The sequence below is a fragment of the Carya illinoinensis genome, chromosome 1 (genome assembly GCF_018687715.1).
Source record: "Carya illinoinensis cultivar Pawnee chromosome 1, C.illinoinensisPawnee_v1, whole genome shotgun sequence".
In the NCBI taxonomy this organism is placed as follows: Eukaryota; Viridiplantae; Streptophyta; class Magnoliopsida; order Fagales; family Juglandaceae; genus Carya; species Carya illinoinensis.
This window is the reverse complement of record NC_056752.1, coordinates 43,508,841-43,650,200: the sequence shown is the minus strand read 5'-3', so window position 1 is coordinate 43,650,200 and position 141,360 is coordinate 43,508,841. Positions and strand designations below refer to the sequence as shown.

Sequence of the window (141,360 nt, the reverse complement as noted above, 5' to 3'; positions counted from 1 at the left end):
TCTTTTAGACTGTTTATAGTGGTTACTCTTTTATACAAGTACTTCTCTTGATTTGGCGGATTATAGTTCATTCCTTTTTGGTTCTTGGTTGTTTTCATCCTGTTACCAAATTGTTGCTATCGTAGTCCCACGATCTAGGCCTATTTTCCTAGTTTTTGGATTGAGGGATAACATATTTCTCTGTTTTTGGCTGTGCAGGGTTGAAAAGGAATGGAAAGAGCTGTAGACTGAGGTGGGTGAATTATCTGAGGCCAGACCTCAAGAGGGGGCAGATAACCCCCCATGAGGAGAGCATAATTCTAGAGCTGCATGCTAGATGGGGGAACAGGTACCTTTCTTTAAACTAACCTCTATAATATGGTCTTAAAAATTTCTGATCTTAAGACTTGTATGCTGATAGTTTCGTTACTAAATAAAAAATTTAGGTGGTCAACAATTGCTCGAAGCTTGCCGGGAAGAACTGACAATGAGATCAAGAATTACTGGAGAACCCATTTCAAGAAAAAAGCTAAGGTCCCTTCTGATGCCTCTGAAAAGGCAAAAACACGCCTGCTAAGGAGGCAGCAATTTCAACAGCAGCAGCAACAGCAGCAGCAGCTACAACAACAACAGCAACAATTGCAACTGAATCAAGCGGACATGAAAAGGATCCTGGCCTTGCTTGATGAAAATGACCATAAGGTTACATCTGTACCTCAAGCAAGGCAGGAAATGAGCACCATGTATCCCAACACCACTGAGGAGCAGAGCTATTTCTATTCCTTGCTCAATACCAATGTGCTTGTGCCTGAGGCCTCAAACGAGGACATAATATGGGATGGATTATGGATGGATGATGACCATGGCAATTTCAATGCAGCCAGCGCCACAACCAGAGCTAGTCTGCAGAATCTAGTCACCCCCTTTTGTTAAATCGTTGACTGGTTTCAGTTTTCTCGGCTTACTGTATATCAATCACTACTTTATCACCAACTGGAGAAGGCTCTTAACTAGGAGCTTCGGACTGATGCACGCGTTTTGAAAAATCTCGGTTGTTAAAGATGCAATCCTGACAAAACTTATGTATTTTTTTTTAATCCAATAAAGTGGTGGGAAAAAGTGATGCGTGTAACATTTTAACTTGCTAATAGGGTTATTTTATTTGATGTACTTTACTATCACGAAAACCCTTTGGGAAGTTGTATTACGTTTCAGCCTTCAGCTAGTTGTGTCGTGCTGTAGGGGCTTCGGTGTTGATTCCCGGAAAGTACAAGATAAATACAAAGAAAAGATAAGGCTTAATTTTGTACGTTTTCAGCATTTTTTTTACTGTTTTGCTTCTCTGTGTTTCTGCTCATACTTTTTGACAAACAGATGGAGGAAGAAGTATAATTTTTAAAAAAAGGGAAATATTATACAATCTAAAGCACCAAAGAAACTAATTAAGTAAAGGATGTGCCCTTTAGAATTAGAAGCCATTTCTTTAACAGAGCATACCATTAATAGTTAGCATATATGATTATTGCATATTTAACACTAATGCAATTCTGATTAGAACGTTAAACAAAGAAAGAGAGAACAAAACAGAGCGTATTGCCATATTCTGCATGCTTTATGCTTGTACAACACATGTTCATCTGTCAGGGGATGCTTCTCGTCATGTTCTTTGTGCAGGCTTGATTGTACAACTCAATACAAACAAATGCTATCTTATTTTAATGTTTAATTAGATCATCAATCTTTTGTTAAGTTATTCAAAAAAAAAAAAAATCAATCTTTTGTTAAGATTAGAATTAGATTCTCGAAGTGCGGATATTTCTTGTCTTTTAACTTTTATGATTTATTGTAAATTTTTAATTCTTTCTAACTTCTAAGACTTGTATTTACGAACAACAAAATTTAAAAGGTTACATATTTCCTAGAGGAAAATGATTTATACAGTTTTAGGGTATGTATAGTGTAAACTTCGTTCACTCTTTTTAAAAAATAAAATAAATAAATATAATATCTGCATAAAAGTATTAAAATGAGATAAGAAAATGAATATGGTGGATATTGTCATCCAAGCCAGGCATAAGAACTAAGAAGGAATGCTATACATGTTTTGAAATTGAGTCAAGAATTTGAGAGACTCGCAAATAAATTAAAAAACGAAAAATTTTCTGTACTATCAGTCCTTATATCCTGTTCTTTAGTCCCGCCAAATTCAAAACAAACTCTGATGACCGTCTTCTCTGCACGCAAGACCTTTGCCCTCGCAATCTCCCGCAATTACGCTTCTACCACCATCCCCCAGCTGCCCTTCACTCCCCTCCTCCATTCTCTCCAGTATGCAATAGACTGCCAATCCCTGAGCCTCAGCCAACAATGCCACACTCAAATTCTCATACATGGGCTCGGACAAAGCCCTTTCCTTGCCACCAAAATCGTCTCTGCTTACTCTATATGCGGAAGCTCAACTCGGTCACGGCTCGTTTTCGACTCAGTTGAGTTCAAGAATGCGTACCTATGGAACTCATTGATTAATGGGTATTTGAAAAATCGTTTATATAATTACACTTTTGATTTGTTCAACGAAATGTGTTCTAGTGATGAAAGGCCGGATGATTACACGCTTGCTACCCTCGCGAAAGTATCTGCCGAGATTGGAGATTCTATTGCTGGGAAACTGATTCATGGGAAGAGTTTGCGAATTGGGTTTCTTTCAGATATGGTTGTTGCCAATTCATTAATGTCGATGTACTGTAGATGCGGCCAATATGAAGAATCCCGAAGATTGTTTGATGAAATGCCGAAAAGAAATTCAGGTTCTTGGAATGTATTAATAGCGGGATATGCTAGTTCGTGGGATCGCAGTTTTGATAAGGAAATGTGGGAAGCTGTAAAGTTTATGCAGAATGATGGGGTGAAACCCGATGGATTTACAGTTTCGAGCCTGCTGCGTGTTCGTCGCAGTGATACTGGGAGATACGATCATGGGAGGGAACTTCATTGTTATATTGTGAAAAATGTATTAGATTCAGGTTTGGGATCGGATGTTCACTTGGGGTGTTGTTTGATAGATATGTACTCGAGGAATAATAAAGTTTCCATGGGTAGACGGGTTTTTGACAGAATGAGATGCAAAAATGTTTATGTTTGGACGGCAATGATCAATGGTTATGTTCAGGATGGAGCCTCAGATGAAGCATTCATTCTTTTGCACAATATGCAGGTGAAGGATGGAATAGAGCCCAACAGAGTGTCACTTGTGAGCATCCTTCCTGCTTATGGCTCACATGGTGGTTTACTTGGTGTGAAACAAATTCATGGGTTCGCAATCAGAAAGGAGTTAGATAATGATCTTCCTTTATGTAATGCTTTAATTGATATGTATTCCAAGTGTGGAAGTTTAGTTTGTGCAAGGAGAGTTTTCGAGGATGACTCTTTCTGTAAAGATGCAATCTCTTGGAGTTCAATGATTTCTGGGTATGGATTGCATGGAAGGGGAAAGGAGGCTGTCCTTTTATATGAGAAGATGATCCACCTTGGGATCAAACCAGACACGATAACAGTAGTGGGGGTTCTTTCTGCATGTGGAAGGTCAGGATTGGTGACTGAAGGCTTTAATATCTATAGCTCCGTGCTAAATGTATATGGAATTGAACCAACAGTAGAGATGTGTGCTTGTGTGGTTGATTTGTTTGGCAGATCAGGCCAGCTTAATCAAGCTTTAGATTTTATTAAATCAATGCCTCTTGAACCTGGTCCAAGTGTTTGGGGGGCTCTTGTTAGTGCCTCTGTAATGCATGGGAATTCTGAGATGCAAGATCTGGCTTATAGGTGTCTTATTCAGGTAGAACCGAAGAACGCCTCAAATTATATCTCGCTATCAAATTTATATGCTTCTTCTAGGAGATGGGATGTTGTAGCCGAGGTAAGAACAATGATGAAAGAAAGAGGTTTGAGGAAGGCTCCTGGCTGCAGTTGGATTAGCATTAATGGCAACACCCATTGTTTCCATGTCGCTGATAAACTACATCCTTGCTCCAACTCAATCTACGAGATGCTTGATTACCTACTTCTGATAATGAAGAGAGCTGGTTCTTCTCCTGATGTTGAAGACATGATATAGATGTCTTGGCATTCGATCAATTAATAGGATATTTTGTTGATCCCAAGACGATCGTGGTGATTGTGACTGGATTAAAGGTGCTATTTTTAGTACTCAATAACTTAATGATTCGAGCTCAGACTCAGTCACTTTGTGAGCTGAAAGGCTTGAGGCATACTCCTGAAACCTCACGTGACCAGAGGTTCCCGAAGAAAGGCTTGGGAATTTTTCATTCAAAATAGGCCCTTATACGACGATTCTCTCCGCTTCACCCCAGAAGTGGGACCAACCACGGCGTCGCTCGCAACAGCAAGACACCGCAAGATTTCTCACTCAGATTCGTCTTATTTTATTAATTTCATTTTCTTCTGCCGCCTCGATTTTTATTTGTTTTGCTTGTCAAACAGTGGTCGACCATAGAAAAGGCAATTGATTCATTTCAGTATGGAAATAAAGTTCCTGCAAATTTTGAAAAATAAAATAAAAAATTGGCCGTAATGATGCTTTGCCTGAAACGAAAGTAAGCTGTGTTCAATGAACTCTCTTATTGATTTTAAACCTACTTTAATAGCTTTCTTAGCTAATATATCCCATGCATGTCTGGTCAATCTTCTGGGTGAATTGGGTTTTATGCTCCCTAATCCCTATGAATCTGATCTTTGTGTTTGGGGTTGTAGAAGTCGCGATCATGTTAAGGCTTGGCTTGTAGGTTCCATCTTTATTGACTCCATGGTGGATGTTTCTATCCCAAGAATAAAATCCTTGGCGATATTCTAAATCCATGGTATCCATTTGTGTCGTGACCTAAGCAGACCCTGAGCTTAGATACTTAAAACTTCCTCCCTTTTTACGTCAGTACTGATTAATGTTTTTTCTTCTTTAACTCCCACTTTTGCATCCGTTTCTCTGTAATGTATCCATGATCTCATGTATTAGATGCTCGAAACAGCTTCTTGGTTCTTAATGTATTGTTGGACTAATCTCAAGAAAATAACCAAAAGATATTGCCTACAAGAAATGGGTGAAATTGAAGGGGAACCGATATCCACTTCTAGTTTTTGCTCCCCCAACCTCCAGGAGAGGCGTTCTGCTGCTAAGCTCCCAGGAAGGGCAAGGGCCTGGGCCTGGGCCTGGGGCCAGGGCCAGGGGTCTCTTTCCAAGACCGATTGAGATTATCAAGATGCCTTCTGCTTCACTTAGGCTTTCACATAGTGTCCCACAACACTTCTGGCAATGAAAATGAAGATTCCTTAGGACCTGATAAAAGGGCAATAATGAGTAACTCCCGAGATTAGCGCTCAGAAGTCTCAACTTGGTAATAATACATTCATGAATCAGAAAATTTTGATATAACAAAATGATTGCCTCCTTCCAGGAGGCAAAACCATCAATCATGGAGGGAAAATCTTACCATTGGGGTGGAAACAAGATAATCAAAACTCAGAGCCCATGTTGAGAGATGGAGCCTTCTTTAGGGCTTTGGTTGAGCATGAATACAATGAACGGGGCTTGAAAAATTCAATGCTTCCTTTCTTCTATCTCATGTTCTCTAAGAAAACATGACTGTAGAACTATTTAGCTTCTTCAACTCTGTGTCTCAGATTTTCTCTCGCGCCGATAAGCATAAACTGAACCAAAAACCATTCTTCCAACCCTTCTATTTCTTCGAGTTCTTTTACTCATACTTCTCTTCTTTTCCTTCTCAGCAACAGCTTCTGCCATGGGTATGCAATGAATCCATCCTAAAGGAATTAAAGCTGCAAGGAACTGCACCAGAATTCCCATAGGCAGGCTTGAGTAATCACTGGATGTTATTCCCATAAGAGAAGCCAATCCAACACCCAAAAATCCACTTATCATTGCTGATAAACAGAGGACTGATGCTACGAAAGAAGTGAGAGATCCTTCACAACCCTTGGGACATAAACTTGCTAATAGCACTGAGAAGGGGAGGAGCCTAAATTGTGCAAGAGTTTCTGCTAAACCCGAAAAACATAGAGCAAACGCCTGATTGGGAATTCCAAATCTAAGATTGATCTGTTTTACTAAAACAAGGTCCAGAAGTAGGGAAGAAGCATACAAAATCTGCACAGCGCCAATCAGTTTCCTCATGGAAACCTTTTTCCAGTAACGATTATAAAGAACAGTTGTTGAAAGAAGAACCAACTGGCTAATCACTCGAGACATTCCAATGACTGAAGCATCAATATGTAGACACCGCATTTGATAGCAAAAGATAGAACCTGAAAGAATTGGGACAACAGCAATAGAAGCCACAATCCAAGCTAGAGGGCGGGAAATACTCTTCTCACTAACAGCTGTTATTAGACCACAGAACTGTTTCCTGATGATTCCTGACAAAGATTTCCTGGCAAGACAGCCATTCAATGGCTGTGGTAAACCAGGGGATTCCTCCCTTGTTGTCACAGAAATCCCAAATTGAAGAGAAAGTAGAATTGCAAACACAATAAACATGGTTCTGGATGGTGCTTTCAGTAAGTAATATCCACCTATTAAGTTGCCTAAAATTCCACCCGCAGCTGAAGCCATGAATGCATAAGACTGAAGTCCATTTACTTTGTGTTTTTTGCCATACTCTGCAACAAGAGCATCTTTTGCAACCTCTGTAATGGATGCTCCAAGATTACCGAGAAGAACACAAGCCATGAGAGTTGGAAGGGATTCACCAGCGACAGGGATTAGTGATAATGGCCCCCAAGACAAGACCTGCAAAAGAACTGAAAACTTTGCATTCTATCAGTATCTTTCATGGCATTTACATAGGCTCTATGTCTAACTTGAAGCTTAGCCTGGTTTAAGCAAAAGAAAAAATTACCATTAAAAGTGGAAAAACATCATCCGTATTCACTGTTTGGATTGAAGACCATTTTTAGATTTTTTTCAAGTGGTTTTTGTACGGATTAGATGATATTCAATCCATATAATAAAAGCGAAACCATCTGAACTTAAACAATGTTTCACCCGTGTTTGAAGTGTCTCATCCCTATTCACTGACATCGATGAGGAGCCCAACCCTTTTCAATTACACTGATGCAACCGTCCGGCAAGAGACCTACATGCAGTGTCATAACTATTTTTTGTTCTCTCCCAGGTTTTTATCTTCTCAGATTCCTCCCTGCCATTCAACTACTATTTTCTTCCTGCCACTTCAATAGCTTTTACTCCTATTTACTTCCTACCACTTCAATATTTATAATCAATCATTCCAAAAATATACCAATGATGGATAAAACCCACTACTACTACAGTCCCCATAAAAAGTTAAAACTATGGCAACTACGTTTTACATCCTAACACATTTTCAATGGGATCCACCATCTTTTACAAAACCCAAAACATCTCCACTCAAACCATTTCACTACTATTTATAAAATTTAAGGTGATTTTAGCGGCCAACAAGGCAAGATACAGAATAAGGATCAATTTACTTTGCTACTAGAATCCTATGAACAAATCACAAAAATTATGTCATCTAGAAAGAAACAATTCCAAGAATGCCATGGCCCATGCATAACAAAATCAGAATCTTGAGATATTAATACAAGATTTAGGCTTCTATGGCTTCACCCAAATTGAACTAGAGCTTTTAAGGTTTGAGTAGACCTTTACAACTGAAATATAGTCACCGAAATTCACCAAAATATTTTTTTTAATTCCAAGAAATCCGAAAACTTCATTCATCTTTACTTCTTCTTTTCTTTTCTTTTCTTTTTTTTTTTTTAATTCTCTTTCAAAAAATTATGCAAATAAATTGAATCAAAGGCACAGGTAAGTTGGGAAAAGGAGCAAGAAAGCAAAACCAAACAAAGAAAAGAATAAAAGAAAAATAGAATATAAACCACAACCTTTAAACCAGAAGAAATAGAAATGAATTGGCAATAAAAAGACACATCAACATAAAACTAATCTATAGGGCAAAAAATTTAGGAACAAATTTTGAAAGGAAGCAGACCAAACGAACATGAAAAAAACTGGAAATAAACTAGAAATTTATACTGGAGACGAGGCAAAGAGATGCGAATTAACCTCCAATGGAAACATAAGGTACTCTTCGAGCACCGCCAATATATAAAACATCCGACAACAATCCGTAGAGAGGCTTAGCAACCATGGGCAGGTTACCGGCATTTTGCACCAGCTGCAATGTTGACGGGTGCATGTTAAGGTAGTGAGCCATGTGGAAGTTGAGAGCGAGCCATGGGAAACACCTAAAACCCTGTATCCAATAGCCAAACCCACACAAAAGCAACATTTGCCGGCTATTCACTGAGGAAGTTCCTCTTCTCTCCTCGTATCCCCTCTGTTTCACGCTTTTTTTGAAATAGAATTGACTTGGGTTCACAGTAATGGAGTCTCTGAAACGGGTTCCGGGTTTTGCGGATTCGTTAATGATGTTAGGTTTGTGACGATGGAAACAAAGGATGGACATGGAGTTGGAGAGAGAGAGCTTTGGTGGGGGCTTATGGAATTTTGGTATTACTGTTGCAAAGGGTTTTTTAGTAGAAACTGATGGGTAAATCATGGCTTTGGGTATTGGGATTAGACTGAGAGTAAGAGCTTGAAACCCTCTAATCTAGAGAGAACGAAAACTGAGATCTTTGTTTCAGAGGGTTTCTTCAGGCAGTATCGAATCTCTACATTGACCAAATGACGACAAGAACAAGAGATGATGAATTATGATCCAGAAGACCAGAGTATAATTTAAGCTATAGCACATAGCCACTTGTGAATTGCTCAAAGGAGAAGAAAGAATAAATTAAATGTAAAGCCAACAAAGAAAAAATAATAAATTAAATGTAGGAGAAAGGGAGAAGGAAGACAGGGATCTAGAAAAGAATGGGAGAGGGTTCTCGTGATTTTGGAAAGAGCCCAAAAACAGAAGAGAAGAGATCCCCTGTTTTTGTTTTGTTTTGTCAATGTTGTTGGGGTTCGTCGGTTTGTCCACTCAATTGTCGCTTTTATAGCGGGGGAGGATCTTGAAAGCCCCACCGAAATGAGCACGCGCCACCACGCGCTCTCGAGTCCGAAGAGATTGGGACAACACCAGCAACGTAGGTATTGCCGATGGGTAAATTCCTCGGACTTTTTAAATGATGGTGATAGCGACAGGTACGATACGAAAGCTGTCTATTCGGCGTTATAGACCGTTGATATCAACTCATAACTTCGTGTCATATTTAACAATGCTACTTTGAAATGATTTATGCCACGTATTCTTTTCGTGATATAATATAATTTATAATATTAAACTAATAAATTTATTTTTTTAAATTAAATTATATCAAATAAATAGTAAGTGATGTAAAAATTTTTAAATAAAATTATTTATTTAAATTATATTAATTAGAGTAACGATATTAATGTGTGCAAATTTCAAGGACTCTTTTTGAAGAAAAAGTATATTTCACTATTAAGAAATTTATTTTTTTATATAAATTTTAAATTTATTCAATTTTTTTAAAAAAAAACCACGTATAACTTACATATTTTAAAACTACATGTTTCATTTCTCTATTAGTTAAATTATGTTTCCTATTTTTTTCAAAGATTATGTTTCCTATTTAAATGTTTATTTAAATTTCCTGATTGGATATGACTTGTGGAGGTCTTTTGCATTCATAATATTTATTATGTGCAATTTAGATAATGAGATGATTTTAGTTTAAGAAGAATAAAATAAAAAAATAAGAATCAATATGATGTATAGGAATGATGAGTAACAAAGTTGTATTGAAAATAGTGAAGATTGCCTATAAAAGCATGAACTCTCTTGAGACCTCTTGTAACAGCCCGCTAGAAATTCAATTGTGAAATTTCTATTAACTTTAGGAACCTCGTGAAAACCTTATAAGTTTTCACGAATCCATTAATCGTATAGGTTTTTGTCTAACTATATAGTTAGTGTTATTATTTACTATGGTATCATAAGTGTATTTTTGATTATTGGAGATAGTTAGAAGTGTCAAAATGTATTATGGTTTGTGCCATTAGACTCGGAGGATTATTTAAAGTTTTATGGCACAATAACATTTTTTCATATTTTCGGACAAAACGTCTGTTCAAAACTGTAGATATTATTGGATAAAAAGAAATATCTTGAGGTAATTTTCATGAATATTATTGGGTAAAAATATTTTGAGTTGATTTTTATAGATATTATTAGATAAAAATATCTTAAGTTGATTTTTTTAGATATTATTGGATAGAATATTATAAGATAATCATTTATAGATTTTTTTTTGGGTAGGAGAAAACTACACTCAACTCTCAAGTCCAGCCTCATCTCTTCCATATGTCATCCATAAGTATCTCCAGCCACCTCTCCCCACGAAATTATCTTCATTTACACTTTCCATTAAAAGAATATCAAACACTCTCTCTCGGACAGCTTTTAGGAGGTCTTTTGTACACACATTTCGAAGCTTTTGTAAGTATTTTATCATAAAGTCTCCTTCATATAAGTTGTTCCTTTTTTAGTCTAGTTTACATGGATATCTTATTTGCCCCATTTGAAGATCATTTGGTCAATCAAATATTGTGTAAACTATAGAAAGGTCATTCTGGGAGATAAACTGGAGAATATGTTATAGTTTGGAGTTTTTGACCAAGCTAATGGATAGATATTGGTCCGAAATTTTTATGGAATATTGTTAACATGTATATATGACTATTGGTTGAGGATTTTTGCATGATTAAAGGTTTTGATGAAAGATTTTCTTAGATTTAGAAACTTAGAAACTGGAAGAGGAAAAACAGTTTCTGTTTTGAGAAAGTTTAACTCTTTGGTGGTCTAAACCTATTCTAATGACTTTGATAATTTTATTGGAGGATCCTAAACATCTTATATACATGTTATATTATTACTTTGAAGATATTTGATGTTAGTTTCAAAGATATGAAATTTTATGCAAAGAGATATTCAAATAAGCCAAAGTGTGGATATTCTTGGCTAAATTTATGTTTTGGTTAATTTCTAACCATGTGATCTTGAAATAGAAGCTTATATATGTTTTAGGACATCTTTTTAAACCATGTGATGGTTTGGTTTGAAGATCATATATTTATAAGTCATAGATCAAGAGATTTATCAAAACTAGTTGAGAACAAAGTTTCTGTTTTTGGACTAAGTGTAAAACCAAAAACTCCAAATGTTATTTTGTGATTTTGGTGACTTTGGTTTGATGATTTAAAGCATGGTTGATGTTAGGATGATATTATGAATATGTTAGAAGTAAGATTTGATTTTTGAAACTCTTGGAGATGTTTTGATTTAAGGTCAAAACTTGTGATTCAAGTGCTTGGATCTTTTTACAAAAAAGTTTGGTGTTAATTATTAGCTTTTTCTAAATGGATGTTTTAAGTATGGTTTTGAACTTAGGATTGGAAGATATTTGTTGCAAAATTTTGGTTTAAGCATGAGTTTTGAAATTGGAAGGAATTGCAACAAAAATCAAGGGAAATGGCCTATGGATGTTTCGGCCATAGTGTGTTCTTCATAGTTGTGTTTTGTTTTAAATTTTTCTGAGTTGATATTTAAGTTTAGGACAAAATTTACATGAGGAATGTAAATTTTGAAAACTTTTGGAGTTAGTATGCAAAATCCTTAAGTTATGGGTAAAACGGTCATTTTCCCACATGTAGAGAGTAAAATGAAACTTTTACTCTTTAAGTTAGTATTTTCCATATTTCAAATTATTAGTGATTTAGTTCTAATTTTTAGAATCACTAATTACAGTTCCTCGTGATCGTACTTGAAGTTTTATAAGAAACGCGGAGATCGAGGTAAGTTAGCTTTTAACTTACTAGCAGTCTACTGTGTATGTGTGCTAAGTAAAAGAATTACAGTGTATGTATGTATGTGTCATGCCATGTCAAGTTATCATGTAATTGTCTATTATACAGAATTTATTCTGTCATAAATTTTTATCTGTTACATAATATATTCTGTTATGTATTACTGTACATTACAAGTACGTCATGCTAAGTATGTCATCTATTACATGTAAGTCAAGTCATGTAATATTCACTGTTGCAAGTATGTCATGTTAAATATGTTGTCTATTATATGTTATGCCATGTTACGAAATGTTTCTATCTCAAGTTGGTCATGTATTCTAAGTTATGTTCAAGTCACGTTATGTTACGTCAGGACTTCAGTCCTTTCGTATTCCAGTCACATTTCATCTTGAGTACATTATTATGTGTAGAATACATGGGGCCACAACAACTGTGGAGTATGTATTTAACTACAATTGTGATGCGTAAAATACATGGGGCCACAACAACTGTGGAGTATGTATTTTTCATGTTAAGTCAAGTTTGTGTAGAATACATGGGGCCACAACAACTGTGGAGTATGTATTTTTAATGTTAAGTCAAGTTTGTGTAGAATACATGGGGCCACAACAACTGTGGAGTATGTATTTACACGTAGAATACATGGGGCCACAACAACTGTGGAGTATGTATTTTTCATGTTAAGTCAAGTTTGTGTAGAATACATGGGGCCACAACAACTGTGGAGTATGTATTTTTAATGTTAAGTCAAGTTTGTGTAGAATACATGGGGCCACAACAACTGTGGAGTATGTATTTACACGTAGAATACATGGGGCCACAACAACTGTGGAGTATGTATTTTTCATGTTAATTCAAGTTTCAGAGCAAGTTCATGCTAAGTCAAGTTTCAGATCAAATTCATGTCAAGTCAAGTTCAGTTCATGTTTCAATTTAAGTTATGTCAATTATGCTATGTTGTACGCTAAGTTATTCTTTAATTACTTATGAATTTGATTATGCATTTATGCTTTTACTGTCATCCATGCATCATTAGTCTGTGTGGAAGTTTTTTGTTAACTTGCTGAGATTTGTAATCAAATCTCACTGTGGTAGTCCCAACTACCATTCCTCCCGAATGGTAGATCTTGTTACAGGACCTGAAGGAGGATCAGGAGCTGACCAACTAGACACAGTCGACTGAACGACGGTGCATCGTTAATGTTAATATAGTAGTTAAATTACTACTTGTACGATGGAGTTGCATCTCCAGTACTTTTGGATCATAACTATTTTGGAATAGTGCTGTGATCTTAGTTATTCAATGGATCTTTATGTATGAAGTATGTTTAAGTATTGGGATATTTTCAGTTTGGTGCATAGTATTGCTAAAGAAAAAAATTATCCGCTGCGAATATTGCATAATGTTAGATGCATGTTAGGATTATTGCATCTTATATGTCATGAACGGGGGCAGGTAACCTTGTGTTGCATGTCTCGACGCTTCAAATGTCCGTCCGATCCCAAACGGAATTTGGGGGCGTCACACCTCTTCTTCCCTATTTATGAAGTCACTTTCACAAGTCGATCGGGAAATCTTAATCAAGGTAGTTGTGCAGGCATTACCAACTTATACAATAAGTTGTTTCTAGCTATCCAAATCATTTTGTAAGGAATTGGAGAAGATGTTTGCTCGATTTTGATGGGGCAACATGGAATGGAGCGGAATATGCACCGGATGGGTTGGAAAAAATTGTGTACCTCCAAGTTTGAAGGTGGCATGGGTTTTAAAAATTTAGAAATCTTTAATTTAGCATTGATAGCAAAACAAGGATGGTGGCTTATGCATAATTCTACTTCATTATTCTTTTTGAGTTTTTAAGCCAAAGTATTTTCCGCATTGTACTTTTTTAAAGTCAACTTTGGGTTACAACCTATGTCTGGATAAGCATTTTTGCTGCCAAGAACATTCTCTCTCGGGTGTATGTGGAGAGTTGGGCGAGGGGACTCTATTAACATTTGGCATGAAAAATAGCTTCCAATTAAATTAGTGTCTTATCTACCTGTTGTTGAACAGAATTTACGAGAAGATTCTTATGTTAATGCCTTGATAGATAGTGAGTTGTGTACTTGGAATGATGTTTTTATCCTTACCGTTTTTCCTCCATATGTTGCTGACCAGATAATAAAGATCCCTTTAACTTGGAGAATTGATTATCAATTGTTGTGGGGTGGGAATAAAACTGGTTTATATTCAGTGAAGTTAGGGTACCATTTTGCTATGAATTTGATGATAAATGAGAACAGAGCGGAGAGCTCCCGTGCCTCTGTAAATTCTGAATTTTCGCTAAGGTTGTGGAATTTGAAATTATCAAACAAAGTGAAAAACTTTGCATGGAGAACATGAAATTATCTTCTTCCCATTATCGATTACATGGATTACACATATACTTCTACGGTGTAAAGGGAAATGGTCCTACCAAGTTGGAAGCACACAACCCAACCAGTTGATTGGAAATTCATCCACAACCCAAGAATAATGAGTACTTATCTGAAAATGTGAGACTAGAAGAATCCAAAAAAGAATTGACGAACCTGAGATTGTCAGGCACTGTGATTGATGTAGATTGAACAGACATCAAGCAAAGAATCTAAAATATTTCAAAAAAGAAAATCATACCCATGCATGATTAGTAACTATGTTTTCACAGTAGTAAGTATCCTCCTTTTGGGCCAGGCCTAATGCCTGCTCAATCTACATGAGCTTGTAGTAACAGTCTCTTCCAGAGAGAAGAATCTGATAGCCTTTGCCACAGGGACACTTGAAACGAACGGTTAGGCCCTCCCCCACCCTCTCCACGAACACAGATTCTTCAAAATCTGGCAAAGGATCATCCTGCAACAAAAAATGATTAGCTTATTCATCACTGACATAAAATTTAATGCCTCGTAATCTAAAACGACAAAAAAAAAACCGAAAATGGAAGTAACAAAAGGAAAAGTACGAATTTCCTGCTTGGTGGCAGAGAGAGTGTGCGAAAATAGATAGAAGAAGTTACAACCGAGAAGAAGAACCTTGTTTCTCATTAACCGACCCTAATTGCCGTGAGATTTTCAGTCTAGAAATAAAACTACATTGAAGCACAGGTTTCTTTTATTTTCTTTTACATTCTTTTTCAATTTTTGTAGGGAGCCAAACAGAGATTGAGCTTAAAAAAAACCAAACCTTTGCTGAGGCATTATTATATTCAGCGCCTCCATCTTCTTCTTCTTGTTGTTCACGGATTACCTGCTCACACCACTTGCTCATCTCATTCATGCGATCCTTCATCCTTCTCAGCCTCTTCTATTACCCAAAACAAAGTTAAAGCCCGCACATTTTTTTATAGGTAATTTTTCTTATTTATTTAGGTAAGTTAAGCCTGAACATTATTCGATAAAAATCACAATTCACTTGAAACCAATTAATCCCAATAAACAGTAACAAAGATGAAAGATGGATGATTTCAGATTAAACCCAACGATTTCAAGAACCATTTTCTCTAGTAAAAGAGTACAAGAAGAGTAATACAAAACCGAAAACCTTGGAGTTGGGGGTCTTCTTTTTGCTCAAACCCACGGTTGCATCCCCAGAGCTCGAGGACCATGAGTGGGTCTTCGCCGGCGACGGAGTCGGGTCCGAAATCGACCTACGCAGAGTCGGAGGAAGAGGAGGCAACCCGGAATTCGACGGCGGTGTGACCTGGATGACACCATTCCTGGCATTCTCCGGCGAATGAGGGTTCGAGTTGACGACGGGGAAACCTGACTCAGCAGCAAGGGAATCCATCCGAGGCTGGACGACAGCATTCTTGGAGGGGGAGTTGAAAGGGTCAGAAGCGGAGCGACAGATAACAGGGTGGAACAGGGGCAGAGAAGGAGGTTGGGTTAGGGCAGGAGCGGAGGGGGGTAGGGAGAGCTTGGAGAAGCCGAGGAGGGTGAGGTAGTCTTGGTCGAGGATGAGCTTCTTGGGATTGGTGGGTTCGGAGTCGTCGGAGGGGATGGTGGTGGTGAGGGAGTCTTGGAAAGAAGGAGAAAGGGAGGGAGGGCGGCGTTTGACGGACTTTTTGGAGAAGGAACGAGTGCAGCCGCAAGTGGAGCAAGCATTGTGGTGGTGGTGGAGGTGGTCGTCGGGGTTGGAGCTGAAACTGTTGTTGCTGTTGAGGCGGAGCAAGGCGAAGTGGTTAGCCTCCAACGAGTCATGCAAATCATGATCAATATCAGGGATATGTAGCAAAGAGGGTGGTGGTTCTTGATGAATTAAAAGGTTACCGTTATCGGGATCACTCATTGTGGGGGCAGGTGGGTGGTGATCTTTTGGATCTTGGGATTTTGATCTCTCCTCTCGAGCTTTCTTTCTTTCTTTCGTTGCCTATTGTTTCTCAATTCCCTGTTCCTTTGGGAGGGGGAAAACGAGAATTTTGAAAGGGTGGCGACCCTTTTTTATACGTACGGGTGGGGGAGAAGGGCCTGAGCGCGTACTCTAATTTTGTACTTTAAATTAGAAACCAAGAAAACAATCAAAGCCCGTCTAGCTCAGCCGGTAGAGCGCAAGGCTCTTAACCTTGTGGTCGTGGGTTCGAGCCCCACGGTGGGCGAGTAAACTTTTTCATTTTATTTTCTTTATTTATTTGGAAGTGTTAGGTTTCCCAATGGTATTCAAAATCCCATTTTCATTGTTTTCTTTTCTCTACCTTCTTTTATTTTTTTTAATTTTTGAAAAATACTTTTTGCAGTCGACGTGTAATCGACTATAAAAAAGTAAATTAATACGGGACCTATATGAAAAAAAAATTTATTTTTATAATTTTTTTTTATTCATGTAAATCCCTCTGAATATAAAAAAAAATTTTTATTCATTCCGTACAGCCGACTGCACGTCGATTACATTTACCGACTGTATGTAGCAAAGCCCTTAATTTTTACTTTTATCAAGTTTAGCTAGGCACAAAACAGGCTTGTTCAACCACTGTCACTAAAGGGTATCCTCGAGAAATTTACTAGTGCACATAAAACAATATGCCAACAATATTGCATCCAAGTAACATGAGTTACATCATATACGGTATATGACCACGTCAGGATGGGTTATTAATGTTTCTACAAAAGGTTATTTGTCATGGGATGCATTTTTGATAAGTAATAAGTTATTTCATTGATATAAAAATAGGCATAACCCAAGTACACAAGTATAAAAAAAAAAAAATGCATACACCTCCTTAGGAACTAGAAATTTTTTTTTTTTTTTTTTGATAAATAATTTAGGAACTAGAATATTTGACATTTGATGCATCAATTTGGTACTTTCCCAAACTAATGGGTTATATTAAGTACCAAAATAGAAACTGAACTCTTCAATTCAGGTTTGGATAGAAGACCAACCCTCGTATTTTGCTAAATACTACCACTTATTGTCAATATCCTCTACCTTCCTGGTCATATCTCCGTTCTTCCCTGCAAAAGCTCCGGACATTATGGTGCCAGGTCGAAATGTTCATTCAATAGTGAGTAAACTTCATTAAGGGAAGACACCTTGAAATCTGGCTTTAGATCCACATTAGCATAAACTGGGGAGTCATACCTCCCTGTTTCATCAAGCAAGCAGGTAAATGCTCCCGCTTGCTTCCCACAAGCCACCTGTATAAGTTGAGTAAATATAACCACTTCCTCTCCATTTTAGGCACTGAATGATTATCGAAAAAAAGCTCTCTAAAACCCAAGGAAGCAACATGTATAGAACACGAATACAAGCAAGCAAAATGTTATACAGCTCAGCAAGTTAGAAGCATGTGCCACGACAAGTCAGATGGTCTAAATTGCAATGATCTGAATCTTCTTTTATACAGATATTTAACTTGGGCCCATCTTCTGTTGATTATACGTCATCAAAATGTGTTGTGTTCTTACAATTTTGAAGCACACAAGAAATATGTACACATAAGGTGTATGGCATTTGACAAGCAAAAAACAAAAGGGGCATAAAGGATACTAAATAAAAGCAGCAAAATAAACCAAAAAGGCACTTAAAAAATGCATCAAGTAGATAATAAAAAAAGCAATTCTCAAAAATAAAATACAGAAAGACAGAAAGAACTCACATCATCCTTAAGACTATCGCCAACCATCATTACTTCATTTGGTAGAACTTCCCAGACCGAACAGATATGCAGTAGGGGTGCTGGATCTGGTTTATAAGGGCGGAATTCCCTGCTAAGAGCTGGACAAAATGTCATCTGCAAAGGAAATCAGAGTGAACAGGGTAAATCTTAATTGGGGAGGGGGGAGGTGGACATAAAATTAAATCTAGTTTTATCTTCTTCTTTTTTCAAAAGTAACACGGTTCTCCTCAAGGCTGGTCCATAAAGACCAGATTATCAAGATTTTGTGTGCGTATACCTGTGTGTGTGTGTATATTTTATGACAGGGGTGGGTCCCCCCCCAGTAGAGCCCTTAGGACTCACCCATAGAACCTAAACCCCGGGGAAGACTAGCACAGCAACCTACAGTCGTGGCCTCCCTGTCACAACCCCCACAGGCACGCCATCCAGCGCACGGCTCCAGCCCTTGCCTTGCAGGCGAGACTAGTGGCATGCCCACTAGCGCACGGCTCCAGCCCGTGCCTTGCAGCCCCATAGCCCAGACCATCAGCGTGGGCCATGCATGCTCATCACCTAGGCCACTAGCTCGAGTCATGCAGGATCACCACCCAAGCCACTTGAATGGGCACCACAGCAGCAGCACGGCATCACCCTGTGCCCACCATCAGGCCTAGGATTGGCACCATGTCATGCCCACCATCAGCAGGCCATGCCCACCACCAGACCAACGCGTGGCACCATGCAGCGAGCCACGTACCGGACCATGACTAGCCTAGCCGTGGACCATGCACCACCTTAGCCCACCATGCGCCATGCATGCCACGGCCACCATGGCTAAATTATCATTTTTATTATTTTTATTTATTTTATTTAAAGACTTGATTAATTATTATTTCATTTATTTATTTATTTGATTTTATTTTGCCTAGGAACCTTTTGGGGGTTTCCACTTTGTAAACTCTATAAATAAGACCCTTAGACATTTCATTAGGATCTTTTGGCATTTTGATTATTGAGTGGCCGGCCATAGGGTTGGAGAATTGTCATTTTCTGTGCTTCATGCACTTGGGCTCTTTTGGGGTGCAATTCATGAATCCCCAAGGAGAGGATCTTCACCGTGCAATTCGTGAATCGGTGTTGGTTCATTCTATCCTTTAATATATTGAGGTTTCCATTCAATTTCTTGTGCAATTCGTTAATCAAGAATTGTTTGGTTCCTTTGTTATTTTCATTTTCTCTTTTTGTGTTCTTATGGAGTTTGTTGATTGATTTGGAGTGTGGAGGCCGAATCCTCCATTGGGGAATTCGGATTTGTGGTGTTTTGCTAGATCTTTTGTGTTCATGTGATTTTTCACATGTTCATAAGATTTCTTGAAAGTTATTTGAAGAATCCCATCTCCCAAACATCAATTTCGGCCAGCCTATCCCTTTGCCTTTTCCATCACCTTCAATTGTCTCAAATCACAAAATCCTAGTCTCCCATCAAGCCTTACACGCCCCCCCCCCCCCCCCCCCCCAAAACCCAAAATCAAGTCCCATAGCCAAGAAAACCACAAAAACCCTAGATCTCACATCCCATAATCGGGCCATAGCCTCCTTGGCTTGGCCGAAACCCTAGAACCCATAATTTCTCACTTCCATTTTTCCCTCCATCATTTGATTGGTCAATTTCCTTGATTGGCTCACTCAAATCTCATCTTCCTACCAAAACACATTTTCCCTATCCATCCTACCCATTTTCGGCCAACCCTTGCAATCCTAAATCTCAAGATCTCAAATCCTATTTTTTAGGAATTTCACAATTCCTAACTTTTAAGATCTTACAAACCCCCTTTGCCCTAGCCGAATACACCCCCATAAGCCTTGGCCGAACCCCTCATCACACGTAACCCCACTCACTCATTTCTAAACCCTAGCCAAGATCACCCTTCATCCAATCCTAGCACACAAGTGGCGCCTAGCACACCAAGGGTCACTAGCCGTGCACCATCATCACCCAAACCGTGATCAACTAGCCCAAACATCATTCATACTTCCCACCATTGAACCCTAGCCTCACTTCACCCAAGCTCCCATTGGGCTACACGTGATCTACACCAAGTAAATGAGTCTTATCGGTCACTAGAGGAGCAACAAGGCGAGGATCGGACCCTTAGTGTTTGGAGGCTTGACCGAGGCCCCCAATACTCCCACTTAAATCACAGTTTGATCCCAGGGAGAATCGAACCTGTGACATGGGGCTCATGCACATAAGTCCGCCTTTACCATTTGGGCTACCAACAGGTTTATGTATATTTTACATGGACAAACCAGTGCAAAGAGAAACTTCATAGAGTAATATGCAGATTTTTTTCAATGACATGGAACCTCACTAAGGCAAGGCCCTTCAGACTCAACCTTGGAGAACGAACCCCAGATACATGACCCCACCCGCCAAAATTAAGGGTATAATCGGTTCGGTTTGGTCCAGTTATGGACATATTTTGGAACTGAATTGGTCTAAGTTGGTTTTGGAATTATGAAAACCAATAAAGACCATTTCATCCAGGAAACTAGAACTTTCAGTCCGGTTCAGTTCAGTTCAGTTTTACATGTGTGATTCGGTTTTGGGCTTTTTTGTTGGGCTAGTTGGTTTTTATGACCCAAATGAAAAAATTATACCAAAAATGTGTAAAAATGCCCTTATCAAAAATGTATTTATCCTTGACATATATATATATATATCAAAAGTGTACTCTTATACTTATACCATATTATATATGTAATTTTGTAACCTAATATATAAGGATAAATAATAACAGATTAATAACTTTTTTGATAAGTACTAACATATTAACAACTTGATATTAATATTTATGTTTAAGAGTAAGTTTATATCGAGGAAGCATAAATAATAAGATTAAAATTTCATGTATATTATTTATAAGATGTATACTATATAATAGCATATAATATATATATACATACTATCAAAAATTAAAAATATATATTTCAGTTTGGGTCTGTCAAAATTGATTTTCAAAATATGAAAGCCAAGACTGAACTGATTTTCAAACAGTTTTGGTTCCTAGGAACTGAAACAGAGCAAACCGGTTGTGAACCAGACCGAGCCGATCGGTTTTTCAGTTTTTTCTTACACCCCTAGCCAAAATCATGCATTAGTTAATCAAGGGGAACTCCAACTGCATAAAACCTAGGATGTCTGAGTCTACAACGCATCCCAAGTCCACCCTTTGATCACTAGGGTGCAACATGATGGATAATATACATGAAATAAGGAAATCAATTATTTTTTGTGTTAATTACAAAGAGTAATTAGCTTTACTTAAAGGGGAAAAAATCACTTTGCATAACTCCATGGAATTGGATATAATGAGACAATGTGAGAAAAAGAAGATACTATATGCATCACAGATAAATAATGTCATGACCAACAATTTTTAACACAACATTGGATTGGACACTTGATAAACTTACCCCAAACCGTTTATGAAACAGATTAACAGAGTCCTTAACATTGCGAGTGATTAATCCCCTTCTGAAAATTGATACAAACAAATAAATCAGAATTTATCACTATAGCTTGGAAATATAATTATGACATAATACTTGTTGGTAAATGTCCCTACATTAAAAGAAGATATGGTAGTAATGAACTTTACTTGTATATTTTGCAAGCAGAACATGTGGGTTAAGAAGTTTCTCAACCTTGCTACTTGATAATGGATGATAAGTCTGGAGCAAATTCATTGCTATTGCTCGCTAGAAACCATTGGTCACAACTAAAAGGGCTAAGAATAAGTGTTTACAGGATGCCTATAATTTAGACTAGCCAAACTGAATTACGTGCAGTCATGCCAAATAGCCCCATAAGAATAGCTAGAAGAGATTCTTATTGGATGCTTGTTGTATATGGAATTGAATGCGTACAACCTAAACCAACAACCAAAGTTTTCAGGAAAAAGTTGCAAACTTCAGTAGACACGGAAAAAGAAAAAAAAATGTATCCGCATATTCAAGATAATCATAAACAATAAGAAAAAATAGGAAAGACAGACACCACATGGAATTTCACCTTAGTTGTTTTGAATCAAGAAAGCCGCAGAGTTCCGCTGCACCTGCAAGAATTATAACCAATATCAATCAATTTTTCGATAAGTATAACCAATATCAATCATGGAACATGTGAAATGAATGCAGACAATGAACTACGCATAAATTAACTAAATTTAGCTCAGCTGAAGAAAAAATTGATTTCTTACACTCAATGGAATTACATATAAAAACTTTGTACTCAAAAGAAATAACCACCAACCTCAAGTGCTCATGGTTGTTTTTGTTATGACAAAACCAATATATCCCCTGGGGGGAGGGGAAGAAAATGAGAGAGAACATACACAGTGGATGAAGAGTATAGGGACATAGCTTGAGGGCTAAAGACCCAATTATGGTTAGTGCGTAAATTGGTCTAGAAGCATATACTTCCCCGTTTCCTAACATCAATACCCAAAAAAGAGCCCCGTTTGTGGTTATCGTAAAAATAGTGCTGTATTAAGGCAACTCAGCCTACGGTACCACCACAATACAATATCACGATGGATTCAAGCAACAGTCAGAACATTCAGGAAGAATAAATTGTAACAGTCTTGAATGTAGTCTCATGAGAATACAGAATATTCGTGTACAGCTGTCAATGTCAGAGTGGATACAATGCAGAGGCTGTTATGTACTGGGATTATAAAAAGGTGTAGTGTCATGTACAAATGTAAGGCTGGAAAATATGAATCTGAAATGATATTGAGTCTGATATGAGTAGAGCATTTTCTCGAGCACCTCTTCCTCATTGTGTTTTCCTCATTCTTCAATATGCTGAAATTGGGAAAAAAAAATCTTCAAAAAATATTTTAAAAAAAAAATTGATGTAACGATATTCCGTGAAAAATTATGACAAAGTTACCCCCCCCCCCCCCCCCCCCCCCCCCCCCAACAAACAACCATGTCATCTTGTATTGCATTTTCTCATCAAACAAAATCAACAATTTACAAAAACAAACGGAGACGACAAATTCTCTTCAAGGCTTTATTATACTTTCCTATCAATTTCCTGCACTGTCAACGACCAACAGAAGAAAAAGCAACCAATAAAAGTAATAAAATAACATCCTATAAAGCAATATAACAATGCCTGACCGGGCATGATTTGGAGGCGATCGAGACCCTGGCGCTCGAAATCGGCAATGGTCTCGTAAGCCTTTTGCTGTTTATCGGGGCTCCAGTTCTCAATGTGGTGCAAGATGTCAATACCGGATGGGCTCTCCGCCTTGATTCGACGGTACTCGTCGCCGCCGAGCACGGCCTCGTACATTGCGGCGAAATCAATGGCGGGGACAGTCAGGGTTCCGTCCATGTCGAAGACGATGCCCTTGAGACGAACCCTTGGAGTGGAAGTGGCGATGGTGGTGGTGAGATTGGCCATTGGAAACGGGAGTTTTGGGTGCAAGAAGAGAAGGGACTTGGATAAGGACGATATGGGCATTGGGGATTTTAAAAGTGAGCAGATAAGAGTGGCGTTTAGTGGCAGTGAGTACGGAGTTCAGGGTGTTGAGGTTGGGTTTGGGTTCGAGTTTGAGGGGCAATTGGCGTGATAATAAGGCGAGAAAAATATGCGAATGGCATCTTGGTAGCTGTAGCTTTTGGAATCTTTGGGCATGTTCTCGTTTGGGCAGTGGGAAAATGACTCGTCGAATTCTTTCGTTTGGATTCAAACTTCAAACCAATACAAAAATATCAACGAGTTCATTACCGTATTGTTCTTATTCCGAATGAAAACATATCGACACCACTGCCTCTCCAGTGTTGCCATGTTCAAAAACACAACGATTTTACAAGTATTAAAAAAAAAAGTTAAAAGCAAATAGTCAATAGAGTACATTTATGGTAGATCTATTTCCAAGTCCATTTTTCCCTCTCCTCGCATTCATAACGGAGATTCCTGTCATCTCAATCAATTATAATAAGAAAAAATCTATTAATAAATTGATCTTAAATAAATATTTATAATTTTAGAATATATGCAAGTTTCAAACAGTTTTTTTTTTATAAAATGAATATATATAAAATTTATATGAAAATTTTATTTTTTTAATAATAAATCTTATTTTTTCAAAAGAACGAGATTTATATATATTTAATGCAATTTCATTGAGCCATAATTTAGATCTAATGTGTTATGCAGTTCAAATGAGATCTTTTGAATAGTAATAAGGTTTTTTAATTAAAATAAAATGGTATGATTTGTAAAAAAAATGTGAATAATGAAACAAAATGAAATAGTTTTAATTTTTTAAGATTTGATAAAAATGTGGGTCCACCGATGGGAAGAAAAAAATTAAACTGATATTGAGAAATGACAAGTGGTGTGCACGGGAAGGAAAAAAATTAAAATAGTATTAAAACATGGCAAGTGATGTGCACAGGAAGGAAAAAAAAATTAAAATGGTATTGGAAAATGGCAGCGGTGTGCAGGTTACGTGTAGAACGTTCACTCCAAAAAATATATGAATTAGAGGAAGACGATGGGTCACTGAAGAAGACAATGACTTTGCACTCTTTAGCCACTTTTTATTGTTTATTATCAGACTAATTACCACTTTTTACAATATATTGTTAGACTAATTATATTTATTAAAAACCAATTGAGATGAGATACCATTGTAAATTCCGCCATTTGGATAGATAAAACAAACTAACCTTATAGTTCACATGAGATATATCTCATCCTGGTATCCAAACCGAGCCTTAATGATACCGTTGGGCTTGAGCTATGAAAAGGGAGAAAGGGGGGGTTTGTATGTAGTAAAATGCTTTGCAACGGTTAGGCTAATAAACACCCAAAAGCAGCCCTCCATTCAATGGTTGTCACGTAAGGAAAAACATGATAAGAGAAATAGGCTTTACCACATAGAAATGATTCTAAACACTCACACAAAAATAGGCTTTCAGCTCTCTGCCCCCTCTCTTTGTCTTCGTCGATGCCCCTCTCTCTTGTGTCTTTGCATTGCTACCAAAGACAAAACTCAATTCCATCATCAGCATCTCAGTCTGACGCCAATCATCTATTGCCTAGCTTGATTTTTTAGACCACTAACCCTCGCGGATTAAGCACCACCTCACCCACACATATTTCGCACCATTGTTGGCCACATGGATTTTGCACTATCCTTGTCGGCAACTAAAGGTTTTTCATGGCTAACACTGGTGACCTCGGTGTTACTCAGTTAATTCCAATTGAATGAAACTCGGTACAAAATATGATTAGAATGAAATGGAATATGTAACCCAAAATATATAATAGATTTTTGTGTTATGGAACTAATAAGTATGATTCTACAGAAGCTATCTTGAACTGTGTGAGAGGGGGGTACGAGAGACTCTATGTCGCGAGAGGAGATGAAGCTATGCGAGAGGTGGGTGCCGTCGGGCGTGCGAGCTCCAACCGTGCAACGGGCAGAGAGAGGGGCGTGAGAGGTGCGAAGGGAGCGAGAGCCTTTGTGTTAAAGGGTATACATGTTTTTGAAATGAGAATTACTGTAAACATAAAGAAATTACATAAAAATAAACCTATAAATTGTTGTAATTTCATACGATCTGTTAAATTTACTTTACACTAAAAATAACTTTACAATCTGACATACTACATCAAGTTATGTCAATTTATAGATTTAATTTTGTGTAATTCCTTTATGACTAAAATATTTCTCTTTTGAAATACACAATAATAAAATATAATGTAACTATAAAATAGCAGTGATGAAAAACCTAGGTGCCAGTTATTTAGTAGTGGACTGCTCTTAGATTATTAGAAGCCCAACCATTTATAAGATTTTCTCTTGTCTAGATGCCATTACAAGGAAAAATACATCTCAATAATTTTTGACTCCAAATAAAATATGATTGTGCATACGCACCCTCTTAAAGTCCAATATACAACCAACTTCTCATAATGTTTTTTTTTTTCAATAATTGTCAAAATTTATACTATTTTCATATACCAAACATATGTATTTGCTTTCTTTCTTTTTTTCAATGTTTTTAATTTATTTCGGAATAACGGTAAGGAAAATGATAGGGCCACCGCTGGTGGCTCCCGCTGGGGGCCACCGCTGGCCCTATTTTTTTTTTTTTAATTTTTTCTTTTTCTTAATGATTAAGTAATTTTTTTATAATATTATTATAATTTTTTTATATTTTTTTAAAATGTTTAAAAGTATTAAAAAATAATTTAAAAAAAAAAATCAAAAAGGTAAAAAATTGTTTTTGCCTAACGGTGACTCGCAGCGGGAGCCACCAGCGGTGCCTGTAGTACCGTCCTAACGGTAATATATGCGGGGAAAAAAAAATTAAAAAATTAATTAAAGGGGTACCTAATACTACCTATTTCGAATTGCCGTACCTCGTGCGTGTTCACAAAGCTGCATCTCCCGGGCCTAAAAAACGCGCCGCTGGAAGTGAGTTTGCTCTTTGGCAATGGCCGCCGAAGCTTCGCCTCTCTCTTCTCGACCTTCGACGAAAAAGCACAGGAGAAAACGACCCCAGTTAGACCCAGAGTTCGAACGACTCGACTCACTTCCGTGGAACCCCGCTCTCCCGGATGAAGACTCCTTCTCTCTCGTCGTTGGTACTAACGAACTCGAAGGAGGTTCGGCCCCGTTATTCGATTTAATTAATTTTCCTGTTTTGATTGGGAGAAAAAAAAAAGGAGAGAAAGGAAGGGAAGATAAAAGAAACGGAAAGAAACTTTGAGTTTTTATGTTTTCTGTTTTTGAGGTTTTTTGTTCTTAATTAAATGGAAATTCAACTCAAGCAACCGAAATATTTTAAGTAGGTTCGAGCGGACAACTTTATTCTCCAAAATGTGTGGTTTCTTAGTTTGGTTGGCGAGTACCGAGGAAAGGAAAAGAAAAGAAAATAAAAGTACGAAGATTTTCCATTTGTTTTAAAGTTATTGATTTTCGAAGCTTTGCTAAGTACTGAAATGATCATTCTAGTTCCATAATGATATGCTCTGCTAAATATCCCGAGGAAGCAAACAGAACATTAGGGTTTTAGTTTGTTCATGCCTCATGGTTTTTGTATTGGCTTGTATTGAAATATTTGAACCTCGATTTATTTGATGTTAGGATTAGTTGGTATTAAAAAATCTATCTTATAAAAAAAAAAAAAATTATTGGGGAGCAAGCTGAGAATTAGTATTTATAGGGATTTGAGCTTGTACCTGGTTGATAATAAGCTTGAATGTTGAATGAATGTAGGATTTCTGTCACTGGAAGAGATTGGTGAAGCCGAGTATGGTGTAGACATTCCTCAACCTGAGGTAGGAAATAGGAAGGAGAAAAAAGCCAAGCAGAGTACGAAATTGAAGAAACGCAAACGTGGTGATGATGACAGCAGCTCTGGTGAGTCTAAAGCTGAAGAGGAAATGGTGGAGGAGGCTAAAGTTGGAGAGAGAATGGAGAAGGATGTGAATGTGAAGACTAAAAAGAAAAAGAAGAACAAGAAGAAAAAGAAGCCAAATGACAAGGAAAATGAAATGCAAACAGATGAGGAACTCCCAGCTGGTTAGTTTCTGGCTCAATGTTGAACACATTGGATACACGTTTAAACTTAATATGATGCCTTATGACAGTAGGTTTGTCAATTGTATCATTTTCCAGGTCAGTATTGAACTTGCATATACATTTTGTTTTCTTAATGCGGTACTAATTTGAAACTTTGCTTGAGATATCTTTGATATATATACTTTCTTGGGTAAATTGCATTTCCCAACCTAAGCCCTAAAAATTTGTGTATATATGATATCATTCACTTGATTCTTTGTTTATTTCTCTTTTATATTTTCCTTCCAACCCCAAGGAGTTGGCCCAAGTGGTGAAGGCCTTGGTCTTGCGGTATCACTCCCTTCAAGATCTAAGGTTCAACACCTCATGGGTGCAAACAATCCTTTGGGGCTACACCCCTTGGTGAAAAGTCAGCGATTTAACCAATTCCGCGTAGAGAAACTTCCGAGGGTGCGGTGCATGGGACCAGGGTTTATTTTGCAGGGGTGGGTCATGCCTTGGAGAGATTCCCCGGAAAAAAAAAAAAAAAAAAAAAGTTTTCTTCCATCATGTGATAAATATGTCCTAGGGTATAAATTGGATAATCTTTTTTTTATTGGCACTGGGTGTCCAGGAATAGCATCCCAGGAGTCATAAATTGGAAGAAATTTTAATTTAGCTGTGGTTCAGAGAGAGAGAGAGAGAGATTTATTGCTCAAATTTTTAGTTTAGGGGAGACATTGCAAAATTCCGGGAAAGTTCAATTTATTCCCCTTTATATTTAATTTCCTCAATGGTCTCTTTTAAATTGCAAGCTGTTAATGATAAGGGTTGATTAGAGTTAAGCCAATTTTAATTAGAGGCATAGCTGATTTAGATTTATCTCCACCATTGCACAGGCTAATCACTTGGTGAATGCTAAACTTTTTTCTTGCGATTAGAAATGTGGTTGATATAAATAACTGTCGTGTTGATAATTTAGCAATTTGGAAATTGACAAAGTAAAGTTGGAAAAACTTTTATTGGCATGGTATAGGGTTTAGCACCTATCTTTATACAATACCACCCACATCTGACAAGACTCATCAGTTTCTGTTTGGGAATAACCTCCCTTCGGGTATGCTTTAGTTTCTATGAAGTCAATTTGTTTTGTGTGGTAGGTGTTGTCAAGCTGTGTAAGATGTGTATCATGCGGCGTAATATGTGTAGCCAAACTGTTTTTTGTTTTTTGATAAGTATGTGTAGCCAAACTATGGAAAAATGTGATAGATGCAAAGTATGGAAGTTTGAGGGGAGGTTGGTGTTCAAAAGCCTCTAGTGGAGCATATGGGGTGAGTTTGTGGAAATTTATTAGAAAAGGATGGGATTTTTTCTCCAGTAATATTAGGTTGAAGGTTGGAAATGGTCAAAGAGTCCTCTTTTGGCATGATTTGTGGTGTGGGGATGCTGCTCTCAAGCTGGAATTTCCTGCCCTGTTCAGAATTGCAAGGGATCAAAATGCTGCTGTTTTTGATTCCTACTGTGTCAGCAATAATAAGGTTGTTTGGAATGTTTTTTTCAAAAGGGATATTAATGATTGGGAAGCGGATGAAGTTCAGGCTTTGTTGGTTAAACTTTACAGTTTTAAGCTGGTAACTGAAAGGGAGGATAGCATGGCATGGTCTTCTGCTGGAAATGCTAAGTTTTCAGTTTCTTCTTATTATAGAGTTATGTCAAGTCATGGTAGTTGCGTTTTCCCATGGAAAAGTATATGGAAAGTGAAAGTTCCTCCCAAGGTTGCTTTTTTCTGTTGGGTGGCTTCTATGGGCAAAGTTTTAACAACTGATAATCTTAGAAGGAGAGGACTGTTTATTTCTGATTGGTGTGTTATGTGTAAAAAGGATGGAGAATCTGTAAATCATCTTTTCCTTCACTGTGAAGTGGCTAGATTCTTGTGGGATGAGGTTCTGAGTTGGACAGGTTTGCATTGGGTGATGCCCAAAGATGTGGTGGATTTATTGGTAGGATGGAAGGGTTTGAAGGGCTGTAAGAAGGCAGCGTCTGTTTGGAAGATGATTCCTCCTTGTCTCATGTGGTGCTTGTGGATAGAAAGAAATAGGAGATGTTTTGATGATAATGAACGCACTTTGGAAGATCTTAGGGTTTTTTTCATGGGTACTTTGGGTTTTTGGGCGAAAGTTTATGTAATGGTGGATAATTTCCTGAATCTGTTTTAGTTTTTTTGGTTTTTTTTCTTTCTTTTTGTTTTCAGGAAGTTGTAGGTTTATCCTTTGTATACTTCCTGTGTACTTGGGCTTATGCCTATTTCTTCAATAAAATTATTACTTATCAAAAAAAAATAAGTATGTGTAGCCAAACTGTTGAAGGTATTTACGATAATGCATAATATTTGTAGTACTGTACCCAATATTTATGCAAAACTAATAGACATTTACCACGAACCATGCAACTTTATTGTAGTTAGCAATAGCATGGATGATGTTGAAGAAGAGTTGGTTGATGGAGCTGATTATTATGCGTGGAATGAGTTGAGGCTTCATCCCCTGCTCATGGGATCAATACACAGGCTTGGCTTCAAGGAACCAACTCCAATACAGAAGGCTTGTATTCCTGCTGCTGCTCATCAAGGGAAGGTCGGTTAAGGTTATTGCCTAAGGCGGTGCATGGGTGATAATGAGTCTTGGATATTTTTTTATGATTTGTGTATGTGACAGGATGTTGTTGGTGCTGCGGAGACGGGATCTGGGAAAACACTTGCTTTTGGTTTGCCCATTTTGCAACGTCTCCTAGAGGAACGAGACAAGACTGCAAAGATGCCTGAGCAAAAGGGGGAGGAAGCAGAAAAATTTTCTCCAGAGGGCCTTTTACGGGCTCTTATTATTACTCCTACAAGGGAACTTGCACTTCAGGTATAAAGTCTTTTATATGTTGCTTCTGTTTTATGTCATCTCTAGGTTGCATAAGTGCTTGAATGAAATTAGAGAGTCTGCTCCTCACGTTTGTAGCATAAATAGCATTGAGTATGGGCTCCTTGTAGGTGTTAAACGGAATCATCTTACATGCATATATGTGAATGCATGAATTGTACATTATCCTAATCTACTTGTTGTGAAAAGGCCAGTGCATGCATGGATGCCTCATACAATTTTTTTTTTTTTTTTGATAAGGATGCCTCATACAAATTATCTTTATTTTTTATTTTTGATAAGTAAAAGATAAATATTATTGCTCAGAATATAATAGGCATCTTTATTTTTTATAGGTAAACGATTATATTATATTAATACGAATAGGCAAAGCCCTACTACACAGGTAGCATGCAAATTATCTTAATTACTATATTAGGTACATGCCTTCCTTTAGCTCTTTAAGAATGAATTGATCATGAAATTCAAGCCGTTTCTTGTTACCTTGTACGGTGGGCGGTGAATGGAATTTATCTGTTGAGTTAGGAATTAACAATTCTTGGAACCAATTGACAAAATTTGATTAAGTGAATAGGAATTTGATCTCATAATCCAATTTTAAAGGAAATGTTTTGAATTGATGTTGCAATTTTGTTCATTTGTTTGCAATAGAGATTATGTGGATTCAAGTATATGGGTAAAGTAAGGATATTTTGGGTATTTAGTAAAAAGTTTCACTCAAAAGGAATTTTGGTTAAGATCAAATCCAACCATGATTAGATGTGGTCCTTTGTAAAGGATTCATATGAACTGTTAATTTTGTATAGATTATGTAAGGCTACTTCATACCTTCAATATACCAATAAGATCTAAACTCTTTTTCTCAGGTCACCGATCATCTCAAGGCTGTAGCCACTGGAACTGATATTAGAGTGGTTCCTATTGTTGGGGGAATGTCAACAGAGAAGCAGGAAAGACTCCTAAAGAAAAGGCCTGAGATTGTTGTTGGAACTCCAGGGAGGTTGTGGGAACTTATATCAGGAGGAGAAAAGCATCTTGTCGAGGTAGGCACTGATACATGTAGATTGCATGTACGAGAGTTCATTCAACCATTCTGTAAGATAGTTGGCTTATTTTTCAATCCCAAGTGAAAGAAGTCAGAGTTCATGTTTCAATTTGAGTTACTCTCATGGAACCATATTCTTGTATGCTGTCTTCAGTTGCTTTATTCCTTGATGTACTGTATCAATCAGAACTGTTTTGTTTGACTCACTCTTCTTGCTTTTGCAGTTACATTCTTTGTCTTTTTTTGTGTTGGATGAGGCTGATCGAATGATTGAAAATGGACATTTTCGCGAGTTGCAGTCAATAACTGACATGCTTCCTGTCACCAACGGCCCCATTGAAGATCACTCTCAAAATACACAAAATTGTGTCACGGTTTCAAGCTTCCAAAGAAAGAAAAGACAAACTTTGGTTTTTTCTGCTACCATAGCATTATCTGCTGATTTTCGCAAGAAGCTAAAGCGTGGTTTTGTAAAACCAAAGCAGTCATTAACTGATGGGTTGAATTCTATAGAAGCTCTCTCTGAGCGAGCTGGAATGAGAGCTAATGTTGCCATCATTGATCTGACAAATGCATCAATTTTGGCAGATAAGATTGAGGAGTCATTTATTGAGTATGTAATTTTCATCATTATCTGGTATCTGCAAATCTTTTGTTTGTAAATTGCAATTCACTTCTCAATTAAACCTTCTTGTATCTTACTAAGTTTGAAGTTTCTGTTTTTCTGCTGAACTTGCAAATGTTAGGTTTTTGACGTACATGCAAATAAGTTGTCCAACTCTTCATATGGAATTTCTGTCTCTAGGTCAAAACTTAGTATGCCTACAATTTGTTTATTCTTATTACTATTAATTAGTACTGTTAATTCTGTCTATTAGTTAGTACAAGACCTTGAACTGCGTCATGCTTTGGCAATACATTAATTTGTGCTGTAATAATTTGAATTTTATAACTATTCACAAATTTGAAGTCCTCATTCTAAATCTCTGGTGTTCCCATAATCAATAATTGATGGCTTAAAGTAGTGAATTTACTTTTGTTTGTTACATCTTTATATTCTTTGCCCATTATTGATACATATTCTATTCCTTGTGGTTTAGATGTACAAATCAAGTATAATGAAGTCTATAGATGTTTAGAACCTGTTTCTACATTAATTGGAGTGAACTTTGTTGTGAACTTAGGCTACACCTGCGCTATAAAGTATTCCACTAGCCTTCTTTCACATGCCCTAGGACTTAGGTTACCTAGAATGTCAGTACCATGGTTATTTGCAATTCAGATGGCTTCAATGGAATATTATTAATTTTAATAGCTTGCAGATGCAGGGAGGAAGATAAAGATGCCTATTTGTATTATATTTTGAGTGTTCATGGAGAAGGCCGCACAATTGTGTTCTGTACATCAATTGCAGCTTTGCGCCATCTCTCTTCTCTTTTGCGTATTCTTGGCATCAATGTTTGGACACTACATGCTCAAATGCAGCAGCGAGCTCGGTTGCAGGTTAGATTTTCCTTAAATTATTAGATACGTTCATATCTATTTGCATTCTTCTATGACACGAGAAGTTTAAAGGTTGACTTGATGATTTTTTTTGCTGCTGCTCCAGTATTTTACCTGTTTCTGATTTGGTCTTCCCTGAGTCTCTTGTAGCTTTTAGTGTGGCACTTCTGCATCTCTATGACAATGAATCGGTGTTTCTTTATTTAAGTTCAATACTAGCTTTTACATCCCAGCAAGTGTTTTTACGGTGGAAGTTTGGTTTATTTAACTGATGAGATTGATTATTATGACAAACAATCCGAGTAGAGTATGTAAGCAGTCGTAAGCATGGTTTTTTTAAGCTTGTCTCAAAACCAACAGCACCTTACAGGGCATTAATCGATGGTATAGGTTAGTGTTACTGCTAGTCTCATAGCTTCGTGTTTGTAATCTGCTGTTGAAATAACTTCTACAGTTGAATTTGAACTGTTTAAATACTATGCATGACAAAATAATGAACAAATCAGGTCGGACAAATTCTTAATTTCACTTAGCATAAAGAAAGCATGAGTTAGAATGTAGGTGATACTAACTGTCCTGGAATCAGGAATTGCTAGAATATGCTTTGAAAACAGTGCTTGCATACATAGGCTAATTGTAATTATTGAGAATGCCAATTGGATCAGATGGTAAATGCATGGTTGGAGTGTGGGGGGTGAAGGGGCCTTATTTTTTAGGGGTTTCAAATGCAAAGGGTTTTGAGACCAGTTAGTAAATGAGCTCATTTAATTTCTGTTGGAGTTCTTTGGATAGATCAAAAATTGAACTTTGCATTTTCCCATTCTCCTTTTGGAAGGAAGCATGCTAAGAAATATGTAGCCCATAACTAAATTGACATGATTATCTTACCACTTTTGTCATTTTTTGGGCAAAGGTATCCTGTTTTCTTCTTCAATGTCTTTCCTTACCATCTTGTGTTTAATGCAGGCACTTGATCGTTTTCGTGGAAATGAACATGGAATACTTGTTGCCACTGATGTCGCAGCAAGAGGCCTTGATATTCCTGGTGTTCGAACTGTTGTTCATTATCAGCTGCCACATTCTGCTGACGTAAGTTAATAATGTTGGGATGCTTTTCAACATGTTTTCAGTATTATTCTTACCTTCTTTAACCATATGTTAATTATCCTTTTCTTAGGTTTATGTTCATAGGAGTGGAAGAACTGCTAGAGCTTTCGCTGATGGGTGCAGCATTGCACTAATCTCACCAAATGAAACATCAAAATTTGCTTCTTTGTGCAAATCATTTTCCAAGGTACTCCTAAGAAGCTTTTAGTGCCCTTACAGACTTGAGCGCATGATTCACTAATATTGGCTTGGTTTCTCTCATTTGAAACTATAACTGAAAATTCAAGTGCTAATTGATGGCTTTTGGGAGGTTCTACAAATTAGAACTTAAGAGTAGCATTTATTATTCTTAGCTCCTAGTTCTTTTCTTAATATAGCTTTTAATTGCAACTTACGTGTATAGCCTTTTCCCTGTACACAGGAAAGTTTTCAGCGATTTCCTTTAGAGAACTCATACATACCAGAGGTCCTAAAACGATTATCTCTTGCTCGTCAAATAGACAAAATTTTGCGGAAGGACTCCCAGGTGTTTTCCTTCAACCTACATGGTGACATGCATTCAGTTCTTAAATGCAATTGTAGCTTGGGGTTTGGGCTCTGCCTGTGCCCTGGTCAACATTAGTTTCTTGAAACTGAGTGTGGGTTGGATTTTGGCATGTGTCAGACTGGTCTCATTGCCAGTGGTTGTGCATCAGTTCTGATGATGCCAAACTCGTGTTCATGCATTAACCTTACCTGTTAAAACTATAAAATTTTATTACTATTGTATCTACAGGGTTTGCTGGCTGTGTTGAATGCTTTATGGTTTCCCTAATCGCTTTACATGATTGTTTTAGTTGGATTTTTTTCTTTAACCGCAGTTTACACTTTATGTTTTAGTGCCTGTTTTTTCTTTTTCTGCTTATTCTAAATCCTTAATGTTCTAATGACAATTCACTGCAAGTTTCTTCTTTTGAAACTCAATAACTTTCCTTTTTTTGTATATTTAATTTCTCCCATAATTGCAATACTTTTCATCTTTTATATTACAATATGCATTTGCTGCATTTCTAAATTTGTGCGTGTGCGTGCATTCTAGGAGAAAGCCAACAAAGGCTGGCTTGAGCGAAGTGCAGAGTCAGTGGAATTAGTGATGGACAATTATGACAGTGAGGAAGAAAGAGTAAACAATTTCAAGCAAAAGAAAGCCACGTCCATGCAATTAAAGAAGTTGCAGCAGGTTTCACCTTTCCTTGCATATTCTTGTTTTTAACCTGAACTGCCCGGTGCAGTTGTCATCTTCATGTCCTAAAAGAAAGTTCTCATGCGAGCATATATTTTTTTCCTCTTTCAAATTGCAGGAGCTCAATATGCTTTTATCACGTCCATTGCAGCCAAGAACATTTTCACACCGTTATTTGGCAGGGGTAACCATTTATGATAGCTCATTTTGATTATAACCTATTTTTTCACCTACTTCTCAAGTTCAATCAGTACCTTTTTTTCTCCCTTTCAGGCTGGTGTTTCACCTCTTCTGCAACATCAGTTTGAAGAATTAGCTAGGCAAAAACTTGGCGATAGCGAGGGTTCAGGAGAAAACAAAAGAAGGAAATTAGTCATTATTGGTCAGAATTGTGTGGAACCACTCCAGGCACTTCGTAGTGCGGGTCATGAGGTAGCATGTTTATCCATACTTATGTTATATTCTTTAGTTAACCAAAATTCCGACTGAATATCAATTTATCAAAGGGAAAAAAAGGAGAATTCCCATGGAAATAAAATTTATCATTTCACACTCATGGGTGTGGATACCCAGAAGATGACTTGCCGGGAGATCACATAATTCTTTTTTTTTAATCAGTAAATAGAGATTGTATTGACGTGGAATAGGCATAGCCCAAGTACATGATTCCTAGTGGAAAATTATTTAAACCATTCTATAGTTCATTTGTTTTTTCAGAAAAAAAAAAAAATCACGTATACTGTTCCATGTGAGGAACGATATAATTGCACATGCATAGGGAGTTATTTATGCCCAGCATGGCAGCATCCATTGTCAGCCATTTTATATTCCAGTACACAGTTTTGAAAAATATAGAGATCGAGTTCTTATTAATACTACCCTTTACTATATATATATAGAGAGAGAGAGAGAGCGAGTTTTTGTAGGCCCATCATCAATTATCTTATTGGTACATTTGACATGCTAGGGTGTAGCCTAAAAGAATGGAGGCATTAGAAAAAACTGATTCAAACTTCCCTCGGATCTCAGGCCCTATGATATTGCTGAATTGGAGATTTCCGGAGCCTCCCTTTTTAATTCCTATACTGAGTAGTTTCTGTACCATTCTAAACAGTAAATCATCGGCAACAATAAGTTATTATTATTATGATGTTAATGCTGCAAAAAGATGATAGAACTGAGTTATTACAATGAACTTAACAGCTATATGAGAACAGTAACGGTAACGAGAGGAGTGTAACTGTTTCTTCATAATATACCAGCAGACGCTATATATGTGTATATACTGGCCTAAACCGTAGAATATTCTCCTCTTGGTTTTTCATGTGGAAGTCCATATCTAAGCCGCGCAAAACCGCCCACCCTGGTGGGGGGGAATCAGTATGTTGGTAATATCTATCCAATTTCTCCCTCCAAGTGGATTTTTATATTTTGATGTCTTTATCTTTACAGGTGCATATGGATGTGAAAGGGGTGGCAGAAAAACGAAGAAATATGGATAATCTTAGGAGAAAGAGGAAACAAGAGAAGAAACGTATGCCCTTTTCTAGTTTACACAGCGTTTACTTTTCTTGTTTTTCATTTCTCATCTTTCCTTTTTTTTCTAGTTTACACAGCGTTTACTTTTCTTGTTTTTCATTTCTCATCTTTCCTTTTTCTTGTTTGATCTCTTCCAGGTGTGCGGGATCAGCGAAGAAAGCAGAGGAAAAAGTTGAAAATGGGCGGTGAGTAGAGCGGCTCTTTGAAATTTATAGAAATCAAACGTAAAACCTGGAACGATTAGAATATGGTCATCCGTTGTGTAGTTTTTACTACTTGCACACATGAATTTTAAAATTTTGACTCATTCGAAAGTCTACATCAAATTTAGATCTAGCATTGCATAGCATTGGATAATTCTGCGTGGACATGTCACATGCACAAGTTGCAGAGTTTGTCAACAGCTGAATAATTGTGTGAAAGGGCATATTGCCGGCAATGTCGTTCTCATGGCAATTTAAAGAGGAAAGATGATTTTGGAATTCAGGGATTCCTGTTGGCACTACTCAGCCTCTCATTTCCTGAATCTGAAAGAAGAGAGATCACACGTAAATGTGACATTTGTTTCCCAAGCTGCAGCTGCAGATTGTAAACGCACTTTGTTTATCAGCCGTTGACATTAAGTAATTTATTATATACGGATGTGACATGATGTATGACCCTTTTTTTTTTTTTTTTTTTGTACGAAATGATAATTGCAGTCGTTTGTATAATTACTGTGCAATTATTTAAAAAAAAAGTGAATAAAAATAAAATTTATATGAAAAAATAATAATTTTTTAATAATTTTCTTTTTTAAGTGACTATATGGCACTTGAAATTTAATAATTAATTATTTTAATTAATTATTTTCTTGAGCAAGTTGCATTAATTTCTATAGAGAAGTATGGTTAACAAAAATAGGAACGCAAGTGTAATGACATGTCATTGTTTGTGTGGATACCAAAATGGTACTATGATTAAATGTTGTAATCTATATATATTTTTATTTTATTTTAGGTGATATTTATTCAAGTTGAATCTTAATTATAATATTGATTGATAGCCTTACAACTATGATTATAATCAAAGGATTATAGATGTGAGCTCCTCTAATACAAACTATACTGCTTATTATACATCATGACATAATACAGTTATTGTTTATGATAGTTTTATTCCTAGTGTTAAGAGGAAAACATATTAAGGGGAGAACATATAAGTTGTTCCCCTTTCATTAGGTAGCTTTTGATTCCTCGATTCGGTATTCTGATCGATACTTATTATTAATTAACAAGTTGGTAATAGTCGATACTTATATAATTTATTATATGAAATTATACGTAATAACTATTAAATTCAAGTTGTCACTTGTTAATAGTATACTCTTTACATTGTGACTCTTAGATTACCCCAAATGACTTGATGTGATTAGGGTTTTAAAATCTGGCTAATGCATAATTAAATATATCTTCACATTCTGACCCTTGGTTACCCAAAAAGGTTTGAAGTTTCTTGGCCAATCAATCATGCTTTTGACTTTCATATTTGGAACTTGATATCTATCATTAAGACAGAGAGAGGGGGGGAAGATATATATATATATATATATATATATATAGATTTGGGGTGGCATGGCTGTGTGATTTTAGAATACGCATACTTCATGCTGTGAAATTGACACCACATTACGATGGAGGGGGCTTTCTTGCGTGCCTTAGCTTAACAAGCGGTGCTACTCTGCTGCCTGATTGGGAAATAAACGAATTTATTGCAAATTAAAATAAACGAATACATATTCCATCGAAAAATAAAAAATAAACGAATCTCTATTTTTTTTTCACATGGAGCAATGAAAGAATTCTGTCATTCGATTCGGATTCAATGTACGGAGGGCAATGGTCAATAAAGGCAGCTCCATTTGATGAATAAAAATTAAATTTGAAGGAACATATATATATATAATTAAATGCAATGATAAAGAAATAGAATCTCAGGCTGACACGCGCGCACATTGTTGCATGATTATTTTATACACATAACCATCTAGTAAACATAAATGTTCAGTGACCATTATTAATTTCTAATAACTTCTACAGCTTGGTGCATGCTTGGTCTCAGAAACATGAGCTGGTTTTGGCTGGGGCGAATCTATATAGGTCGGCTCCACAACTGTATGTAATATCATATAAGAAGACGATATTTAATTTAAAAAATATTCTAATTATAAATAGATTACATAAAAATAATTTTATAAATAAATATAATTTGTAAAATTGTAAAGTAGATATGACGGATCATATTAAATCATATAAATTTATGAGATTATTTTTATGTAATTTATTTATGGGCGTACTTGAAACCTATCAAGAACTCGAAGGAAAGTTGGAGAAAATGATGTGTTGGAGAGTAGTAACTGGTTGTAGTGAGAAAGGATTGTTACCTTCTGCAATTATACATAAAAAGTCAAGTATGAAACCAACATGTAAAAGAACATGCATGTTGGAAAATTCCATGATGATTCGACCTTTAAACAAGTGGGAACAATGAGGTTTCTTGGTCTTTTTTATTCTTTTCTTGACCTATAAAGGTGAAAAGTGGAGTCATGGGTTCATTTCTTCCAGTAAGTGGGGTGGCTGCCTAGGTATAGTGCATCTTTTGTCGTGATGATTTGTTATAACTTTTGAAAGTTATCGGTAGACCATTTTTTCAATGATCTCTTATGATCGTTTCACCTTTGGCTTGTGCCGTGTTTGGTTGTTAATTCATCACAAACGATAGGATTTGCTATTTTTTTAACTTTTCATAAAAAAAAATTAAATTTATCTCAATTTATTTCATATATTTAAACGTATATATTAACATATTTATATTCAAACACATCTCAATAGAACTTATAAAATATTACTATTTACGAAATAATTAAAATCATTTGAGATCATCTCAATATCCAAACATAGCCTAAATAATATTTAGGTAATTATGATAAAATAGTAGCTCCCATGATTGATTTTGATTTTCTTCCTTTACATAAAGTGGTCTTCAGCTGCATGGAAATACTTGTTTCCAGAAAATTATATTTGATAAACTTGAAATATACGAAGACTTGTGGGTGGCCTTTTGTTTTCACAAAGTCTTTAGAATCTTCACTCAAATTTTTAATTATATTTTAAGATAATGTCTCACTTTAAGTTATAGAAATATCATAATATTTTTTTCCCTAAACTTGATTATTTAATTGATCAAAGTCGGATGAAGTGTGTCACTGTGTAGTCTAGATTATTTAATACCTTTACTCTAATAAAATGTTAAAACATTTCAAAGTTGTTATATAATCAGAAAAGCTAAAATCAGAAAAGATCAAACCAAAAGGCGTGCTTTGTAAAATGTTTATTTACATATAAAAATAAAATATAATTTAAAATTCCTATAATTTATATCCGAACTCTAATATTTACGGTAAGAGAGACTTAAATACATAAAATGAATTTTACAATATTTAAATATTTTTTTAAAAAAAATTATATGAGATTCGCCTTATATATTAATCTCTCTCACTCTAATATTTGGGACAAGAATTCTGATCCGAATGGAAACATGACAAAAACAAAACAAATTTTCTTCGTACATTAGAAAAGTCGACCTTGGATCCTTTTTGAGAGAGATCACCGAACGGAAAATCTTGGAAATTATTGATTTGTTTTTGTAGCATTTAAGTATTTATTTAATTATATAAAATAAGATGAGTATTTATTTTGACTGCATTTCATCAATGCAAGCATACTTCCCATTTTCGTTTGGGATTATTTGACTGCCAGATCCTGAGGTTAAAAATAAAAAATAATGTTATATACAGTTATGAAATATATAAATATCGTGTAATTATTTTTATATATTTATTTATTTTTTTATGTAAATTTTATATTTATTTATTTTTTAAAAAAAATAATTATACTTTACTTACATATTTACAACTATAACAATCATATTTTAAAAATAAAAAACCATTGTTCTGAAAGTCCAATCTGAATTTTCGAAGTTATCGCAAATATGATAATAATTCTGTGCACCAAATATTTAGAAGGTTTTTTTTTTTGTTTTTTTGTTTTTTTAGAAAATTGGGATGTGAGAACTCAAACCCAGAATATCAATTTATATAAGAAAAAGGTATATAAATAGAAAAAATCTAGTTGTAAATATAATTGTGCACTAATATGTGTATTAATCTAATGTGATTGGTCAAAAAATATATTTTATTGAAAATAGTGTTAATTTAAATTTGAAATATGAATGAATAAGTATTAGTATACAGATTAGTATGCGACTTTGATTGTACGTAACAAAACTCATATAAATATAGTCGGATGGTGAATTCATTAAATAAATTAATCAATTCTGTTATATACAGTTACTTTTACGTAATTATTATACATTTCACTAATGCGATTAGTCAAAATATTTATTTTATATTAAAAAAAGTAATGTAGCCAATCACATTAATAAAATACGTAAAAGAATACATAAAAATGACTACACATAAAATTTTTAATATAAACATACATTTTACCGAGTTGTGTTTGTATAAAATACTTTTAAGTTTCGGTTTGGCTGGGATTTAGAACAATATATGTTTGGTTTTGATGCAAATTTAAATCCAAAGTTTAGATAGAGAAATGTTTTAGCGATAAATAAGTTATATAAAATGACGATATTTTATATAATTTATTAGATTATAAAATTATTTTTATTTTAAAGTATATATAATAAAATTACACAAAAATAAATATAATCCAAGCAAGAAAAAAAGTTGTTAATTACCATTATGCAAATATTGAAGAAAGGAAATTAAAATACCTTTAATTGGAGATACCTTCTGATATTTAAAAACCGGACAACCTTAAGTAATTTCACCAAACAGAACCTTAACCATGTATTTGCATTTTAAAAAATTACTAAAAAAACAATTAAAAATTATTTTTGTACAAGAAAATAAAAAGTATTAAACTTATAAATAATATTATGTATAATCTTCATCTAAGTCTATATATATTTTAAATAATTGTATAAAACTTACATAATCATAAATATAACTATTATTTCTCTAAAATTATATGGCATGCCTTAATATTTAACACTTTTAGGCATTACATTTTAAAATAATAATTTGAAATTTAATTGTGATGAATGTAAATAACATTAATGAGTTGGATCTGGACACGTTAGAATTGTACAAGTTGAAAAGTCTTGTCCTACTGTACAGACACACACAAAAGTCCTATTCTCTCTCCATTTTTTTCTCGTCCCTATATATTGAGCATGCGTCGCCTAACCTTCTTTTATCTCACCCTCCGGTTCTCTCTCTCTCTCTCTCTCTCGTTCTGAGTGAGCCATGGCGTTGCAGACCTGCTCAGCTGACCAACTGGCCCAGCTATTGGGCCCAAACACCACGGCCGCCGCAGGCTACCTCTGCGACCAATTCTCCACCATCTCCAACAAGTTCATCGACACGGCTTTCGCCGTGGACACCACCTATCTCCTCTTCTCTGCCTACCTCGTATTCTCCATGCAGCTCGGTTTTGCCATGCTCTGCGCCGGTTCCGTCCGTGCAAAGAATACCATGAACATCATGCTCACGAACGTACTCGACGCTGCTGCGGGCGGGCTCTTCTACTACCTGTTCGGGTTTGCCTTCGCCTTTGGCTCCCCCTCCAACGGCTTCATCGGCCGCCACTTCTTCGGACTCAAGGAAATTCCTTCCTCGTCCTATGACTACAGTAACTTCCTCTACCAGTGGGCCTTCGCTATCGCAGCTGCAGGTATCACTAGCGGCTCCATCGCCGAGCGCACCCAGTTCGTCGCCTACCTCATCTACTCCTCCTTCCTCACTGGCTTCGTCTACCCTGTCGTATCCCACTGGATTTGGTCCCCTGACGGCTGGGCCAGCGCTTCCAACACAGACAACCTTTTGTTTGGCAGTGGCGTCATCGATTTCGCTGGCTCTGGAGTTGTCCACTTGGTCGGAGGCGTTGCCGGTCTCTGGGGTGCCCTGATCGAAGGCCCTAGAATCGGCCGGTTCGACCACTCTGGCCGGTCCGTCGCTCTCCGTGGGCACAGCGCCTCCCTCGTCGTCCTCGGTACCTTTCTCCTATGGTTCGGTTGGTACGGGTTCAACCCCGGCTCCTTCAACAAGATACTCAGTCCTTACAGTTCCGGGAGCTACTACGGGCAATGGAGCGCCGTCGGTCGCACTGCCGTAACCACGACCCTGGCTGGTAGCACCGCGGCTCTCACCACTCTCTTCGGCAAGAGAATCCTATCCGGCCACTGGAACGTGACGGACGTGTGCAACGGATTACTCGGTGGATTCGCAGCGATCACCGCCGGTTGCTCCGTGGTGGAGCCCTGGGCGGCAATCATCTGCGGGTTCGTGTCGGCGTTGGTACTGATCTCCTGCAACAAATTGGCGGAGAAGTTGAAATTCGACGACCCGTTGGAGGCGACACAGCTGCACGGAGGGTGCGGTGCGTGGGGGATAATATTCACTGCGCTGTTCGCAAGGGAGAAATACGTGAACGAGGTGTACTCGAACAAACCGGGTAGGCCATACGGGTTGTTCATGGGTGGGGGAGGGAAGTTGCTGGCAGCTCACGTGATCCAGATCCTGGTCATAGTCGGGTGGGTCAGTGCGACCATGGGTCCCTTGTTTTTTGTGCTGCATAAGCTGAAGCTTTTGCGGATATCGGCAGAGGACGAAATGGCGGGTATGGATTTGACCCGGCATGGGGGCTTCGCTTACATTTATCACGACGATGATGATTCGCAGAAGCAGGGGATTCAGTTGAGAAAAGTTGAACCACGTTCTACTACTCCCCCTCCAATCTAGAAACCTTTTTTCTTTTTCGTTTTCTTTTTTTAAAAAAAAAATTGGGTAGTGGGTATTTACTATTTATTATTAATATATATATTAAAAAAGAAAATAAAAAGAAAAAAGAAAAAAAAAAAAAAAAAAAAAAAGATAGGGCTTGGGGATATAGATGGGTGGGTGGGTGGGATGGTTGGTAACTTGGTGTGGGTGATGGGGTACATGTGAGAGAAAATAAGCATGAGAGTCATTTTGATTGGTTTGTAGGAGATAATGAAACTTGGACCAGCTGGATTTCGTGTATTTCCTTCCTCTGCATCATTTCGATAATGTTTGTATTTGTATGATATGGTGTGGGAATGGTCAATGGTGTGCTGTATGATAATACTTATGTTGGATAGAGCATTTTGGCAGGAATGTTAGTTGGGTCCAAGTTAAAGTAGCATCTTTATTTTTATTTTTCTTTCTGGAATGTCTTTGTACCCGTTGTAGATGGGAACACTGCTTTTCCCAGAGCGATGCTTGCTTTTTGGCGTGCTTTGTGCATTTATCCTAGTAATGAAACGAAAGCCAAGTAAATGAAAGTGAGGAGCAGTGTTTCTCATAGGTTTCCCATGATGTTGAGAGGAGGAGTGCTTTTTACAACACATTTTTGTTACCCCCACCCCCACAACTACCACTACTAAATAATTGGTGCTTATACTTGGCCGGTATTAATCTGCCAGCTGATGCAATCAATTTGGACCTTTTAAGCCGTTTGAATAGGGATGTTTGAATCCCGGCCCTGAATTTTCAAAATATTTTATTTTTATTTTTATTTTTTGTATACTACTTGATAAAATAATGATATACACTATACTATTATTTCATTTACATCACATTATATATGATGTGACGTATTTATTACTATTTAATAATAATAAAATATATAATAAATAATCATTTAATAATATTAAATATATCTTATTTTACTTAATGTGATGAAGTAAGATGATAAAATGATATATAGAATTTTTCTTTTTTGAATGAGCATACCCATATATGATGCAACTATTTTCCTTGCCGTCCAAAACTAATCGGAGAAGGAAAAAGCTAAAGTCACGTCAATGAATTCTTTTGATAAATTTTTTTTTTATTTATGAATTAATGAAATAATTTTTAATAAGATAATGATAGATTTATTTGAAATTCTTATCTTTTTTTTTTTTTTTTAAATTTTTTGAAGTTTTTTTTAAACAACTTTAACCGTAAAGAAAAATTTAAATAGATGGTAGGACGTATTTATCATTATTTTTTAAAAACATTTAAGAGTATAAAAATATGAATAAAAAAAAGTCTTTTAACCTTATCGGAACCCATACACAGGCCACACCCTCCGACTCATCCGAGAATGCATGACTGGGCATGGCTGGTTTTGGAGCTTGCACAGACCTAATTTTCAATATTTTTCATGCTTTTAATTTTGTGAGACTCTCTTATGTAACCTCACGTCACCAAACCACATGCTGAGAATCCAAAAGAGACCCAGAAAAATAAATATGAAAAAAAAGAGAGAATACGCATCCAAAATGGGATTAAGCCAGCCAGTCGGAACATCCAGACGCGAAAGACAATTTAGGCTAAAAGCAAAAGCGACTGCAGGTAGATGTATTGTATGCATCAACGTTGAACATTAAACAGAGACGGCTTTCAAAGGTGCTTTGTGGACTGGTCGTCCGTCAGATAAAAGTAAATTCAAAAAGTTTTAATTTCTAGAATTAATTTATGATCAGCAGGCATTACAGATTTGACTTTGAAAAGTCAGAAGTCCAAACTCAATAATTTCTATAATCTGACGGGCCGCCCATCAACAAATGAATATCTAAAGTTCGAATTTAATTGCATTTCCAAATATTCAATCCAACCTTTGTATTCTCTAGACTATTTTTCTGCATTTTTTTGTAATTAATTCTTAAAAATAAAATCTAAACTATAATTAACAAATTTAGGACTCTAAATAAGCGCATAGGATTTTTTCCATTTTGACATATTAATTGAAGTTTGAAGTGACAGGGAATCTAATTTATTTATTTCTAGGGATTTTTCCTTATTTTTTAAAATAATTTTTACAGACATAATAAATTATAAAAAAATAAATTTATAAATTAACATAATTTTATGAAATTTATTAAATTTTTTATAATAAAAATAATTTTATAATTTAATATATCATATTTAATCATATTAATTTATAAATTTATTTTTAAATAACCAGTCATAACTAAATAATTTTCCATTTCTCAATTCCGCGTCAGCTGCCACTTTCGCTGCTAAAAAAAAAAAAAAAAAAAAACCATACTTTTGAAAAGCTCGTCTTTTTTAGAAGAGTGAAAATATTCACGCGCCAGAGACCCAGAAATACAAATTATACAATTAAAAAGAGAATGTTATGAAACTATCGAAAAGTAAAATGAGAGATAGATTTATTATAAAACTTTCTAAAAGGAGAGAGAGAGATAGAACTCAGAGAAGTTATGAAATTTATGAATTTCTTAAAGAATTCAACGATATATATAGGCGTACAAAGGGAACTATGCTAGCTTACTATGCAGTACTATGCTGGCACTGTGCATATGTCGGTCATTCACTATGCTAGTTACTATGCAGTACTATGCTGGTACTATTCACTGTGCTATGTCAGCCATTCACTATGCCAGTTACTATGCAGTACTATGCTGGTACTATGCTAGCACTATGCACTTGACGACTAGATAAATGTGGTCATACAATTCAAGATAGTTTATAACACTTCCCCTTTGGATGACCATATTTAAAGAATATGCCTCGTTAAAACCTTGCCAAGGAAAAACCCTGTGGGAAAAAACCAATAGCGAAGGAAAAAGAGTACAGTATTCATGTGTATCGCCGAGTGCTTTAGGATTGCCTCATTAAAACCTTGCAAAGGAAAACCCAGTAGGATAAAACCTTAGCGAAGGAAAAAGAGTATAATCAGCACAAGTTTTCAAGACATTACTTCTCCTGAAAAGTGCATGATAACAGCTCTTCAAACCTCCGCATTCCAATGTTCTGCATAATCTTCTTAAATGTTGCAGTTGGTAGTGCTTTAGTGAATAAATCTGCCAGATTTTTACTTGACTGTACCTTCTTGATATCAATTTCAACTTTCTTCTCATGAATTGCAATGATCTTCTTGTGTGTATCTGAAAGATAACTCGCATCTGTACATCCAACTAACTGTGGACTTGATCCATGTTGATAAAATAATTACAATGGATCTTTCTGCTCATCACTACTCTTCTGGAGTTGTACTCTTCTGGAGTTCTTGTAAATAACACAGTTAGTGGAGAATTCATCAATATTAAACCGCTAACCTCATTTTTTAATAAAAACGGTGGCCAGCCTTTTAAGATCAGACAAGCACCGCGGATTTTCAACTCCTCTGTAGGTGTCAGGCGTGCTGTCAGGCGCCGCAGAGCTATGAAGCTATATTTCGTCTCTTTTCTTTTGCTTCACGAGAGATGCTGTATCATAATTTTCTCTATAAAAGAGATATTCAGCTCATCTTCATTCGCATCTCATCTTCTTCACTTTTCTGTAATCATATTGCATTTTTACTCTGCAATCTCTTTCTGCATTCTTATCCTACAATGGCTCAGCGATCTTCTCGTGGCCAATATATGAGGTACTCTGCACCTCGTTCATCAGCTGTTCCTGCTTCTACCACAGGTGCTATCATACAATATAATGATCTGACTCATAGGTCAGATAATGAAGCTATCTATGAGCTTGTGAGTCTCGGTACCCGATACTCATCATCCATTGTCGCATTTTCTCAGCGACTGCAATCCAGAACTTGTGGAATTGACAATCTCCACGAGAATATTGCTATACTTCAGCGACTTCTTCTGGAGTCCAACATGAAGATAGAATCAATAAAGCAAGAGAATAGGAATTTAAAATCCTTGCTTAAATCTTCTTTTCGATTGCCCACCCCTTTAGATAGGGATGCCATGCAGATTCTTGAAGAACAAGAGCATTTGAAGAATGAGGCAAAGTGCCTTAAATTTCTGTAATTCTTGCTTCAAGATAATAAAATAATATTTCACAAATATTCATATTTGTGTTTCTATCTTTTGGTAGATGTTCTGTGTGCTCCCTTTCATTTCTTCTTTAATAATGCACACTTCATATCAAACTCATAATATGAATCTGAAATATTAATTGTATTAAAAGATGGTATTTCATGACTAATAACATCATCCATCTTCCCCTTGAAGCCGCAAGGGTTTCAGATCTATATTTCAAATATGTGCAGTTTTCATGAGCTCTTCTGGAGCCTCAATGACATTTAAATCATATATATAAACTGCAATAATAGCTTGTTTCCATTTGCGTTTGGATTGCTTTAGGTCATATAAGGATCTTTGAAACTTGATAGAATACATATTTCCAAATGTATTCATATTAGAAGTTTCAGACATTTTCTATCCTTCAGGGATTTTCATATATATATATATTATGATCCAATGATCCATATAAATATGCAGTTAAACATGCATATCCAAACTCTCGGTAACTTTCAAGCTAATAAAAATCTCAATATGATTTCAACCACTTTAAAATCATATCAATATTGTTTCTTCGAGAAACTAACTTGTGATTTCTATATTACATTTTCATATTAAAAGCTTCAGGCTTTTTATATCATGTATATAAATATCCACTGATATTTAACAAAAATCACATCTTTAGGTGTTTGGACTTCAAGTCCATATTTATCACATTTTACTTAGTGATATCAATTCTGCAGGAATTGAGAAACTGACTCGTGATTTATATATCACATTTTTATTTTCTTTCCATAAATACCCACTGACATTCAACAAGCATCACCTCTTTAGGTGTTTGGACTATAAGTCCCGATGCATCATATTTTACTAGTGAATCAATTCTGAAGGAATTGTTTCTTTCAAATATTGGCCAATATTTTACGTCGGTATTCTTCGACGGTTCTTGATTCACTTTCTCCATTACTTCTGGTAATGTCAATTGCCATCTCATATGGAAATACGTTGTCGACAACGATTTTATTTCTATCCATAATTTCTCCATTATTCATGAAATGTAACGAGATCTCTTTATTTTCAGGTATCTGTCCCTCTTCAAGGGAAGACATTTTCATGAAAAACCTCTTCAGGAGGCACTCTTCAAGTGTTTATATAGGAGAATTTTATACAGAGAATTTGGATGGACTTTATTGCTTGTTTTGTGGGTATGGCCTCTTCAGGAGCACCAAATTATTTGTGTCTTTCTCTTTTAAGATACTCTATCTTTTGTATCGATAAGTCTCACATGCCTTTATACATATTTTTAGACTGCTGAATTTCTTAATTGTCTTACAGGGACTTCAATCCTCGCTGGGATTTTAACAGTTAGAATATGAGACATTTTTATCTTATTGCATCCAAAATTAATTATCATCTGAACTTCTAGTTCACATATGATAATCAAGATAACATTGAATAATTTCATCTTATTTGCTTCAAGCAAATTTTTCTTTCTACTTCTGGTGGTAAGACTTTATAGTAAAAGAATCTTCTGGTTCTTTTATGGACGTCCATATGAAAATCATTCTACTTATCGTAATTGATTTTGGATGATCAAGATAACCATAAAAAGATATAAATATTTTGAATCATATCACCTTTTGATGCATCATAATATTTGATTCAATAATTTGTATAATATCATCTCAAAGAGAAAGCTTACAGCTTTTCCAATACGAGCTTTTGGCCCAAAAAGATACTCATTATCACGTCCAATCTCTTAGTTTATTTGAATGAAACGCATTATTCTTTTCACTTCAGGGAATAGAATGATATAAATTCATTATTATTCACTTCAGGGAATGATGTAGATCTAGTAAGACGTGAATAATAATTCTTATTAAAAGCTCATTATTTTGTTCAGTCACTGAAAGACCTGATACAAATTTATAATATATTGTGAACGTTTACATTTTATATTGTTACTTCAGGAGCATACTCGATATTGCTATTTCAGGAGCACATTCGAGACGTTCATTCAAATATATATTCTTTCCACAATTTCAATTATGCAACTTCAGGTGCATAAATCATAATGAGCTTTTGGTACAAGTATCACTCATATGCGATACTCAATAAAATTATTGATTTAGGGCGATCCTTCAGGGATGCTCCATTTCCATTCTCAGATAAATCATATCATCAATAATTTATAACAAGTATAAATAAATAAAACTTTCATTACTACAAAATATTGTAGAATATAAAAATATTTTATAATAAGATAAAGGAAATACATTAATTAAAAAGGAACACTTTCATGATCAACTCTACCACTAGAATCCTCAAAGAAATTGGATCTTTCACCGTTAGATACTCAGTTTTTAGTTCTTCATGAAGATGATGCCAAAGGAAAATCATTGCCTTAGCACGGTCCTGCAGGGACCCTTGATTTCCTTCTTTAATTGTATTTCCCAGGTTCATCGCTTCCAGATGGATCTCAGCATCAAGGATCCAAGATAAATAATTTTTTCCAGAAATGTCAAGAGCAACGAATTCCAATTTTGTAAGATTTGACATTTTTTACATATATAAATCAGGAATATAAAAATATATTGAAAAACTTACTTGAAATAGAGGACTACTAGCTTCAAAATCGTCAGAACTTTCGTGCTGATAACGTGTTATGAAACTATCGAAAAGTAAAGAGAGAGATGGATTTATTATAAAACTTTCTAAAAGGAGAGAGAGAGATAGAACTCAGAGAAGTTATGAAATTTATGAATTTATTAAAGAATTCAACGATATATATAGGCGTACAAAGGGAACTATGCTAGCTTACTATGCAGTACTATGCTGACACTGTGCATATGTCGGTCATTCACTATGCTAGTTACTATGCAGTACTATGCTGGTACTATGCACTGTGCTATGTCAGCCATTCACTATGCCAGTTACTATGCAGTACTATGCTGGCACTATGCTGGCACTATGCACTTGACGACTAGATAAATGTGGTCATACAATTCAAGATAGTTTATAACAGAGAAAAGTTTATCTCACGTTTCCTGCAGTGCTACATACAGTCCCCTCTTTGTGACTTCTTTGCAGTCCTACACGTGTGCACCTGTATGTTAATGAATTGACAAAATTAGCCCGAATCTTTCATTGCTCTGCCCACACTTCAAAAATCAAAATTACAATTTTTCTCTCTCAGCGACCTCCTCCACCATCGATGGGACGACCTCTTCCAACATCGCACTGCTCTTCTCCTCCACCATCACCAGCCTCCTCCACAGCTAAGGAATTTACAACTTGAAATCAGAAAAATCAGATTGTTCTTAAACCCGAAGTGCTATTCTCCTGGGCGTTTATGCTTTGTGGTTGTTTTGGGTTGGTTGTTTTTTTTTTTTTTAATCAATCTGGTTGCTTTTGAGACTTTGATTCACAATTGTTCTGGGTGGTTGTTCTGGGTGCTTTTTTTATTTTATTTTATTTTAAATCATTCAGGGTGCATAAATAATTTCTATGGAATAGAGGGTTCAAAGAATAGAATTTTGTCCAAAATAAAATATTGAAATAAGGTGGTGATATTCGATCACATGGTAGTTGGATCCGGATTATGAATTAGAAGAAATCAAGCATCCATTGTGAATTTCTCCAACAACTTCACTTGGTCTGGAATGGAAGAACTTCCAACAATATTTCAGAGTATACTGCCAAAAGAACCACATCACCAACAACTCCTACAAGCTCAAGTGATTCATGCCTTCAAATCAAAGATTTAAGCTAGAGGACTTTCTAGTGACTTCACTTGGCCTGGAATGGAAGCAAGTTTGGATTCAGTCTAATGATACAAGAGTCTCAAGCCGAAGGAGAAGGGGCGGCAGTGAAGGCGAGACATGAAGGAAGTGCTCTTCTCAGTCGTTCGAAGGGGCGACGGTGAAGGAGAAGGGGCAATGTCGAAGGGAGTCCCTGCCATTCGAAGGGGCGACGACAAACAGCGAATGCAAACGGCGAGCAGCGAACTGGCTTGGGGAATCGAAGGGGGCTGCAAAGGGGCGAGTTAAGCCCGTTTGGTTATAAGATGAGAAAAGATGTTTTAAATAATAATAAATAAAATATTATTATAATATAATTTTATAATATTAATTTTATATTAAAATTTAAAAATATAAAATTAGTTGTTATATTTTAATGAAAAATTGAAAAAATTGTAATAATGAGTTAAAATGAGATGAGATAAATTTTTTAATTTTGTGTAATCAATCTTGGCCTAAAGATGTGTGAAGGGGCTTATTCAATCTAAGGGGGCAGCATTATTTCTTCTGCTTCACTTAAACGAAACAAATCGTTTTGTTTAAGTGAGATTTGCACAGTAATCTTCATTTGGGAGCTGTAAATAGAATTTACTCTTTCTCGAGAGGCCAAAAATACTCACGTGCTAAGTTTGTAGATCAGTGGCATATATTTCTTGAAGAATAATGATAGTCTTATCACTATTTTATCATTTTTTTTAATTTTTTAATTTTATTTTAAAATTTTCTTTTACTTAATAATTGAATAAGTGACTATCACTAAAATTTTTAAAATTTTTTCTTAATGACTAAGAATGGTAAAAAAATATTTAAAAGAAAATAATAAAAAAATAAATATATTATAAATAATAAAATAATAATAAAAAAGTGATAAATGTATCATCACCTTGAAATGATATACTGTCTAGGCTATGCTGCTTTTTCGGTTGCGCAGGAACTGGAAGTACCCTCGCCTTTTCCCAAGCATTCCCACCGCCAAAAACATCATCTTATTTGTAAGCATAAATACGTCTGGTAGACATTAAATACGACATTCATGATTCATGTGAATGCCATAACGGATGCCATGTAATCTTAAAAAGGCTATATTATTATTAGAAAATATTTAAGAAAAATCTCCAAATCTAAACCTCGCGAATTAAATTTTGCCACATGTTATCTACACAAATTTACAAATAGAATGACTATTATATATATAAAAAAATCAATAGAATCCACAACCATGGTTATTGGGACCATTAATTTATTATTATTTTAATTGGGATTAATAATGAATTTTTTATTATAAATAGGCTAATATCATCTTTTAACTGGTTGTAAGTTTCAAAAAAAAAAAAAAAAAAAAAAAGGAGGGAGTTGTCACCATTTAAAATGTGGGGTGTGCTAAAGACATGTCAGTTAGTAAAATAGAAGTCTGAAGTTCGAAACTCCCTCTCCAAATGTTAAAAAATATATATACATATATATCTATATATATGGGGTGTGTTTGTTATAGTGTGGGGTTGTGTTTGAGATTGGGGGCTAGCATTCACATTGAACTTAATAAATCAAACTCTCTCTCCCTTTTTATATTAAATCTAAGAAAGATTTTGGAGAAGCTAGCAACCTACATTATTTTTCAAATTAAAATTTGAATAACATTTAAAGATCTAATGCTCTCGGAACTAAATCACTTTATAAAGAAATCTTAGCTTAATACCATATAATGAAAAGTAATTTATAATCTAACATATCATATCTCAACTTGATTTATTTCCAAGAGAGCAACCTAAAATAAACATTCATCCAACCAATGAGGAGCCGACATCCTTAAAATTAATTGAGTAGTGTTACATCCATCGAAGAAGTAGCACAAGACGGTCCGATAAGAGCATTTTTTTTTTATATTCTTAAATATTTTTAAAAAATTTAACACATTATTAAAAAATATTTCTTTAATTATTAAATAAAAAAAAAAAAAAATAATATTTACAATCGTAGCTATACAAGCGCCGCATAGTCTTTTTGGAAAAAGTAAATTAATATGAGACTCAAATGAAAAAAATTAATTTTTTTAATCATAGATCTCATTTTTTTTAAAATAATTGTATAGTATTTATATATTTCACGACTATATGTAGCATTATTTTAATTTTTTTATCGGGACAACTGAGTAGCATTTTTCAAATTAATTGGGCTCTGAACTTTACTCGGTCGAAATCTTGATGGACCCAAAAGCCCAATTGGTAGAAGAGAGGAGAGTTTCAAACAGCCAACGGCAACGGCAACCGAACAGCAACCGATAAGGAACCGTAAACACAAGAACGAGCAGCTCTGGTTCGTCCTGGGGCGCTCCGAGGCCGCCTATCGATGGAGGTGCTCGCTACCTCTTCCGCTGCTTCTTTATCCCCTCGTCCTTTCAGCAAGATAAATATTTGCACCGCCAAGGCCACCACTCTTCAGGTACTCACTCCCTACCACTATCCCTCGATCTTAGTTTCACTGTCGACAGGGAGGCAAAAAGAACGGACTTCATTGCTTTAATTTGTTTCTAGGATTTTGGAGAAGTGCGTTCTTTATGTGGGTAGGGGAGTGCTAATGTATCGTGTACGCAACCTTTGCCTTCGTTTATGGGCTGAGTCTTATGAATTTCAAGCCTGGCTTAGTTGAAGTTGGTTTCAGCTTGAATTAGGTCCAATTTGATTAAATCTAAAGAATTTTGAAACTTCCTATCCTACAGTTTATTAAGAACAATCCAAACGCTGTGAGTTTCCGAATGAATGTTCTTAAAGTCCGAATAGTTGGTTGTGTAAGTCTGATCCAAATGTCTATTTATCTTGAATGTGGGTACATTATCAGCAAGCCTCCATTATAAAGAATGGTCCTCTCCACACTTTTCTTCTCGGTTGCTGCAATATGTGTTTGGCACTTTGGCTAATGGTATCTGGTGACATTAGCTATAGCTTAAAGCCTGGAGAAGGGAGTAGAACTAGCATGAAACTACAGTTTTATTGATGACCGTTAGGCCAATTGTAGTACTGGCTACTTTTTTTTGCGAAGATTTGGGCTTTTGATGACAATGATCTCAACCTTGGAAGGCAAATCTTCCCCGCATAAAGGGGACTGAGCTTTTGAGTTCAGGGCCCATTGTTCACGTGTGTAAACTACCGATAATATGTTAAGAAACAAGCATGCGTCAATGTTTAAGAGTGGAATGCATTTCGACCAAAACTGCAGGTGGATGGGCCTAATCAATTTCTTCTTCTCGTAGTGTACACAACCCCAGGAACTAATGTAAAGCATATTACTTCATGCAATTTTTGTTTTTGGATTAAGTAAATCCATTGAGGCAGGTGGTTGCATATTCTAATTGCCTTATAATATAAGTTGGTAAAAGGTCTTAGAAACTCCGCTGCACAAACGTGTGCAAGCAAACTTTTTTAATTTTAGCAAAGAAGCCATTATACATTACATCCAGTTGGACTCTTTCCAGGTGCTTCCATGGAAATATTTTCCAACAAGGAATGCAGAAGCTTCTTTGCGGAGCCCCATAATGTTTAGAAGGACAAATACTGGTAACATGCCAAGAAATTGTGGACATACTGATGGAGCCTCTAAACATAATTTCATTCGTCAGTCAATATGGAGGCTCAACAAAAATTTATCTTCAAAGTGTGCTTTGTTGTCCGTAAGTGATGGATGCCTTCTCAAATTGAAGAAATACTCTGGCAGTGTTCATAAAGTGATGAACTTTTCAGAAAAAATTAGACAGCAATCTTCTGTTCTTTTTGTTCCTTTAGTCATTGGAGTGATGCTGGTGATGTCAGTTTCTGTATCTGTAAGCAAGAGTCCATCCTGTAAGTTTGATCTCTTGTTACATATTTTTTTACTGGTAGTTTACAAAATATTCAAGGATTCAGTCTGTTACTTTATATTTCATCGTAATACTTATTTTCACTGTGCAGGGGCCCTCACTGAAGAGAATCTCCTTTTCTTGGAGGCATGGAGAACAATTGACCGTGCATATGTTGACAAATCCTTTAATGGACAAAGTTGGTTTCGATATAGAGAAGATGCACTTCGCAATGAACCCATGAATACACGAGAACAGACATGTATGGATAGCAATCTTATAATAATTTAACTGTGGTGGTTTGCCGCATTTTTCATAGTAAACTAATCTTAGAATGTATCTTGGAGCCATGGTGAAATTTGCTTATTTGTATTTTGCAAAATAAATTTCAAATGGGTTTTCCTGGTTAATATTTGGACTAAGTTGATCATGCAAATATTACATGTGAGAAAGGCATGAGAGCTGACTAATAAAAGCCTAGTATTACGTGGTAACCTGGGTCAGCAATAGTTCCACAAGGATAAATCTGTGTTAACAAAATACTTTTATTTCCTTTCTACTGGTTGGTGTACAGGCTTAGCCACAAAAGCTATTTGCTCAGGACTTCTGTCGGTTGCTCCCACTTCAAATACCCTATTCTCTGGTTCCTATTACAATATTGCCAAAGCTATTTCATTTGCCCAAAACGCAGGCATTTCAAAATTGGGAGCTTTTTTGTTCATGGATAAATATGTTTTGTTATTTATAAGTTACTCAACTACTTAGCCAATCATTGTGTTCATTGTGTTTAAGTTTAGCTTTTGGAGTAAATGTGAGTCTAGGGGCTTATCTGATCAGATGAGTTACCGTTACACCAATTCAATAATCAAGATGGTTGTTAATTATTATTAAGTTGTCAATAACTTAGGTAATAGACATGCAGTGAATTCTCTCTGTTGTGCTAACATACATATTGTCTTGACATATAAAAGAAATATGTTGTTGGAAAGGGCCTGGTCCCTATTTGAATTTGATGGCATCAGTATCTTTTGTGATTAACATCGATCCAGTGACTTCTATATCTTTTTCTTTTTTTTAAATTTTTTATTTATAAGTAAATGATTGTATTAATAAGAATAGGCATTGCCCAAATAACTTCTATATCTATTAAATGTATGTAGTGATATTTTTCAGTCTCCTGATGCATGCATGAGGAAAGATCTCACCGTGGCCTGAAGTTTGGCCTTGAAAATTCATATCCTCCTACTACTTTACCAGATTGCTTGATCCCAGAAAGGAAAGTAGAACAAACAGCAATTTTGCCCTTCTTATACCTTACCTTTAGGCATTGTGAATGTTGAATTCAATTTTTAGTTCTAATTGCAGTATATGATTGTGTTAAATGGAGAAAAGACATAATTCCCTTGAAAAGATTTGATTGATATCATATACATGTTTACAATGAGGTTGACAGTTTTGTCACAAACCATATCTGAGCACACATTTCAGTGTGGGTACCGTCTAATCATGTTCTATCATTTAATTGACATTAGCTAAAAGAATGTAATTTCTGTATTCTTGATGTACTGTCTCTCAAAATCCTAATGGCGTATTTACATTCAGATATGGCAATAAGGAAGATGCTTGCCACACTGGATGATCCTTTTACCCGGTTTCTGGAGCCTGAAAAGTTCAAGAGTTTGCGGGTATGATGCTTTTTTCTTCATGCCATCTTGGGACATTGCATTTTTGGCCTGAATGACGGAAACTCGTATATTCAAAATTTAGATATAGGATAGTCTACTTCAGAGGGTTTTACGTACATATTCTAATTCTCCCTGAAATATGTGATATCTTCTTTGAAGGCAGTCTGGAACTCAAGGTGCTCTTACAGGTGTTGGGCTGTCGATCGGCTATCCTACTCATTTTGATGGATCAGCTGCTGGGCTTGTTGTTATTTCAGCTGCTCCAGGAGGTCCTGCAAATAGGGCTGGTGTTTTGGCTGGAGACTTGATTCTGGCAATTGATGATACAAGTACAGAAACCATGGGCATATATGATGCTGCAGAGCGGTTGCAGTGAGTTTCTTACACTTCCAGCCTCTAAACCTGTAAAAACTGTCCTTCCTTTTTGGATAAATAACATAGGCTGTATTAAAGGAATGCAATACCATGGTTCTGCAACTTATTATCTGAAGTCCCATTCTTTGGTTATGACATACTGCAATGTGCAAAAAGAGAAAACAAGACACTATTGTAAGGTGTTTTTGTATGTCTTCTGTTTGTTTGCTTCTCCTTCTTGTGGTTTGTGAATTGACATGTACCAGGGGGCAGTTTAAAAGATGGCCTAACTTTTATGTCATGGTGCCCACTATGGAAGTGTTGATAAATGGCCATAAGGTGCTTGGATTACTATAATTATTATCGACCTATTTTTTAACTTTCAAGCATACTGCTATTACTATTTAGTTAGATGCATAGTGGTTGATAATTCCTATCAGGTAACTGTTCAAATTCAAAGTCATTTTAAAATCCTTCAACATATCTGCTACTTTGGATATTAGGATTACTTAAATTAACACAAATAGAATTAGTTTCTGCCTTTGTGATTCCTGTTATCCTTTTTGGTTCTAAAGTTCTCATCGATTATAGGATTCACCAATTACTGAAATTTCATTTATTCTTTGGTTTGCTTAAACATTTAAAATAAATTGCAGGGGACCTGATGGAAGTTTGGTGGAACTGACCATTCGTAGTGGACCCGAAATAAAGCACATAGCTTTGACGTAAGTTCATCTCCCTCCGTCTCCCCCCCCCTCCCCCAGAAAAAAAAAAAAAAAAACAACTCTCTTTAAAGTTGTAATTCATTGATTATGTTAGACCTTTTTACAATTCTATTAGCAAGGAAATTAACTTTGCATATCCCAGAAGATTTTTAAAGACATATAATATATCATCTTTACCGCATTAAGCTGATTCACTTGAAATGGATATCTATAGCATCCTTCTGTTCTCATAAATGCTGTTGGTCTGAGTTGTCATTTTGTTGGCCTGGCAAAAGCTTTTGGAATCAAACCCAAGTTTTAACCAAACCCTCCCTGCTTCTTGGCCACCTAGTTACAACTAAATAGTGAGCTTAGTTGTCATTTGAGTTTAACAAAATCAGCATTTTTCTACGCACATTTTTAAGGGTTTTTTTTTTGGGTACAAACAAATGATTTATGAATCCATCAACTACTACCTGCCAGGCGAGAGAGAGTTTCACTTAATCCAGTGAAGTCAAGGCTATGCAAACTACCCGGTTCAGGGAATGACTCCCCTAGAATTGGTTATATCAAACTAACATCATTCAACCAAAATGCATCTGGTAAGTAAAAGTAGTTGTTATCATTCAAAGTTGAACTTCAGTCACTTGTTACAGAGAAGTTGGAACAAATATATCTTCATGCATAAGAGCCGTTTCTTAAATTCTCATTTACACACGTAACACACTCATGTTATCAATATATGTTTTTCGAGAATTTTTCTTGGTTTTGAAATTGTTCTCAAGCTAGGATTCAATTTTCTGTCAAATCACCGGCCAAGATAATAGTTTTAATGAGAGAGAGCCCTAAGTAGGTTCCTTTTGTACGTCCTGTTTACATGAGCTATGATTTTTGTTTTCATTTATAAAATTCTTGTAAATGATTTTCAGGTAGAGAAAGGGGGAGAGAGAGGGGGGGGGGAGAGAGAGAGAGAGAGAGAGAGAGAGAGAGAGAGAGAGAGAGAGAGAGAGAGAGAGAGTTACTATTTAAAGATCATGGTTTTACATTCTTCCTTCTTTTTCTCTATTTTATGGGGCTACGCTTTTTATTTATTTAGTTTTGTCTTCATTTTCCTGTTTGACATGTAATGTCCTCGATTGTCTTTCTGGATTTCACGTATAATTTTTTGTAATTTATCCTGAAAGCTTGCATGCATTGTAGGTGCTGTCAAGGAAGCAGTTAGTTCTTTAAGGAGTAATAGTGTTAATGCCTTTGTGTTGGACCTTCGAGATAATAGGTGATTAGCTTTCAACATGCTCCAATTTTGGCTTCACCCTTTAGCAGGTTTTCTTAAAGCTTAAATTTTTTGGTGCAGTGGTGGTCTTTTCCCTGAAGGAATTGAGATTGCCAAGATTTGGTAAGCTACACTGGATGTTTAATGGCGAACATTTTCCATTTATATTGAATTAGTTTTAGCTATCCTAGTGCCATATATCAGTCAATTGGCATTATTTTGCCAAGAATGACGAAAACTTTGGCTGCACGGTTAATGGAGTCCTAGCTTATAGTTAATGTATCTCATTTTATTTGAGTTTTCTGTTACACCTTTTTGTGGTAAACAAGGCTAATGTTTTCACCTCATAATAGACATGATGCATAGATTTTACTGCTTTGGGAAGTTATGTTCTCATGGTAATGTCTCAAGCGCTGTACATGGCATCTCATTTGGACAAGCACATGTATTCACATCAAGAGTTGACTTGTAATTTATACACTCAAAGACGTGCGTATTCTCCTCAACACTGCATTTCACAGACATCTACATGTATGGTTTCCATAGGGAATCCACAATGGTCCCACATAACCATAGGTTGGTTACAGGTGATTAAAAATTCAGTACCCTAATATAATCCAATAATCAGTTGACTTGAGGGAGATAATGCAAGTTCTAGATTTTTCTTCTCTACGTATTTTAATTGAATTGGGTAATTCTATCGAATATCTTGTAGCTTTCCAATTTTTGTTTTGATACCAGAATCTGTAGTTTCATCATATCAATAGTATCTCTTAAGGATATTTTACATTGGTTCTTTGTCTTCCTATTCAATCTTAAGCTTGTGAATTTACTGGAATACTTTTGTCACACTGTAGTAGCCAGGTATCTAGTTCTTATTGGTTATTGTTGATCTGCAATCATGGTAACTAGTTCCATGTTTATTTTTCTCTTTTGGCCAAAACATAAGACTTCTTGCAACTAGTCAGTGCATCAATACGAGTTTATAGCATGCTTTATTTCCAGGATTCAAACTACTTATAAAAAAAAAAAAATCCTGGGATTCAAACTTCGGGTGATTACTGTATTGCAATTAAATCTTTAGGAGCACCTTTCTGCTATCTGGTGCTTAGTCCTTGGTAAATGAAGCTATTGCTTCATGTTATCTGATCTAATTTATGCAGTACAAGTTCTCATATTAGCCACTACCATTCAGGTTGGACAAAGGTGTGATTGTGTATATTTGTGATAATCGCGGTGTTCGAGATATATATGACACAGATGGAAGCAGTGCAATAGCAGCTTCAGAGCCCCTAGCTGTGCTGGTATACTTTCGTATATTCTGGCTTCTGCAATAAACTTATGTCATGATAATCCCACATATCGGAGGAATATATGGACAAATGTCTGCATATACCATTATATTTGTGGAATTACAGTCATGGTACCGACTATTGCACATTTGGGTTGTTTGTCTCAATATCCATGTACAGTCGAATTATTCATCATTCTTTTGTTTTGGTTTTTTTGTTTTGTTTTAACTTCTGGTGTATTGTGTCTTATCTTAGATCGAACCCATCCAACAATTGGTTTCCATAACATGCTAGTTAAAAAAAAATTTAGTTATACGTTTTCATGAGTGGAGTTAATATCTGGATTTGTTCTAGTCCATGCCCAATTTCCCTCGTTATTGTTTGTGTGTTTGGGCATATGGAGTGGAACTTCATTCTTTAAGGATGTAAGAAAAATTGCTGACAATGCCCATTATGGAGCTTCCATTAGGTGAACAAAGGAACTGCCAGTGCAAGCGAAATTTTAGCTGGTGCATTGAAAGACAATAAACGGGCTGTGTTGTTTGGAGAACCCACATATGGGAAAGGGTAATGGTTTTTACTTGAGACACAATTCATGATGTAGAATACACATTCCTGACATGAGCTGCCTGTCTCGATCTGCAGCAAGATCCAGTCGGTTTTCCAGCTATCTGATGGGTCTGGCTTGGCTGTTACAGTTGCTCGTTATGAGACACCTGCTCACACGGATATTGATAAGGTCTCTCTCTCTCTCTCTCTCTCTCTCGCGTGTGTGTATGTTATATATATTATCTACTGTTCCTTCACCTTGTCTCTATACAGGTTGGCGTAATTCCTGACCATCCTTTACCCACATCATTTCCCAATGACGTGGAGGGTTTTTGTAGCTGCCTCCAGGACCCTGCAACTGCTTGCTATGTTAACAGAACCCAGCTATTTGCGAGATGACAGAAAATAGTGGATATTAACATTGCTTCGAGGAAAAACAGAATTTCTTAATTTGAAATGTAGTCTTAACATGGTTTTGGGGGGTTCATTCAATTATCAAGTGTAAATTCACATTGAAACATCCGCTTTGAACAGGAGATGCAAAAAAGAATAAAAAAGAAAAAATAACAAGGGAAAATCATTCTTTAATTTGAGTCATCTTTATGTCATCAAAGGAAAACAATGAGAAATGAGAAATGAGAATGTCTATTCCCATGACTACTTACCTCTAGAAACTCACATGCCTCCATTTTCTTTTTTATGGAATCGGTCACTATTAAGTAAATTGTTTTTCCTTCGATTGTAACAAAAGATTCTCTTTTTACATCGAAAAGATTGTCAATAGTTATGATTTTATGTATGGATAATTTCTCAATATCTTAATCAATCGCAACAAAATATTTTTCTTATGCGATTAGAAAAAATATGCTTTTTTGGAGAGAGATGCTATTTCATCGATGGAGTCACAGTCATCTAACATATTCATACCTTCATACCTAATGATTGCCATGTAACGCAAGCTCATTCTTGGCATGATGCTACAAGTACATGATTCGGTGATTGAACTTCAATTTTTATTTTTTGGGTGGATTTTGAAGGAGGCGGCATGGCGATGGAGTCTGAATTGCCTTGAGTAAAGTTGCAGTCCAAGGCAGCAAATATAAACCTAACATAATATACATAAGCAATTATTTAAACGGTGTATTTGTTGCATACTCCTATTACAAATAGCTTCTGCACCACCAAAAAAAGAAAATAAAAAAAGTAAAAGGTGAAAGACGTTCCGATGGGGAGACATTGCAGGTGAACATGAAGTAGCTGAGATTGTATGCTGTAAAAGGAACTCTCTGTTAAAGGAAATTTCTAATAACGCTGGATTTAATTCTGAGAGAGAGAGAGAGAGTGTAAAAAAACCCTCACAATATATCAAGTGCTTCTAAGCAGCTCTAATCCTTTATTCTACTGTCGATTTTGGACTATACACAATGACATGGGAAATGAAACAAAAATATAAAAAAACCTCTATTTGGGAAAGCCTCGTCATTTCAGACGAACAAAGAAATTGGGTCGAGCATGTTATAAACCATCATTAGGATCTCAAGCATGCCAATTAAATCCTATGATTTTGCGTCCTCCTCCTTGGCTTAACCCGATTCAACTTGGAAGCAGATGTGGTCAAGTAAGAAGGGCAAGACCAATCAAATCCACGCTCCAAGTTTGAGCTTCCTTGGCAGGGAATCAGTACTCACTATAGCATCTTAGTCCAAGAACCTAAAAATGGAAAAACAGCAATCAGCAATCTCAATAGCAGAGGTGTGTCACTTTTTCTTTCTCTGCGACTCAGTTTTCCCCTCTCGGTTGGTGTATTCCGTGACCTAGAAGTCGCTTGAGATGCTCTTCGTGTGAATCGAGATCTATCTAGATCATCCCAACCACCAAACTTTGGTGCCTCTCGGCCACCATCATAGACTGGACCATTATTGCCAGCAACCCATGATTGATATCCCACCTTCCCCTGTCTGGTGTCCTGGCTTTCGTCTTGATCTTCTGCCTCCCTTTCAACATTACTTGCCGTGCTGGCAGGTGGTTTCCTCCTCATCCTGGACTTGCGTTTCGGCCTGTTTCGTGTTTTTCCCCACAACTTATCAAACACCAGAGACAGAGCTGACTGGCCAACGGGAAGTGCTAATGCCATAAGAAAAGCTTTTGGGCCTGTAGATAGCAGCAAAGACGCAATAATGAAGGGGAGAGCCCAACCATAGGAACTGAATACCTGCGCTGACAAAAAAGTAAATGTGTTTGGAGGTTTTAGACCTTGAAAAAAGTCATTTCTGATGCAGAAACGAACTGCTAAAGACTACTGTCTCAAAGAAAAAAATATTTCTCAGAAAATACCATTGTACAGTGCACGTCTGAGTTGGACATTTCCAACTAACATTTTTGACATTAAGGTGTTCCTAAGCCAGTGTTATCAAAGGCAATCAATGCCACCATTAATGCAAACATCCCCTATATCTCGACCATTCCAGCTGATCTCTCGTGTAGGTGAAAAAATGCAGGGTTTTTCAACAGAATCGATAAAAACTGTTCATGAAGCCACAAAAAAATTTGAATAACTAGTTAACTATTTAATACCTAATAATCATATCACATTGTTCAGTAAATCTTCACTTCATTGGAAGAGTTTCCAAATTCCTTCTGCCAATTTGTAAAGCCCTTAATGTAGAAAACATGTTCTACTTTAACAAATTGTGAGCAGTATTGACTAACGTAGAATAATTGCACAGGACATCAAACACACGAATTTTAACAAACATATATACAGACACATATATCTATATCTATATCTAGAGCATTTCAGCAGCCCAATCTTGTTATAGGGATATATCAACTGCACTAGCAACTTCATAAATATGTGTGATTTAATTTCACATAGAAATATATGCTTTCGGCCCCGAAAAGGGTATTTATGCATTGAGAGAATGAAGGAGAAGCTATTTACTACATACATAGAAAAGGAGAAAACAAAACAAAAGGCAAAAAATGAAAGCTCACGCGAAATTCAACCATTCATTCTCTCAAAATAACAAAAGGCAAGAATCAGCTTATCATTTATTTATTTTTTAAATATATATATATATACTACAACAATTGCACCTTTAAAATCCAGAGGCTGTCAATGGCTTCCTCGAAGATCCCACCAGACTCTTCCTCCATCTCCGGCGACGAAGAATAGTCGTCGTTCCACCACCTCCTCTTCCTATTACTATTCTTCTTCGTTCTGCTTCCTCCGAGGCCAAATTCAGAAGCTTGGTCTTTGTCATCCTCTTCGTCTTCGGCGTCCTGGAAGCCGAATCTCCAGGAGGAGCGAACGGGTTCGGCGTTGGAGTCCCAGGGGCGGTACTTGGTAGAACAGGAGCGGCGAGAATGCGAGGATAGATTCGGGGTAACGGGTAGCTTGGGATTGCGACGAGGAGATGCAGGGCGAGTGAAGAGGGAGCAGGGTTGCTGTGTGAGAAGGTGGGCTTCCATTTCGCCACGTCCTTCACTTTCTTCTCCTCCATTCAACTTTGATTTCCATTTTCTTTGGAGTTTCCACTATTTACTTGATATTCCATCCCCCAACCCAAAAATATAATAATAATAATAATAATATCTTAATTAAAAAATAATAAATATAAATAAATAAATATAAAATTCACATTAAAAAAATTAATTGTTTAATAATCAATCCCACCTAAATATCTTACCACCCTTTAGCTAGGTTTTATTTTTGTGTCATTTTGTAAATATCTTAACACCCAAAATACCATAAGATAAGAAGTCCATAATTTCACCTTCCAAACAACTTTCCCCTCCAAAGATAAATGAAATTCCGATTTTACCATGATGGTGCAATTCTATAGAATTTTCCTTTTTGTAATATCCCAAAATTTTTTGTGCTTGCTTTTTAATACTAGTACTCGAGAACCATAAATTTTTTAATTCTAAATAAATTTATAAATGAGTAATAATAGATATACTTATGAATTATTTAAGAGAGTATGATCTATTATTAAAAATTATTTTTTCATATAAATCTTATACTTATTATATTTTTAAAAAAATATATGACATTTACATATTTTATGATTATATTATTTTTTATAAGTTAACATAATTTGATTGAAAAATTCTATATATTATACTATTATTTTATTTTAATAATAAAAATTATTTAATAGTGATAAATAAATTATATAAGATGTGATATATTTATCACTATTAAATAATTTTTATTATTAAAATAAAATAAAAATATAGCATATAAGATTACTTGGTTTTATATAAAGAATAAAATTAAGAATCCCGTTGAGACCTATCACTCTCAATTTTATTTTTTAATAATTAAGAAAAATTTATTTAATATTATTATAAATTTTTTTATTATTTTTAAAATATTAAAAATTAATATAAAAAAATATAAGCCGAGCGGAAGCCCCCAACGAGAGCTCCCAACGGTGGCTCTAGAAAGTAGAATGTCCTAATATAAAATTTGCGACTTTACTTCCGTCAATCTTCGAGAAAAGGCCAACGACGGTTCGAATAAAAACGACGGCGTCTTATAAATACTCCTCATATGTATATAGCCCGTTGCTTTGCACTGCAAATTTGCAATTTCTCGAATCCACCGGACCGATAGAGGAGCAGCTCGCTTTTGTGATGAGGCCGATGCCGATGGACTTCTTCGCAGAAATGGACGACCAGCCGTCTACGGTGGCGATGGACGTGGACGACGTGGACCCGCTCGAGATCTTCGGCGAAGGCGTCATCTCCATTGACAACAAGCTCGCCGACGCCGACTTCTTCAACGCCTTTGAAGACGACTTCGACGACTCCGACATTAATTGACCACCATCTTTACAATTATTATCACCATGTATGATGCTTATTTTTAGGGTTTGTCTGTGTTAGACTGCTCCTGTGTTAATCAAGGAAAGGGCGTGTCGGGAACGTTGTGTGTGGTTGGATATTTTATTGTATGGTTAAATTGAATACATATGAAGAGACGCAGTTTCGACTATGGTAAATGTTTTGTCTCTTCTTCTCTTTCTTTATGGTCTCCGATTATGGTATTTTTGTGGTTTTAGGGTTTCAGATGGTTTTCTAATTCTCAGAATCAATCTCTGTTAAGTTGATGAGAAACACCTCTTCTTTTAGCCGCACTTTGATGTTTGTAAGGTTTCTGTAAATTCGGAGAAACTTATACCCTTTCGTTCACAATAAGCTATTGAGCTGAAGAGGACTCTCAAGACTATATTTATTTCCGATTTTAAAGCATTCAATATGTCATCTTATAAAATTCCTTGAATTTATACATTTGATCCTTGTTTTTTATGCTTCCAAGATAATTGATATGCATAATCCTCTGCTGTTTGCAGTTCGAATTTAAGTATTATGTGGTGATGGTGGATTTCTATTGTTTGCTGCTCCAATTGGAGAGCGCTTTTTTTGTTTTTCAACCAGGGGAAATGCCCCCCCAGTTTATTGTCATCAAAACCAAACTTACATCAACAAATCAACCAATACCAAAACCACAAAACAACCTTTACAAAGCCAAAATAAAGACAAATTAAATCCCGAGGCTGGGAAGATCCAATTTATCTAGCCGAGTAATTCCTTTCAAGAGTCTTGGTAAATTTTGGTTTCCTTCATGGCTAATGTTCCTCCCCATCTCATCTTATCGTGCTAGAAAATCAGCTACTTGGTTACCTTTGCGATATTGGTGAACCACCAAGAAATTAATCCCCTCAATTGCAAACATTAATTCTTCCCAAAAGTCCCATATTTACCAAAATGTGCATCTACCCTCTATAAGCCAATCCATTACCACCCTGGAATCACTTTCAATAATCACATTAAAACAGTTAAGCCTTTTGCACAAATGAATCCCCTCTGTAATAACCCTGGGATCAGCCCTAGTATTAGTATTGAGATCAAAATGACTTGAGAAAGCCTCCTGCATGGTGCCAAGCCTCATCCCTTATCACTCCCCCTCCCCCCAGAACTCCCTGGGTTGCCACGACAACTTCCATCACAATTCAATTTCATCCAACCCACAGGAGGTTTCGTCCAGGCCACTAATTTTTGCCTTCGCACACACTTGGACGGACGAGCTGCAGCTCCTTCAAAATCTGCAACTCCTGCATGGATAAAGATCCAGAGGAATTAATCTCTCCAGCCAGAAATTGAAGCCAGCATTTCACTGACCACAACACTCGATCTGCCGTTTCTTGCACCCCTTCCATTCTAGCCTTGCATCTTCTCATCCATAGTTTCCATGTAATCAAACATTGTATTGAACCTATTAGAGTACCTTTGATAGACACCTTTTTTGCACGCCGATACCCTTGCCTTCCACAACGTCTGTCGCATACAAGGGACCCCCAACACAACACTCGCTCGTTCCCATACCTGTGTGGCCACTTCACCCGAGCTTAACACATGATCAAGTGTTTCCGAAGCTTTCCGTATGCAGCAATCACAAGAACAGGCTAAAGACATGCCCCTAGACTGCACCCTCTCATCCACCGCAATACATTTAAATCACGCTTTCTATATGCAGATGGAAACTCGTTTAGGTAAAAGCCTATGCCAAATCCACTCCTTCCATTGCAGTAATTCACCTTTTAGTCGAACCACCTCCCATGAACTTCCTTGTCGAAAAATTACCATCTCTTGATGGCTTCTATACAAACACATCTGGACCTGTTTTACCAGCACGAGTATTATGTAAAATCTCCGTAGTTGCCTCCTCACCAACAAGTTTCGTCAAACGTCCAACGTCCCAAGACTGATCAGTCCAACAATCATTAATCTGAAGCTTGGGATTGGAAATTTCCTCCACTCGCACAGAAAGGGGACTCGAAGCAAGCCACCTATCATACCAAAAATATGCGTTGCCTCCTCGCATCAAAACTTTTAACATTATCAGTGACCTCAGGTAAAGTTGAGATGATGGACCTCCAGAAATGAGAACCCGAAGAGCCCGCAGTAGCTAATGCAATGTGTCCATCTTTTAAATATTTTGCACGGAAAAAATCAGTCCACAAATTCTTAGTAGACATAAGACGGTATGCAAACTTCATATGAAGTAAGTGTTGAACCTCTTTAAAATCTCTCAAATCCAAACCACGCTCTGCCGTAGGCTTAAACAATTTTGACCAAGATCGCAATTTCATCTTCCTTCTACCACATATGCCTCCCCCCAGAAAAAATTAGCCAAGATAGAATTTATCCGAGAGATGGTAATCAGCGGAACATTTAGCACCAAAAGAATATGTATAGGCATATTTGATAGGACACATCTCAATAAAATCAACCTTCCCCCTTGTGAAAGTAATTTAAACTTCTACCCTACTACCTTTTTCCTTACTTTTTCCACAAGAGGCTCAATAATTCGAGACATCATTCTCCCCGAAACAAGTGGCGCACCCAAGTAACTGTAAATTTACCTTCCTTAAAACCCGTTAGCCTCAACAAAGCACGTTTATGAGAATAAGTGAAACTTTGAAGGAAATATAGCAGACTTCTCTTTGCTAAACAATTGCCTCAACCACCTTTCATAAATTGCAAGAGTCTCAACAAGTCTTTTGATGGATCTTTTCCCACTGTTAACAAAAATCAGAAGATCACCGGCATATAATCAGTGAGAGATCAAATAATCCCCAACTGGATGATAAAAACTTCAAATTTGACCTTCAAAATTTTTCTTAAGCAACTGCATCAAAACTTCCTCCATCACAATGAATAAATAAGGGAATAAAGGAGTCCCCTTGCCATAAGCCTCGAGATGATTGAAAATAACCCTTAAAAGTCTCATTCATCATCACATAAAACTAAGGAGACTTCAAACATTCTCCAACTAATCGACAAAAATTATTAGAGAAGCCAAAGGCCTTGAGAACCGCCAGTAAGAAACCCCAATCAAATTGATCACATTGCCACCCAAAATTTTCTTATTCAAAGGATGAATTATTTCCTGTGCAAGTGTGATATTTTCAAAAATATTTCGCTCAGGCACAAAAGTACCTTGTTCAGGAAAAACTAGCTTGTGAATTGTCTAAGTCATTCTTCTTACAAGAATTTTTGAAAAAATCTTGTAAGTCATTGAGCACAAACTAATAAGTCGAAACTTAAAAAGAGATTATTCTTAGAAGTCATAGGTTTTTGCAATGGATTTGCTCTAGGCTTCTTCTTCTTCTTCTTCTTCTTCTTTTTTAATTTTTTTTATGTTGGGTTCAATCATGTTTTCATTTTTTCTCCTCGATCGAGTCCTCCCCACCTTGTGTCATATTCAGGATTGAAAGCCATAGATCCAACTGCCACTCTGCCTGCGGGAGTGGTAAATAGAATTCTCTTTGGCAGACAAATGATTCTTTCAAGCTTTCCTTTCAACATCACTTGGAGCAATTTGAAACCTTTTTATTTCTCTAGTAATCAACAATGTACTGCTGATAGCATAGAGCTTTTCCATTTGCCTTTTCAGCTTTTTCTATTCAGAATTAGATGAGCCTGAAATTTGGCTGCTTTTGTCTTCTTGTTGTTTCTTGAATAAAGTGGGGCCAAGTCTGCTGTAGATTGCATATGGATCACTGCAAGCCCCTTCATGCGGATTACCCAGCCCTGTCATTTCTCTTTCGGGTTTTTGAGATTTACAAACTGTAAATCTTTTATAAAAAAGTGCATCTCATTTAAAAAAATATATATATATTTTTTCTTTTCAACAATACATGGGGGAAGGAAAACGAGACAATGAAGCAGGCACTATGGCACATATGCAAAACGTATTTCCTTTAGGAGATTAACCACATAACTGTCATATATAATCAACATAAGAGATCGTACTTTTCACATCCATACATAAAACTGGCTCCGTACTTGCCAATATGATTTATCTTCTCTTCAGGTTCTCAGAAAAATAAACTAGATAAAATAAAATAAAATAAAATAAAGAATTAAGGGGCAGTAAATATAGATTGAAATCTTCAGGGATGAATATTTATTTAAAACCCTATCTTTGAAGCATTATTTCCTTCGCTTCAATAGATTATGGTGTTTAAGGGGGGAAGAGGGGGTTTGATATTTGAAGACCAGGTTAAAGAGTATCTTATTCGTATAATTTTCCATTGCAGGTGCTTGATATCTATATAGCTGATGGGAGGTATATGTACAACCTTGCTGTGGGCCTCTGGACATCACAAGCTTCCTAGGCACTAGCTGATTGATGAGCTATCTTGTTGATTGGATTGCAATATGGTGGCAGTCTGGTAATTCGACTTCACATTCTGAAGGGGGAAAAGAAGAAGAAATCAGTAAACTGAAAACCAGAGAAGGTCAAGAAAGTATAATAGAGTATATTGTACTTCAAACATACCTCTAGCAGTGAGATGTAATAAAAATCCTCCATATGCTGCATAAGTGCACTCCCATCTCTAATTGAACGGAATATATTTATTTCAGTTTGTAAAAGCTTTTCAATCAGTTCTTTCTCACCCTTCATCTGTATAAATTGTTCTCAATCAGAATAACTTCAAAAATCAACGTGCTACATCTGGAATGAATGAGAACTGATAAAATAAGGGTGTCAGCTGTGCAGAAATTGTTGACAAAGAAATTAATTTGATGTAATGAATTAGAACCGATAAAATTAGGGTTCTGGAGTTCCTCAATCTTAAAAAATAAAGCAGGAACGCACAATACTGCATTCTATTAACCATACCATTATGGCCAGATGCCATCCTGGAGCAGCAGTCCATCCCCCCTTTTTTTTTTGGGGGGGGGTGTTGTGGGGGTTTGGAGTGAGTGCACCAGTCCTTCCTTAGTAAGATTTTATGTATTTTTTGTGGGTGGTGGTAGTTTTCTCTTCTGTTTGTTTCCATTTTTTAGGAACTTTGGTATCAACATGTGAAAAACAAGCTAAGTTAGCTAACTGACCTGATAAGTACACTTATTGTGATTAACTAAGTACTGTAAATGTATCAATGAAGCATAACATGATGTATAAACTCGTTAACTTGAAGTATATATTTAGTAATCTCGGTCTTTAAGTACAAGGATGTATTGGGTATGTTAGGAAAAACAATAGAAAAAAATTGAAATTCTTTAAAATAATCAACAGAATTGAGAAAATCAAATGGATTGACTGGTTTATTTGACGAGGCAATCCAACTAAACATGTGAATGGATCCGTTCAATTTGTTTCAAACTGATTCAACCAACAGAGCAGTTTCAAGGGGTGAACTGAACCAGAAATGAGACCAGTTCACAGTTCAACCTGTCGAACTGGCCTGTCTGGTCTATCTTTACAACATTGTTTAGTACTCCCATATGCAGTCTAGTTGTGCCTAGTTAATCTCATGTTTATGTCAGAAAATATATTGATAGCACTGCCACTAACATGCTGGAAATATAGTGGCAAATATAACGTCATGTCAGTAGATATATATTGCAAATTTGAAAACATCAATTTGTACATACCCAACATTGCATACCATATCATTGATGTATATTAAAGAATCAGATTCTCAAAACATGATGAGGGCAGAGGAAAAGAGAACGACTTAACAAGAAACATACAAATTCACTGACAAGAACATCCGGTGTGGACTCCCCAAGCACATCACCTTGGTAACCATCTCCTGAAAGCTCCATGTTTTCCTGTATACAATGTGTACCACATTATTAGCTTGTAACCAAGTCAATAATTAGCTAATTGGCTACACAATTTTCCTGCATAGCACATATAACACGAAATAGAGAATATTTGCGTCTGTTTTATAACATTCAACCATTCAACTGGTTATTGAATAAGTGGGAAATCAACTTTTAGCACATAGAAAGCGGCATTCATTATGCTAAAAGAATTATAATTGCTGACTACATGTAATTGGATATGAATTTGAATGATTAACGCCCATGCATGATTAACAGCTATTACAAGGAAATCATTGAGATTCAAACCACTAAAGTCTATTAAAGTTGACCAATGGAGTGAAGTATTAATAAAGTAGTTTTTGGCCTCGTCATTGACAGCTCTTGATCTTCAAAGGTCATTGCATTTCTTTCCTTCCAAAGAAGGTTCCAACCATAATGTCAATATTTTTATTCTCTTACGGTTCCTAAATTGCTTTGTAAGTGAAGGCTGCAGAAGGGATAAGGCTATTTGAAAAGTATGCGGACAGTAAATGAATTAATATTTCCACAATAGTCAATTGACAAGGCCAGTTGAGTTGTTCTCAGAAGTAATATTTCCACAGAATCAAATGAATTAAGCAGTCAAAATTTAAACAGCACTTATTCCTCCATCCATTTGAATAAAGTTAAACCTAAACAGCATTTACCAAAAAACATCCATGAAGATAACAAATTATAAAGCTTGGTGTGTTCTCTATATGTTATTAGTTTTTTCTTTTTGAATGACTAGTACAAGTTTAAAGCAAACCAACCACCAAGGCTTCTGTTAGATCTCCAGCTGCTAGATAAACAGGTTGAGCTACATGGCAATAACCCATCAAGCGAGGGACTGTTGGTATAATATCTCTGTGATTTACAACTCGCCAGCTATCTTTAACTTTCTGCAAATGTAAGTACAAGTTGTGTAAGCATTCACCAACCTTGGGGGTCCAGTACAAGAGGAGTAGATGCAGAAAAGGTTGCCATAACATACTAGCTAAAAAAACACAAAAAATAGTGTTATAGCACAAGCTGTGTGAATGTGTGTTGCATTCTGTTGCATAAGGAACTAATTGAGCAATTTTACTAGTCAACTCAATGGCTAGCTTGCTTGGTTTCCCTTGTTGCTCTTGTTAAGTTTCTACATGCTTGTGGCCTAACTTCATCACAAAATACAGAGCCATAGGGTAAAACTAGAGGTATCTATGCAAAATTATATAAAAAAAAAGTGGAGACTTCTGAAAATAAAATTGTAGATGGTGGTTTTTATTACCCTGTTATAAACTTCTGCAAACTTTTTGTTACCAACTCTAGGAGACCCAAAGTTATACATAGTCACAGAGATTGCCCCACACCTGATACACCAAAAAAAAAAAAAAGGGAAAAGGAAAATAGATAGTTAAGTTTCATTGCCATTACTCTCAAAACGCACTACATTAAAAATTACTACAAATACACAAGTTACTAATTTTACTAGGATCAAGTAATCTCTATCAATTCCTAATCATAAAAATGTCAAGTTAGCTTTCCATAGTTCTGAATACATAGACCTGAATCGTCAATGGAATTAATTTTCTGAAGTATGGAAGAATGAAGGACTCTATAAGTAGAAAGATAAACAGCATACTTAGCCAACTGACTAGAGGAAAGCTCGAGAGCAAGAAGGGTAGCCAATGCTCCGCCTAAACTATGCCCAGTCACATACACATGCCATTTGAGCAGCGGCTCAGAAAGATCATCTCTGTCACCAAACAAAAATCACAATAGGGCATGTTAATATAGCCACAATGCAGGACAACAGTGTGTCAGTTATTCAACATAGCCTGATCATTCAACTTAAATATCAATATCTTGTAATGCTATATATCAAGCCAAACCATAAAGATATGAGCAAGGAGCTACATGTTCAAACCACTAAAACAAAAATTAGAAAATCTGTACACACACATGGTTTGAAACATAACATTCTTCTAATTATTCTAAGAAACCATATCTTACTTTAGTTCAGTAGCTACTAGAAGCAAAATGAAACACTAAAAATAAACTTCTGACATCAGCATGAAGCTGATTAACTACCAACTATCAAGTTCCTTATGATTTAACCATCTACATGTTTCTCTCATGTGACATTAAGATATTAACTTCACTTGGAATAAAGTTGAACAAAAGAACAACTTACATATGACCGATTGCAGATTTAATGAGAGAAATTATCCTTGTCCTGACTGAATCATATGCACTTAGAAAACCACTGTGAACCTGAAATAATTGGCGCACCGTTACTTACATTAAACTAAAAAACAATTTTTGCTAACATTCTGTGTATCTCAAGAACGCTCTTAAACACAATGCAGTCTACCCTTCATATACATACTTGGACCTCTTGCTTGAAATCGCCCCCTATCCTTTCAGGATTTAGCCTGCATAAATGATATAAGAATCAGCAACAGAAACCAAATATAATGCGGAACACTTGATTGAAGTACCTCAAAATTATGAAGCTGTCAGATAAATCAATCGAAGCCCCAAGGCTAGGCCCACCTTTAAAAAAAATGCTTACTTGATATGATACCAAAAGATAGTTTTTGGTAAGAACAATCACGATGTACCAGTGTCCTAAATTCAATAGTATTTTAGCTTACAACTGAAATATTCATATTTTTTCCTCGAGATTATAAAACCATGTATTGATTTTCTTCATATCCGGAAGGTCATCTATAAAAAGAATGTGTTTTTTGCACTATGTTATAACAATAGTTAAGTAATTAAAATTACATGATACCAGAGCAGAAAACTTCGGGTCTGACCTGCTAGTTCAACTATCCCATTTAAAGAAAACTTAATGTCCCACATGTTGGATCCCACTCATTTAGAAGGAATTGGACTCATACATGAGGAAGAGTGTTAGACATGGTTAAGTAAATAGAATCACAATTTTTTCCTCAGCTTAAGCTTTAAGGATAATTGGTTATTTAGCTCTCTATGTATAACAACAAAACATTATACAGCTAATGAAGATATCACAATCCATGGAGCAGATGAGCAGTCTCCCTGCCAAAGGTCACATCCACTAAATTAGGAAGGGTGCTAGTTGTCAACGGACATGTAAAGTCTATATATCTAATATACAGAACTCAAGGCCAATTTATTCGGCCATTCACACTATCTTGACACTAGTTTCATGAAATACCAACAATAAACCAGACAAAGGTGACTTGTCAAAAAAAAAAAAAAAAAAACCAGACAAAAGAGGGAAGTTAAAATGAATAAAATTAAAAACCGCCACGCAAGTTGAGCTTTTCTTTTTATAGTTCACTACACTAGTTGAGCCAAATGGATATTATATTACCCAGCAGGAACTAGCATCAGATCAGTTCTCAGGTCCTTCCATCGTGCCTGAAAAAGGAATATATGAGCAATTTGAACTGAGAAAAAAATAACCCAACTCCTCAGTGGGGAAAAATGGTATAACCTACTTGTTCAGTCCCTCTGAAAGCGATAACTAATCTTCTCCTTGCAAAATCACGCCAAATTGCAACCTGCAGCTCTCAATAATTAATTTGATTTACAGAAAAAGAGTCTTATGTTCAAACTATAGTGTTTCACCCCTTGTCAAGGTTAAGGAAACATTTCCCATTCCATTAAATCTTGAGAAATACAACAGGTGAACTCCTTTCTGAGGAAATAAAATCTCACCTGTGTGTCTGTGGATTCATTATCTAAGAAACATATCTTCTCAAATTCAGACTTGATAAAACTAGGATGGCCAAGTGATGTGGCAAGCATAGCCCAAGCTTCCATGGCAGTCTCAGCAGTTGAAAAAAGTGCTTTCATCTCCTCAGCTCTCTTTTCATCCACGACTGGCCCATTCCTAGAGTTGGAAAGCTTCTCACTTGTAGAGTGTCTTACATCACCATCATCTTCCAGTTTGATAGGATTTTCTTCTTTTGCTTCATTCTTTCCAACAGGACGCCCATTCCTTGTTAATTGAGAAACAGTTGCATTCAGAAGCATCAATGCTCCTAGAACAGAATCGGTCTGTTTCATCATATCCTGTGTCACTTTTTTAATATCTGGTATTGATGACCCTATTTTGCTAATGCCAAGTGAGCCACTTGTTTGATCGATCTTGTCACCCAGACTTTCTGGAGTTGCAAGCCCTGATTCAATATAACCCTCTTCTGCAATTTTTTGAGATTGCAAGCCAATTCTATTTAACAAGTCAAATGATTCCCACTTTAAATTCTCAGGAACAGAGAGACCAAGTTTCTGAACAACATTTTGATTGATAACATCAGCAAAGTGCCTCCAAAAAATTTTATCCGATTGCTCCGAATCACCAACAGGTGTCACTGTTTCAAAGGGATGTTCACTCTCCATACCACCATTCTCTGCATAAAAATCCTCTAATTTGCTATCTTCATTGTAGCCTGTGTCATTAGAAGAGGCTGAATCTCTATCCATTTGTGAAGGCATGTCTGACACAATAGAATCATTTGATTTTCCGAGTCCCATGGTGTCATAATTGTAAATGTTAGAAAACTGACCCTTCCAAAGGTTCGCATCATTGAAAGCCTTTAACTGCCCAAAAGCATATTGTACAAACTGCCGTGCTTGTACAGACTCAGAGCCCACAACCATTTTCAGAGCAGACTCAAAACCTTGTTTCCGAAGAAATTCCAAAACAAGGGGAACCCTCCACCATTTTTTGTCTTCATCAATTTCATCAAAATTTTTGTACTGGACCTAAAACCCCACAATCAGCAAGAATAAGCCAGAGAGATGCTAGTTAAAAAAAAAAATAGGTTTACAAATCACAAAACAGCAGTGATGACTTAAGAGTGAGTTCAATGAAGATCTTCATTACATCATGAATTTTACAGTACCTAAAACAATAAGACTTTGAAGCTTGAAAAATAGTTCATGAAATACATAAAGGATATAATCACTTTTCTTCCCTCTAATATCAGAAACGTAGCTTCATGGTGTTCCAATCCCTCTCACAAGTGGAATTGTCAGAATTCAGAAAAAGATATAGAAAAAATAGGAACAATCCACAAAAAGGACACAAACTACATTTCAGCATGCTTGTTCAAAAAGGAAAAAAAAACACATTTTCACAAGCTTGTTCCTCGAGGATACCGAACTTCAGCAAGTAATCTTTTTCAGAAATGAAGAATGTTTCTATAGGATAAGTATACGACAAAATGACAAAAGAAAATTCAGAAGATAAATGATATTCAAGAAGGAGTCACAATGCATACTGCCCAAAGCATGCGGCTAATCAAACAAGGAAAGACAAAAAATATCCTTCATTGAATTTCCATTAACCTCTACCTCTTTAAAAGTACAAATGTTCCTCTCCCTCCAAGTTGTCCAGATAATACAATGAGGAATAGCCACCAAATGCCACTAAACTCAGGAAAACAGCACAGTCCAAGGCATCACCCCACAAACACCGTGAACATATTTAATTGATAATTCTTATGTCTTTCACATCATAACTCAGAATCCACAATGACATCAGCATATAACCTAAATACTTTAGGTTTATAATAGTGTTTTTTTTTTCTAGCAGTTATTTATCTACACCAGATGGACCCAAATCAAAATAAGTTTTAGACTCCTGACAGTAAGAAACATATTTGAAAGTCCTGGTCCCTATAATTATCAATTTAATGTTGACTTTCTTGTGTATTGAGGAGATCTTACCTCCAGCTGTATCTTTCCACCACCACCAATTCCTTCCAACTCCACTACCATTTCATGTGTATATCCTAGCAAAAGACATGTTTGTTATTAGATCGTATTCAAACAAAACTTGTAGCCTTGCATTGAAGTAACCTGCTGAACATTAGTACGCTTGTAATTAAAGAAGTCAAGTTTTGTAGATCTCATAATAAGACAAATAAAAAGAAAAGATTATATATTTTATATTATGCCTTTTGACAGTCTGAGTGCCTACACAAGTACAATAAGGAACATAATACAACTGCTACATATCAGATGCAAAACACCAACACAATGGTGACATGACATCATCTTGATTCCAAACATAAACACAATGTCAATGTTTTGTCAGATTCTCACCATCACAGAGGCAATCGAGACTAATGCCTGCATTACCCATTCGCTTATGTGGAGTTACAAGGTTTGCATCCCAGGCTGCAACCTAAAGTTTTAACAACAGAAGTTAACAAATGAGAAGAAAGGTTTTGGAGAAACCATAAACTACACTTTGAAAGTAAAAATGGTTGTAAATATATTCTTTGACTATTTAATCAAAAAATAAATTAATAACTCATCTAAACGTTGATATAGTTCCCTGTGCACGTATTCAAAAAATTTATGAGGTGCCCCATTGTTATTACCATTAGAAGAAGAAGCACAATATAATGATGAAGATGATGACAGTTCTAGAATTGCTAGTATTTAACTTATATGACACTCTACCTCCACCCCCAAACAAAGATTGTAAAGTCCAACTTTGAAAGGAACATCATTTGACTTTTCAAAGATAATTAATGATTCAACTAAAATTGAGTCCAGTGAAATTTCACAATGGACAATATTTTGAAGTATTCCAAGGAGGAATAGTGGATAAATATGAGACAAAGGTAATAGCTGTCAGCAAGTTGAAAAAACAAATAAGATAGATTTCGTTTGCAACAACCAAGGGATAGTGCGTCTGCACTTGAACTCCAAAAGAATAAGGTTACAATTAGAGATTTTTGGAGCCATAATAAAGTACAATCCCATCCAATAAAGGACCAGTACCATACTTGGCACTTATCTAACTTTAATGAAACATAACCAACCAAACAGAAGCGTTACAGTCTTCCCCACTTAAATCCATAACATCCTAACCCACACTCACGTTAAATTGCAATGCCCCACCACTACATAGTGTTACTAGTGTTAATGCCAAAAATCACACAACAATCCGGATGGGGAGAAGGAGCCGGGATCAATCTGAGCCTCAATCAGTGTAGTTTAGAGCTCCCGGCGTGGTCCGGTGCGGCTGTGTGTACATCCATGACAGTGAATGAAAAATAAATGTTGAGAATGTAAAAGAGAGGAAGATACGCAGATTTATGTGGTTTGGCATAAAGCCTACGTCCACGGGGTTTTAGGGAGGGTATTTCCACTATAATAAGCTTATTTACAGTCCCTCATCGCCTCCTTTCTCACTGTACAATGGAAATCTTGAATATCTTTGCTGGAAAATTTGTTCTCACTAGAGAACCTCTCGAGAGGTTGAAGAAGTTGAAAAAGAAGTCAAAGCCCCAAAAAATCCTCTTGAAATCGTCTGACCGTTTCCTTTTAGCATGGCCCTAGGGAGTGGTAAGGATTGACTGTCTTTCCCTTGTGTGTCTAACATTCTCTCTTCTCTCCACTTTTTCCTTTTATCTTTTCGACCCTTTCTCCTGACACCCTCATTTCCCTTATCCCCTACTTGTCTCCCCTCCCTCCCTCTTCTTTCGTCTTCTAGTGGTGGGACCTCTTCCCTTGGGCCGAGCCTATTAGGCTTACTTTGGGCCGGGTATATTTTATCCCTTCCAATTGCGCATGATTCTTAAGGACAATTTGTTCCAAAAAGGACCTTGAGAATCTTTAAATATAAAGTATGTGGTCAAAATGATTCCCGAATTCCATAGAGAAGTAAACTCCAAGAGCGGGTTCCTGGTTATTTGTTTGACTTGCATTAAGAGACAAAGATTTCCGGGCGTGGAGTTAGGCGGGAGGTATACTCGACCACATAAGATGTGAGCGAGGAGCTTGCACGTGGCGGGACATGTACTCGACCGCGTAAGATGCGAGCGCGAAGTTCAATGTGGCAGGAGGTATACTCGACCACATAAGATGCGATCGCGAAGCTCAGATGTGGCGAGAGATGAACTCAACCTCGTAAGATACTAGCGCGGAGCTCAGACGTGGCTAGAGATGAACTCAACTGCATAAGTGGCGAGCACGGAGCTCGGTGTGGCGAAAGGTATACTCGACCACGTAAGATGCGCAAGAAGGTGATTGGGCAATCAAGTGACTTGCCTGCCTGCTCGAGCGCCTGGGAGGCCGAGCATGCCATGACCCTTCTCGCTTGTTAACTTGTTATGAAAATGATGGCAAGCAGGGAAGCCAAAAGTATGTACTCGCCCCTCGTTGTCGAGAATCGTATATTCATCTGACGTTTTTATTTTGATGGTGTTGGTGAGATTTTACTTTTTCATCCTGAATTGTTGTTAACGTTTCCATTTTATTGTTAGTGTTGTAGTTTGTATGTGGTAACCCTCACAGAGGGGTTAGGGAGCCCGTCGACCACCTAGATCCACCTTAGGCAATTGTCGAGCCGATCGACTAGTTCCCGAAGGCATCACGTGTAAGGAAATTGTGGAGCTCGGAGGCTTCTTAACTCCGAAGGCTCATTTTTAACGTTTCCATTTTATTGTCAATGTTGGAGCTTGTATGTGGTAACCCACCCAGAGGGGTTAGGGAGCCCGTCGACCACCTACATCCACCTTAGGCAGTTGTCGAGCCGATCGACTCGTTCCCGAAGGTATCCAGTGCAAGGTAGTTATGAAGCTCGGAGGCTTCTTAACTCCAAAGGCTCATTCTGTTGGTAGTGATTCTGGCACGAGTGCGTACACTCGGCTTTCGCTGGTGGAGATGTCATCCCGTGGTTCTTCTCGTCCACCCTCGTAGATTAAGGGAATGGATGAGGTAATCTTGTAGAGACATGGTGTTTGGCTCCCCTGGTCTTCTCGTCAACCTTGTAGACTGAGGGAAGGGATGAGGCAAGCTTGTGGAGCCACGATGCGTCTTCTCGTCGCTGGAAGTTCAAGAGTCAATGTGGACAGTTAGGGTGCTTGACCAAGATACGGAAGTCAAATCGGTTAGTATAAACAACCTAAATAACAAAGTGAGGTTCACAAACCTGCTTTCATGGCGAGGGTTGGAGGTGTACCGACGAGGCCTGTGGGTTGCCACATTTCAGCGATGACGTAGGTTTGAGTTGCCTGCATGCATGTTAATGCCAAGCAGCTTATTCCGATGGAATTATATTGGAATGTCCAAGCGGTACCCGAGTGGGGCTATGTAGCCGGTGTTCCGCATCACAGGAAGTAATTTTGTTAGTAAAAATCGAATTCACATAAATTTAAAAATAAACAAACTTGTGCATTTTAGCCGTTGCGTGCAAATTTTGCTCTACTGAAATTGTATGCTGATTGCTACTTCTCTTCTTCCTTGGCATCATTTTCCTTTCAAGCCTTTCTATGTTTTTTTTTTTTAATTATGAGTATCCTTCGAGATGCATGCTTGTCTATGGTTTCTATCCATACAGTTGAGCGGGGGCATCTTAGTCATAGAAAATGCCAGTGGCGACGACATTGTGCCCGTTGGTCAGGAACCACGGGTGAGTCAGGGCTCCTTTGGCCGTGCATGTGGAGGCCAAGAAAGGACTAGTAGAGCACGTTGCATGAGCCATGCAAAGTGTGTGTTGCCCATGTAGCCAAAAAATCGGGTAGTCTTGTGCTGGAGGTTGGCGGCTCAATCACCCAAGCCGTGCACTTGTTCATACTGAGAATCCTGTTGTAGGGCAAGGTTGGCGAGAAGTCTACTGTTTATTGTGGAAGAGTCCAAAGAGCTTGCATGGCCGTGGAGTCTGGATGAGTCGTACTGGCTGAGGAGGTCTATGCCCAAGGACATTGGTTGGGTTGTCACTAGCCAAGTAGACTGGACGATGAGTTGTGAACTGGCCGTCGAGTCACATGGCCGTGGGCAAGAAGTCTGGCGATGAGCAGCATGGTCGTGGTGCAATGGGGAGGTCAGCTCATAACTCTGGCCATGGGAGAGGTGCCCAATGGGAGAGGAGGAGAGGCCGAGGAGGACATGCCCAGTGGCCGAGGAGCCACAAGATGGACAAGGAGGCCGTGACAGTGTTGATCAGCAACGCACGGAAACACATGGCCAGGGAGTCCTCTCGCCAGCTTTCTCTGTCATGAGGAGGCAACACGCCGGCAGACTTAATAGTTCATCGAAGGCTGGCTGGTCATTGCTCTCCAATCACTGTGATTCTCTGCAAGGTTGGTGTCCTAGAGGTTGATGCTCTGGTGTTCGTCGTTGTTTAGGAAGGGAGGCTCCTTAACGAAGATAGAAACCACCGGCAACCATAATGGTGGCCGCCGATGACTTTACTAGGCCATCCGTGGGGTTTGTGGGGAGTTCTAGCCAGAGCACTCCCGTGCATGTGTTGCATGTGGCGAGGCCGCTGCTGGTTGGGGGTGGTCGCCAAGGAGGAAGAAAGGTGGCCACTAGAAGCCCTATCGCGCCACTGCAAGGTTGAGCTGAGGAGTTCCAGCCGCTGCTCTCCAGTGCACATAACATGCATGGATGTGTGGCTTCAAGCCACCGTTGCCCACCGTGTGTAGGGGCACGTTTTAGGCGGGGTCTACACATGCTGGCAGTCCACATGGTGGCCACCGGCACCCCTGCTGTGCCATGGTGCTATTGGGCCAAGGTGATGTTGGCCACATGCAATCTCATGCACATGGCCGTGCGGCGAGGTCCCTACCGTAGGGAGGCGGTCATGGACCGTTTTCAAGGAGATAGACGGCACCGACGGTTTGTACGGTGACCATCGGCTTAACTCCCTAACTGTGCCACATCGGGGCAGTGGCTCTTCTTGGCGCATGCTGGCCCAAACACTGGGTGAGGTCCACCGTGCGTCAAACAGAGACTGCCGACGATCCATGTGGTGGCCAGCAGAGGCTCACTGGACCTCACAGAGGGCTGCCGCGCCGCGAGGCTTCTGGATGCACAGCGACGTGCACCCGTTGTGCATTGTGTGTGCCATGCATAGTTCGAACGTGCATGGGCACTATGCACTTAAGCGCACAATATCCGCCCGCTATGTTGTTGTGTTTGTGTACATACTTATTTACTGTGCATGTAAGTGCACAATACACTTAAAAGTGTGCAAAGTGCTTACAACTCAAGTGGCTGGGTAATTCGGGTTCCCGACTTCACACGCCAGGTTCATAAAAAGAAAGCTCTTTAAGTGCACAACGCATTCAATCACCTAGGTGAGGAGAGGTACACTCACCCAATTTTTTGTAACAAAACCTTTTATAAAATATAAGAAGGGAGAAGCTGAGAATACTTATTTGGAGAAGAATTTTATCTGCTCATTCGGAGATTATGCGGCGCGCCGGAAAATCATCATTCTCCCAATTCTAGTTTAGAAGGTATATTAGATCCCACAGACAAAGCCAACTATTAATGTCAAAAATCACAAAATAGTCCAAAATGGGAGAAAAAGTCATTCTCGGCGTGACGATCTGGGCCTCGATCAGTGTAGTCTAGAACCCCCGGCGTGGTCCGGCGCGGTTGTACGTACGTCCACGGCAATGAATGAAAAATAAATACTGAGAATGTAAAAGAGAGGGAAATATACAAATTTACGTGGTTCGGTATAAAACCTATGTCCACGGGATTTTTTGGGAAGGTATTTCCATTATAATAAGCTTATTTACAATCCCTCATCACCTCTCATTTCTCACTGTACAATGGAAATCTAGAATATATTTGCTGGAGAATCTGTTCTCACTGGAGACCCTCTCGAGAGGTTAAAGAAGTTGAAGAAGAAGTTGAAGTCCCAAAAAATCCTCTTGAAATCGTCTGGACGTTTCCTTTTTATTTGCCCCCTCTTTTCACATGCTTCTAGGGAGTGGTGAGGATTGGCCGCCTTTTCCTTGTCTGTTTGACATTTTCTCTTCTCTCCACTTTCTCCTTTTATCTTCCCGTCCCTTTCTCCTGACACACTACCTTCCCTTTTTCCCTCTTTGTCTCTCCTTCCTCTCTCTTCCTTTGTCTTCTAGTGGTGAGACCTCTTCCCTTGGTCTGGGCCTAGTAGTCTTACTTTGGGTGGGTATATTTTATCCCTTCCAGTTAGCTCAATTTAATTCTATTTGTAACAATCTAAGGAAAAAAAGAATTAGGTTGTGTTTGGTTGTTGAACCAAACTCAATTCATCTCCAACCAATCATTGATGAGATCCACTACTTTTTCAACTTCCCACAAAAAGTTAAGATCATCTCAACCTACTTCATACATTTCAACCTAAAAAGTTAAACCTATCTCAACCTAAAAAAGTTAAACTCATCTCAATGGGGCCCACAAAATACTATTATTCACAACTCATCTCAACTGAAATTCTATGGAATTATTCTAAAGCCCAGTTCCACTTGGTAAAGAACCAATGTGGGACTTGACAATCATACCACTCTGTTGGGACTTAACCAACACCTGGGGCGTTATGCTATTCACCCAAATCTCATGTCTGAGGTAATTCTTATATAGGAGATTTTCATTACAAAAATTCTATGTGCAGTCACTTTTATATACTCCATGCATACGCTACTCATATGATGGGTTGTGTCACTTTTTTTAAATATAAACTAACTGTTTTGGCCAATCACATCACTGGAGTGCGCAAGCAGTACATAAAAATGATTGTATGTAGCAAAACTCTTTTCAGTATAACAACAAGAATCACATGAAAACTTCTATTACTAGGCTTTGTATATTAAGAGATCCTAAATCAATCTATGTTTTCTATAACCTTTTCGTAAAGGGCTATCTTTTAGGATTTTGTAACTATACGACTCATTTAGTAGATTTCTATTTGTTTCAATTATTCTTTATGAAGAATCATCTTTGATGATTTAGTTAGTGTGCAATATTTTTTGGTAATTCTTTCAGGCTTTTTCAGACAACTTGAAAATGAACTGCACTTCTTTTGATGTGCGGACGTATGATTCATTCCCCTAACACTCATGTTTCAAATGCAACAGCTAGAAAGCATGCAAATGAACCTGGAGAAACTTTGTTGGAGGCTTCTTGATGTTAAAAGTGAAGTCCTCATTCCATCTCGGCTCCTTTGTCCTGCCATCACGTAATTGTACATATAATCAAACCTATGAAAGGAGTCCATCCAAAGTAAGCTTCCACAAATTTGCTACATCCACTGAATTTGATAGTTGTGTCCCCCGCTTTTGGCCTATGGAACATATTACCCACAGCTATATTTGTTCTGTCAACAGTAAAGAATGTATTCCAATCTACAACTTGATTTTGCAAAGCTACAAGCGTTTTTAGAATTTTCTGATAAGCAATAGAAAATTAGTAAAATATATAATTATACAAGTTAAATTTTCTCTGGTTCCTCTAATATAGCCCAATGATTATATAACAACATATTATTTTTGATAAAGCATTGCACAAAAGATTTTCAGAAATATCAGTTGATATAGTCAGGATTTTCAAATAATTATAAGATATATAGACATATAATACTCAACAACAAAAAAAGATTATAAAAAATGAACACATTTAAAAGAGAAAATATAACCGCTAAGTCCTGCAATCCCTTTAATTTGAGTACCAAATCCCTGATATAAAGGAATCTAGGCATAATAAATCTAGAAACAAATAAGCTTTTACAACACTTTGCAGAAACCAAGTAGAGACTATAAATCATTCTTAATTAATCTAAAAACTCAAGTCGGTGGGCTTTTCTAACATTATCTACTTAAAATTCAAGCCAACTACGTATCTCTCATTCTTCATAAATATTTAGTTAACTTACATTCATTGAACTCTCCATATTATGTTTCAACAAGAAGCAATCTTATTAAAATCACAGACAACCACAAAACATACCAAAAGCGCAACATTTCAGCATTACCAAAGTTTTTAAGCAAGGTATAGCCTGGGAACCATGAAGAAATATCTACATATTTAGTTTGACGATAATCTAGATGAAGCAAAAATAACTTACCCCCATTTGACCTTGCTTTTGACAACTTGTCCATCCAATTGCATGACCACATATGGATCACTTGTTCCCTAAAAGCATGCAAAAAGTTGCAAATGTAGGGCAGAAAAAGGAAACAAAAGGAAAATATATAGAGTGGAAACACAACTAATGCGATCCTCCTCCTCCTTCTTCCTTTTTTTTTTTTTTTTTTTTTTTTGCAAAAATGAACTTTTGTGATAAAAATGGAAAATTTGTATCCATGCAAGGAAGAAAACAAATATATACTAACTAGTCCTGTTTACATGAAAGATTAAAGAAGATAACCTACCCACGGATCCATGGCTGGCAAATCCAAACCCTTTTTTAACTTTATGAACAATTGGCCGTCATATATCTCACGTACAAATGACCTGTATTTGTGAAAGTCAAATTTTACCAGTCCTAAATTTCCCATTTACACTAGGACCCGCTTCAATGAACGGCATAAGCATGACTACAATTGGATTAGTGCACGGACAACATTCAAAACGTTATTCAGTGGAAGTAAAGAGCAACTGTTAACAACCAATCAAGCTTATAGCAGTAGGAACAACAAACTTATCAAAACTTTAAGAACTATATAATATCTCAAGTCTTTAACTTCTTTTTTTCTCCTCAATATCTAAGTAGTAAACTATCAAAACAATAATGCTCACATACTCTGATAGATACACTGTCTTACAACCTGCAGCATCAATCTCACACCTCCCGACCTTTTCCTGAGCAAAATGAAGCCAATTATAAATTATAATTACACATAAACCAAAACTCAACATTTTTTAATGACTCAGCTTTTTCTCTTGCGGATGAAAACGCCTCTGCTCTTTCCCGTGAAAGATGGGAAAGAGAATGAAAACAACCTCCGAGTCGTCTTCAGTTATCCGATAATAGGGAGAAAATGCTCAACTTATGCAATTGCACAAGGCTTACCAAGTTAAAATTTATGTTTTTGTAATTGATAACTAAACAATACAAAGTATGGGGCCTCATTTTTACGCTCATCTTCCTTCCCTTTGATTTCCAAGACTTGACACACAACACTAGACATTGATAGGGTTTTGGGCGGAGAAAAGAGGGGGAAATGGAAACAACATTCCTTCTCTTGCCTTGCCCGGGAAAGAAAAAAGGAAAAATTCCTAGCCTTATTTTGTTCTTGTTTTTTGAGTTCTATTTGATTTTAAACACAATTGAATTTGCTCAACTGCAACAGGATCCTCAGCGAATATATTTGTAGATCTCTTTTGTACGTCCAATGACCAATTGAATTAAAAACAAGACTGAATTTTCCAGTTTGGTTTCATCTTTTCTGTCTTTTCTTTTTTCAATTTCTGGTTCTTTGTCGTACACTTGGAATTACACGGCAGAAAATAATAGCCTCCAATTTCTTTCCCTTCCATCAAACATTATCTCAGCGACCAAATAGAACCACACAAAAATTTGAACGATTAAAAAAGGGGGCGAGAAAAGGCAGTTGAAGAATCGTTTACTGAGGGACTTGTGTAGGCTTCGAATGCGAAACCAGCAAGAATGACAGCGAAATTGATATCGAACGGGGGCCGCTCATTCTCTTCCTCCTGAATCGAAACCCTTTCGATCTCGGAGCCGGTTTTACAGAAACAACAAACAGAGTAAACTCCCTCTCTGCCTCTGAACTTCTCACGCAAAGTGAAGACCCTAACTTTCCGGGGAAACGGTGCAGGGAACCACCGAAGAAGTTTAGGGTTTCGGACAAAGGATAGCTTGGGGGAGAGGGTGGAGACGCAGTGATGGAATTGGAGATGGGTGGCCATGGCCATGGCCGAGACAGTGGTGCTGTGCGGCAAGAGATGGGTGAGTTTGTGAAGTGTTAATGGAGGTAGTGGCATCCGTGTAATTATATGTGTATATTGAGGGGTATTTTTGGAGGTGGTGCGCTTATTGTTAACGGCCACGTAAGTGGAGACAAGCTTTTAGAAACAACTAGAGACACGCGGCAAACGGTCTTTCTAGATTCCGAGATCCTATGCTGCATGTTGACAGTTGTACTTATAGTTATATAGGTCGCCGAAATCTGACTGTACCGGTGGCGTTTCTTTTGAAAATAATCTTGGGCTTTCCCATAGGAGCTACTAAACCCCGGCAAGTATTTGGGCTTTTCGATCCCAAGGCATTTGGGGTCTTCTAAATTTCTTTTTCAAGAGTGTTAAATTTGAGTTTATTTGTAGGGAAATAAAATTTTAAAGAGTTATGTTATATATAGTTATTTTTATATATTTTTTTATATATTTTATTAATATGATTGGTTAAAATAATTATTTTATATTAAAAAAATGATAGAACCAATCATACTAATCGAGTACATAAAAGTGATGCACCTAAAATTTTTACACTTTTAATTATTTTTGTATTTTTAGAATATGTAGTCCCATATATATATTTAAAAAAATAAATAAATATGATATTTTTTTAGTTTTAGTGTATGTAATCCCATATATATATATATATATATATTAAAAGTAAGTAAATATGGTATATATGTGAAAAAATTATTTTTTAATGATAAATCTATTTTTTTCAAAATTAGTGTGCAGAACTTGCATATCCTATGTTTATATCTAATATTACTCTTATTTTTGTATTCATTAGATAATTAATATTTTATGAAATTTTTTATAACATATCATAATGAGAGGTTCATTTAGAGATCACTCATATTAGAATAAGATGTTTATATTATTCCTTCTAGCGATCGGAAAAGAAAGAAATAGTTTATATATAAAGAGTCAAGAAACATGATCGATTGAGCATGTAATTCGAACCCACACCTGTGATATATAGGAGTTAGAGATCAATGTGCGCAGGCATGTCGATATGCTGTATGAATTGGTTTGGCATGACAATTAATTGGCCATGCATGAACATATCAAAGAAGGTTAAACATATAAATCAAGCTTTTTGAAAAGCAGTATGTTGAACCCAAGATTTCAAGTTTTGTGTAATTATATATTTACACATGGATTTTGATGATAACAAATGAATTCAAAGAATAAAGAAGTCTCAAGCTCAAGTTGTCTACACAATGGAGTCAAGCACATCAAGGAAACAAGCATGAGCAAGAAGGGAACAAGTTCACATTAAAATTATAGAGTAATGTTGTAAATCTCTTCAAAATTCGAAATTAGGATTAATGCTCAAAATTAATATTTTATCATAAAGCATTAAAATACATTTTCCACATGTGCATGAATATTTTTGAAAATTAAATTTGAAAATTTTGAAAGATGATTGATTGTCATCTTTTGCATGTGCATGCCTTGATTAAAGGGTTGAACTTTGAAAATATTAAAGATGATTGATTGTCATCTTTTGCATGTGCATGCCTTGATTAAAGAGTTGAACTTTGAAAATATTAAAGATGATTGATTGTCATCTTTTGCATGTGCATGTTTTATTTGAATATTTTCAAAAGTGATTGATGCTTTTTTAGACTTATACAAAAAGTAAAAGATTAGGTTTGAATTTTTTGAAAATGAAAATATGCTCATTTTGTCATATGTCAAAAGTAAAAGATTAGGTTTGATTTTTTGAAAAAGTGAATGATGTTGTCTTTGACAATTGAAAAAGAAGAACCTTTTATTTGAATTCTTTGAAAAAGTGAATGATGTTGTCTTTGACAATTGAAAAAGAAGAACCTTTTATTTGAATTTTTTGAAAAAGTGAATGATGTTGTCTTTGACATGTGAATCTTTTTAAATTTGAATATGAAGTCTCATATGCCTATAAATAGATCATTTGAGAGCTTCACATTCACAACACCAAGAGTATACAACATTCATTCAAAGCTTTCATTCTCCCTTCTCTAAACATTGAGCCTTAATCCTTGTTCATTTTGAGAGATATAGTTTGCGCTGTATTGTTCTTATTTCACTCGTTGAGGAGTGTTTTCTGATAACCTACCCACTATCAGCTTTTGTATCAGAAAAAGGGTGTGTATAACCCTTGTGTGTGTAGAAAGTATTCTACACGGGGAATAGTTGAATCACCACGTGTAAGGTAATTGCAAGTGTAGAGGGTGTTCTACACGGATCCTTTGTAGCGGTGTTGTTCAAAGGTGTAATAGGTTTCTATCTCCACCTGAAGGAGGTTGAATAGTGAATTTGGGAATCCTCAAGGGGTAGCTTGAGGCGAGGACGTAGGCAGTGGGGCCGAACCTCGTTAACATACTGAGTTTGCTTCTCTCTTACCCTTACTCTTTATATTTATTGTTATTTCATATTTTGTTTATATTTTATATTATATATTTGATTTATAATTGTTATTTTTTTTTAATACAACTCAATTCACCCCCCCTCTTGTGTTAGTCATCTGGGCAACAATTGGTATCAGAGCTAAGAGCTCTATTATAAGATTAACTATCTTTTGAGTTAAGATCTTATGGCTAACATTGCAGCTTCATTTGGTGAAGGTCAATCTAGTAGTCGGCCTCCACTCTTTTGTGGAGATAATTACTCATTCTGGAAAGTTAGAATGAGAATATTTCTTCAAGCTCAAGGTAGAGAAATATGGAAATGTATTGTAAATGGACCTTATATTCCAACAAAAGTGGTTGGTGGAGTAAAGGTCAAAAAGGAAGAAGAAGAGTTTGATCGTGAAGACGATAGACTTTATACTTTAAATTTAACTGCTATGAATTTATTATATAATGCTCTTAATGGAAATGAGTTTAATAGAATAATGAATTGCGCTACGGCAAAGGAAATTTGGGATAACTTGGAAGTAACTTATGAAGGAACTTCGCAAGTCAAAGAATCAAAAATTTATATTCTTACTCATGAATATGAAATGTTTAAGATGAATGATGATGAATCTATTTCTAGTATGCACACTCGTTTTACTAATATCATAAACAGCTTGACAGCTCTTGGCAAAGTTTATTCCAAGGTGGAGATAGTAAGAAAAATTCTCAACTCTTTACCAAAACGTTGGGAATCAAAAGTTACAGCTATTCTTGAAGCTAGAGACCTCAAGAAGCTTGAAGTCAATGAACTCATCGGGTCACTTATCACCCATGAGTACACATTGAAAAGAGGAGAAGAAGAAGGAAAGCCAAAGAAGAGCTTAGCACTTAAAGCTGTTCCTCATGAAAGTGAAAGTGATGAAGATGAGGAAAATGACGATAAAGATGAAGAAGTTGCGATGATAACAAGAAGAATTCAGAGGTTCTTGAAGAAAAATAGAACTCCTCCGAGGAAATCTTTCAAAAAGTTTTCCAAGAAAGATTCAGGTAAAAACGACACTTTAATTTGTTATAAATGCAATAAACCTGGTCATATCAAGCCAGATTGTCCTCTGCTAAAGAAAGATCGAAACAAGGGCAAGAAAGCAATGAAAGCTACATGGGATGATGATTCAAGTAGCTCAGATAGTGAAGCAAGCAATGAAGAATCAGCAAATCTTTGTCTTATGGCTAAAGATGACATTGAGGTAACAAATCTTGATAATATTGAAAATCCTTCATATGAAGAATTGCAAAATGTTTTAGAAGAGATTTATGAGGAATTTGAAAAATTGGGTATCAAGTATACTGCTTTGAAAAAGAAAAATTCTTCTTTAACAAACGAAATTGAAATTTTAAGAAAAGAAAGTATCATTTTGAAAGATGAAAATCTTGAATTGAATAAGAAGAAAACCGATTTAGAAAATATTGTTGAAAACTTTACGAATGGAAAAAGAAATTTTGAAAAACTTCTTGGTAGTCAAAGATGTGTTTTTGACAAGGCAGGTTTGGGATATATGCCAAAACAAAAATACAAACCTTATAAAAATTTCTTTGATAATCATTCTACCTCAAAGACTAATATTCAAAATTCTTTTCATAAAAATAATTTTGTCAAAAAAGGATATTATTATAATCATTCAAGTTTTTCATATATGTCACATGCTATTTGTAATTTTTGTAATAGAAATGGTCATAATTATCATACTTGTCCTATTAGAAGAAATCATACAATGACTATTAGGGCCATATGGGTACCTAAAAATCTTGTTTCTTCTAATACTAATAAATAAAGGACCCAAAGAACTTGGGTACCAAGAAAAATCATTTTAATTGTTTTTATAGGTATGCATGAAGTCATCCACAAGCAAAAATAAGTGGTTTTTAGATAGTGGATGTTCAAGACACATGACGGGAGACAAGACTAAGTTCTTTGATCTTAGATCTAAAGAAGAAGGACACGTGACATTTGGAGACAACTCGAAAGGGAAGATCGTGGGAATAGGTAAAATTGGTAATGAATCTTCTCTCATAATTGAAGATGTTCTACTTGTTGAAGGTTTAAAACATAATCTTTTGAGCATAAGTCAATTATGTGATAAAGGATTTACAGTTACTTTTAAAATGGATAAATGCATTATTTTGAATGATCATGATTGTAATATTTGTTTTATTGCTTTTAGAAACAATAATGTTTATACAATTGATTTTGAAGAAATTACCTCACAAGATGCTATTTGCTTGTCAGCTCAAAATGAAACTAGTTGGTTATGGCATAGAAGATTAGGTCATGCCAACATGGAACTTATTTCCAAACTTTCAAAAAATGATCTTGTGAGAGGTTTACCAAAAACATATTTTCTTAAAGACAAAATTTGTGATGCATGTCAATTTGGTAAACAAACAAAAACTTCTTTTAAAACTAAGAAACATATTTCCACTACTAGACCATTGCAACTGATACACATGGATCTTTTTGGACCAAATAGAGTTGCAAGTCTAGGAGGAAAATATTATGCATTTGTTATTGTTGATGATTTCTCTAGATATACTTGGGTCATCTTTCTTGCTCATAAAGATGAGGCACATAATACCTTTACCAAGTTATGCAAGAGAATTCAAAATGAAAAGGGCTATACTATTTCAAGTATCCGAAGTGATAGGGGAAAAGAATTTGTTAATAAAAATATTGAAACATTTTGTGATGAAAACGGTTTTATTCATAATTTTTCTGCTCCTCGAACTCCTCAACAAAATGGGGTAGTAGAGAGGAAAAATAGATCTCTTCAAGAGATGGCAAGAACAATGCTCAATGAGAACAACTTGCCTAGTTATTTTTTGGCCGAAGCGGTAAGTACTGCATGTTATGTTATAAATAGAGTTATGTTAAGGTCTAAATTAGATAAAACCCCCTATGAGCTTTGGAATGAGAAAAAGCCCAACATTGGTTACTTTCATGTATTTGGATGCAAATGTTTTATTTTGAATGACAGAGATAATTTAGGCAAGTTTGATGCAAAATCTGATGAAGGTATTTTTCTCGGGTATTCTACTAATAGTAAAGCTTATAGAGTATTCAACAAAAAGACTTTAACTGTACAAGAATCTATGCATGTAGTATTTGATGAATCTAATTCTCCACTCTCCAAGAAATCTATTGATGAAGAAATAGAAGGTATAAATAACACAGAAAGTCTCAATCTCAACAAAGAGAAAGCAATAGAGGAAGTTCAACATGGAGCCATCAGGAAAGATCATCAAAATTTAATAAAAGATGCAACCAAACAGTGGAAATTTGTGAAAGATCATCCAGTGGAACAAATTTTGGGAGAACCTTCACAAGGTGTAAGTACTCGATCATCTCTTAGAAATATTTGTAATCATACTGCTTTTCTATCTCAAATTGAACCCAAAAATATTGATGACGCACTTCTTGATGAATCTTGGATTCTAGCTATGCAAGAAGAGTTGAATCAATTTGAAATAAATGATGTTTGGACACTTGTTCCTAGACCCAAAAATTATACTATTATTGGAACAAAATGGGTTTTTAGAAACAAGAAAGATGAGTCTGGAGTCATTACTAGAAATAAGGCTCGACTTGTAGCCCAAGGTTTTAATCAAGAAGAAGGAATCGATTATGATGAGACATATGCACCTGTCGCAAGATTAGAAGCTATTCGAATGCTACTTGCATATGCTTGTTATAAAGATTTCAAACTTTTTCAAATGGATGTTAAAAGTGCTTTCTTAAATGGTTTTATAAATGAAGAGGTATATGTTGAGCAACCTCCAGGTTTTGAAAATCATATTTCCCCAAATCATGTTTTCAAACTCACAAAAGCACTATATGGACTTAAACAAGCTCCTAGAGCTTGGTACGAGAGACTCAGTGGTTTCTTGATTGAAAAAGGTTTTTCAAGAGGAAAAAATCGACACAACTCTTTTCATTAAATATGAAAATGATGATATTCTTTTGATTCAGATTTATGTTGATGATATAATATTCGGTGCTACTAATGAAAATATGTGTCAAGTTTTTGCTAAGACTATGCAGGAAGAATTTGAGATGAGCATGATGGGTGAACTTACATTCTTTCTCGGATTGCAAATTAAGCAAGCAAAAAGTGGGACATTCATCAATCAATCAAAATATATTAAGGAATTACTGAAGAAGTTTGGGATGGAAAATGCTAAGGAAATTGGAACACCAATGAGCCCATCAACTAAACTTGATAAAGATGAATCCGGTAAGCCAGTTGACTCGAAGATATATCGAGGTATGATTGGTAGCTTATTATATTTAACAGCCAGTAGACCAGATATTATGTTTAGTGTGTGCTTATGTGCACGTTTTCAATCATCTCCAAAAGAATCACATTTAATTGCAGTTAAGCGCATTCTTAGATATCTTAGTGGTACAATTAACCTAGGGTTATGGTACCCTAAGCACACATCTTTCGATTTAATCAGCTACACAGATGCAGATTATGCTGGCTGTAAAATAGATCGAAAAAGCACTAGTGGAGCATGCCATTTCTTAGGTCATGCATTAGTTTCCTGGTTTAGTAAAAAACAAAATTCTGTTGCACTATCTACTGCTGAGGCAGAATATGTTGCTGCGGGTAGTTGTTGTGCTCAAGTTCTCTACATGAAGCAACAACTTGAAGATTTTAAACTCATGTATAATCACATTCCAATCAAATGTGATAATACAAGTGCTATAAATCTTTCAAAGAACCCAATACAACATTCTAGAACTAAGCATATTGAAATAAGGTATCATTTTCTTCGAGATCATGTGCAAAAAGGTGATATAATGTTAGAGTTCACAAACACACACGATCAGTTAGCAGATATTTTCACAAAACCTTTACCAGAAGATAGATTATGTATGATCAGAAGAGAAATAGGTATGATGCATGCTATGAATATCTCTTAAAAGATAGACCTGAGTCAATAAAAATAGAGATAGATTTTTTTTAATACTTTTACATAAATTTGAGATTCTTAGCCTCATGTTTGAGACGCTCATTCTCTTCATACAATATCATGTCATTCTTATTCATGGGAACCGGCAAGCGGAATGAAGAATCTAATAAAGATTTCAACTGTTTATTCTTCTGCCGAATGATTCCTTCCCTTGTGTGAGACTCTTGAACAATTTGTTGAAGTACAACAATTTGTTCTTTGAGCTTTTCAACTTCGTGATTTTTGGCTTGTAGCCGCTGAGAAAAAGCCACAATAGAGGAAGAGTAGCGAGTCCCAAGACTCACCAAGTCATAAATAGCATCAGAATCTGACTTATTAGTCAGATTATTATTTTCTTGCTGCAACATGGCACCAATGGTAGCTGCAGAAAGAACAGGAGGTTGAGATGCAGAATGCCTCATGGATGGATCTAGAGAAATGTTAGAAGAATGAGCCATTGAGAAAAGAATAGAAGGCTTAAAACGAGAATGCTGAAGGAATGCAGATGAGTTATAGAGATGAGATGAAAACTTGATGCGGATTAGATGAACTTCAGGACTGATTTTATAGAGATAGCATAAAGAATAAGACAAACTATTTTCTCTTCAAATCTTATTTAGTCAAAAGAAATACAAGATATGCTGGACACACATTGTCAAAAGTTTTCTTACTAAGCCAGCGAGATTAACAGTAGATTGTCCCTATTTTTCTAGTAAACGATGAACCTCTGCTGTTATCTGCCGATGTTGACCTTGTATCTGAACCCTTTCTCGTTCCAGCTCTTCTATTCGTGGTTGCAGATCATGAGCATACCAATCTGCAAATTTTTTCAACTCTTGGTTTTCTTGCTTTAGCCTTTTATTCTCACTATCCTTATTAGCAAGCTTCTGTCGTAACTCAGATATTTGCATGTTAAGATGATCAATCTCACTCACCCTCGCCATTAACCTTCGAGACATGATCGTAACAGAGGCAGCATATTGATTACTGAGCATTCTTGATTCTGCAATAATCTCAGAATCAGCCTTACTAGAAAAACGGTTCACTGCTCCTATCATGGTATTGACGGCCTCAGGAGAGAAGATTGATGATTGATGCGTCAAGGGTTCCTGATTCAAGTCTGGAACATTAGTGGAAGAGAATTGCTCAGCCATTCTATCGTTGTGGAAAAACAGAACTCAGGTCAAGAAGTGATTATTTTTTTGGCATCCGATAGATGAAAATGATCATTTTTTTATAGAAACTCGGAGCCTTCAATCCCGTTTGTCAACAACATCAGGCGATTGTTTAAATCTTCAGCCGTATTAAATTCATAGAGTTAGGCCTCGAGGCTTTGCAGCACTTGTCGGGTCACGGACGGCTCCATTTTTCAACTATCTACAGTGACTATTAAACGCATCGTTTTCTTCAGTCCATTTACTTGTTGCGGATCCTTTTTAATGATGCCAAAAGGGGGAGAAGTGTTAGACTAGAACATTAACACTGTTTAAATTGCTAAACTTGTTATATATGCTTGGAATTATATTTATACTTTTGCTTGAAAAACTAACGCACATTCTCAGGGGGAGCTTAAGTATTAATACAGGTTTCAGGTTCTATCAAGTATTTGTCATCATCAAAAAGGGGGAGATTGTTGAACCCAAGATTTCAAGTTTTGTGTAATTATATATTTACACATGGATTTTGATGATAACAAATGAATTCAAAGAATAAAGAAGTCTCAAGCTCAAGTTGTCTACACAATGGAGTCAAGCACATCAAGGAAACAAGCATGAGCAAGAAGGGAACAAGTTCACATTAAAATTATAGAGTAATGTTGTAAATCTCTTCAAAATTCGAAATTAGGATTAATGCTCAAAATTAATATTTTATCATAAAGCATTAAAATACATTTTCCACATGTGCATGAATATTTTTGAAAATTAAATTTGAAAATTTTGAAAGATGATTGATTGTCATCTTTTGCATGTGCATGCCTTGATTAAAGGGTTGAACTTTGAAAATATTAAAGATGATTGATTGTCATCTTTTGCATGTGCATGCCTTGATTAAAGAGTTGAACTTTGAAAATATTAAAGATGATTGATTGTCATCTTTTGCATGTGCATGTTTTATTTGAATATTTTCAAAAGTGATTGATGCTTTTTTAGACTTATACAAAAAGTAAAAGATTAGGTTTGAATTTTTTGAAAATGAAAATATGCTCATTTTGTCATATGTCAAAAGTAAAAGATTAGGTTTGATTTTTTGAAAAAGTGAATGATGTTGTCTTTGACAATTGAAAAAGAAGAACCTTTTATTTGAATTCTTTGAAAAAGTGAATGATGTTGTCTTTGACAATTGAAAAAGAAGAACCTTTTATTTGAATTTTTTGAAAAAGTGAATGATGTTGTCTTTGACATGTGAATCTTTTTAAATTTGAATATGAAGTCTCATATGCCTATAAATAGATCATTTGAGAGCTTCACATTCACAACACCAAGAGTATACAACATTCATTCAAAGCTTTCATTCTCCCTTCTCTAAACATTGAGCCTTAATCCTTGTTCATTTTGAGAGATATAGTTTGCGCTGTATTGTTCTTATTTCACTCGTTGAGGAGTGTTTTCTGATAACCTACCCACTATCAGCTTTTGTATCAGAAAAAGGGTGTGCATAACCCTTGTGTGTGTAGAAAGTATTCTACACGGGGAATAGTTGAATCACCACGTGTAAGGTAATTGCAAGTGTAGAGGGTGTTCTACACGGATCCTTTGTAGCGGTGTTGTTCAAAGGTGTAATAGGTTTCTATCTCCACCTGAAGGAGGTTGAATAGTGAATTTGGGAATCCTCAAGGGGTAGCTTGAGGCGAGGACGTAGGCAGTGGGGCCGAACCTCGTTAACATACTGAGTTTGCTTCTCTCTTACCCTTACTCTTTATATTTATTGTTATTTCATATTTTGTTTATATTTTATATTATATATTTGATTTATAATTGTTATTTTTTTTTAATACAACTCAATTCACCCCCCCTCTTGTGTTAGTCATCTGGGCAACACAGTATTATTATTACGTTTGCATTATTGTTAAGCCTTTATTACATCTGCTATTACAATGAAGAAGCTGGCAAAAGTATGAAAATCAAAAGGCTCTAGTACAACCGACTGAAGAGTTCTTTTGAAAAGAATGATCAGATCGACCATGTGAAAGCAAAAACCTAGAGAAAACCTAAATCCAACATGCGTTCAATGCAGCATGCATTACGAGAGGAGACCCGTGCAATAGGTGGTTTTGTTTCATTGCTTGTCATGACTCACTCCAAGTGTGCTCTTGACAGTGTCCATTGCGCCCTGAGCCATGCCTTTTACCTGGTCTCCTGTCTGTAACAACAAAAATATTGCACTGTGTGTGAAGCTCCGGGCTAATCAAGCTGGAAAATACCTTTAAAATGTGGCCTACAGTCTACAGAACCAGATCAAAAGTAACGTCGTACCAGTACCACCAATTTTTGTTCTGCACATCTTATATTAGCTCAGCCGAGAGTAGCAAATCCATTATTTTCAGTAAGAAAGTATATAGTTTTTTTATTATTCTGATCAATCTTCAATTCGTAAAGATACGATATTGCCCTGCAATATGATCAACTAGCAGTACCCTTGATCATACGAAGCATGTGGTGCAAGAAGTCCATGCATGTGTCTTACGCGACAGTACCTTCTACTTTTCCATTGCTATATAATTAGTATTTGAAGCGTTCTCATTTATGTGAATACGTGTGTTGTCTTATATGCAGCATTAATGTTATATAAAACCATATATATGCTGCATATATATAGGTTTGTATACAAGCCCATGTGGATCTCTTAGCATATTAGTCCCAACACTGTGATGTGCGGCTAGAATCCCGTTTTTCATATTGGTTTTTATTGAAAATTGACATGACACGAACCCAAATCACACACCCAGACACATCAAAAAGTGAGGAGGCCAGGTCCTAGAGGCAGAAGACGTACGGGGGAAAAACAAAAAAGGAAAGAAAGACAACCTGCTGGAGGAAGCCGGCAGCTTGCTCCTTGTTTTCTGGGGCAGAGTTCTTAGCTGATTGAGCTGCATCAGCAGTCTTGTCCATGGCTGCATTCGCTGTATCCTTTGTGGATTGCATCCACTCGTCAGCCATGGCCTGCATCCCCAATAAAATGCTCAATATTTGACAGGCATACTTATATACACGTACTGAGCTGAAAAGGGTTCTAAGTGGCTAGATAGATTTACATCTGTATATCTATATATATGCACGTTTATTAAATTCCTACCTCGCCCTTGCCTTGGGATTGCCCTTCCTTGAGATTTTGCTTTGCACTGGACATATTTGCTAAGAACCAAAACAAAGTACTACAATGCCTGAACTATGTAACCAAATTTTGTATCCTTGATCTCGACGTTGTAATTCTCTGTTTGTTTGAATTGTATTTATAGCAGCAAGGAGTACATAGAGAAATGACATGTGGGAGTTGGGAGATTTTCCTGGGCACACGTGTTTGGTTGATTGAAGGTGCAGAGCGTGTATTTCTGCCTTTGAAATGGGCATTTGGGTGACCGGATTTAACTGCATATCGTCCAGAACCACGGAGCATGGAGGAAATTAACCATGCAACACCAAGAATTGCTGAACCGCTAGTAGCAAAAGGAAGAAGAGGAGATAGAAATGATTTTTATTTTAAGAAGGAATATTATTATCGAGAAATATTCTATCCACAAAGAGATTACTCAAAAATAATCTCATAAACTGATATGGCTTAATATAATTTGTCAGATTTTAAAATTATTTTTATTGTAAAGTAGATCTAACGGATCAAATGAAACTACATCAATTGTTGAGATTGTTTTTATATGATTTTGTGAATAATTCCATCATCTCTAATCATATCCACAATCGTGTCATATCTTAAATAATTTTTCCATAACATATGAAATTGCTTAAAATGTGTCCATCAATCAATGGGAGCAGAGATAATAAACCTGAAGATAAAAAATAATACTCTCTTATTTGCATGCTACAAAACTATATGCCGTGGATGTGAACAAATTTGTGACAAAATGTCCAAACCCTACATGTTAGGGCGAGCTTTTCCAAATTTCTTTGCCAGATTTTTTTTTTTTGAGGCAAAATGTTGGTCGATATTAATGATTTATGGACCTCCTGTTCTTCTGTATTAGAAACATGTATGGATGATCTTGTCATTCATTTTGGTTGGCCGATTTGTAAGAAAGATCACGAGGAACTGAACTATCGGTATCCACAATCTCCTATGAACGTGGCCATAGAATTCTACTGTCTGCATGTGATTCCACAACTGCACACCCAGCTGGAGGATTACGTTCTGTTTCGCCAAATGGAGAATTCTAATCCCAAACATAAAATTTTTATTTATTACCATAATTTTTTTAAATTTCTATATAAAATATAATAAATAATTTAATTTTTTCTTAATTTTTTTAAATTTTAAAAAAATTATAATATTAAAATATAATATTTTAATCTTTCATCTAAAATTTCAAATTTTTATCTTAAAATTTTTAGAATATCTACGTTGGTCTATACATATATAAAGTCATATTATATAGCCTAAATCTATCTATATTAGATTATATATCTTCAAATATTTGCATAGTTATAAATAATATGTATTTTTAGATGTTTAAAGATCTATTATTCACTCTCCAAAATATATTTTACTTATTCTTTCTCTTTCCTCCCACTCTTTTTAAATATTTTCCTTTATATATTTTATTATATATTTTACTCATTCACTTTTTAAAAAATATTTTACTCAAATATTTTACATATTTAAAGATCAAACTCGTGCACCTCTCACAGATTCTGAATATATATATTGGATGCTAATAAAATTTCTTTAAATACTAATTACATATATTAACCCAATACATGAAAATTACAAATTTTATTAAAAAAAAGGAGATATAATAATAATATTTATTATTATTTTGTCTTAAATTTACATAAATTAATGTAAAAATTTTACTTGTATGAATATTCTCAGATGAGAATTTTGAGTTTTAAGATTAAATATTAAAATATTATATTTTAATATTATTATTGTATTGAAATTTAAAAAAATCAAGAAAAAATTAAATTGTTTATTATATTTTATATGAAAATTTGAGAAAATTGTAATGATAAGATGAAAATTTTATATTTGTGATAAAAATTTCTTATGACCAAACACAACCTAAATCTCCAAAAGATATAATTTTATATATACACTAGGTAAAAGCAACGTGCAATGCACGTTTGCTTAATTTATATTTAATTTTTTTGTTAAGAATTAATTTTTTATTCATAAAGATGTAATATTTTTAGTTAATTAAATAACTAACGATATAATGTTTATATAATTAATAAATAATTACACGTTGTGATATATTATAAAAGAAAAACATTAATAGAATCTATAGTATGGTCCTATAAATAAACATTGTCCATAGTTTTATGAAAGTTGTTTGAGATAATTTTAATTCTATGATGACAATCCAACATTTTCCTCATCTTGCACTGCTTCAATAGAGAGGACATTAAAATGTCTATATTTTTTCTCTTTCAGTTTCTCTAGATCTACATAAACTTGAATCTTCCAATTTTTTTTTATAATTTTACTGCAACACTTTTAACATATGGTCAATATTCCTACAAATAAATATTGAATAGCAGATTAATCTTTCATATATTCAACGTATAAAGTAAGAAGAAAACAAAATATGAATAAACTATAATTTAACTATCGATTAAAAGAAAAACCCAACAAATCATAAACCTGAGAATTTCAAATTTTTTAAGTTTAGCTTCTGGAGAACCAAACGCAACATTATGATTTTCTTTCTGTCATAGCTATAATAATACATCAACGAAACCAACCAATGTTTATGAAATCAATCCTAAACTCTTCGTTGAATGAAAACATTTTCCTCTGAAATAGTAATCCAAGATAAACTAAGTAATTTGTAAACAGAATGAACCTATCTCATATGAGAACAAATTGTTTCCCTGATGTTTATATATAAAAAGTGGCTATGAAACAGATTTTTGTTGTTTTAACAGAAGTTTGTTGTTTTACTGTTAGTTTCAGTGTTCCCGTTAAAGTTAACTCCGTTTATTAAATCTGTCTAAATTCATTTCCAAATTTTTAATGATTAGTTTGAAAGCATATGTGTTTGAATGATGTCTGGAAAGAAAATGAGATGAGATGAGATTAGATAAGATATGTTTCCAAACATCCTTTAGATGCTATTTGAATAGTGAGTTAAGATTAAATGAGTTGAAATAAAAATTGAAAGTTAAATAAAATATTGTTAAAATATTATTTTTTTAATATTATTATTATTTTAGAATTTGAAAAAATTAAATTATTTATTATATTTTATGTAAAAATTTGATAAAGTTGTAATTATGAAATAAAATATTTTTACTATAACCTAAAGATGCTTAAGGATATTTATAGGTTCTTTTTCTTGTACAGCGACGTTAGCCCACATGGCTCACTTTGTATTCTTTTTATTTTTATTTTTTTAAGCAAGTATTCATTTAATATAAAGAAACATAAGGTACTTGTTTCTTTATATTCTACTTTTTATTCATAAATTTATTGTTTTAAACAATAAAAAATAATCTGATAATTAATGAAAAATATTTGATCAACTTATACCAGATAAATGGGATAATAGTATACAATTTAACTTGCTTTAAATAAAAATTATTTTTATAAAATAATTTATAAAATTAATATCATTTTACAAAAATATCTTCAATATAAAAATATTGCTTAAAAATATACACGTGCATCATTACTCTGCTGAAAAAGTATTGAAATATTGCATCCAAGCCATCCATCCACACAGGTATTGAAGAGTGTCTTACAGGCAGTGCGAGAGACGAAACCGTTGAAAAGCTTATAAACACATCCTCCTTTTTCGATCTTCGACCAACCAATGGACATGTTGCTAATAATAACATAATAAATGAATTCAATAAACGGAGTTAACTTTTAACGGAAGTGGTCAAATTAACAGTAAAACAACAAATTTCTGTTAAAATAATAAAAATCTGTTACATAGCCACTTTTTATATATAGAAGATATACATAAACCAACATCAATGCTTTAAAAGCGGCCAAAGCGATCTTTGAAGTTGCCCCCAAAACTGCCGAGCCCACACAAATCTAAGTGTATCATTAAACGTCACATTTTGGCACCAATTGCACGACCGTGCTTGAGAACAGATTATTTGACATTAACATCAAAGAGAGTATAACGAGATGGAGGAGTATATATAATTACGTATTATCCAATTAAGAGAGAGAAGACAGTGCATTTTGAACAACCAACCCTATAATCCCCATCTGATAAGACGACATTATACACTTTCAAAGTCTATAATTGTCCATCTTATAAGACAACATTAAACATTTCGATACATATTAAAATTAAAGAAAAGAGCTATAGAACACGAACAGGGTAGAGTCCCATCTTTTGTCACTATATGACTTTGTTCTACCCCCTAGTGTCCCAAGTTCAAAAGCAGGCATGACCTAAAATTCTTAGTGCATATGAGCAACAGCAGCTTCCTGCAGCAAAGGTTGGGTAACATGCACAAAATGCTCAGCTTCCCGCTCCACCTGCTCCCGACACCTGTGGGCATCCTTTCCTTCCTTCATCTTCTTCACAAATGCCACGAACCGCCTCCAGTTATCCTCCTGGAACAACTGCGGGTTCATCCTCAAGTACGTGAATGCACACATCTCTCTGTCCTGTGAATCTCCTTCTATATTCAATGACGATGCCTGAAGGATCTGCTCATGTGCATCTTCATCATAGCGAGGCAATGCATTTTCCCCAGCAAGTGGGACCTGTGCTTTCTGAGTGGCTAAAGCCACTTGCCTGACAAGCTTCTCAGGTGCACAAAGGGCATCCTGTGGCTGCTCATGATCACGCATCTCAATGCAAGTAAAATTGAAGATCGCACCATGACGGGCCAACATCTGGGCAATAGGAAGGTAACCATCTCGAAATCGAGTGTTATAATACCCAGCTGTGAGCTCAGGGGCGTGGGATCGAGTCCCGTAGTGCCAGTGGATGCCTGCAACCTTGACCGAAATTTTAACACCTGTATTCTCAAAGATCGATTTGGCTGATGCAAGTATTCTCTCCCCATGGTCTAGAAGCATCTGGGAGTACCAGCCCAGAAAGAATTCACCATAAGGGCCATCCCAACCTCCACCTTCTTTTTTGAAAAATGGGGTGTCTTCCGGCCAATTGTTGTACTGGCCAGCATCAGTGGGGCCTGTACTGCCCCATTCCGGCTTACTGGCAGCTTCAGCAGCAGCTTTCAAGCTACTCAGCATATACTACATCATTTTATGAGTATTAGCTAAGAACTGGAAATCTGCATGTTTTTGGCACGCAAAGAAAGAGATTGTAAAATACCTTGTCATAACACTGGAAGGCACCGATTCCCGGGAACTTCCATGTCCCATTCTGCTCTGGATAGGAAGGATATCGGAGCTCCCCTGCAGGACCCATTCCGACTTGGATTTCCTAAATGGGACAAATCACAAACCATTTAGCCAATAATTTTGATTATGTATTTGTCACCAAAGTGGAGAGTTAGTTATTTAAATTGAATAAAATATTTTTATAATATTATTTTTATTTTAAAATTTAAAAAAATTAACTTATTTATTATATTTTATTTAAAAATATAAAAAAAATTATAATAATTAGGTGACATTAATTTATTCATAACAACCCATTATACAAATGAGGCCTTAAAAACGAGTAGCCCTTCGGCACTGCACAATTTAGGCCATTCCTGACCTTGGAAGTCTTGAATTGCACAGATCACAGTTTATGCAAAACTATTGCGCACCAAAAATAAAAAATAAAAGTACAATATTGATGAGGATGAATTATTACCACGATGGTGTCACCAAGTAAGTGTTTGAAGTTATCTCTGAAGGCACGCATGAAGTCAGCATAACACTGGACCGGCGTTCGGCCCTTGAGTACTGGGAGGGTATCACAACCAAGTGATACATACTCATAATTCCTCCTTCCCCATTGATCAGTGTATGCAAGGTCCGGATCTCTATCAATCTCTTCCGCAGCCCACTTGGGCAAAGGAATACTGCAAGCGAAGTAACTAATTTTAAAACAGACCTATAAACTCGTAACTACTCCAAAACATTATCAATAATTAGAGGCTTAAAATTTTAAATAAATTTAATTATTTACTCAGAATCATATCCTCCCCTCGTTTAAGCCGGGGTTAGACCAAACAAAAATATGTGAAAAGTAATCCGTACTAATTTTAAATAAATTTAATTATTTACTCAGAATCATATCCTCCCCTCGTGTAAGCCAGGTTAGACCAAACAAAAATGTGAGAAAAGCAAAGTACGGATTACTTTTGAAATAGCTGCCTATTATCGTAATGGATATCACTTCGTACCATTCATTTATTATTTGAAATTTTTATTTTTATTTTTTTAACATCTTTAATTATTAAAATCTATATATATATATTCAATTAAATGATATTTACAGTCGTAATTATGTAAAAAAATTACAATTATTTTAAAAAAATAATTAATATAAGATCTATATAGAAAAAATTAACTTTTTAATCATAATCTCTATTTTTTTTTAAATAATTACGTAACACTTATAATTTTACGATTATACGAAATATTATTCATTCAATTTTCTTAATTATCAAATAATAAATAATAAAAATATATATAAATATATAATTAATAATAAATGAGCGGTAGAAACTAGAAAATAGGATGTATATTTTTTACTTTTCACATGTTTTGCCAAGCTGCCGTGAGCTCCGCACATCCTTGACGTGTTTGGCCTAAAATAAACCCCACGTTGCGTATCCCCCACGTTCCCCAAACCAAGACGAAATTGGAAAAAGGACGGTGCTACTCTGCCGCCCAGAGTGCACCGCTCCTTTTGACCGCACAGTAAAAAAAATTTTTTTTTCATTTTTCTTTTCAGATTTTTTTAATATATTTAAATATTTTAAAAAAATATAAAAAAAAATATCAATATACTTAAAATCATTTTTTTAATCACTAAAAAAATATATATATAAAAAAAAAATTTTGTTACCAGCGGTCATTTGAGGGGCACGGGAAGGGACATCCTAGCATTTTTCTTGGATAAAATAAGCGGAAAAAATTGATTTGAATATTAAAATGAGAAACGATACGCACGTGACGGAGTCGCCGACGTTTCCGCCACATTGGTGAAACGACATGACGGCCTGGACCTTGAGACCGTGCTTCTTTGCCATTTCGAGGAGCTCGGTGTAACCTCCCCAGTTGTACACACCCGGCGCGTCCCTCTCGACTAATCCCCACCACACGTCCATCATCACACCCTCAACCCCAGCGCTCTTCAGAGCCTGCAAGCTCGCGTTCATCGCCTTCCTCCTGTTCACCGTGTTGTTCATCGTCACGCTATCTAGAGGCATCATTACGTAGACTGGAACCCCGTTCCCCTTATCCTGCGCAACCCCCTCCCTGTACTCCCTCGCGGAAGTCTCCGTTGCCGGTTCTTTCAGCTCCGTCGCGAATGCTCGGCAGGCCACCGTTAGATCTGGCCGGGTCGCCCCTAGAATTGGAGACCGGCAAGGGCTCAGCGGCGGAGATATCGCGTCGACAATGTCTGGTTTTTGGACCCTGCATCTGAGACTTGACGCCGAAGGTTTCCACACAGCGGATGCGCTCAGAGTCGCCGTAGACTCTCCGGTTGTGGTCCCGGTCTCCACTGGAATCGGTGTTCCGGCAAGGGCCCCGATCTGGTGCGTCATGCTCAGAGACATTTGTTTGCAATTGCTGAAATATGGAACCGAAGCAGAAATTCAGAGAGAGAAGAAAGCGTGGGAAAGTTTTGAAAATCGGGAATTCGACCTGAGCAGTGGGAAAGTAAGCGTAGGAGGAGCTCTGGCATTTATATAGCTCGGATCGGGTAAAATCATGCGCCGCGTTTATATTACTACACGTGGCGGAAGAGTGCCGGTCGATGAGGCGACGGCTACGATAACTCGGTGCAGGTGAGGATGGACGGTAGATATGTTATTGCGCGTGAAGTTTCCAGCGAATGCGATGTAGGCGGTTTGAGTAAGAGATTTTGGGGCAGGCGGTGGGAACACGTGTTAGAAAGAGACTGGTCACGTGTCCGGCCCCTTCGACGTCCACGAAAATAAAAAGATAAGGTAGACCCCGTTGAGTAGTTGACACGTGACGGTCAAGGGATGAAGTAAGCTGCCGGGTGAGTGGCCTCGATCGATCAAACTGGTAGGCCAAGATTGAAGTACTTTTCCGACCATTAAGCGAATTTATTAATTTTTAAATTTAGTTTTTCCAAAAGATAAATGATAATTTAATAATAATAAAAATAATTTATTTTACATAATATATAAAAGAGTTGTAAGGTAATAATTTTTCATCCATAATATATTATATCTCATTTCTATTTGTTTGTATTTTGTGGCATTATCAATCAATTAATTTATTATTTTAAAATAAGTATCACTTTTTCCTTTTTAATGAAAAACACATTGATCCAGTAAAATCCAGTTCAATTCAACATAAAGACAGATCTGATATGATAGGACATCTGCCACGTCTACCAGTACTTTGATTACAACAAGATAAGCATCAACTTAACTATTGACAGTCAAGCTGTAATTATTGATTTACGAAAGTTTTTAATTAAATAAAATATTATTAAAATATAACTTTTTAATTTTAAAATTTTAAAATTAAATTATTTATTATATTTTATTTAAAAATTTAAAAGATTATAATAATTAAATAAAATAAATTAAATTAATTTATAAAATTAAATTAATTTATAATAATTAAATAAAATAAAATAAATTGAGATTACCTATCATCCAAACAAAACTGAATTGCCTTCCATCATGAGTTGTTCATCTTTATCCATTTTAAAGCAATTTCACCTTATTAGCGGAGCACACTTTGAGAGTAATGCCAACTTAAAAGTCATTACATTGCTTGTAGTCTGTAGACGTAGACCAGAGCCAGACTTTAATCCCTTTTTAAGAAAGAGGCAGCATATTCTTTTAAAGGCTAGAATGGGCAATAGCGAAAACCCATTAATCTAATCTCAGCAACAAAAATAAAAATAAAAATCATAACAACTGATGTGATATTAAAAAAATATGTATTTAGTTAAATTAATATTCAATAGTTATAAAATTTACGAATTAATGATTTAATTTTTAACAATTATATTAAAAAAATTATTTCACGAGTTTGAATCACAAAATGAGTGAGCTACATAGGCAGGATTAGAGATTTGGAAACATCCTAAAATCTAAAATGACTATTGATTAATGAACAATATGCCTTACAGAGGAAAAATAAATAAATAAACACCATTAAATCTTGTTAATTTGTTTGTCTTAATTAAGGGGGTTGGCGGTCCATCATTTTCTCCTGATCGGACTGGACTGAACATCTATAGGAACCAAACTAGTCTCATCCTATCCATTGGGTCCGATCTAATTATTATTTTTTATTCTTTTTTCTCTAGATAAATCAATAAATAAATTTATTTAAATTATTAAATTAAAATTAAGTGAATTATTTATGTAGATTATATATCTAACTTATTAAAAAATTATTTTTATATGATCAATGATAATAAATTAAATAAAAATTACATAATCAACTTATATATATTATTATATAAAAATAATATATTAAATTATTAAAAATATTTTTAAAATATATATAGGAACTCGATTCGATTTCGTCGATTTTTTCCATCCAGAATGACCAATGCTCATCCCTAGTCTTGACAAGACAAGATAATTCTAAAAATTAATAGAGAGTCGTTAATATCTTATTTTCTTTTTAATTTTTCTTTATAAGCGGATTATTTTTCTCTTCTCAACCTCCACCTCTCCCGTTAACTTTGTGAATTGGGATCTTATTCTTATACATAACATCATTCAGTTCTTATATTTAAAAAAGGAGAAATGATATTTGTGAGTACGTAAAAGTCGTGCAATAACTTTAAAAAAAATGAATAAATACAATATTCACAATAAAATAAATTACTTTTTTAATCACAAATCTCAATCTTTTTCTAAACGACTACACGACGCTTACATAATCTATAACTATATGTATTATTACTCTCAACAAAGTTTTATATTTAAAAATTTGTTGCATGAATATATTACTCATTGTGAGAATTATTATAGTTACAAAAAGTTAAAACACTTATAATCTTTAATTTGGAAAGTAAATCTGCAAATAGATTTTTTTTTTTTAGATTTAAATAAGAAGTATAAATAAGATTACGAAAAATAATTTTTATAACTCTTTTCACGATTTTTAATTGTTACCCAGATAACTAACACAAGAGGGGGCGTGAATTGAGTTGTATTAAAAAAAATAACAATTATAAATCAAATATATAATATAAAATATAAACAAAATATGAAATAACAATAAATATAAAGAGTAAGGGTAAGAGAGAAGCAAACTCAATATGTTAACGAGGTTCGGTCCTACTGCCTACGTCCTCGCCTCAAGCTACCCCTTGAGGATTCCCAAATTCACTATTCAACATCCTTCAGGTGGAGATAGAAACCTATTACACCTTTGAACAACACCGCTACAAAGGATCCGTGTAGAACACCCTCTACACTTCCAATCACCTTACACGTGGTGATTCAACTATTCCCCGTGTAGAATACTTTCTACACACACAAGGGTTATACACACTATTTTTCTGATACAAGAGCTGATAGTGGGTAGGTTATCAGAAAACACTCATCAATGAGTGAAATAAGAACAATACAGCGCAAACTATATCTCTCAAAATGAACAAGGATTAAGGCTCAATGCTTAGAGAAGAGAGAATGAAAGCTTTGAATGAATGTTGTATGCTCTTGGTGTTGTGAATGTGAAACTCTCAAATGATTTATTTATAGGCATATGAGACTTCATATTCAAATTTAAAAAGATTCGCATGTCAAAGACAACATCATTCACTTTTTCAAAAAATTCAAATAAAATGTTCTTCTTTTTCAATTGTCAAAGACAACATCATTCACTTTTTCAAAAAAAATCAAACCTAATCTTTTACTTTTGGCATATGACAAAATGAGCACACTTTCCTTTTCAAAAAATTCAAACCTAATCTTTTACTTTTTGCATATGACAAAATGAGCACACTTTACTTTTCAAATTTTTCAAACAAAATCATCTACCTTTTGTATAAGTCTAAAAAAGCATCAATCACTTTTGAAAATATTCAAATAAAACATGCACATGTGAAAGATGACAATCAATCATCTTTAATATTTTCAAAGTTTAACCCTTTAATCAAGGCATGCACATGCAAAAGATGACAATCAATCATCTTTCAAAATTTTCAAATTTAATTTTCAAAAATATTCATGCACATGTGGAAAATGTATTTTAATGCTTTATGATAAAATATTAATTTTGAGCATTAATCCTAATTTCGAATTTTAAGAGATTTACAACATTACTATATAACTTTAATGTGAATTTGTTCCCTTCTTGCTCATGCTTGTTTCCTTGATGTGCTTGACTCCATTGTGTAGACAACTTGAGTTTGAGACTTCTTTATTCTTTGAATTCATTTGTTATCATCAAAATCCATGTGTAAATATATAATTACACAAAACTTGAAATCTTGGGTTCAACAATTTCCCCCTTTTTTATGATGACAAATACTTGATAGAACCTGAAAGCTGTATTAATACTTAAGCTCCCCCTGAGAATGTGCGTTAGTTTTTAAGCAAAAGTATAAATATAATTTCAAGCATATATAATAAGTTTAGCAATTCAAACAATGTTAATGTTATAGTCTAATACTTCTCCCCCTTTTGGCATCATTAAAAAGGATCGGCAGCAAATAAATGGACTAAAGAAAACGATGCGTTTAATAGTCACTGTAGATAGTTGAAAAAGGAGCCGTCCGTGACCCGAAAAATGCTGCAAAGACTCGAGGCCTAACTCTATGAATTTAATACGGCTGAAGATTTAAACAATCGCCTGATGTTGTTGACAAACGGGATTGAAGGCTCCGAGTTTCTATAAAAAAAATGATCATTTTCATCTATCGAATGCCAAAAAAAATAATCGCTTCTTGACCTGAGTTCTGTTTTTCCATAACGATAGAATGGCCAAACAATTCTCTTCCACTAATGTTCCAGACTTGAATCAGGAACCCTTGACGCATCAACCATCAATCTTTTCTCCTGAGGCCGTCAACACCATGATAGGAGCAGAGAACTGCTTTTCTAGTAGGACTGATTCTGAGATTATTGCAGAATCAAGAATGCTCAGTAGTCAATATGTTGCCTCTGTTACGATCATGTCTCGGAGGTTAATGGCGAGGATGAGTGAGATTGATCATCTTAACATCCAAATATCTGAGTTACGACAGAAGCTTGCTAATAAGGATAGAGAGAATAAAAGGCTAAAGCAGGAAAATAAAGAGTTGAAAAAATTTACAGATTGGTATGCTCATGATCTGCAACCACGAATAGAGGAGCTGGAACGAGAAAGGGTTCAGATACAAGGTTAACATCGGCAGATAACAGCAGAGGTTCATCGTTTACTAGAAAAATAGGGACAATCTACTGTTAATCTCGCTGGCTTAGTAAGAAGACTTTTGACAATGTGTGTCCAGTATATCTTGTATTTCTTTTGACTAAATAAGATTTGAAGAGATAATAGTTTGTCTTATTCTTTATGCTATCTCTATAAAATCAGTCTTAAAATTCATCCGATTTGGATCAAATGTTATTCTCATCTCTATAACTCATCTGCATTCCTTCAACATTCTCACTTTAAGTTTTCAATTCTTTTCTCAATGGCTCATTCTTCTAACATTCCTCTAGATCCATCCATGAGGTATTCTACACCTCAATCTCCTGTCCTTTCTGCAGCTACCATTGGTGCCATGTTGCAGCAAGAGAATAATAGTTTGGCTAATAAGTCAGACTCCAATGCTATCTACGACTTGGTGTGTGACGCCCCCAAATTCCGTTTGGGATCGGACGGACATTTGAAGCGTCGAGACATGCAACACAAGGTTACCTGCCCCCGTTCATGACATATAAGATGCAATAATCCTAACATGCATCTAACATTATGCAATATTCGCAGCGGATAATTTTTTTCTTTAGCAATACTATACATCAAATTGAAAATATTCCAATACTTAAAACATACTTCATACATAAAGATCCATTGAATAACTAAGATCACAGCACTATTCCAAAATAGTTATGATCCAAAAGTATTGGAAATGCAACTCCATCGTACAAGTAGTAATTTAACTACTATATTAACATTAACGACACACCGTCGTTCAGTCGACTGTGTCTAGTTGGTCAGCTCCTGCTCGTCCTTCAGGTCCTGTAACAAGATCTACCATTCGGGAGGAATGGTAGTTGGGACTACCACAGTGAGATTTGATTACAAATCTCAGCAAGTTAACAAAAAAACTTCCATACAGACTAATGATGCATGGATGACAGTAAAAGCATAAATGCATAATCAAATTCATAAGTAATTAAAGAATAACTTAGCGTACAACATAGCATAATTGACATAACTTAAATTGAAACATGAACTGAACTTGACTTAGCATGAACTTGCTCTGAAACATGAATTAACATGAAAAATACATACTCCACAGTTGTTGTGGCCCCATGTATTCTACGTGCAAATACATACTCCACAGTTGTTGTGGCCCCATGTATTCTACACAAACTTGACTTAACATTAAAAATACATATTCCACAGTTGTTGTGGCCCCATATATTCTACACATCACTATGCAGTTAAATACATACTCCACAGTTGTTGTGGCCCAATGTATTCTACATAAACTTGACTTAACATGAAAAATACATACTCCACAGTTGTTGTGGCCCCATGTATTCTACGTGTAAATACATACTCCACAGTTGTTGTAGCCTCATGTATTCTACATAAACTTGACTTAACATGAAAAATACATACTCCACAGTTGTTGTGGCCCCATGTATTTTACGCATCACAATTGTAGTTAAATACATACTCCACAGTTGTTGTGGCCCCATGTATTCTACACAAACTTGACTTAACATTAAAAATACATACTCTACAGTTGTTGTGGCCCCATGTATTCTACACAAACTTGACTTAACATGAAAAATACATACTCCACAGTTGTTGTGGCCCCATGTATTTTACGCATCACAATTGTAGTTAAATACATACTCCACAGTTGTTGTGGCCCCATGTATTCTACATAAAGTTGACTTGAACATAACTTGAAATACATGACTAACTTGAGAGAGAAAACATTTCGTAACATGGCATAACATATAATAAACAACATATTTAACATGACATACTTGCAACAATGAATATTACATGACTTGACATACATGTAATAGATGGCATACTTAGCATGACGTACTTGTAACGTACAATAATACATGACAGAATATATTATGTAACAGATAAAAACTGATGACAGAATAAATTTTGTATAACAGACAATTACGTGATAACTTAGCATGGCATGACATATATAATAACACATATACATATACTGTAGTTCCTTTACTTAGCACACATACACAGTAGACTGTTAGTAAGTTAAAAGCTAACTTACCTCGATCTCCGCGTTTCTTATAAAACTTCAAGTGTGATCACGAGGAACTGAAATTAGTGATTCTAAAAGTTAGCACTAGATCACTAATAACTTGAAATATGGAAAATACTTTAAAGAGTAAAATTTCCATTTTACTCTCTACATGTAGGAAAATGACCTTTTTACCGATAACTTAAGGATTTTGCATACTAACTCTAAAAGTCACCAAAATGTACATACCTCATGTAAATTTTATCCTCAACTCAAATATCAATTTATAAAAATTTAAAACTAATCACAACTATTAAAACTCCATAGGGCCGAAATTCTCATATGCTATTTCTATTGATTTTTATTTCCAACTTGTTTTGATCAACCTTTTGATCTATGACTTATAAATATGTGATCTTCAAACCAAACCATCACATGGTTTAAAAAGATGTCCTAAAACATATATAAGCTTCTAATTCAAGATCACATGGTTAAAAATTAACCAAAACATAAATTTAGTCAAGAACATCCACAATTTGGCTTATCTGAATATCTTTTTACATAAAATTTCATATCTTTGAAACTAACATCAAATATCTTCAAAATAATAATATAACATGTATATAAGATGCTTAGGATCCTCCAATAAAATTATCAAAGTCATTAGAATAGGTTTAGACCACCAAAGAGTTAAACTTTCTCAAAACAGAAACTGTTTTTCCTCTTCCAGTTTCTAAGTTTCTAAATCTAAGAAAATCTTTCATCAAAACCTTTAATCATGCAAAACTCCTCAACCAATAGTCATATATACATGTTAACAATACTCCATAAAAATTTCGGACCAATATCTATCCATTAGATTGGTCAAAAACTCCAAACTATAACATATTCTCCAGTTTATCTCCCAGAATGACCTTTCTATAGTTTAATCAATATTTGACTGACCAAATGATCTTCAAATGAGGCAAATAAGATATACATGTAAACTAGACTAAAAAAGGAACAACTTATATGAAGGAGACTTTATGATAAAACACTTACAAAAACTTCGAAATGGGCGTGCAAAAGAACTCCTAAAAGCTGTCTGAGAGAAAGTATTTGATATTCTTTTAAAGAAACGTGTAAATGAAGATAATTTCATGGGGAGGGGTGGCTGGAGAGATACTTATGGATGAGATATGGAAGAAATAAGGTTAGAGTGAGAGTTAAGTGTAGGACTCTCTTACCCGAAGTGAGAGTTAAGTGTAGGACTCTCTTACCCGGAGTGAGAGTGGAGTGTAGGACTCTCTTACCTAATAATATCTACAAAAATCAACTCAAGATATTTTTACCCAATAATATTCATGAAAATTACTTCAAGATATTTCTTTTTATCCAATAATATCTACAGTTTTGAACAGACGTTTTGTCCGAAAATATGAAAAAATGTTATTGCGCCATAAGATTTTAAATAACCCTCCGAGTCTAATGGCACAAACCATAATACATTTTGACACTTCTAACTATCTCCAATAATCAAAACACACTTCTGATACCATGGTAAATAATAACACTAACTATGTAGTTAGACAAAAACCTATACGATTAATGGATTCGTGAAAACTTATGGGGTTTTCACGAGATTCCTAAGTTAATAGAAATTTTACGATTGAATTTCTAGCGGGCTGTTACATGGTGAGTCTTGGGACTCGCTACTCATCTTTTATTATTGCTTTTTCCCAGCGGGTACAAGCCAAAAACCATGAGGTTGAAAGGCTTAAAGAATAAATTGTTGTACTTCAACGAATTGTTCAAGAGTCTCACACAAGGGAAGGAATCATTCGACAGAAAAATAAACAGTTGAAATCTTTATTAGATTCTTCATTCCGCTTGCCGGTTCCCATGGATAAGAATGACATGATATTGTATGAAGAGAATGAGCGTCTCAAAAATGAGGCTAAGAATCTCAAGTTTATGTAAAAGTATTTAAAAAAATCTATCTCTATTTTTATTGACTCTAGTCTATCTTTTAAGAGATATTCATAGCATGCATCATACCTATTTCTCTTCTGATCATACATAATCTATCTTCTGGTAAAGGCTTTGTGAAAATATCTGCTAACTGATCATGTGTGTTTGTGAATTCTAGTATTATATCGCCTTTCTGCACATGATCTCGAAGAAAATGATATCTTATTTCAATATGCTTAGTTCTAGAATGTTGTATTGGGTTCTTTGAAAGATTTATAGCACTTGTATTATCACATTTGATTGGAATGTGATTATACTTGAGTTTAAAATCTTCAAGTTGTTGTTTCATGTAGAGAACTTGAGCACAACAACTATCCGTAGCAACATATTCTGCCTCAGCAGTAGATAGTGCAACAGAATTTTATTTTTTACTGAACCAGGAAACTAATTCATGACCTAAGAAATGACATGCTCCACTAGTGCTTTTTCGATCTATTTTACAGCCAGTATAATCTGCATCTGTGTAGCTGATTAGATCGAAAGATGTGTGCTTAGGGTACCATAACCCTAGGTTAATTATACCACTAAGATATCTAAGAATGCGCTTAACTGCAATTAAATGTGATTCTTTTGGAGATGATTGAAAGTGTGCACATAAGCACACACTAAACATAATATCTGGTCTACTGGCTGTTAAATATAATAAGCTACCAATCATACCTCGATATATTTTCGAGTCAACTGACTTATCGGATTCATCTTTATCAAGTTTAGTTGATGGGCTCATTGGTGTTCCAATTTCCTTAGCATTTTCCATTCCAAACTTTTTCAGTAATTCCTTAATATATTTTGATTGATTGATGAATGTCCCACTTTTTGCTTGCTTAATTTGCAATCCGAGAAAGAATGTAAGTTCTCCCATCATGCTCATCTCAAATTCTTCCTGCATAATCTTAGCAAAAACTTGACACATATTTTCATTAGTAGCACCGAATATTATATCATCAACATAAATCTGAATTAAAAAAATATCATCATTTTCATATTTAATGAAAAGAGTTGTGTCGATTTTTCCTCTTGAAAAACCTTTTTCAATCAAGAAACCACTGAGTCTCTCGTACCAAGCTCTAGGAACTTGTTTAAGTCCACATAGTGTTTTTGTGAGTTTTTCAAAACCTGGAGGTTGCTCAACATATACCTCTTCATTTATAAAACCATTTAAAAAAGCACTTTTAACATCCATTTGATAAAGTTTGAAATCTTTATAACAAGCATATGCAAGTAGCATTTGAATAGCTTCTAATCTTGCAACAGGTGCATATGTCTCATCATAATCGATTCCTTCTTCTTGATTAAAACATTGGGCTACAAGTCGAGCCTTATTTCTAGTAATAACTCCGGACTCATCTTTCTTATTTCTAAAAATCTATTTTGTTCCAATAATAGTATGATTTTTGGGTCTAGGAACAAGTGTCCAAACATCATTTCTTTTAAATTGATTCAATTCTTCTTGCATAGTTAGAATCCAAGATTCATCAAGAAGTGCATCATCAATATTTTTGGGTTCAATTTGAGATAGAAAAGTAGTATGATTGCAAATATTTCTAAGAGATGATCGAGTACTTACAACTTGTGAAGGTTCTCCCAAAATTTGTTCCACTGGATGATCTTTCACAAATTTCCACTGTTTGGTTGCATCTTGTATTAAATTTTGATGATCTTTTCTGATGGCTCCATGTTGAACTTCCTATATTGTTTTCTCTTTGTTGAGATTGAGACTTTCTGTGTTATTTATACATTCTGTTTCTTCATCAATAGATTTCTTGGAGAGTGGAGAATTAGATTCATCAAATACTACATGCATAAATTCTTGTACAGTCAAAGTCTTTTTATTGAATACTCTATAAGCTTTACTATTAGTAGAATACCCGAAAAAGATACATTCATCAGATTTTGCATCAAACTTGTCTAAATTATCCCTGTCATTCAAAATAAAACATTTGCATCCAAATATATGAAAGTAACCAATGTTGGGTTTTTTCTCATTCCAAAGCTCATAGGGGGTTTTATCTAACTTAGACGTTAGCATAACTCTATTTATAACATAACATGCAGTACTTACCGCTTCAGCCCAAAAATAACTAGGCAAGTTGTTCTCATTGAGCATTGTTCTTGCCATTTCTTGAAGAGATCTATTTTTCCTCTCTACTACCCCATTTTGTTGAGGAGTTCGAGGAGTAGAAAAATTATGCACAAAACCGTTTTCATCACAAAATGTTTCAATATTTTTATTAACAAACTCTTTTCCCCTATCATTTCGGATACTTGAAATAGTATAACCCTTTTCATTTTGAATTCTATTGCATAACTTGGTAAAGGCATTATGTGCCTCATCTTTATGAGCAAGAAAGATGACCCAAGTATATCTAGAGAAATCATCAACAATAACAAATGCATAATATTTTCCTCCTAGACTTGCAACTCTATTTGGTCCAAAAAGATCCATGTATATCAGTTGCAATGGTCTAGTAGTGAAAATATGTTTCTTAGTTTTAAAAGAAGTTTTTGTTTGTTTACCAAATTGACATGCATCACAAATTTTGTTTTTAAGAAAATATGTTTTTGGTAAACCTCTTATAAGATCATTTTTTGAAAGTTTGGAAATAAGTTCCATGTTGGCATGACCTAATCTTCTATGCCATAACCAACTAGTTTCATTTTGAGCTGAAAAGCAAATAGCATCTTGTGAGGTAATTTCTTCAAAATCAATTGTATAAACATTATTGTTTCTAAAAGCAATAAAACAAATATTACAATCATGATCATTCAAAATAATGCATTTATCCATTTTAAAAGTAACTGTAAATCCTTTATCACATAATTGACTTATGCTCAAAAGATTATGTTTTAAACTTTCAACAAATAGAACATCTTCAATTATAAGAGAAGATTTATTATCAATTTTACCTATTCCCACGATCTTCCCTTTCGAGTTGTCTCCAAATGTCACGTGTCCTTCTTCTTTAGATCTAAGATCAAAAAACTTAGTCTTGTCTCCCGTCATGTGTCTTAAACATCCACTATCTAAAAACCATTTGTTTTTGCTTGTGAAAGACTTCATGCATACCTATAAAAACAATTAAAATGATTTTTCTTGGTACCCAAGTTCTTTGGGTCCTTTATTTATTAGTATTAGAAGAAACAAGATTTTTAGGTACCCATATGGCCCTAATAGTCATTGTATGATTTCTTCTAATAGGATAAGTATGATAATTATGACCATTTCTATTACAAAAATTGCAAATAGCATGTGACATATATGAAAAACTTGAATGATTATAATAATATCCTTTTTTGACAAAATTATTTTTATGAAAAGAATTTTGAATATTAGTCTTTGATGTAAAATGATTATCAAAGAAATTTTTATAATGTTTGTATTTTTGTTTTGGCATATATCTCAAACCTGCCTTGTCAAAAACACATCTTTGACTACCAAGAAGTTTTTCAAAATTTCTTTTTCCATTCGTAAAGTTTTCAACAATATTTTCTAAATCGATTTTCTTCTTATTCAATTCAAGATTTTCATCTTTCAAAATGATATTTTCTTTTTTTAAAATTTCAATTTCGTTTGTTAAAGAAGAATTTTTCTTTTTCAAAGCAGTATACTTGATTCCCAATTTTTCAAATTCTTCATATACCTCTTCTAAAACATTTTGCAACTCTTCATATGAAAGATCTTCAATATTATCAAGATTTGTTACCTCAATGTTATCTTTAGCCATAAGACAAAGATTTGCTGATTCTCCATTGCTTGCTTCACTATCTGAACTACTTGAATCATCATCCCATGTAGCTTTCATTACTTTCTTGCCCTTGTTTCGATCTTTCTTTAGCAGAGGACAATCTGGTTTGATATGACCAGGTTTATTGCATTTATAACAAATTAAAGTGTCATTTTTACCTGAATCTTTCTTGGAAAACTTTGTGAAAGATTTCCTTGGAGGAGTTCTATTTTTCTTCAAGAACCTCTGAATTCTTCTTGTTATCATCGCAACTTCTTCATCTTTATCTTCATTTTCCTCATCTTCATCACTTTCACTTTCATGAGGAACAGCTTTAAGTGCTAAGCTCTTCTTTGGCTTTCCTTCTTCTTCTCCTCTTTTCAATGTGTACTCATGGGTGATAAGTGACCCGATGAGTTCATTGACTTTGAACTTCTTGAGGTCTCTAGCTTCAAGAATCGCTGTCACTTTTGATTCCCAGCGTTTTGGTAGAGAGTTGAGAATTTTTCTTACTATCTCCACCTTGGAATAAACTTTGCCAAGAGCTGTCAAGCTGTTTATGATGTTAGTAAAACCAGTGTGCATACTAGAAATAGATTCATCATCATTCATCTTAAACATTTCATATTCATGAGTAAGAATATAAATTTTTGATTCCTTGACTTGCGAAGTTCTTTCATAAGTAACTTCCAAGTTATCCCAAATTTCTTTTGCCGTAGCACAAGTCATTATTCTATTAAATTCATTTCCATTGAGAGCATTAAATAATAAATTCATAGCAGTTAAATTCAAAGTATAAAGTCTATCGTCTTCACGATCAAACTCTTCTTCTTCCTTTTTGACCTTTACTCCATCAACCACTTTTGTTGGAATATAAGGTTCATTTACAATACATTTCCAGATTTTTCGACCTTGAGCTTGAAGGAATATTCTTATTCTAACTTTCCAGAATGAGTAATTATCTCTACAAAAGAGTGGAGGCCGACTGCTAGATTGACCTTCACCAAACGAAGCTGAAATGTTAGCCATAAGATCTTAACTCAAAAGATAGTTAGTCTTAATAGAGCTCTTAGCTCTGATACCAATTGTTGCCCAAATGACTAACACAAGAGGGGGGTGAATTGAGTTGTATTAAAAAAAATAACAATTATAAATTAAATATATAATATAAAATATAAACAAAATATGAAATAACAATAAATATAAAGAGTAAGGGTAAGAGATAAGCAAACTCAGTATGTTAACGAGATTCGGCCCCACTGCCTACGTCCTCGCCTCAAGCTACCCGTTGAGGATTCCCAAATTCACTATTCAACCTCCTTCAGGTGGAGATAGAAACTTATTACACCTTTGAACAATACCGCTACAAAGGATCAGTGTAGAACACCCTCTACACTTGCAATCACCTTACACGTGGTGATTCAACTATTCTCCGTGTAGAATACTTTCTACACACACAAGGGTTATACACACCATTTTTCTTATACAAGAGCTGATAGTGGGTAGGTTATCAGAAAACACTCCTCAATGAGTGAAATAAGAACAATACAGCGCAAACTATATCTCTCAAAATAAATAAGGATTAAAGCTCAATACTTAGAGAAGAGAGAATGAAAGCTTTGAATGAATGTTGTATGCTCTTGGTGTTGTGAATGTGAAGCTCTCAAATGATCTATTTATAGGCATATGAGATTTCATATTCAAATTTAAAAAGATTCACATGTCAAAGACAACATCATTCACTTTTTCAAAAAATTCAAATAAAAGGTTCTTCTTTTTCAATTGTCAAAGACAACATCATTCACTTTTAAAAAAAAAATCAAACCTAATCTTTTACTTTTGGCATATGACAAAATGAGCACACTTTCCTTTTCAAAAAATTCAAATCTAATCTTTTACTTTTTGCATATGACAAAATGAGCACACTTTACTTTTTAAATTTTTCAAACAAAATCATCTACCTTTTGTATAAGTCTAAAAAAGCATCAATCACTTTTGAAAATATTCAAATAAAACATGCACATGTGAAAGATGACAATCAATCATCTTTAATATTTTCAAAGTTCAACACTTTAATTAAGGCATGCACATGCAAAAGATGACAATCAATCATCTTTCAAAATTTTCAAATTTAATTTTCAAAAATATTCGTGCACATGTGGAAAATGTATTTTAATGCTTTATGATAAAATATTAATTTTGAGCATTAATCCTAATTTCGAATTTTAAGAGATTTACAACATTACTCTATAACTTTAATCTGAACTTGTTCCCTTCTTGTTCATGCTTGTTTCCTTGATGTGCTTGACTCTATTGTGTAGACAACTTGAGCTTGAGACTTCTTTATTCTTTGACTTCATTTGTTATCATCAAAATCCATGTGTAAATATATAATTACACAAAACTTGAAATCTTGGATTCAACATTAATAAAGTGTCTTGATAAAAAATAAAAAATAAAATTTCTCTTTTCATGATCATTAATAAAATGAAAGATGATGATGTAAATTTTGAAATTTATATGAATTTTGTTAAGAGAAATGTTAAATATACTAAAACAAATTATATAAAAAATTTTATTCTACACATTAGAGCATTGACATTGGCTTCAGTTACTTCGATAAGTTGTTAATTTAGGCTGTCAGTTATGAAGCTCTATCATTTGGGATACAAATTGGAAAACAGAGATGATTCAAGTGCAAAATGCAAAATTTCACCCAGAAAAAGGTTCGCACGAGAAGAAAAACACAAAATAATAATAACAATGGCAATAATAACTAAGAAAAAGAAGCCAACGAGTTCCTACAATAAATAAAAAAAATCAACTAACTGTCCAACCTTATCATGAAGGATACTGGAACAAAGTTCGTGATTTTTAGGAAGATTGAAAAAGTAGATAAAGAAATCAGCTTTGAATCATATATACCAAGATATAAAGTTTCCCGAACTAGGTTTTGATAAAATCAGCTAAAGAAGTAATGCTAGCAGGGTCAGACACATCAAGCTGATGGAAAACCATTTTGATCTGAAAGACCTGAGTGTTGCAGTTTCTGGAGAGCTTCAAGACCCCTCTTCTCATCTCTTACGGTCACTGACTCACTACGATCCTATTTAAAGTCAACTGTCTAACTATTTCAAAGTATGGGCACCAAAGTATATCCCGAACATCAGAGAGATAGGCTATGGTAATACAATAAACTAGAAAACCTTCTATGTCTACATAGGCACCAATATGTTCAATTGCACTTGGTTCCCATTTTCAACTGGCGGGGCAACCTTTTCTGCTAACTTACCAGATCCTGCAACCAACAAAATATTAAATCAGAGAACTCTAGTCATATAAAAATTGATTATAGGAGAATTGTAGGAAAAAAAATAAAATGAAGAAAAACAATTTCCACGACAAGGCATATTGAATAATCTCTGATATTAATTGTAATATCTATAGTGAGATAAAATAACAGTTGATGCTGCTATAAAACATTTCAATCATCACCTATACCTTATCTTGATGGCCCTCAAGATACGTGGATTGGTCATTTACAAGCATGCCTTCATTTTGAAAGAAATAAGAACTTACTTTGGTCCTTCTCTGCTAGCAACAATAGCAAGAGCAATGCAGAGATGAAATACTTGAATTAAACCAAGATGGAGTATATGCAGAAATCGAAGCTACTACGAGTTATTTCGTTGAAATTTGTAAAAAGAAAAATCGAAAGGTCAGGAAGAGTACTCGATTGAGCTTGGAGCTAAGAATACGATAATTATGGAATACGTGAGCACACAAAAATGAAAAAGTTGGAATCAAAAACCCAATTTGTAGTTAAAAAAAATAGCAAATATTTGAAGAAGATCAGCTTAGAAGCCTTGTGATTCAAAATAGAAATGTGAAAAATATGCTCAGTTTGGGTGCTCAGAAAAATGCAAACAAATAACCTTAAGTAGTGATTTCCTGGATTGAGTAGTGATTTCTTGGATTGAGCAGTGATTTCCTCAACCCTTCAAGAGCAATTTACTTGAACAACATCACTAAGATTTCATTGTGCTCCTCAAGCACAATTTTGATGGGGAAGGGTGAGTTTATATGGTTGGGTTTAGCGAAACCTAAATAAAAAATAGAGAGAATGGGAGAAGGGGAGTGTCAGCTCTAGAGGGAGGAGAGAAAGAGAAAGAAAAGAGAGAAAATAGAGATGAAAAATTGAAATGGAGAAATGAATTATTATTATTATTAGTATTATTTTTTCTCAGATTCACAAGCAAAAGAAACATTTGAGAAAAAGGGACAAGATAGGAAGAGAAAGGGTCTAGAGAGAAATAAACGGAATTAAAGACAAAAAAAAAGAAAGGTAAAAGAAGTGATTTGGTAATAAAATAATGGAATAGATTATAAATAGTCAATCTTCAAATACAAAGGTGAAAATAAATTTATAACAACTCATAGTTTAAATTTTGATGTTCACCGACTATTAGTTGTTATAAATAGTCATTAATGTGATCTTAATGGAATAGATTATAAATTATAATAAGGCGACTAATGTGATTGAATATTAGTCGGTGAACATCAATTTTTGATGCTACTCATTAATATATTAACAACTCACTAATAAGGCGACTAATGTGATCTTACTCATTAATATATTAAAACTTTTAAAATTTAAATTTTAAAATAAAATTGATAAAATAAATCTTAAAATTTCAAGTAAATAATTAGCACTAATTTTGATGGATTTTGTTACATTAGTCAAGCCTGAAAATTTGAAACGTGTCGGTAAAGTAATTATGTCGGTACGAGGCCATTTGGCGGCAAGTCACTGCAAGAGCATGGCGTCCGGAACTTGATGGTTCGTGCCGTAGCATTTCTGTCCTACGGCAAATCATAAGGGAAGGAAAAAAGAAAAGAAAGAAAGAGAAGTAGCGAGGCCAACGGGTATTTTTTTCATTCGAGTCCCCAGCCGTCATTATCCCTTACTTTTGAACTTCATTGGAAAAATGTCTTCTTCCCATCGGTCTCTGGCGAAAATTTTGAAGAATAAGAGCGTCGGAAACAAAAATGAGGGGGTCTTTCATTGCATACGACGTGAATGCCCCGTCTACCTCAGGTGCACAGACTCGTTCTCCTCTGCCTGCGCCCAGCCGCCCAAAGTCAAAGAACAGGTGAAATGATTGACAATTTGAGCTCATTTATTCTCATTCCTAAAATGCTCCGTTCTTGGCAAAGATCATGAGTTTCGATCAGATTCGAAGAAGTGGTTTTCATTTCGACGCACTGTTGGAGTTTTTTTGGTGAAACTTTTCATGTTTTTCTCTTAAGTGAACATTATAATTATCATTATTCTGAATTGTTAGTTATTCGTTTCTTGCAATTGCTTCCAAATTGACCCGAATCCCCGCATATATCAGTTGCAGCTAGATTTTGTTCAGTCTGGCTGAAATTGCAAGAACCGATAGGCCGATAGTTGTCGATCTATAGGTTAGTACACCATGGATTATTGTTCCGTGCTTATTACCGATAGTTGTTGTTTGGAGAGTAAGATGACATCAGAATTTTATGAATAGCAGTAAGATAGTTTCTGAATACGAGTAAGATAGTTTGAGTTGAATATTTTTTAGATTTTAGAAAATGAGAGAGAAAAAATGAATAAAAAATATCATAAAGTTAAAATATTCTTAGAATATAGTTTTATAATATTATTTTTGTTTGGCGATTCGAAAAAGTTGAATGATTCTTTTATTTTTGTTTGAAAGTTTGGAAAAGTTTGAATGATTAGTTTGACAAAATTGTAATGATTAGTTTGAAAATTTTGTATTTGAATTATGTTTAGGAAAGGGATGAGATGAGAATTTTAGAATGGAATTTATTTCCAAACCAGCCATTAAGTCTGAGAAAATGTAGTATAGCATTTTTAAATCTGTTGTAGTTAAATTAGGCTGAGGTGTTTGATTGAGGTGGCGGTGGCAGATGTATTTATTATTATTATTTTTTTTTCTTTAAAAAAAATTATAAATGAGCTTGTTGGTATGTGCTGGGACTAGTATCAATCACGATAAATCCAAATATGGTGGGTGTTGCTTTTGCTAATACGTATTGTTTGTTTTGCTAGTGGTGGCAATGTTTTTGAACTATTGGCACGAAGAGAGGTTTCACCTTGGACGAAGCACTCACCAAAAGTATTATGGAGAAGCTTCTAAACCTCGATGTGATTCCTTTGGATCAAGGCATGCTGTACAAGATGCAAGGCAAGGTCTTGTCACATGGTATGGTCTACATTATTTGGTGTGCTCGTGTATAGCAAGGTTTTGTCTCATGGTATGGTCTGCATTCTTTATTGTGCTCGTCTGATATACACGTACATGCACGCACACTCACTCACTCACACGCACAATATATCTGTTATTGGTTTGGGTCTTTCATATAATGATCTGTTTAATCTTAATAAGCCGTTGTATATCTTCAGGGTGGAGGCAGAAATGCTGTGGCATTTATCAGCCAAATATTGTCCACTATTGCCTCCTCCAAGGTCAACTATTGCAGCAGCCTTCAGCTCCGATGGAAGAACGGTTGCTTCTATGCAGTGAGATTCCATTATAGTCTATCTTATACCTTATAAAGGTTAGGATAAAGACTTGCGTATAGATGCTTAATTTTTAAAATATCATTGTGTTTTTATTCCTCCAATGGAGACCATACCGTGAAGATTATTGATTGCAAAACTAGGAACTGCTTAAAGGTTTTGAGTGGTCACTGAAGGAACCTCGCGTGGTAAGTTTATATTATAGGCTCTATTCTTATTGTTTATAGTTAGGCAGGTAGAATATGCTATAAACGTTGTCTGTTCCATGATACATACTAAAGTCTTGCTGTCATGATACTGTATTTGGCTTTTGAAGGAAAGAATTTTTATTTAAATTAGTAATAGGAATTTCTATGATGTCCATATGGAAATCTATCATATGGTAATTGCCTGTTAAAAATCTTAACCAAATGAGTTACATAACATACACCTATCCTATGAATTTTCTGTGTGCTATGCATCTCTCATTTTCACATTCCAGTGGAACTTTTGCAGGTTAGGTTTCATCCCTTATATCCTGAAATACTTGTGAGTGGAAGTTTGGATCATGAAGTTTGTTTGTGGGATGCTAATACAGCAGTGTATAGGATTACATGATCTTTGTAATTTCTTCTATGGGATTTTATATAGCATTTGGAGAAGAATATCATGTTGAAATTGTATAATTTACATATGGATATGACAGTTATTTTCCTTTTCTCCTCACAGATCATCCTATTGCTTCTATTGCGTTCCATGCATAGGGGGAGCTTCTTGCTGTGGCTTCAGGTCACAAGGTGAGGCTTTTTTAGCTTTGGATTTTACAGTGTCTAACGTTGACTTATTCTTTAATTACACTAGTTTATAATTTCTTTATTAGCTATATATATGGCATTATGGCTGGAGAGCAGAGACATCTACTCCAGCCATTGTACTGAGAACACGCCGGTCTCTTCAGGTTGTGCATTTTCACCCACATGCAGCCCCTTTTGTTTTAATGTTTTAACTTCCAAAGTAACCTCTCTTTGCAGTATCATACCACTATATGCCTTTTGGCCTTTAATGTTCTCTCTTTTTGGTTCTGATATTGTGCTGATTTGCAGGTCAATGACCTCGATTCATCAGATTGCTCAAAGACACTTGCAACTTCTCCAGGTTACTTGCATTATCCTCCACCCACTGTGTACTTGGCTGGTGCTCATCCAAGTGGTCTTCCTTATTTGGTAGATGAACTTTCTCTCATGTCTTCACACTTTTTGGTGTAGCATTCATTTGCTAAAGATGATGGGAGAACATCTTTGCAGCCTACATATGGGGGGATGCAGGTTTGGCTAGTGTGCAACAAAGAGTGGATCCTTCTGCTTCAGTGCGGCCTCTGAGATATTCCACTCTATCAGGGCAGTATGAACTTTTATTGTCTCCTATTGATCCTAATAACTCATCACCTGTGCCAGAGGATACGGGAAATGATTCTTTAATGAGTGAAACAGATGACACGATTCCTCAATCTGCTATGGATGCCATGGAGACGGTGGAAGTGCATCCTGAAGAGAGAAATGATCGCTTCTTTCCTTTTGGTGATCCAATTTATTGGGAGCTACCTACCCACCCGTGGGTAGCCCTAGTGGTAAGAGTGAACTTGTGTGCATAAGCCCCCTGTCACAAGTTCTATGCACACAAGTTCGATTCCCCCTGGGATCAAATTGCGATTTAAGTGGGAGGTCATGGTGGTGGGTTCCTGTGCTAGTCTCCTGGGGGTTTAGGTTTCACGGATGAGTCCTAAGGGCTCTGCCTTGGGGTGGTTCCCCTGCCATTAAAAAAAATGTGTTGGGAGCTGCCTTTCTTGCAAGGGTGGTTAATTGGACAGAGTCAAGCTGCAGAATGCACCATGGGCTCAGTCAATGCTTCAGCCCATGAGAGTTTATCAACATTTACTGAAATGAAAAATCTCATGGCTCTTCAGTTATGCTGATCAGTGTCAGCCAATCTAGAGTTACTGGAAGATCTAGTTCTCATCAGCATTCTTTACATTCTCGCATGAGGTCCAGATTGGATCCAATGAAGGTTTTAACTTCAATCACATTCCATTTGATGGAAGTGATCCTCAGCCCCCTCCAAGCAGAATCCAATCTGAACTTGCAACCTTGATGGCTGTTGCAGAGTTACCTTGCACTGTGAAGCTAAGAATATGCATGATGTTAAAGATCCATGTGCTCTTCTTGATGCAGAAGAGTGTGGCTTAACTATACCGCATGTTGTACTTTGTAGCTCTAACCATTAAATAATATTCTCCTTTTATTTTTATCTTTTAAACTCTGTTTTGAGCTTGTTGCTACCATAAACATTCAGAAATCTGTAAATGGAAGTAGGACTTTTTGGTAATTTTACTTATCTGAACGTAGTTCTTTCTTGGAGTAACATTTAGCTTGGAGATACAGATATTGATATTATTCTAACTACCCTTGTTTCCCCCATTATGGAACTAGATACCTTTTCTGCCTTTCTTCTTTTAGTAACATTAATTTGTAGACAACTTATCAAACTACATATCTATATAATGTGTATGATACACGATACATACAGCGGAGGGATGTTTACTTGTACAGATAAGTTGCAGTGGGTGCTCATTTTTCACCTTGTGGGAGATTTTTAGCAGCCCGTGTTTGGCATGTGTGCTGTCTCATCTGGAAGCTGATCCAGGATTGCAAGGCCAGGTCCACAACAAAATTACAGTAGCTGCAACATCCCTGACACGGCATCCAATTTCAGCCCACGAAGTTCTATATGAGTTTCGGATATATTCCCTCGAAGAGGCAATGTGAAGCTTAAACCTAGTCATGTATCATGTCTTTTTCAGGTTTTGATTTATGCTTTTCCTTGTACTTCTGCCTGATAATTTATGCTTGTTTATCTAGATTTGGTTCAGTGCTTCATCACAGGCAATACGGGCTGCCCATTGATTAACTTCAATTCAGGTCAATTGCTTTCTGGTGCCTCTTTTTCTTTTTCTTTTTTGTTGGATGGGGTGATATGCTTTTGGGAGATTGGATAATCTCTAATGATTGGATATATAGTTTCATTTGTCTTACATGACACGGGCAGCCTTCTCTAACAAATGAATGCATGCGTTCTTATGGAAAATAAAAACAGAAATAGTTTATAATTATATGAGTTTGGTAATGTCAATGGTAAGAAATATTCTTTGTACTTTTGAAAGGTAGATATATCTTTTGGTGTGAAAGTAATTTTACTCAGTTATATTAACCTCGATTTTTTTCCTAGTTTATAAAAATTTTGAATTGCATATTATTAGCAGTTTTTTCTTCATAATCAAAGGGCACGTGTAAAGGAATATTAAATGTCCCTAAAATTTTTGGTAACTTTTTTTGCTTGGTGAAGATTTAGGTATAGTTTGGATAGTGAGATGAGATAGTTTTAGATGAAAGTTGAAAGTTAAATAAAATATTGTTAAAATATTATTTTTTAATATTATTATTATTTTGGTATTTGAAAAACTTGAATTGTTTTATATTTTGTGTGGGAATTTGAAAAAATTGTAATAATGAGATAAGATGAGATGAAATAGTTTCTATATCCAAACTAAGCCTTAGTTGTTTTAGTCAGAAGTGAAGTGTGTAAGCAGGCAGATTTTACATTTGATTTATCTTTTCCGCATCTAATGGCAATGTTATCTTTTAAACTGGTGTTGTGACACAATAATGACCTATTTTTACAAGCATTAAACATTCATCAATTGTATTTATCAAGTGGAAGCTGTGCCTATCTTGTGTTAAAGACGTTCATTTTTATGTCCTTACTTCTCTCCTACAATTGAGCACTAGTTACTTGTTTACAGTTGACGCAATAGTTCACTTCTCAAGAGTGGGGGGGGGTAGGGGAGGGGTTATTCTTGTACATGTATGTTTACAGAACTTCGTTACCCAAGACTACGATTTGTGTCTCGTCTGGCCATGTACATTGCTCTGGTTTATGAGTTGCCTTCATTGAAAAACTAATTTTCACCAATCAGGTTTATAGAGTTTCTGATATGGAACTTGTGAGAGTTCTTCCTGGTGCCGAGGATGAGGTCAACGTAGTCTGCTTTCATCCATCAGTTGGAGGTGGCTTGATCTATGGAGGTGGATTGATCTATGGGAATAAGGTAAACAAGACTTGGCATGTGCATCTTTGTATTTGAGCATCTATAGCTTAATACTTCACTTTTCATTTTTTTAATAGGCAAGTTATGTTGGGCTTGTTTGCGTGGAGCCTAGTTCTGTTTGTGTTTGGTCCAATTTGATGGACCAACTTGACAAGAATTCGTTGTAGTCTTTTAGGCTTGGGCCATGTTCGCTTTGGCTTGGGCTGATGGGAAGGGGTGGGTGGGTGGGGGGGAATTAGACCTGTTTTGGCCCTTGGACCGACCCAACCTCCAGAAGGTTTATTAATCTGACCTTACCTACTAAATAGGGTTTGCTATAAATTGTATTAAACCCATGTACAACCACACTATATCTTTGATTTGTCATCTACATAAAATCCTTTGAAGCTCCGTGCACCGAACCACGTAAATCTTGTGTTTGTGTGTGATTGACTTCGTTTTTTCTTTATTTTTTCTCTTATCGTTCATGAAAAGTTATACTTTTATTGAGAAAATTCCATTTTTCTTTTAAAATTTGTTTTGCTGTAAATGCATGAAGGGAAACTAATTAAGACCCTCCAGCATGATTGTTCTCACACCACAAATTGTGCAGCATCTCGTTTTCTTGCTGAAAAAAATGCTCAAGGTAGGTTTAAGCATGATGGTGTTCCTTCTTAGTAGCTTTTACTCCTGTGTACATTTATGCATTTTTAACGAGGCATTCTCCTATGTATACTCTCAATTTACATGGGTTGCGTCCCTAGTGTCTTTTAACAAATATCGATTACTTCCAAAAAAAATAGAACACTGATGTGTTTGATAGGTTAGCATTATTTGCCTCAAACATAGGTTTTGCAGCCTGAATGATGCTGCTTGTTTGTTGGTTGCATGTTCAACTTTTTCCTTTCCTAAAATAATGTTTGTAAAACTAATAGGCGCTTTTGACTCATTGCTAGGGACTTGTTATTCTGTTCTTTTCTTTTTATTTTGCTTTTGTTGATGTTGATGAGGGAACAAAAAACAGTAGCTTTATATGAAAACTGTCGAATGTTTTTTGGTAGCATTCACATGAAACTTTGAAGCAAAACTTTGTAAGCACTTTATTTAGTGAAGGCATGCCAAGTCCATTGCCTGTGTGTTGAATTTGTTAACTTTGCTCAATGCAGTTGCTTCATATGTCATGGATTAAACTAGTCTGTCTATTATATGGACCTTCATCATAAACTCTTCTTGTTTCTTTATTTAAATATTTATCCGCCAAGAAAAATGGGCCATTCTTCATGATTGTAACATGTTTCCACCAATTTTACCGACAGACAACATGGATTCTTTGAGCTTGTAAAATTACAGGAAGCCTGTGTGCCTGCATCCGCATGCATGTTTACTTTTATGTATGCGTACCGGGGATTGACCTCTGTTGAGATGCAAGGGATTGATCTCCAGTTAGATTTTTGAGCTGTGAGCTTCCTTTAGACTCTCATTCGAGGGATGAATCTTCAACTTTGTGAACGAGTAACCTAAGAGAGAAACTCGTGACCTTCATTTGAAGGGGGATTGAAGAAGTCGCTCTCCATGTAGATGAACTAGTTGGATCCCATGTGGTACATCCTTAGAATGCTGATGAGTGATGGGCAAAAGAAACTTACAGACAAACGATACAACTATAATTTGAAGTTTCTTCGATTACGAAACATGGATTTCTAGCCTGTAATTGTTTGCAAAACAAGAAAAAAAAAAAAAAAAAATAACACGACTATTTCATTGGCGTATAAAGCCAGACCGTAGTTTTATGCAGTAACTTGAGCCATTTGAGGTGACAGACAATGAACAAATATAACACTCGTTTGTACTCTCTCAGTTATAAATTAATGCGATGGTATTTCCAGATACCTTAGGTCTCTCTCTAATCTTGTTATAAATTTTTGTGACAGGAAATAACGAGACGGCTCGAATTGGAGGTGATCTCCAGCTGCAGATTTTGTCCTACAGTGAGCTGATTCACTCCTTGGGAAGGTCCGAACTTGTCTTCCTTTTATTTCATGAACAATGGGTAAAGGGCTAGTTAGCAATACAAAATCTTAAACTATTTGATCTTATCTAATATAATCATTACAATTTTTATAAATTTTTAACTTTTAACAAAACATCTCATCTCATTTCATTTGAACTGTCTAATTAACGATGTGGATCCCGTTTAGATTAAAAAAGCATCTCACCTCACCTCATCATTATAATTAACTCAAATTTTTATATAAAATATAATAAATAATTCATTTTTTTTTTCAAATTTTAAAACATAAATAATATTTTTTTATTTTTTTATTTTTTATCTAAAACATATAATGAATCCAAACCATTCTTTTGGATTTGGGAGTGATCACCGGCCTACCGACCATAAATTCTAGGCGTGCCTGATGAAGTACTTGAAAAAGGATAATGTTTACTTGGGTGCTTCGGAAATAGAGATAATAATTTCAGCATTTATTCATGTCCGGACTTATGGAAATTATAAAGAACCTACTTAATACTTGGATGGACAAAATTAATTAGCATCTCAAAGCATACCGGATGTAGCTTTTCTCGTGACTAAACTATAGTGGCCCTTGTGTTTCAAAAAGAAGGGTGCACTCGTTTATCGATATGACATAAAGAAGGAACTGAATCTTTGGCATTTTATGACTAGAGACTTTTGTAAAGGCTGTCACCAATATTCGACTTACACAGATAATGAGGTGCATCTTGTGGTTTTCTTTGCATGTCACCTCTCCAACTTAGGAACCACAGCCTAAAGCATCCATATCCGGTGCAATTACATCATCGTGTCAGATAATAATATGATTCGAACGTGGCCAGATATATACCAACATGTGTTCATGGGTTTAAAGTTGAATTTAAAGCTAGATCCATACCTTGGCAATACAGTATGTTTAGGATACAGAACTTCCTTGATTTGAATGAAAAAATAAAAGAGATCCAAATGTTGTTTTAAATACTTATGAGAGATGTTAGAAAAAATGATCTAATGTACTTTATCATGTTCGTGAGCATTCGAAGAATAGGCATGTTTGCATACCAATATGTGAAAATATTTGAGAATTATAAGAATTTGTTTGATATTAAGTTTTGAAAAATGAGACAATAAAAGTTGAATAATTTTTTTTAATTAAGTAAAAAAAATTAAAAATTAAATATTGTATTGGTGTTTGTGAAAAAGATAATAAAGTTAAAAATGTGATTGAATATAATTTTTATTTTTTAATTTATAAAACTTGTATCAATTTTTGTATTTAATTAATGATTAGATAATAATTAGATGAAAAGTTTACAATTTGAAATAGAATTTTATTTATTTATTTATTTGAGTGATGCTTGAGAAGTTATGAAAAATTAAAAAAAAAAAATGAAAATTTTATAGTTACCCAAACATAAATCTAAACCCAACCAACGTTGTACGCATCTTTTACTTTGTTCTATGTAATATGGTGATTTTCTTGGACTTCCTCATAGTTTTTGAGTCCGATTAACCACTAAATAACACGATTCTGCGTCATATCAAATATATGTATATTAGAAATAGCAATAGATTTTTATTTTTATTTTTTAAAAAAAATAGCACTCATGATTTCCCTCTTTTAGACTTCTCTCAGATGCCTTCCGCATAGAATTTGTTCTCAACGTAACCTCGCTCAACTGTTTTGGATTTCCCATCTTTTTGGTAATAATAATTATACTTATTATTCTCACATACTATATATTATATTTATAATAAATATGTGATATATGGATAATAAATAGAACAACTTAATTAGTTTAATAAGAATAAAATAAAATACAAATATGTAAAGTGTATAATATGGGATGATGAGTAGCAACCTTCTTATGTTAAATTTAAATTAGAAAATCGCTTTCAACTAAAGCCAATTTTGCATAAATGTACTGTTAACAAAGTGATTCACAATTTCACAGAGCACCGACAATGCTATCATTTTATTGCCAAATTACAATATTCCTGCTTTAGGGAAGATTCTTGGTGACACGCGGAGCCGTCTTCTGGCTGCTCATGATTCGTAAGCTTTGCCTCAGTATGTCAATCTCCCTCTCTTTCTTGTATTCTTCATGCTCTATAGAAGCTACTCTCGCTTTCAGTGCTTTGATGGTCTCTTCCTTGGCATTGAGTTCCCTCTGTAACTCTTCTATCACCATCTCTTCTTCCTCTTCTGCTCTCCAATGCTGCACATCCCCTGCAGTACAAAGCGGCAAGTTACCCTTAATCATTCATCATGATATTGGAGTTTTTTTCTTTTTCTTCAAAACCTGTTCTTTCATGTGGGTTATTGCAGAAGATAGGGACCCAAGTTTTGACAGATCCAACTAAGAAATATGTACCGAGTGTCCCACTTCGTTTGTCGTAAAAGTGCATATGCAGTGAATTATTCCATGTTTTCTGCATTCCAGTTTCACTGAAACCATGATTATGTCGCCATTGATCTCACCAATATTTAGACTTTGGGTATGGCAGGATGAAGATGAATTATATGTGGATTGCTATAGATTAGAACCAAGGGCATTGCATTACCATAACGATTTCATTTACATTCTTCTTTAAAGCACATTTCATATGCTTAAAAGGGTTTTAAGTGTAAATATTCTAAAGGAAAGACATAAACTGAGACATTCTTTCCTCTTTTTTTCGCTGAATAATTGAGACATTCTTTCATGTGGGGTAACCGAGAAACATTCTCTTCACCCCTATCCCAACACATGAGCAACGTACAGCAACTGAATCATGAATTAGAACTTCACAATGCATGCATTTCTGAATACGATCGAGTGTGTGTGTATACATACATACATATACACTAAAGAAAGTGTACGTACCATGATGTGTTCTCTGAATAAGATCATCAAGCTCCATCTTAATTGCAAGATATAGCTGCTTCCACTTCTCCACAGTCTCATCTCGCCGTGCTCTCTCCTCCCTCATTTGCTCCACCATGAAGCTGGTTCCCAACATTTCCCACTCTTTCTGATCACTCTTCTTCTCCCCCATCCCTCTGATCTTATCCTCTTTCTCTTCCACCATCTTCCTCAAGCTCTTCACCTCTCCTCTTAGTCTCTTCCTCTCTTGCTTCCACTCCGCCTCCTTGAATGCAAAAATCATCATGTCTCGCTCATAACCCTTGCTCTCTTTCTCCCTCTCACAAATCATCTCCCTCATTTCTTTCTGCAGAAACCCCGTCTTCTCCATCAACCCGCTAACGTCTTTGTCAAACAAATTGCTCTTGTTCTTGCTCGCATACGCACCCATCTCAGTTATTCTTTTAATCTTACAGAAAACTAGAATAGAAGTGTGGATGACACAAATTCTTCCCCTATGGCTCTCTCCATTGATAAACCTGAACTTAGAACTCCGCCTAATATATCTACTCGACCTCAGGTATCTCTAGTCACTGTTGCTTAATCATTAATGGAATCATCAATGAGGCTCGTGAAGACGTCTGTTTTCGATAGATTGGAAACTTAAATGACTGGTAAGCAAATATAAATGGGGACATCCTGAGTCACATGCGATTTTTGTCTAGGAGCGTGGGTTAGAAATCACCTCCAATTATTGTCTGCTTCCAAAGGGCGGGGCCGGGGCTGCGTGCATTATTTTCCTTTCAATTTCATTATGGCGATTTGTGCTTAAAAGGATCCTTCCACAGTTACACACTTGTGGATTTGACAATACGTAATCCTAATGCAAATCACACTCCAACTATTGATTTAGAACGCTGTACAGTCTAGAAAAATGATTCATTTTCGCTATTCATTCTTTGCCCAACTTTGTTTTGAATAGAAAATATAATTTATAAAAATAATAATATCATTTTATAGAATTGTAAAAATAATTATACTCGTATCATTTACTTGTAAGTTTATATATATTTTATTTATTTTAAATTTTATTATCTTCTATTGTGTTTATTGAAGGGAAATATTTTACATAGTTCATATTCTAAGTGGTTGAACAGTCACAAAATGTTTCATATCAATAAATATAATTAGAGATGATGAAGTGTAAATTCTAGTCGTCATTATAAACGACGTGGATATTATTTAGGTTCTGGTGATAGAAAATAAAATATAATAAAAAATAAGGTGGAAAAGAGAGATCAAGCAGTATATATATATGAGGTAATTTAAGAAATATATCTTTATTATTTTTTAATTATGATTAAATAAAAAACATCCATCCCTATTTATAAATAAATTACATAAATATGAGATAAAATAAATATTTTTTAGAATTAAATCTCTTTATTTGATAATTACAAAAATTAAATAAGTTGACTCTATAATTATGAAATCAAATAATTAATTTGTTTGATATTAGCTCAACAACTGTGTTCAATAAACGATCATTTAGCACTGAAAACCCATAGACTAGTCGTCCTCTTGTCGGGCTCATGTCTGTTCCCGGAAACTCTTCTGGTCCGGATATGGTGCTACGATGTTATGATAATATCTTGGACCAACACGAACCTTGGAAAATACATCGAGAATATGGCTCATTTGAAGATGTGGATATTCATGCTAGCTGCTGCAAATTTATTCTACTTTGTAGTTAGGTACCAAACATTAAAGTTGTTCATCTCTATATGAAGATTTCCATACATCGTTGGATTCTCTGGCGAGAATGACCTGCAGTTAATGCCTTTGGAATCTGATTTTGCCCCAAGAATGGGGACGTATATATGCAGGTGGGTCCATTTTCACTAATCCCAATTTGGTATTTTCGGTTATTTGTGCTTGTGTATACATTGTAGTAGGACTCCATAAGGATGATATGGCTCCGTATGGTTAAATTTGCAGTTGACCACCAGTCTGTTAAAGAAAATCCTTTTTTATTTTGTTTTGTTTTGGTCAATACCAATGTCAAGAAAATCGCACAACTGGTCAGAACAGAAGAAAGAATCATTTTCAGCCCGTTGAGACAACTCGAACTTCGATCGGTGTGATTTGGAGCCCCTAACAATAGTTTGGTGCGGCTATACAGCGTTGGTGTGTACATCCATGACGTTAAATAAGAAGTAAATGCAGACAAAATAAAAAGAGTAGGACACACATTTATGTAATTTGGCATAATGTCTACGTCCACGTGCATTTGGAGATAAGAAATCTACTATTATATAATTGTGTACAGTCTCTCATTTCTTACTGTACAATAGAAGTCATAAATCTATTTGCTGAATGAGATATTCTTGCTGGAGCTCTCATTGTAAGGTTGAAGAAGCCGAAGAAGAAGAACCTGAAGTCCTAAAAACCCTTTCTCGTCCAGTTTAATCCCTTTTTTACTCATTTCCTTGTGAGTGGTGAGGGATGTTAGATTTATTCCATTCTTCATTGGCGTAACTTTGTCGGACAAGCCCAGGCAGTGTAATTGTGTTCGAGTAAGTGGGGTTGAGTAACTTTGCATCTATGCAAGTGAGGTCATGCATGTGGCAGCCAAGCAAGTGAGACTATGCAACTATCGGAGACCAAGGAGTTTGGGCTGTAATTAAGGAGTGGGACGCCAGGAAAGGCACTAGCCAAGTTGCAAGTTTGCTCGCATGTGCATGGCCAAGCAAATTTGACCGAGACGCATCTGTGCGTGATGCCTTGTGGCCGAGCAAGGCACGATTGGGCAGCAGGTAGCTGAGATGCTGGTGGCCGAGATGGGTGACTTAGTGCATGGGCGAGGAATTTTGTTTAAGGAGCATGTATGGTTGAGGAGTATCCGCCCAAGGATCTCAGTGGCCAATGAGGGTCATGATAGTGTTGGCCAAGGAGATTGTTTGTGGTCGAGGATGACCATGACAGTGCTTGCCGAGGAGTGCATGTGATGGGTGCCTGCCATTGGGTGATTGAGATGCAGGTGAGCAAGGAAGTGGTTGCCTGCCAGTGGGTGGCTGAGGAAGATCTCAGGTAGGGTAGATGGTTGCCCGCTAGTGGGTGACCAAGGAAGACCTTGGGCAGAAGAGGTGGTTGCCCGCCACTTGGTGGCAAAGCAACTTGGTTTACGAAGCATCCCACTATCGACAAAAATTGTCGACAGGCTCGTCGGTGACGGCAGTGGTCTCGCCAGCTTCCAGGTGCCATGGAAGAGGGCTCGCCTGGTGCACGATAACATGCAACCTTTGCCTCCTACAGCACACGGCCTGCACACCCTTCGTCAACAGGGGGACATCCAGACAGGTATGGGTGCCACCTACATATGTAGGGGTGAGGTCACCTCTTCCCGCACCCCACCCCCGGTAGGCCACTCGCATCTGGTGAATAGGGGTTTGCCCCGCCCATGCGAAGACAAGGCAGAGAGGTGCTAGGCCCCCTTGCCCACCTTTACGGACGAGGGTAGAAATTGTCGGAGGGCCACGTGGTGGCTGCTGGCAAGTTCAGTGGGCTCATAGCTGGCTATCAAGAGCCTCTCGGGTGCACGTTGTTGTGCACATGTTAGATGCACCATGCTTGGTCCTCGGTGCCGAGGATGAGTCAATTTGAGATAGAAACTTCCGACAAGCCATGTGGTGGTTGCCGACAGGTTTAGCGGGGTTTCGTGAGCCTCTTGGGTGCACAACAATGTGCGCTCATTAGACACACCGTGCTCGGTCCTCGGTGACAAGGATGAGTTGGTCGGAGACAGAATCCTTTAGCAACCTAATTGGTGGCTGCTTAAGGGTTTCCGAGCTTGCATGCAGCCCATCACAAGCCTTCTGTTTACACTACAACGTGTACCTACACTGTGCATGCCATGCATAGTTGGGACGCGCCTATGCATATGCCTAGGTACTATGCACTTTAGGTGCATAGTGTTTTGTGTGGCATTGTGCACTTGAGTGCATAGTACTTGCTAGCCAGTGCATGTACTATATGCGTGTGTCCCGTGCATAAAATACACACCCCACGGGTCGGAAAGATGAGTTACCCGGTCACTTGAACTGCAAGTGCCATGTGCAGGCACTTAAGTGCACAATATCATTTATTACATAGGCGAGAAAAGTTTACTTCAATTTTTGCAATGGCATGGTTAATAAAAACAAGAAGGAAAGTTGAAAATACTTATCTAAGGAAAAAATTGTCTCATTGCCCTTAGATTACTTCGCATGTCAGAAAATCATCATTTTCACATTTTCAATGTAAAAAATAAATTGGATCCTACAAACAGTGCCAACTATTAATATTGAAAAAATCGCACAACAGGCCAGAATAAGAGAAAGACTCATTCTCGATCCGTTGGGACTACTCAGGCTTTGTTTGGTGTGATTTGAAGGCCTCGGCAATGGTCCGATACAGTTATACGACGTCAATGTATACATCCATGATGATGAATAATAAGTAAATATAGAGAAAATAAATAGAATAGGATACTTATATTTACATAATTTGGCATAATACCAATATCCACAGGTGTTTGGGGATAAAAAATTCAATATAATATAATTGTTTGCAGTTTCTCATTTCTCATTGTATGATAAAAGTCGAAAATCTATTTGTTAAATGAGATATTCTCGTTGGAGTTATCATCATGAGATTGAAGAACCTGAAGAAGAAGAACCTAAAGTCCCTTAAACCCTTTATCGTCTAATATGATCCCCTTTTTATTCTTCTCATTGGAAGTGGTGAGAGATGGAAATTTTATTCCACTCCTCATTGGCGTGCTTGACTTGAGCTGCAAGTGCCATGTGCAGGCACTAAAGTGTCTAATATCGTTAACTACATATGCGAGAAAAGTTTACTCCACCAAATTTTGTGATGGCATGGCTAATAAAAACAAGAGTAGGAAAGTTGGAAATATCTGTCTAAGGAAAAATTTGTCTCCTCGCCCTGAGATTACTTCGCATGTCAAAAAATCATCATTTTCACACTTTCAATGTAAAAAATAAAATTGGATCCTATAGATAGTGCCAACTATTAATGTTGAAAAAATCGCACAACAGGCCAGAATAAGAGAAAGACTCATTCCTGACCCGTTGGGACGACTCAAGCTTCGTTTGGTGTGATTTGGAGGCCTTGACAATGGTTCGGTACAGTTATACGACGTTAGTGTGTACATTCATGGCAATGAATAATAAGTAAATATAGAGAAAATAAAGAGAGTAAGACACACATATTTACGTAATTCGGTATAATGCCTATATCCACAAGTGTTTGAGAATTGAAAATCCATTATAACATAATTTTTTGTAGTTTCTAATTTCTCATTGTACAATAGAAGTCGAAAATCTATTTGTTGAATGAGATATTCTCGCTGGAACTCTCATCATGAGATTGAAGAACCTGAAAAAGAAGAACCTAAAGTCGCTTAAATCCTTTATCGTTTAATATGATCCCCTTTTTATTCTTCTCATTGGAAGTGGTGAGAGATGACAATTTTATTCCACTCCTCATTAGTGTGCTTGACTTACATTACTTCATCTCTCCATTTTATCTTATTTTCCATCTCTTCATTCTTTTTCCTTTACAACTATCTTTTTCTTATCCTCTCTTTATCTTTTATTTCTCTCTATTCTTATTTGTCTTCTAGTAAGGCCTCTTTGATAGGCTGGGCTTTATTTATTTGAGTTTGTGATATTATCCCATGGTGACTATTTGATTATATTTTATTTCAAAAATTAAATAAATAAACTGTAACTCTATTATTAAAATATCAACATAAAATTGATGTGAAAGATTGTAAGTCTCTATATTTTAATTTTTTTTATAATTATAATAAATCGCGCAACAAATAATGTATTTAAACAAAATTTATAAGCAGTATAATTCTTTTGTGGTATTAGTATTAAGCCAGAAAACCTCAGTTCTATTAACCATCCCTAAAAAATAGTCCATAAGCCGTAGCATATTGGACAAATACTTCTCGGGGCCACTAGAAAAGCAGAACACCCCCCCTCCCCCAACCCAACACATGTTGGGCCTCAGGCCCTACAAATTATCTCGACAATATTGAGATTTACCAGCGCAGCCCAGAAAAAGACCCAGAGGCGGGGGAGAACAAAGAAACATCTAGTAGCAATCAAGGTTCATTTCATTGAATTTACGTTAAAAAAATATTATTTTATTATTAAGTAAAAAAATAAAATTGTCGGGACCAAACCCACCAGTCGGTTAGAGTCGCAATTTTCAT

At 35.6% G+C, this 141,360-nt stretch overlaps 15 protein-coding genes and 1 non-coding gene across 29 annotated transcripts in view; 8 read left to right on the top strand and 8 right to left on the bottom strand.

The window, feature by feature from the left end:
- LOC122303007 (transcription factor MYB13-like) overlaps positions 1-1,288 on the top strand; it is a 1,756-nt gene extending 468 nt beyond the window's left edge. The window contains exons 2-3 of the mRNA XM_043114536.1: positions 199-328; positions 426-1,288. Coding sequence (XP_042970470.1) covers positions 199-328; positions 426-912 — 617 coding nt within the window. The 3' untranslated portion in view covers positions 913-1,288. The remainder of the gene's footprint in view (positions 1-198; positions 329-425) is intronic.
- Positions 1,289-2,039: 751 nt separating this feature from the next.
- On the top strand, positions 2,040-4,587 carry LOC122276243 (pentatricopeptide repeat-containing protein At3g12770-like). Its single transcript, XM_043085824.1, has one exon. It carries the CDS (start codon positions 2,201-2,203, stop codon positions 4,091-4,093), a length of 1,893 nt encoding a protein of 630 aa, XP_042941758.1. The 5' UTR covers positions 2,040-2,200; the 3' UTR covers positions 4,094-4,587.
- Positions 4,588-4,973: 386 nt separating this feature from the next.
- Positions 4,974-9,037, bottom strand: LOC122276251 (probable folate-biopterin transporter 9, chloroplastic). 2 transcript variants are annotated; one of them, XM_043085836.1, is made up of 3 exons: positions 8,120-9,037; positions 5,484-6,810; positions 4,974-5,329 (listed from the first exon to the last, which is right to left on the bottom strand). In XM_043085836.1, exons 1-2 carry the CDS (start codon positions 8,613-8,615, stop codon positions 5,657-5,659), a joined length of 1,650 nt encoding a protein of 549 aa, XP_042941770.1. In that variant the 5' UTR covers positions 8,616-9,037; the 3' UTR covers positions 4,974-5,329; positions 5,484-5,656. The 2 variants fall into 2 exon arrangements, with proteins under 2 accessions (XP_042941770.1, XP_042941779.1); XM_043085845.1 differs by having other exon boundaries at positions 4,974-5,299.
- Positions 9,038-14,406: 5,369 nt separating this feature from the next.
- On the bottom strand, positions 14,407-16,326 carry LOC122302995. 2 transcript variants are annotated; one of them, XM_043114516.1, is made up of 3 exons: positions 15,453-16,326; positions 15,096-15,215; positions 14,407-14,765 (listed from the first exon to the last, which is right to left on the bottom strand). In XM_043114516.1, exons 1-3 carry the CDS (start codon positions 16,197-16,199, stop codon positions 14,625-14,627), a joined length of 1,008 nt encoding a protein of 335 aa, XP_042970450.1. In that variant the 5' UTR covers positions 16,200-16,326; the 3' UTR covers positions 14,407-14,624. The 2 variants fall into 2 exon arrangements, with proteins under 2 accessions (XP_042970450.1, XP_042970459.1); XM_043114525.1 differs by having other exon boundaries at positions 15,096-15,212.
- Positions 16,327-16,433: 107 nt separating this feature from the next.
- TRNAK-CUU lies at positions 16,434-16,506 on the top strand. Its single transcript has one exon. It is a non-coding gene; the product is annotated as a tRNA-Lys (tRNA).
- A 618-nt stretch (positions 16,507-17,124) lies between these two features.
- On the bottom strand, positions 17,125-23,842 carry LOC122276231 (haloacid dehalogenase-like hydrolase domain-containing protein At2g33255). Of its 2 annotated transcripts, XM_043085812.1 has the most exons (6): positions 23,197-23,842; positions 22,082-22,124; positions 21,484-21,544; positions 18,007-18,141; positions 17,441-17,545; positions 17,125-17,362 (listed from the first exon to the last, which is right to left on the bottom strand). In XM_043085812.1, exons 1-6 carry the CDS (start codon positions 23,540-23,542, stop codon positions 17,345-17,347), a joined length of 708 nt encoding a protein of 235 aa, XP_042941746.1. In that variant the 5' UTR covers positions 23,543-23,842; the 3' UTR covers positions 17,125-17,344. The 2 variants fall into 2 exon arrangements, with proteins under 2 accessions (XP_042941746.1, XP_042941737.1); XM_043085803.1 differs by having other exon boundaries at positions 17,125-17,545; positions 23,197-23,841.
- Positions 23,843-26,439: 2,597 nt separating this feature from the next.
- On the top strand, positions 26,440-37,601 carry LOC122276225 (DEAD-box ATP-dependent RNA helicase 13). Its single transcript, XM_043085791.1, has 15 exons — positions 26,440-26,704; positions 27,318-27,623; positions 30,063-30,235; positions 30,317-30,511; positions 31,396-31,572; positions 31,799-32,187; positions 32,897-33,077; positions 34,044-34,166; positions 34,255-34,371; positions 34,606-34,710; positions 35,263-35,403; positions 35,525-35,590; positions 35,680-35,838; positions 36,859-36,940; positions 37,083-37,601. Exons 1-15 carry the CDS (start codon positions 26,533-26,535, stop codon positions 37,136-37,138), a joined length of 2,442 nt encoding a protein of 813 aa, XP_042941725.1. The 5' UTR covers positions 26,440-26,532; the 3' UTR covers positions 37,139-37,601.
- A 4,646-nt stretch (positions 37,602-42,247) lies between these two features.
- LOC122276215 (ammonium transporter 1 member 1) lies at positions 42,248-44,370 on the top strand. Its single transcript, XM_043085782.1, has one exon. The coding sequence runs from the start codon at positions 42,314-42,316 to the stop codon at positions 43,805-43,807; it is 1,494 nt and encodes a 497-aa protein (XP_042941716.1). The 5' UTR covers positions 42,248-42,313; the 3' UTR covers positions 43,808-44,370.
- A 9,532-nt stretch (positions 44,371-53,902) lies between these two features.
- LOC122276201 (carboxyl-terminal-processing peptidase 2, chloroplastic) lies at positions 53,903-61,999 on the top strand. Of its 2 annotated transcripts, none has more exons than XM_043085779.1 (13): positions 53,903-54,092; positions 55,123-55,486; positions 55,595-55,744; positions 57,085-57,167; positions 57,331-57,539; positions 58,178-58,246; positions 58,709-58,827; positions 59,426-59,501; positions 59,580-59,621; positions 60,694-60,802; positions 61,260-61,357; positions 61,436-61,529; positions 61,613-61,999. In XM_043085779.1, exons 1-13 carry the CDS (start codon positions 54,000-54,002, stop codon positions 61,736-61,738), a joined length of 1,632 nt encoding a protein of 543 aa, XP_042941713.1. In that variant the 5' UTR covers positions 53,903-53,999; the 3' UTR covers positions 61,739-61,999. The 2 variants fall into 2 exon arrangements, with proteins under 2 accessions (XP_042941713.1, XP_042941708.1); XM_043085774.1 differs by having other exon boundaries at positions 55,108-55,486.
- Positions 62,000-62,702: 703 nt separating this feature from the next.
- On the bottom strand, positions 62,703-64,881 carry LOC122276192. The gene is made up of 2 exons (XM_043085764.1): positions 64,436-64,881; positions 62,703-63,551 (listed from the first exon to the last, which is right to left on the bottom strand). The coding sequence occupies exons 1-2, from the start codon at positions 64,808-64,810 to the stop codon at positions 63,027-63,029; spliced, it is 900 nt and encodes a 299-aa protein (XP_042941698.1). The 5' UTR covers positions 64,811-64,881; the 3' UTR covers positions 62,703-63,026.
- A 966-nt stretch (positions 64,882-65,847) lies between these two features.
- Positions 65,848-66,341, top strand: LOC122276184 (small acidic protein 1). The gene has a single exon (XM_043085751.1). The coding sequence runs from the start codon at positions 65,981-65,983 to the stop codon at positions 66,167-66,169; it is 189 nt and encodes a 62-aa protein (XP_042941685.1). The 5' UTR covers positions 65,848-65,980; the 3' UTR covers positions 66,170-66,341.
- Positions 66,342-70,094: 3,753 nt separating this feature from the next.
- On the bottom strand, positions 70,095-87,769 carry LOC122276176. The gene is made up of 18 exons (XM_043085739.1): positions 87,335-87,769; positions 86,508-86,566; positions 86,137-86,218; positions 85,830-85,897; positions 84,865-84,934; positions 78,083-78,164; positions 77,705-77,769; positions 75,689-76,738; positions 75,469-75,531; positions 75,342-75,388; positions 74,367-74,412; positions 74,172-74,251; positions 73,620-73,733; positions 73,266-73,347; positions 72,766-72,894; positions 71,897-71,977; positions 70,695-70,820; positions 70,095-70,605 (listed from the first exon to the last, which is right to left on the bottom strand). The coding sequence occupies exons 1-18, from the start codon at positions 87,710-87,712 to the stop codon at positions 70,534-70,536; spliced, it is 2,694 nt and encodes an 897-aa protein (XP_042941673.1). The 5' UTR covers positions 87,713-87,769; the 3' UTR covers positions 70,095-70,533.
- A 10,331-nt stretch (positions 87,770-98,100) lies between these two features.
- Positions 98,101-99,523, bottom strand: LOC122302989 (late embryogenesis abundant protein 2). Its single transcript, XM_043114504.1, has 3 exons — positions 99,367-99,523; positions 99,099-99,233; positions 98,101-98,433 (listed from the first exon to the last, which is right to left on the bottom strand). Exons 1-3 carry the CDS (start codon positions 99,418-99,420, stop codon positions 98,350-98,352), a joined length of 273 nt encoding a protein of 90 aa, XP_042970438.1. The 5' UTR covers positions 99,421-99,523; the 3' UTR covers positions 98,101-98,349.
- Positions 99,524-103,392: 3,869 nt separating this feature from the next.
- Positions 103,393-107,077, bottom strand: LOC122276171 (beta-amylase 1, chloroplastic-like). The gene is made up of 4 exons (XM_043085727.1): positions 106,348-107,077; positions 105,041-105,251; positions 104,552-104,662; positions 103,393-104,472 (listed from the first exon to the last, which is right to left on the bottom strand). The coding sequence occupies exons 1-4, from the start codon at positions 106,956-106,958 to the stop codon at positions 103,666-103,668; spliced, it is 1,740 nt and encodes a 579-aa protein (XP_042941661.1). The 5' UTR covers positions 106,959-107,077; the 3' UTR covers positions 103,393-103,665.
- A 17,230-nt stretch (positions 107,078-124,307) lies between these two features.
- LOC122276149 lies at positions 124,308-132,351 on the top strand. 10 transcript variants are annotated; one of them, XR_006228782.1, is made up of 7 exons: positions 124,737-124,995; positions 125,627-125,780; positions 125,981-126,285; positions 126,593-126,873; positions 127,180-129,051; positions 130,107-130,238; positions 132,149-132,351. XR_006228782.1 is itself a non-coding variant. In XM_043085665.1 (6 exons), the coding sequence occupies exons 1-6, from the start codon at positions 124,607-124,609 to the stop codon at positions 127,453-127,455; spliced, it is 630 nt and encodes a 209-aa protein (XP_042941599.1). In that variant the 5' UTR covers positions 124,308-124,606; the 3' UTR covers positions 127,456-128,458. The 10 variants fall into 10 exon arrangements, 4 of the variants coding, with proteins under 4 accessions (XP_042941599.1, XP_042941607.1, XP_042941622.1 ...); XR_006228781.1 differs by having other exon boundaries at positions 124,738-124,995; positions 126,806-126,873; positions 132,149-132,350; XR_006228783.1 differs by having other exon boundaries at positions 124,738-124,995; positions 125,981-126,699; positions 126,806-126,873; positions 132,149-132,350.
- Positions 132,352-134,079: 1,728 nt separating this feature from the next.
- LOC122276146 (E3 ubiquitin-protein ligase BRE1A) lies at positions 134,080-135,742 on the bottom strand. Its single transcript, XM_043085651.1, has 2 exons — positions 135,096-135,742; positions 134,080-134,458 (listed from the first exon to the last, which is right to left on the bottom strand). Exons 1-2 carry the CDS (start codon positions 135,523-135,525, stop codon positions 134,232-134,234), a joined length of 657 nt encoding a protein of 218 aa, XP_042941585.1. The 5' UTR covers positions 135,526-135,742; the 3' UTR covers positions 134,080-134,231.
- Between the last annotated feature and the right edge of the window lie 5,618 nt (positions 135,743-141,360).

What these genes read in the sequence shown, in the direction of transcription:
- LOC122276243 (XM_043085824.1), top strand. Translation starts at nt 2,201, where the DNA reads ATGACCGTCTTCTCTGCACGCAAGACCTTTGCCCTCGCAATCTCCCGC.
- LOC122276251 (XM_043085836.1), bottom strand. Translation starts at nt 8,615, where the DNA reads ATGATTTACCCATCAGTTTCTACTAAAAAACCCTTTGCAACAGTAATA. An exon ending in ACCTTATGTTTCCATTGGAG is followed by an intron (nt 6,811 to 8,119) that starts GTTAATTCGCAT and finishes CAAAGTTTTCAG; the next exon opens with TTCTTTTGCAGGTCTTGTCT.
- LOC122302995 (XM_043114516.1), bottom strand. Translation starts at nt 16,199, where the DNA reads ATGAGTGATCCCGATAACGGTAACCTTTTAATTCATCAAGAACCACCA. An exon ending in AGAAGACCCCCAACTCCAAG is followed by an intron (nt 15,216 to 15,452) that starts GTTTTCGGTTTT and finishes TTTGGGTAATAG; the next exon opens with AAGAGGCTGAGAAGGATGAA. An exon ending in ATAATAATGCCTCAGCAAAG is followed by an intron (nt 14,766 to 15,095) that starts GTTTGGTTTTTT and finishes TTTTTGTTGCAG; the next exon opens with GATGATCCTTTGCCAGATTT.
- LOC122276231 (XM_043085803.1), bottom strand. Translation starts at nt 23,542, where the DNA reads ATGCCCATATCGTCCTTATCCAAGTCCCTTCTCTTCTTGCACCCAAAA. An exon ending in TCGCCTCCAAATCATGCCCG is followed by an intron (nt 22,125 to 23,196) that starts GTCAGGCATTGT and finishes TAATTCTTGCAG; the next exon opens with GTGCAGCGGAACTCTGCGGC. An exon ending in TGTTTCATAAACGGTTTGGG is followed by an intron (nt 18,142 to 21,483) that starts GTAAGTTTATCA and finishes TTTCCTTTGCAG; the next exon opens with ATGACATTTTGTCCAGCTCT.
- LOC122276225 (XM_043085791.1), top strand. Translation starts at nt 26,533, where the DNA reads ATGGCCGCCGAAGCTTCGCCTCTCTCTTCTCGACCTTCGACGAAAAAG. An exon ending in TGTGCAAATCATTTTCCAAG is followed by an intron (nt 34,372 to 34,605) that starts GTACTCCTAAGA and finishes CCCTGTACACAG; the next exon opens with GAAAGTTTTCAGCGATTTCC. An exon ending in TTCGTAGTGCGGGTCATGAG is followed by an intron (nt 35,839 to 36,858) that starts GTAGCATGTTTA and finishes TTATCTTTACAG; the next exon opens with GTGCATATGGATGTGAAAGG.
- LOC122276215 (XM_043085782.1), top strand. Translation starts at nt 42,314, where the DNA reads ATGGCGTTGCAGACCTGCTCAGCTGACCAACTGGCCCAGCTATTGGGC.
- LOC122276201 (XM_043085774.1), top strand. Translation starts at nt 54,000, where the DNA reads ATGGAGGTGCTCGCTACCTCTTCCGCTGCTTCTTTATCCCCTCGTCCT. An exon ending in GATGCTGCAGAGCGGTTGCA is followed by an intron (nt 57,540 to 58,177) that starts GTGAGTTTCTTA and finishes AATAAATTGCAG; the next exon opens with GGGACCTGATGGAAGTTTGG. An exon ending in CAGAGCCCCTAGCTGTGCTG is followed by an intron (nt 60,803 to 61,259) that starts GTATACTTTCGT and finishes AGCTTCCATTAG; the next exon opens with GTGAACAAAGGAACTGCCAG.
- LOC122276192 (XM_043085764.1), bottom strand. Translation starts at nt 64,810, where the DNA reads ATGGAAGCCCACCTTCTCACACAGCAACCCTGCTCCCTCTTCACTCGC. An exon ending in ACAGCCTCTGGATTTTAAAG is followed by an intron (nt 63,552 to 64,435) that starts GTGCAATTGTTG and finishes TTGTCAGCGCAG; the next exon opens with GTATTCAGTTCCTATGGTTG.
- LOC122276184 (XM_043085751.1), top strand. Translation starts at nt 65,981, where the DNA reads ATGAGGCCGATGCCGATGGACTTCTTCGCAGAAATGGACGACCAGCCG.
- LOC122276176 (XM_043085739.1), bottom strand. Translation starts at nt 87,712, where the DNA reads ATGCCACTACCTCCATTAACACTTCACAAACTCACCCATCTCTTGCCG. An exon ending in ATTTCAAGCAAGAGGTCCAA is followed by an intron (nt 74,252 to 74,366) that starts GTATGTATATGA and finishes CAATTATTTCAG; the next exon opens with GTTCACAGTGGTTTTCTAAG. An exon ending in TTGCAGAAGTTTATAACAGG is followed by an intron (nt 72,895 to 73,265) that starts GTAATAAAAACC and finishes TTACATTTGCAG; the next exon opens with AAAGTTAAAGATAGCTGGCG.
- LOC122302989 (XM_043114504.1), bottom strand. Translation starts at nt 99,420, where the DNA reads ATGTCCAGTGCAAAGCAAAATCTCAAGGAAGGGCAATCCCAAGGCAAG. An exon ending in AATCCCAAGGCAAGGGCGAG is followed by an intron (nt 99,234 to 99,366) that starts GTAGGAATTTAA and finishes TTGGGGATGCAG; the next exon opens with GCCATGGCTGACGAGTGGAT. An exon ending in CTGCCGGCTTCCTCCAGCAG is followed by an intron (nt 98,434 to 99,098) that starts GTTGTCTTTCTT and finishes TTGTTGTTACAG; the next exon opens with ACAGGAGACCAGGTAAAAGG.
- LOC122276171 (XM_043085727.1), bottom strand. Translation starts at nt 106,958, where the DNA reads ATGTCTCTGAGCATGACGCACCAGATCGGGGCCCTTGCCGGAACACCG. An exon ending in AACGTCGGCGACTCCGTCAC is followed by an intron (nt 105,252 to 106,347) that starts GTGCGTATCGTT and finishes CTTCGCTTGCAG; the next exon opens with TATTCCTTTGCCCAAGTGGG. An exon ending in CCTTCCAGTGTTATGACAAG is followed by an intron (nt 104,473 to 104,551) that starts GTATTTTACAAT and finishes AAAATGATGTAG; the next exon opens with TATATGCTGAGTAGCTTGAA.
- LOC122276149 (XM_043085665.1), top strand. Translation starts at nt 124,607, where the DNA reads ATGCCCCGTCTACCTCAGGTGCACAGACTCGTTCTCCTCTGCCTGCGC. An exon ending in AGAACGGTTGCTTCTATGCA is followed by an intron (nt 126,098 to 126,805) that starts GTGAGATTCCAT and finishes TTCTCCTCACAG; the next exon opens with ATCATCCTATTGCTTCTATT. An exon ending in GACACTTGCAACTTCTCCAG is followed by an intron (nt 127,232 to 127,341) that starts GTTACTTGCATT and finishes TTTTTGGTGTAG; the next exon opens with CATTCATTTGCTAAAGATGA.
- LOC122276146 (XM_043085651.1), bottom strand. Translation starts at nt 135,525, where the DNA reads ATGGGTGCGTATGCGAGCAAGAACAAGAGCAATTTGTTTGACAAAGAC. An exon ending in TATTCAGAGAACACATCATG is followed by an intron (nt 134,459 to 135,095) that starts GTACGTACACTT and finishes TTTGTACTGCAG; the next exon opens with GGGATGTGCAGCATTGGAGA.